Below are 144,179 nucleotides of genomic sequence, written 5' to 3' on the forward strand. Positions count from 1 at the left end.
TGAAATATATTTTCTTAGTTCTGCCAGTTTTTTCAAAACACTAATCATGTTTAAGTGTATATTTGAAAGATTTTCCACGTGTGTCTTTTCACATAATTTGGTATACTCAGATGAGCTCTCTGAAAGTCCTCCTACCATTATTTCTTCTGAAGTTTGTAAAAGGCCAACTCTTTTTAATTAATTATTTTATGTCTTATCTAATATCCTTTCCATTCCTTTTTTTATTCTAATTTGTTATATATGACAGCAGAATGCATTACAATTTATATTACACATATAGAGTGCAATTTTTCATAAATCTGGTTGTATACAAAGTATATTCACACCATTCATGGTAAAATGCCAACTCTTAATGATCTGATTATTGAGATGCCATTTTCCTGTTGTTTCTCATATGAATGATATTGACAGAAATTTATCCAAGATCTTCATGGATTACAACCATTGCGAATAGCATTTGACAAATAGTAGAGGAGAAAGAGCATTGGATTACTAATCTTACCAATATAAACTCTAAGCATGGATTTTACTTTGCTACTATTGGGCAAATGTAATGAATGCAAAAAAATATATATATACTGATTTCACATATTTACTTGAAATTATTTTTTAGTTTTTTAAAATAATTTCAAAAACTACACTTTGATCCTTTTGCAAGGTTTCAGATACTATTCTTACCATGGAAGATGCAAAGACAAGGCCTAGGATTACATAAATGTTAAAACCTATTATTTGATTTTGCTGTGAATCTTAGTGTGGGAACACCAAGACTATAAAACTTTGTCAAGACCACACCAGAAAGGATCTGATCCAGTTCTGGAACTTCTTGTCTCTTGGTCCAACCCCAGTGTTTTCTACTTCTTTCTTAGTAGTTCCCTGAGCAGCATGCTAGCTCCACATCAGAGCTCACTACAGCTTTCACTTAAGCAATATACAACTGGTTTTCTGATTGAGGAGTCCTGGTGGTGTCAGTAATGATTTGCAGCACTGAATTTTCTCCTCATTGGCTGAGGAAAACAGCTTAAAAAGAAGTATAGCTCAATGACTCTCCAAAGCAGAGCAAAAGTAAGCTCTTATTTCAAAACATAATACTATAAAACTAGATAATTTAAATTATATGGTTATTTTTATATCCCAGTAACCACAATAGCAGCATAAACTCAGTTGCCTAAAAGTCTTCTCTCTTAGCTATAATTGATAGCAATTATCTACTATATATCGAATTTTATGTTTTTATCATGCTTTTATATGTATTTTTAAATCAAATTTGATCACACTGACCAAAAAAAAAAAAAAAAAAATAACAGATTCTGTAATAAATTTTCTTCCATAGATCCAGGTCATAAAAATGTCAACAGGAATATTTCATTTCAGAAACATGATGTTCTTTAATTTCAGTTGCCTCTGCTTCTATTCTTAGTCTACAAGAAGTCTGGGCATCTCATTTTGGTCCTTAATTGCAATAACTTCCCTATATCTCTGTTCCTCTGATCTCAATTCAATATAATTTGAATGACCATCATAGCATCTTGATATATTTCTAAATGTTATGAAATTTGTTGATTCAAAGTCTTAAAGACAGAAAGGATGTCTACTGTTAGATACATTTTTTTTTCTAGTTCATAGATGAAAGAGATGCCAAGATTAATGAACTTTTAGTATTGTTTGGGTTTAGGAGTTAAAATTATCATTGCATCATATACAGGGCTATATTATAAAAAATGACAAGTACTTTAAGTTTAAAACTTTTTCCCCAGATTTTATTCAACAAATTATTAAACATATTCTGGGCATAATTATATTTGGGATTTTTTTTTCTTAAAAATTAAATTCATTATATATTTTGCATTACTTTATAATATTATATGATAAAATATCCATGTTTTCTTTAAAGTTAAAGTTTAAAATATTATAATTTTTACATCATAGACAGTGAGAGTTATACTAAATATTTTAAAGTATGTGCAATCATTTTAAAATTATGAATTCTAAAAAAATTATTTTCTCTAGTATTTTGTTAAATATATAGTTTGAAAAAATAATGCATTCTATATGCTCATTGGTTTTATGACACATAAATTTACATTATGGAAAAAGTTTTTAAAAGTTTAAAAAGCTGCAAGATTAAATTTCTTGACATAATTAGGGAATGTTGAGGATTAAGATTTACCTATCAGTGCTCCAAGTTAGTGAGTTGGATTACAGAATTAATTCTGGTGAATGTTGGTTTTCTTTTTTTTCCATGCTCACTTTATAAAGATGTCTTAGAAGTTTTTCTTGTGATGCTTTGTAAACGCTAATTCAACCTAGAAACTCTCTCTCTCTCTCTCTCTCTCTCTCTCTCTCTCTCTCTCTCTCACACACACACACACACACACACACACACACCCTCCTAACTCCTTTGATTCTTTTATATTCAGATTTCTTTCAAATCACAGGCAGCTTTGTTTGGCAAGTTCTAACAGAACTCACACAAGGTGAAAGCCAGCCAGCTTTTGCTGGTAACAATGTATTCATACAGCATATGATCTCTGTTCAGGCTGCTTCTTGCTCTGGTCTCAGAAAAGAAAGGAGTGCTGCTCCTTTCCTGGGGTATGCTATTTGAGAAAGAGAGTAACCTAACACTAACTGCAGGCGGGGTCAGAGTGATGTAACAGGAAGCTCTGATGTTTCCCTTCTGCTGCTGATCACTTACAATCTGACAACACTTCTAATCTACTCAGAACAACCCCTGTCTCTCCAGCAGAGTGTCACCTCCTGCCTTGGACCATCAGGCTCTGCTAACCAGAGCTCACCCTGCCTGCAGGATCACATTGCATGGCTTTCACTCTTTCTCACCTTGCCTGGGAGTAAATCTCTTTTGCGGAATCTCAGAAAATCAAATTCCATCCTGAGGCTATTTCACCAAGAATTTCCTTAGGAGCTGTGCTGGGTAAGTGCATTATTCAACATAAATATGTTTATTCTAAGTAGTGTTCTCATGTAGTTTCACAGTGTTTCTACCAAGAATTTAGTAAGTGGCATTGAAATAATGTTGAAACTGTCTCATTTATTTCACATGTTAGAGAAACCACAGCATATTAACAAAAGTGCACACAAAATTTATTTACTACTGCATATTGTTATTTACAGTGATATTCTAGAAAATAAATTCACCAAATAATAAAAATCTAAATGGATTAAAAGGCATATTTCTGAACAAATACCTTTTTCAGGGAACAATGCCTTTTAAAATTATTTCTACTATGAGCTGAACTTGAATCATGACAGCAGGAAAACATTTCTCCCCCAGGAAGGGTCTTCAAACTTTCCATATAATCAAAGTTCTAAGAAAGGAGTGAAAGGGGTGAGTCCCACTCTGTGCTTAAACTTCAGGTGGAGTTAAACGTAATTAATTTAGATTCATTATATTTACCTTCTCTTCGCCTTTCACTTCTATTTAAACGTGTACCTCTAAGTATTGAACTAATGGAATTTTCATTGTTCATTCTGCCAAATGTGTTTAAATCTCTTTTGTTAACGCTAAACTGTTTCCGTTGTATTTGGATTAAGGGAGAATTGCAAAGGGGGAAAAGAAAGCACCCTAGAGTTAATTAAATGTAGATATTAATTCTTAATTTTAAAACTGTTTAAAAGAACTTGACCAGTATTCCTCTAGGAGATTTTGGGGAGAGGGTGGGATATCAAGATATCTGTGGATAAAGAAGCATAACAGAACTTTCTCAAATGAATTTATTGGGTCATTAAACAGAGAATTAAATTATGTATTAAAAAAAGAACTTCCAGAATAAAACTTACTGAAATGTTGAGATAAGACATCTGTGGATGCTCTTTCCAACAGTACAGACTGTCCTGCACAATAGAAGGAACTAATGTCTATGTAGTAAGTTGTTGGTATAGAGATTTCACAAATTTGTTGAGAAAGAAAGTGAGATATCAGATTTGGGACTAAATTATGTTGATTAGCATATTTTTAAGTAATATGTCTTCTTACCTTAATGAAATTATGTTCCACAAGTTGTCCTTCACTGGAAGCATCCTGGGCTCAATCACTCATAGTCTGGCACAGTAACAGTAGACAATGGATTCATCCTGACTAACTTCTTGGTGACTTTTTACTTGATTTTCCCACAGATTTTTTAACATAATGGAATCTTTGATTAATTTTATATTTGTGATTTCTAAAAGTATTGTAGCTGATTTCTCTCCCCTTTTCAATCTTTAATTCTACTTCAATGTTCCATGACATATGTGTAGAAATGGGAGAAGTGTTTTAAGAATATGATTTTGTAGTCTTTAGATAATTAGAAAAAGAACTGGAAACAGCACATGACATAACCCAATGTTAGTGGTTAGTAACAAAAATTAAAACAGCATTATTTTAAGTCTGATTATGTTCTTAAAAGGTGGTATTACATTAATACCATATTTTACAATAAAGTAACTCCTCAAACTTTTCTAATAATTATTTAACTGTTAACCCAAAAGACATAATTTTCTTGCATAATTTAATCAAATATACATATCTGTACTAATAGTATAATTCATAATCTTTGCTATCCAAAATATTGTTGAAAAACATATGTAATGTACATTGAGGGTCATTAGGAAAAGACTTATTATTTGAGTAAATAACTGGAAGTTTGAAATAAGCATTCATATTTTCATATAATAAAGTTTGTTTTTTTTAAATTGAATGTCAGAGTATTAGTGCATGTTTTTATCCATAAAGTCAATTTACTTTTCTAGATGGTATTTTCCTATGGTGTCATAAAATCAATACATAAAGTCTTCTACTAGTTTTAAATATGTAAAATGAAACACAGAATTGAGAAATTCTATAACAATGAGAGCTAAAATAGATTTAACCTAAATATTCTATTTTTAAGAGATATGCTTTTGCTTATTGTTTCAAGGTCTTTTTTTTCTAATGTATTTTATCACATGCCAAAGCATTATTTTATAATTTAAGATATCAAGATTCATTTACTTTGAAAGAAAGCAGAAAACAGAAAAATCTGAAAAAATTATAACTGGATCTGAACTTCTAAAAATTATTTTAAATGAATGGCCAAGATATGTGTGCTTTACTCACTGGTGATTCCTAAAAAATATATTCGGGTTTAAATAGAGTCTACATCTTAGAACATATAAGAATATTTACATGCACCTGTGTATACTATACTATGATTTTAATGCAAGTTGGAAATAAATGTCAGTAAAAACTTAAAAATATTATTAAGACAACATATGACTTTATATGCTTCATATTGGTGTTTAAAATTTATTAGATAAATACAAAACTAAATGAACTTTAGTTAACAACATTACTCCATACTTCTAACTTAGATCATATTTGGAACCCACATAGCAATAATTTGTTATCAATTTCACTTCTATGTTTAAATTTTGATAGAAATAATTTTTGTACATTGTTTCAGACCTTTACAGAAAATTAACATAATTTTAAAGGATCAACATAGTTACTCACTAAACAAAACTTACGTCATACTTTATGACTTTGAATGGTTCTTGGAAAAAATAATTCTGCTTTTAAAAATGTAATGACTGTGATGTCAACTTTTAAGAATATAAATATATTCAAATCACATTTTTGTAGTCTTTAGCTTTTCTTATCTTTGTTTAGAATTAAAGATGCTTTAGACCCATAAACATAACCATATTATTACAACAGTTTTAATGAAAAATACTCAGAAAATCAAGTTCGTGGTAAGTCTTAGTTCTTGACTTAATCAGAATGTGAGCGATACACTTAATAAGATGAGCAAATAATACACAGCTATTTAAAACCATTCTCTGTGTCTGGTTTTGAAGTCTGTGAGTGAAATGCAAACCGTAATTTTTTAGGAACATATATTTTTTTACCAAAGTATTTGTACTATGTAATATTATTGAATTATGTCAAGAAATCTTGTCATTTAATATATGAAAACTTTCTGATGCAGTTGTGTAGAAATAAAAATTTACAAGAAATACAAGTTAAGTTTGGCATATGAACCAGATACCTTAGTTCTTTCCCATTTACTCACATGGACGCCATTCCACCAAAATTATTTCATCAAGAAGAGTTATGCAACTCACAGATATCTAGGTAGTTTTCACACCATAATTTTAGTTTATCTACTTTTAAATAGGTATATAATTTTGGAGATATATAATTTTAGCATAAAATTGAAAAGATAACAGGTAGAATACAACTAATAGTAAAAATTTGGGATATAAATGTGATGCAAGCATGATATAGGAAAAAAGAACATATGGGATAATTGAATCAATAAAACTCATTTAACTAATAAGAAATATATTTTTATGTCCCTAGTAATTCCAATTTAAACAAAAAAGTTCTTAGTAAATTTATATTATAATTTTTCACATCTAATTAGGATTATAATTTTTTGTAAACCAGTTTAGATCAAATAATCTCTGAACTTTTCATATTTGAATAATCTTAAAATTATTAATTTATTTTAATTTAATAATATATCTTATTGAAAAAGAAGAAATGTATTTAATTTTAAAGACTGCCCAAATCTTATTCCTTTCTATTAAAAATAAAATATTATTTCTGACTGTGAACTGAGTAAGGATATATTTCCTAGGTTACTAGATAGAATTACTATCAGGTTATAAGTCATAAATATTTCCTAGTACATATATCTTCTGTAGTTTTCTTCAATTAGTTTCTTAACAAAAGGTTTTATACAAAACTAACATGCTAATATATTATTGTTGGCAAAAAGGGTCAAAATAATGCATTTATTTTAAAAATGTAAACAAGCTTTATCTTTTTAGATTTTCATGATTTTAATTAAATGTATTCCTCATATCTTTTTATCAATTAAAAGGACAAAAATCTCAACCCAACATAAGCAAAAATAAATAAATAATAAATAACATCTATGATATAGTAAGTTGTAAGTTCTTATTTTATTAAGATAGTTGGATAGAGTCCAGTTTTCAGAGCAACCTTATTCCCATTTTTTAAAAAAAAATCTTTATATGGTATAAACTTTTAAACAAACTTGTAGTCATTATCTATTCATGTTGAAGTTAATCTGAGCTCAGTTGTATTTCTCAAATAAATTACAGTGACTTCTGTGTGTATCATTTTAAACATTAGTGATATGGTAATATGGCAACTGAATGATTTTTTACAAGAGTGTTCTCTTTCTTAGTCAAATGGAGGATCAATAGTCTATTCTGGAACAGTTAACTTTGGTCTTATCAATTAAAGCTTATATAAATGTCTTATCCAAGTATTGATTTCAAAACTTTCACAAATGAGTCCTAATTTGAACCCATGTTCATTAATCTACCTAAAATCAATTGTTAATTGTTAATGGAGATATGTTGCGTATAAATCTCAATTTTACTTCCATTTTGAGGGTACATTCGTAAATTCCATAAAATAATATATTGTCTTTAATAGGAAATGAGGATTAAAAAGTATCATCAATTCAAAACTGTATTTTTTTCATAATTTTCTAGATTTTTTTCATTATGTGAGGCAAAATAGTTTAACTTAATTAGTGGAAACCTAATATTAGAGAAACATGATTAATATTTTATTAATAAATATGCATGTCTCTTAAAAATTTATCTCAATGATTCTTTTGGGGGAGGTTAAATCTTTTCTAAAAATATGCCAATATACTTATTTAGCTAAGGAAAGAAAAGCTTACATGTATGTTTTAGAAACTCAGGTACGTGTTGTTTACAAAAGTATAACCTACTGGACTTTGGTTTAGCTCACTCAAATTTGAACCCCAAATTCACCACCTAATAGCTCCATTTCACATTTATAAATGTGATAATCATACTGCTTTATAATATTTCATATGTAATATGTGAAACCATACATGAAACATGTTTAGCAGAGCATTTAGCAATTAGTAGATATCAATAAATTTTAGTAGTCATCCTAAAACTTTTGTGAATAAGACTGGGCATGTAAATGTTTTTCTATGCAAAAGTTTATTCACCAACCAACATACAGACAATTAGAATGCAATCTATTCATAAGACAAAGAGTAAAAACAAGTGTGGTGTATAACTATAGATTCAGAATGGTCATCCTTTTGTTATGATATAAAATATGCCAATGCATGATAAAACTGATGTTGCTGATTTCTATTTCTACAGAAATTAAACATTTAGAAAATACCTTCATATTAACAATGGTAGATGATATATTATGCAGAAATTATTGTTTTTTTCTATTTGTATGCATGAAACCCAATGACTTGCATGCCCAAAGTCAAGCCTCACAGGCAAACTCTGGCTTTAACATAGCCTACTAACTCTAAATTCTAAACATTTTGACCAACTGTTGTCTATTTTCTATTTTTTGGCCTCTTATTACTAATGTTATATGAAGTCAAATACCAATACTGATTCACCAAATGTAATCTTTGGTAAAACAAAATGGAAGAATAAATTTTATTTATTACTTATTTGAATTTTGTGTTAAATAGTATGTAAGATGTGAATTTAGAAGACTGAGAAGACATTTATGTTGTGACTACTATAACAGCTGTGGAAGCTCAAAATAAAAACTTTGGAATGATCCAATAAACTCAATTTTTAGAGTTCCAAGTTTTTCTTGGATTTTTCTTTTTCTTTTCTTTCTTTCCTCCTCCTCCTCCTCCTCCCTCTCTTCCTCTTCCTCCTCCTCCTCCCCCTGCTCCTCCTCCTCCTCCCTCTCCTCCTCTTCCCCCTTCTCCTCCTCCTCCCTCCTTCTCCTTCCTCCTCCTCCTCCTCCTTCTCCCCCTCCTCCTTTGTAAAAGTGTCTATATTAAAGAGACTTTTTACTTCTTACTACTACTGCCTAGTGGTAAACACATATTTTCTTATTTATTACTCTTCAAAAATGTAAAGAAAAAGTACCTGTGCAATAGAAGAACACAGGTTTGGAAGACAATCTACTCTAAGTATTTGTTTTTGAATACGTATGAATTTGATTCACTTTGGGATTGTAATTAAACTACAAATTCTTTCTCAAGAAATATCAAACTAATTACATTCAGAGAGAGACTCACATTTTCTGAATAGTTGCATGAGTTTCATGGGATCTCTCTTTTTGATGGATCCATATGCTTTCCTTTATATCACCCATATAGAGCTTTTTCAGAATTACTCTTCCTTTAACCAAAGTAATATCTGTCGTCATTGTCATTTCTATTCCTGTTACAATTTAATACTGCCAGAGAATACCTACATGCAGTTATTTCTATTCAAAGATGTTAGGATTAAACAGCATAACATACAATGGGTTCAAATTCAAGGAAATCATCTTTGTTAAAGTATGGAAGGTCAGAGTTATGTTAGAAGCAATAGAAAAGAAGATATTTCAGAATACCATAACCAAGGCAAATGTAACTGTGAGCCAAGTAGGATTCATTGTATTGCTTTTTATTTCAGAAGGTTCTTAGATGATTGCTCAAAATATTAAGGAAAGAACTGATTTACCGAGTGTTGACACTTCAGAAAACACTCTATGTAATACCCTGGCTACTGATTTTATGACAAGATGAAAAAGTAGAGTGGCAACAGCAGCATGGACTGAGTTCCTACCTTGGATCTGTGTTCTTTGTGTGCATGGTGGAGGGAGGTGATGTCCTCCAGAGCAGAGGGTGGTCCTGATTACCTCACCACCAGCTCACAGCATGGGACATCACAAATGCTTGTGAAACTGAGACCCATGCTCATAAACTCTTTTTAATCTTGGTATATTTATTTTGAAGGATGTAGGGTGGATGGAATCGGTCCATTGAATATAAATATATATTAATTTGATGATCAAAAAGACAGTCTCTTCTAATAACTTTTAAACCAAAAACATGGAACATAGTCTGGCAAATGCTTTGGGCAGTTATAAATTTAAGGAACATAGCTGTTGTTAGGAATTGAATTAATTAAAAATGAAATATATTGAGAAAAACTATTTTGAAGATTTCAAAGCAGTTTGGATATTATAGACCTTAATATTTGATCATATCTCATTTGAAGGCCTTCCTTTTCAAATTAATGAAGCTAGACACTTGTCAAAGTTTTATTCTTAAGAAAATCACTTTGTAAACACATCTATTTTGTTTTCATGATTAATAATTTCTTATCATTAAATTGATACATTCATATTTAACAAACCAGATTCTATCCAGCCTATTTGGTTCAAAATTAATGTATCAAAATTAACAAAGAGTTTATACTTGAGTTTTGATATAACACAAATATCCTTTAAAAACATCCAATAAGTGGATACTTTTTCAGACAAATCTTGAAAGATAAGCTTATTCACTGAGTTCTCAATGGTCTCAACTCCAATACTATGAAGAACCCATGTTCAATACCTTTGATGCTACATGTAGCTGCTGAAGCTAGAGATCCAGGTGTGTTTTTAAAAATCTATTTAATAGACTCTTAATTAAAAATAGTAGATTCCAGCTCAATGTGTCCTAAAAATGTTTTATTGAGTCTGACCATGACATAAGTCTTGAAATGGCATGTGATTTAAAATAGAATAAAGAATGTGAGCTCTTTACATTTGGACAACACTCAGCTCTAATTACCCCAAATAATAAAGACTTTAAGTATTGTCCTCCATCCTCATCTACATTTTCTTTTCAGAAATAATTACATACTGGTACAACTATGGAAGATAAACAGTCCTTAAATATAATATACAAACTTCCCTAGCTGGATTTCTATCACAGTGTATCAATTCCAATTGTGAAAATTATTTGGAATAAAATAAATTTTCAACAAGCAACAAAGGTCATTGTGTATTGCCTCACATAAGAGTATAACAAAAGTTTTTTTTTTTTTAAAGTGTACAACAGATGTCAGTAAGAGAGTACTAATGTGAATGAAGTAGCTGAGTATATTTCCAAGTTTATACTTCTGCCCTTTCTGTAATATTTCTAGGTATTTCTTTATAGCAGTCTCTACTTCATAGACAGCTGAATATTTGCATTATATTATTTTGTATGCAGCACACAATATATGCTGCAGGTGCAATCCTGTAGGTGCTAGAATCGTTGCATATTTCCAAATATAAAATAATCACAAAATATTCATCACACATGTACCATTATAGCATTTGAATAAGAAAAAAATCCTAATCTTCCTTATACATGGGCCTGTACTTCCTAGATTACAAATATTAGGGTTTCTTCTTCCTCTTGTTGAGTTCCTCAGTTCTAGACAAATTTCCTTCTTGCTAGAACTTCTGATATGAATTGGCACAAATTTAAAGGAAGGTAAGTTTATTATCTAAAAGTGGTTTCTTTGGGTGGAGCACAAAATATTCTCCTTGTAGATATCAACATGCTTAACTCCTCCACCTCCTCACAGTGTCGCCAAGACATAACCATTTCTATGGGGCCTACACTACCCAGTATTTAAAATCAGCTTACACTGGCACTGCCAGAATCCTCTTGCCCTCTTCATGGATTTTAGTTTGTTCCAAATTCTTTTTATAAGGATAAGCACTTTGCTGCAAACCATTTAATACAATGTACATATTCATTATATAATTGCTTATTTTCTGTCCATTCCACTAACATGTAAGCTCTACAGGTATAAAGATTTCCACCTGTTTTTTCTTACTGTATTTCAAGCATTGGTATAAGTGCCTTCACATAGTAGGTGCTTAAAATTTGCTTAATGAATAATGAAATGGATGAGTAGGTATATCTTATAGCAGTCTCTACTTCATAGACAGCTGGATATTCACTTTATATTATTTTGTATGCAGCACACAATAGATGCTGCAGGTGCAATCCTATAAGTACTAGAATCATGCATATTTCCAAATCTAAAATAATCACAAACAAATGACCATTTTATAATTCTTAGGTCAACCTAATATTTATCCCTGCACTGTCTTTCTAAGAGTGATTTTTCTAAATAGTACAAATGAGAATGTTGCTCAGTATTTTAACACAAAATTTTGAAGCCTTCCTCAAATGGCCAACAGTGGCTGGAACTGGCAGAATTTCTTGTTGAAACTGGAAATCTTGCCAACTGTTGCCTCCCAACCAAAGCCATGCTCCATAACTTATTGCCTAGTGGACAGTAGCACAGAGAGTCTATAAAAGGAAAAAGAAAGACTAAAGTTGAAAGAAAGTAAATTGTTTAAAATGCATATATGGTAGAATACAAACTATTTAATTAAAAATGCATATTTGATAAATATTGATTACTAAATATTTGAAAATAATTCTTAAAAAGTAGCTGTCAATGGCCTTTCATCATCGTGTAATTTTATAAGTTTTGACACTTCAAGCCTAAGGACTAATTTATAAATTCAATCATATATATCTGTGTCTTAATATAATCATGACTTGTTCGAGATTCTTACAATGGACTTCCAAAAGATATATTTTGTGAATTGACACAACTCACAACTTATCACAATAACCATCTTTAGCAATTTAGATTCCCCATTTTTGTTTTTGAGAATCAAAGAGCTAACTTTATTGTTTTCTATTAAAACAGAATTTTAATCATTCATTTATCAATATCAAATAATATATTTGTGATAAAGTTATGATTGCAAAACAAAGAAAATAGTATCCTAAAAAAAAGATGTATTTGTTTTAAAAATTAGTCTACAAAATTTGTTTCTGGTATGCAAGAATTTCTGTTTGTTTTTGTTATTTTTTTCACTATTATATCCTAAAATCCTGTAGAGGTGCCTACACGTATGTATGTATGTAACAAAACAATCTAGTATCATACGGCACATAATCTTTGTCCCAAGTAGCTTAAAATAGAAAATAATAATAAAACATAAACTTGGGTCTAATTATAATTTAAAAGAAGAACAAAAATTTCTAATTGTAGTAGATTTGGTGAAATGGTAGAAAATATGTGTAAAAATAAATTTCATGTAAATAAATCCTTGACAGAATTTTCAGGTCAATTACTTTACCCTTATAATTTGAGGGCAAAGATTTCTAATTTCTCAGTTTGCAAAGCCACTCCACACTCCCTCAAGCTAGTACTGGTACCTACAGTGACAAATGGGTGCTCCCAATGTTCTTGTTCAGAAAAAGGCAGTGCCAGATATCTGTTCCCTCTCATCAAGATTCAGCACAGGAAGCAAATATTCTTAAGAGCCTTCTCTAACAAATACTATTTGTAGGTTGCATATTCTATTATAATGGTCTAATACTAAATTCAGTATACAAACTTTGCTATAAAATTTAAATACTTTCACTACTTAAATTCCTTCCTCTTTGCATGGTTTTGTTTTAGTGGTCTTTCAGCTTTTCCATATGTTGGCTCACCATGACTATGTCAAGTATCTATTCCAGGAAATTGGTACTAGGAATAGAAACATGGCTAGCTAGACTTTACCATGAAATAGGACCTTAATTTAATTTGTAATTCATGATCTTGCCAACAAAAGGTTTTAGCAATTCTCTGATAAGTCTCATTTTAATTAGTTCCTTCTTATAACTTGTTCTTAACTTCAGATGTTTCTAAAGAATTGTTTACATGTATCACATTTTTACTCACTCTTTTAAGCAAATATTTGAAAGTTTTACACACCCTACATCTTTCTCCCTTCAAATACATCTAGAACACCACATTTTGTTGTAGCTGTGGTGATGGGGTCTTTGGCAGATGGCAAGGGTTAGAGGGCTTGGAGATTCACAGGAAAATTGAAATTAAAGGAAAATATTAGGGAGTGGAGCACCAACCAGGAAAACTGATAAGGTTTCAAAAACTTCTCACCTCGAAGATAGAAAGTTTTCATTGTAAGAATAAAGTTTACTTAGTAATTATTGCTGTGTCGAAAGACATATAAAACCAAGTTGAGGCTGAAATGTGGAAGTAAAAGAAATGAAAAGGGGATTGAGCAGAAAAAAGAGAGGAAAAGATAAAAGAAAAGTCTACCTAAGAAGATAAACTGGTTTAAATAAGATATTTTCTTTGTTAGAATAGTTAGGAAATAACCAGGTATGGTGGTGTATGCCTATAATCCAAACAACTAGGGAGGCTGAAATAGGACTGCAAATTTAAGGCCAGCCTCAGCAACTTAATGGACCCTGTCTCAAAGTAAAAAATAAAAAGGAGTGGGGATATTATCAGTGGTAAAGCATACCTGGGCTCAATTCCTACTATTAAAAAAAGAAGGAAGGGAGAGAGGGAGAGGAGAAATAGGGGAAAGGAGGGGAAGGGAAGAAAAGGAAGGGGAGAGGAGCAGAGAGGAGAGGAAAGGAACAGAAAGGAGAAGAGAGGAAAGGAAAGCAGGATAGTTAGGAAATAAAAAAAAATTCCAATTCTGAACCACATCATTTAAGATGGCACAATTCTTCAAATATATGACCATGGCCAAGGAGTACTCTAAGGGATACCATTTCTAGTTGATGTGTAAAAGTCTTTCAGCTGCTTACTCTAAAATTTGGGATGAAAAACTTCATCTGCTCTTTTGTTTGGGAAATGGGGTTGAGTGTTAATCCCAAGAGTCACTCCTTGGGTCAAGAGCTGAGAAGTGTTTATTAAGAAGTCATGAGAAGCAAACATCACCTCTTGGGTGGTAATCATTGCCTTCATGTTCAAAAGATCGAACCCAGTTGCTCAAGATAATGACTCTACTTTTAAGTGGAGGGGTCATAGACTCTAACCTACTGACAAGCCTTAGTTTTTCAGAACAGTTTCCAATGGTCAGCCCAGAAATTGAGCTTCATTAATTCTATCATATATAAAGGATTAGAGCTGTTTGGTAAAATGAAAATCCCTCATTCTAAATCAACCAGATCACTCTGGAGCACACAGATGAAGGTGGCACTCAAACAATTAATGGGAGCCCCACAACAGTTTTCTCTTTACTGAACTCTGTATATTGTGAGAATAAGACATTAGGTTCAGTCATACAATGACAAAATAAACAAGTGAACAAGGCATGTGTTTAAATCCAGTGATGTTGTGGTAAAACAACTAAATACTAAGTATTCATTCTTATTGAACTACCTATAAATAACAAGACATTTATAACACTTGCTCTTTGTTTTGTGACTCCGGAGCATACTTTTCCTGTCTGAATTATTCCAATTGAAAAGTCTCAGGAACTTGGTAAGGGTACAAAATACAACTTTAAGTCAAACCTTTGCCATTCTGACTGGACTTGGGAGCAAACACACACACACACACACACACACACACACACACACACATTCACACCCCTATGCTTTGATTCAAGAGTCTGTCACAATTGGTGTCCTAAAATTCCATCCATGTTTACTAGGAAAGTAACCTGAAATAAAATAGAATTTGCCAACCTAAATCATATTTGTCATATATTAAGTGTACAAATTCTTCATGTGGCAATAGCTCTGAAATCATATAAGGGGTCTAATTTTAATATTCTTATAAAAGGAAGTAAACTTTCAAATTGGATCAGTATTGTGTGAGGCAGCTCCTTCTCCCACCCCAATTCCCCAACCTGTCCCAAATATGTTATATTTTCATATGTTTTGACTCATGGATTCAAAGCAAATATTTGATTATAGAGTAAGAAATAATACTATGTATACTTTTCTATAAATTGATTCTACTTATTACAGTTCTAATATATGTAATATGTATACAGCATATATGTACTCTTTAAGCCTCTGTTTGAGTAGAACCCAGCTTGTACATCATATTCTTCTCTGATAGACTCACACATCCATACAGAGAAGTAAACCATTAAACTGAAGTTGCGTTAATTATTTCCTTGCTTTATTTTATGGCTTTACCACATATATATGTGTCTCTAAACAATATATTAGCTATACTATTTTTTATTGTTACTTTTATAAAAGTGAAACCATCAGGAATATATTCTTTGGGGCTTTTCTTCTTTCATTCAGCTTTATGTTTTTGAGACATATCATTGTCAAAATGTGCAGCTATAGTTCTTCTCTTCACACTGTTGCTGTGTTTCCTTGTATGAATGTATTGGAATGTAATTGTCCTTTGTCCTGCCGAGGGACATTTGGATTGCTTATACCATTTGGCTATCAGAAACAAGGAAGCCACAAACATATTTTCTACATATCTCCAAGTATTCAGGTCTCTTGAATTTCTTTAGGGAATATATTTATGAGAGGGATTTCAGGATCCCAGCTTTCCTTTGTGCTTGGACCAATTTATCTTTCCATGAACAGTTCGTGAGGTTTCCATTGCAGCATATCCTTTCCAATGTTGTGTAATATTGTCAAACTTTCTAATTTTTGTCAGTCTGGTGGACATAATATAGTATCTCATTGTGGTTTTAATTTGCATTTCCCTGATTATGAAGCGCAGTGATTTTGTATGTAAAATGAATTAAAATTTTCCTCCAAAATAAAACATTTGTTTCTAATTGAGTAGTAATGACTTGGACTGGAATTGTGGTCAAACCACTTTTTGCTTATAATTATTCAAGAAAAGGATAATCTCTTTTTTGTTGTACAGGGAAGGGAAAGAATATGTTTTATTGTTTTGAAAACTGGGAATAAATGAATGGGTTTCTCATCATAAACAAGAACACAGATGGATAAAGATGGATAACGCCTAAAATTATAGCTCTAACTTTCCATTTCCCGTTTTTCAATAAACTCATCAAACATCTATCAAAATCTCCTTTAAAGAGTAAACAGAAGAAGAAAGTGAATAATTCCGTGTGTGTGTGTGTGTATGTATGTGTGTGTGTGTGTGTGTATCACTTTAAAAAGTACTTAAAAGAATTTATGAAGCTTACAGATCTCCTGTACTTGACTGTGTCTCTCTTCTTCCTGTTATAAAATTATTTCTTATATATCAAAACATTATAGAAGACATTGGAGCTTATCTTTCACATAATTCTTCATTTTGGAAACTACTTAACCACATTTCTAGCTATTAGCTGAATTTAGCCAATGTATTTCTTCAAGGTTTTGATTTCCTCAATAAATATACTTGGGTATGTATTTTTTCTTATGGCTTAATTATTGTGCTTCACTATGGAAACATTACATGAAGAAGCTTTATTATTATAATTATTATTTTTTGCTGTATTCTTTTCTATATTCCCAGGATTTTGTTGATTGTAATTATATTATCCAATCACTTTAGTCAAGCATACTACTTGAAAAAAAAATAACTCTTTCATGTTTTCCATAGTTATATTTATCATTTTCATTGCAGTTTTAATGATGTTTCTTTATAAGCTCTCTTATAGGGTATCAATCTCTTTTATTTATATAGTTTGATACTGTAGATACTGATATTTTTGGAAAAAAAGCATTAATACCTGCTAACACATAGGCTATAGTTTGTTAATACATGCAACGCAGTTATTGACCAAAATTAGTTCTTCAATAAATTTGCTGATAATCAGAAGTGACCATTTATACATCCAAAACAAAAAAGGGTAGGAAAAATTCTTTCACAGCATTTTTGTCTGGGATGAAAAATAAAATCTTTGAACTGCACAGAAAACAAATTGTCCTTTGGTCAATTTCTATTTCTAGTGGCATTTCAAAGTTGGGAAAATACTTAAAATAAACTTCAACTTTGAACCCACTAAATTCCATATGTATGCCAATAAAGTCTGAGACTGACAAGGGTTTTTATTTTATCCCAAAAAAGATTTTAGATAACCCAGCTTCTAAATATATTATGTTTATGTTAATTTGCAAATACATCTCTTCAATAAGACCAGACTGTGATCCTAATTACAGCATATATTTGTTTATAATCATACATAATAAATTATTAAAATGTGTAAAGTATAGAACTTACAAAGTAAATAAAATTATTTTGGTTCTTAAACTATTTTATTGCAGAAGCTGTTTTTAATAATGTTTCTTAATATTTTGGAGTGCTCACATAAATGTTCCTTTTGACTTTATAGAAATCCCTGACAATAGCACAGATTAATCTTAGGTGTAGCAACACAAGGGTCAAGTCAATGAAAGATCAAATCACAATATAAGTTAATTGAGATGAATAATTTATAAGTCACAGCTTGTCATTTTTTAAGTTGTGTAAGTCCAAATACCTTTTTAACTGTAAAGCAAGGTAAACTAATTTATAGCAATACTTTGTTTTTAATAATAGTTTGAGTCTCAAAAGATGTAAACAAAAGACACTTATATAAAGTCAGTCTTTGTTTAGCAATGGATGAATTTAACTTGTTGCTCACACCCTATGTGTAAGGAAAGTTAGAGCTTATTTCTGACACTATCTACCCTCTAATTCCTTCTTGGACCAGGTCTCTAACCATGCTTTGCTTTCATTAGTCCACTCAAACCATGTGAACCCTCCCTCCAAGTATCTCCTGCCTCACAACTACTGGCCAAGTCATCCCTTCTAGGAACAACCCTTCTCTGAACATTTCCTGGCTGGCTCCCTCACTTCAAGTCACTACACAAATACAGCCTCTTCAGAAAAGCTTTCCATGACCATTCTGTCTAGTATACCACCATCACACTGGTCTCCCTATACTCCCTTAGCCTACTTTATGTTTCTTCACAACACTCAGTACCACTGGACCTTTATATATTAGTTTCTTATTTATTTTCTCCTTATATCCAAGTTCTATGAGGGCAGGAACTGCTCTATCCCTAGCCTATAGACTAGAGCCATTTGTACATAGATTCTACTTCTTCCAAGATCTTGAAGGGGAAACATGTGCCCTCATATTTGTGCCCCTTAGAGTTGTCATTCTTAAGAGATAAGATGCCAAGAATAAAGTTTTTGATTTCTTACTAACTTAATGGTCACCTAAATATTCCTGATATATCTCATCCTAAATTTCCATTCAAATGCAGCATTTAAAACATATGTTTATGGTTTTAACAAGGAAACATACTGGGTATACCCTTAAGTTGTATTCTGTAAAAATTCCCTATCTACTAGTGAAATCACCAAATTCACAGGCATGTTCTCTTGTCATCCAGGGCCCTACGATGATACACCAACCACTTGTGCTGCTACCTCTCAAAAGTTTGGATGGCCCTACTTTCAGGTATTGCATACATTCCAAAGAATACTCATGACTAATGAAAATAATTTGTGGATTTCCAATAAAGTTAAGGATATTAAGAACATCTTAGGAACAGTAAGAAATATTTCAAAGAATAACATATAGTTAGCCTCTGAATAAAAGGATAATTTGAAAAGCAATCCAACAAAACACTGATAAAGATGGAATTATGAAGATCTGTCAACTTTCAAAATACTTTTCTTGGGACATTGGAGAGTAGAATTAACTCAATGTTCTTGTTCATTTGGTCAGATGACTTAGAGTCTTAAATTAATTTGAATGTATCCTACCAGATTTAGTATTACTAGTAATGAGTAATATTAGCCACATACATCATGAATATGCATATTATATATAATTGATAAATAAAACTATATGCATACATATATGTATGTATAAAGAGGGAGAAAAATATATTCAGTATTATAAGATAATAGAGCTAGTTATTCATTCAAGCTACATTTCTTTTTCCTCTTCTGCAGGGTTCTTTGTTTACTGACTCACACAGTCAATGTTATACTTCTGTAAATGTGGTTAAAACTCTCAAAATTGTAATATAAGAAGATAACCTTATTTATCAAAAGGGAATAGGAACATAGAGTGTGAGTTGTTTTAAAAATTTTAAATTCCTCTCTATACTATTTTAATTTTCCCTGGCGAAGCAATCTCAATTTCAGTCCTTGGCATGAACTACAGGCTTCAGGGCATCAGACTGCTGTTGCAGACAGATTTGTTGTCCTTCGGCATTTTATTAATTGTGCAGTTTTTATTACACCTCATTGCCCCCTTCCTTACAAAATTAAAGTAGATTTCCTGTCCAAATTTATTTTTAGACTGGGAAGTGTTTAACAAGTCAATAGCTTATTGTCCTGATAAATTTTAATAACATTAATGAAAATAAGGTCTACTAAATTATCTTAAATTCAAAGCCATATGACATAATTCTTTCTTCTGGATTTAAGCTGTGATTTTTCAATTCCAAAGTTATACTGTTTAGATCCAAAAATAGACTGTGTGTAATTGCTCTTTGTCCCACAGCGTGTCTTTGGGAACTCATCACTGTTGTTCTATCCTTTTATGTGTCAGCTTCCTTTGTACATTACATTTCACATGACTCACTGTTCCTTAGTGCAAGGTTTGAGTACTTAAAATGCCTACTTATATCTGACAGATAGATTTTGCTTCCTGAGCTTTTTTATGTGATGTGGTGCCAAATCAAATTTTATAAGGTCCCTATTTTGCTTAATGAATATATGTAGGAAAGAGCTTATAATGGAAGAAAATTCATTTACTAAGAAGAGCTGGTTTTGACCTCCCACTGTATGAACCACTCATTTCTTCATGTGCAAATTAAGAGGATTATACAATAATTTTAGAATATCTTTCTAATGTATAATTGTAACCTATATTTGGTCATTTTCAAACAAATGCATTGGAAGTGGCTTAAAAATAAAAGGTGCTTAAAAATAAAAGGTGCTTTAACTGCTTTCCCTTTATTAGCTTCTCTCATAAGATTTTTAGAGCTTTGATAAGATTTTTTTTTGTGAGAAGTGAATTGGTGACATCATAATTCTCTTTTATTTCTAATGACTGCAGTTTAAAGTGTAAGTGAATCTAAATTCCAGCTAGGAGGAGGTTGGGAAAATCATCCTGACAAAGATTAAAAATATAACTGAGACGGGGGATTAGTTTGCCATTGCAAAGGGGCATAGAACTTAGACTAGAGACAGGACTCCTGTTCTTAAGCTCATCTACCATGGTTATGGAATATATAGCAATTCACTGAGTCTTCCTGAACTCCTAATCTCTTAGCTTATAAAATGAGCAAATTCTACTATACATTTCTGGTTGGAGCATTAGGAATATCTGACTATAACTGCTCTGACCTAAAAATTTGAGCTGGAAACAAAATATCATTTGAAGTTCTGATAAATAATGTGATTTTTAATATTTCCATCCCTCTAGTTTCAAGTATTTTTATAATGCTTTATTTACAAAATCACTCAACACACTCTAAAATTTGATAGATGGATAAGAAATGGGAAAGGGGAAAAATGATATGTCTTTTAAATTCTCTGGATTTTCACTGAGTTTACTAGTCATGCTGAAAATTCTTTCTAATGTCAAGAGAGTTAGGATATTATCTTTCTAATAAATATCTAATATTTGATAGTTTCATTTTCAGATTTAAATCTTAATTCAATTTAAGTTGAATTTCAAATATAAATTTCCCCAGAACTGTAAAGTTATATCAATCCTCATGATTAAATAATTTATCCTTTCCAGTACTAATGTCTTGAAATTGAATTAAATAATTATATTTGCTAATTTACATTAACAAAATTATTTGGATTCTGCACTTAATTTGTTATTTGTTCAGTTGACTTGAAAATTATTTATTACTTTGAATGTATTTGTAAACTATTTTGAGCATAATTAGCATCTTTATAATAAATTTTAGTTTGGCGTGCATTGCGACAAATATCTCTTTATTTATAAAATTTTATTTTATGACTAAAAGAATTATATATTTTCTTTGAAAGGGCTCTGTATTATGGTGGGAGAAGTGCCTGGTTCTTAAAGGTTGGGCAAGACTTTCACAACACGGCAAAATGAAAGTTATCCCAGAAAACAATATGGATACTTCAGAGAATCAGGTGTGGGTCAGTCCGATTAGAACAGTGGGAAGTAAATTAAGGTAAATATATGAAAAAAAAAAAGAATAAAAAAAGGCAGAGGCCTTTGACTTAAATAAGACCTTCCTGAAACCCTGCACTTAATGTTCTTTGTGTGATTTTGTACTCTTTTTCTAAAAGGGGACTCCTATGAGTAGGTTAGTTTGAGTCCAGTCAAAAGCCATAGCATACAACACCTCAGGCTGTCAGTGAGCTGGCCGCTATATATATGCTCTGGTGAAAGGGTCAGGGAAAGAAGGGACCTGGAGCACCCTGGTAAGCAATGTAAAGAACAGCCTCTGAGAACTGGCCTGGTTTATATCACATCTTTCTTCTAACTAAGCCTTTAACCTTAGCATGTCACATAAATAGAGTTGAGTTTGGTTGCCACTTCTGCACATTAAGATCCATCTAAATCTAGAAACATAAATCCAAGGTTGTCTTAAATAATTTCTAAGGCCCTCCATAATTCTAGTTCTTTCTGGTCACTTTGGCTTTATCTCTATAATGTAATGGCACATTTCACATTTTATCCTGTCCTTTGATTTCTACATCCATATTTTTGTGAGAAAATAACTAAGTTAAAGAAGCCTCTATGAATATGAACTCCTCTAAACTCTTCTGGATCTTCTAGTAGACTTTTAAAAATCTCATTAAGGAATGTACTGTTAATAAAATTTACTTCTATTTAAACAAATTATGTATTAAAATCTATAACAAGTTTATTATGTTTTCTTTTGGAGTGTAGACTCTTAGAGAAAAACTGCCTCACTTACTTCTGAATTGACAACTTTTTAGTCACTTGGTTAAGTTAAGTTTCCTCATAGGTAAAACTTGTATAATCACAGTAACTACCTCATATGTTTAGAAAGTTTAATATTACTTTTTAATGTATTATTACATAATATCATTTGCCTTTTCATTTCTAGATTTTGGTGGCTACTCTGTATGTTGATAGAAAGATAAAGTCGAGGTATAAGTAGTTAATGCTTAGATTAGTGCTTTAAATTTAGTAAGTCTTCCAAAAGTGATCCCTACAGTTATTATCAATATCATCATAATCATTAATTCTAATAAAATTATAATGATAATGTAGTCTGGAAAAATTTTATAAAAATATTAATTGATAGCCACTGAGCAGGAAACTTTAAACTAAAATTTTTATCTATGTTCATGTTTTGTTACATATAAGTTTTTAAGCAGGGGGAATATTTTCATGAGAGATTAGAAGAGGTTTATGTAGTAGCAATGCAGACAACTGCAAAGAAAACATAGGACATCACAGCACAGATTTTAAAATGTCACCTGCTCCCTGTACCCTGTGGTAATCCCAGGGTCTCTGGAGGCTGAGGCAGGAGGATCATGAGTTCAAAGCCAGTCTCAGCAATTTAGCCAGGAAACAATTCAGCAAGACTCTAAATAATATGTAAAAAAGGGCTAGAGATGTTGCTCAGTGGTCAAGCCCCACTGAATTCAATCCCTGATACTAAAAAAAAAAAGTCACCTGCTCACCTAATGACCTCTCTCTACCTTTTTCTTTCTGGTTACACCTGTTCTTTAATCCCTTCTTTTTGTGCATCATTAGTTTTCCTCACTTTTTTCAAGGGATCATCTAAAATAACTCAATATAAAAATATATTTCAGTAGAATAAAATTCTGTGTGAAAAGGGTGAATAGTAAAGAAGAATATGGTTTCATAAAGAGAAAAAAAGTATAATTTCCAAATGTTAAGAAGAGCAAGCACATTCACTTATTTTTTATAAATGTGGTAGGATATTAAACTCTTCATGTATTTATATTTCATTGGGAACATTTAAAAGAATGATACATCAGGTATAGTTTCAAATGTCAACATTTAAAATGTGCCAAAAATTACATGCTTTGCAACTGAGCTGTCAATTGAAATGGGTAGAGTTCTTCCAAAGTTATTTTACAAAAGGTATCAATTTTTAAAAAAAGCCTGAAGAATACTGCTTAATCTAGAGTGTTTTTTCATCTTTGTTCTTTCTCCCCCATGAGAAACACAATTAAAATAAGTTGATCAATAACATGTATATAAAATTTCTTATCATGGAAATCAATGAGTAATAATGTCATGCCTTTCTAGATACCATGCATTTGACCAGAACTACTGACTTCACTTTTCAAACTTAATTACAGGATAATGAAATTTCAATACAACATATAGAAAAAGGAAAAGTGCTTGTTGGTAATACTAGAAAAGGAATAAATATGACCTTGAAAGTGATGGGTTGAAGATATTGGAAGGGCTTCACTTTTGATATTAAGGATAATAAATTATAAGGAAGTTAAGAAAGACTAATTGCATCTGGGGGTGTATAATACCATGTGTCATAATTTCATGTGTGATATGACTATCAGCATAGAGCTTGTTTTTATTTTTGATAATAAATCATACATGTTCACATGCACAAGCTGTTAACATTTATGTTGTTATAAAAGGCGAGAAACCTCCAGAATCTTTTTTTCAAGATGGATTGACACATATAATAAACATACAGTTCAACACAAAGTATTTAGTAAAAAGATTTCATCAGATCCCAAATTTTGCTCTATGGGATTCATTCAGTCTTCCATTAAGGAACTGACATCCCAGGCCAAATTTCAGTCAAAATTCATTAGACCCCAAGTGAATTCTAATAGTCAATAAATAAATAAATCTAATAGTTTAGATTTTCCCTATGTAGAAAAATCCACATTAAAACAAACAAATAAAAACTCTTTGTTGTGCTTAAATGTTTTATTTTTGTCTCGTTTTCCATTGTGTCTCCAGGCCTTACTTCAGCTTCCTTTCAAAGCAAGTTAGTTATCTGTTAGGAATATATCAATTTTGACAAACTATTTCCTGTTCCTAAAATATGTAGACCCTATTGTGAATATAATAAAATGGAATTTTCTCTCTTTTTCTCTCTCTCTCTTTCTCTTAATGCTGGGGATTGACATCAAGATCTCATACATGCTAGGCAGGCACTTTGCCAAAGCTATACCACTTCCTGTGCCACTTATTCATTGATACAACAGAGTTACCAATCTGACCATTATTAATTTCCAACCAGCTCTTCTGTACTGATGATCTTTATATCTTTCCAATAGTACCCAGTTTCTGTCCATATTTCTCCATTAGTCTTTGGATTCTTATGAATGACCAGATGCCTATTGTCTTATTGCTCTGATATATAGAGTCCTACTAATATATTTTACAAAAAATTATTTATGCTTCTACTGCTTATTAAAAAACAAGCCAGGCACAGTGGCACATGCCTGTAATGTCATCAATTTGGGAGGCTGAGGCAGGAGGATGGCAACTTCAAAGCCAGTCTCAGCAGATTTGCAAGGCACTTAGCAATTCAATGAGACCCTGTCTCTATATAAAATTTAATAAAGGGCTGGGGATGTGTTCAGTGGTTAAGCAACCCTAGGTTTACTCCTCAGTACAAAAAATAATAATGAAGACAAAGTTGCATTTATGCATTCATGTTAAAATGAACAAACTTCTACCTAAATCATTCAAGAAATGCCTAGGACATATGAAGAAGCAAAGGGTGTGGCTTAGAAGAAGGCTTGTCATTTACTGTATTTTTACAGGAAGTTCCTGCTGTGGCTAAATGTTCTTTGCTCTCTCAGACTGCTGTAGATATCTCACAAAGGAAAACCCAACACAAATATTTGCAGCTTTTAATATGCTCCCTCTAAAACACTCCTGCCAAAAAGAAACAGTCCTTGGATTTAAAGGAAATTTATGATTCCATAAGCCTGGTAAATGGACCTGCCAAATTATATATTCACATTTTATAGTGGCTGTTTGGAAAAATCGATTTCTTTACAGTCAATACAATTTTTATGACATTTTGTTATTATTTTCCAGTCTTATGTCTTTGAGGGTCAAATTCATCTTTAAAAAAAAATTTAGTATTGAAACAAGGAAGCCACTTATTTCTTTCACAGTTCTATTTAAACAGTATAATCTGAATTGTAACCTCTATATTCTCTATTGGAAATCTCTTCCCCTGGTGTCATCTCTTGGCATAGACTTCCAAAAACCCTATATTCACTTCTTTTAATAGATTAGCTTTGTAGGTTCTTAGAACTAGAAGGAAACTTACAGTACTTTGATACAACTTACATCATTTATAAGATGAAAAACTGAGAAGCAGAAAAAGTAAGACATTAAATGAAACACAATAGTAACTTGGGGTCACAACTAGCATTAGTGTCCATTTTTTTTCATTTCATTCATTTATATTGACTATTCAATAAATTGCCCACAAACTAATCATGTCTCCTGAAAGTTATTTATAAACAACACTCTATTTTTCAAATTTAATTTTTCACCATGTTCCTCCGCACATTTTTTTATATATTAAACTTGGAACTCAATGAAACAATCTCTGATATTTATTGAAGTATCCTCTGAAAGAGATTTCAGAAATCTTTCAAATACCCCAAAGCAAATTGCCATTTATTATTAAGCCTGGACTTTGGGAAATCATCCCATTTTGTATTCATATCCATTTCAATGTCCATCGAATTTATCAAGTTGTTTCCTAAGTTGGGAGTACATAATATGCTGGTTTATCTTAAATTTCAGAATGCTTATTGCTGCAAGATCTCTCATGGAGTATTGTTCAATTCTTATTTCAATAAGAAGTATGATTGACATTTATATTGAAAAATTTTTACCCTATTAGAAAACATTCTGAAATTGCTCTCCACATCCTGATATAATAATGGGGCCTCTCAATTAGCATAGCCCATACATGTACTTACACAATTTGTGGACACTCTGAATATACCAAGTCTTTCAATTCCTATTTTGTTGTGTTTTTCTCTTTATGCAGCAAGCTGTACTAATTTTGTTTTTTAGCATTAGAGCCGTAAAAAAAATAGTCAAATAAGTGCATTAGAAAGGAGAATGAAAGAAAGGGAAAGAGAATAGGAATAGGAAAGACAGTATAATGAACTGGATATAACATCCCTATGTTCTTTTATGAATACACAACCAGTGTAACTCCACATCATGTACAACCACAAGAATGGGAAGTTACACACCATATTATGTATAATACTTCAGAATACACTCTACTGACGTGTATATCTAAAAAGAACAAATTAAAAAAAACAGAAACTAAACACATAATCAATGTTTATTTTTAAAATGATTGAGGAAACATCTTTTCTATCACACAAAATGAGGCTGGAATTGTTAGCAGGAGTATCAGCTAGTTTTGTGTTGGTGATAAATAAAGTACAGACTGCTTACTACATGTAATTCTTTTAATTTATTGTTTTTTTTTAAATGTGCCTGAACCCTTATATAAATATATGTAAATTTATATAAAAATAAAAATGTGTGTGTGTGTGTGTGTATTCCCTAAAATACTTCAAATTGAATTGTGGTAATAAAGAGCACTTTAACTGTGGATACAGTTGGCTATCCACTTTTTATATTTACTATGTGCTTTCTCTATGTTGGTAATAGATTTTTGAATTCGACTTCAGTGCACCTGACTTTCCTCTTACTAGTAAGATGGAACCAGGATGAGATGCTTTGTCCAACCACCCTTCCTTTTGCCCACTTCCTGCCACTCTTCCACCAGCATCCATATGTATGCAAAATGCTTTTCATTTTGCTGCAGGAAAGAGGAAATTGTTTTGTTATGTGGGACCTCACCTGTGGTGATGTGGACATGAAGGGTGGCATGGCATCTGTCCTTCATGGGACACTTGAACTGATTTGGAGCTTCTAGGGAGATGAAGATGAAGGAGCTATTTTAACAAATGGTGCTGGGAAAACTGGAAATCCATATGCAACAAAATGAAACTGAATCCCTTTCTCTCGCCATGCACAAAAGTTAATTCAAAATGGATCAAGGAGCTTGATATCAAATCAGAGACACGCCATCTGATAGAAGAAAAAGTTGGCTACGATCTACATACTGTGGGGTCGGGCTCCAAATTCCTCAATAGGACACCCATAGCACAAAAGTTAATAACTAGAATCAACAAATGGGACTTACTCAAACTAAAAAGTTTTTTCTCAGCAAAAGATACAATAAGAGAGGTAAATAGAGAGCCTACATCCTGGGAACAAATCTTTACTCCTCACACTTCAGATAGAGCCCTAATATCCAGAGTATACAAAGAACTCAAAAAATTAGACAATAAGAGAACAAACAACCCAATCAACAAATGGGCCAAGGACCTGAACAGACACTTCTCAGAGGAGGACATACAATCAATCAACAAGTACATGAAAAAATGCTCACCATCTCTAGCAGTCAGAGAAATGCAAATCAAAACCACCCTAAGATACCATCTCACTCCAGTTAGATTGGCAGCCATTATGAAGTCAAACAACAACAAGTGCTGGCGAGGATGTGGGGAAAAGGGTACACTTGTACATTGCTGGTGGGACTGCAAATTGGTGCAGCCAATTTGGAAAGCAGTATGGAGATTTCTTGGAAAGCTGGGAATGGAGCCACCATTTGACCCAGCTATTCCCCTTCTCGGTCTATTCCCTAAAGACCTAAATAGAGCATGCTACAGGGACACTGCTACATTGATGTTCATAGCAGCACAATTCACAATAGCTAGACTGTGGAACCAACCTAGATGCCCTTCAATGGATGAATGGATAAAAAAAATGTGGCATTTATACACAATGGAGTATTACTCTGCATTAAAAAATGACAAAATCATAGAATTTACAGGGAAATGGATGGCATTAGAGCAGATTATGCTAAGTGAAGCTAGCCAATCCCTAAAAAACAAATGCCAAATGTCTTCTTTGATATAAGGAGAGTAACTAAGAACAGAGTAGGGTCGAAGAGCATGAGAAGAAGATTAATATTAAACAGGGATGAGAGGTGGGAGGGAAAGGGAGAGAGAAGGGAAAATGCATGGAAATGGAAGGAGACCCTCAGAGTTATACAAAAGTACATACAAGAGGAAGTGAGGGGAAGGGGAAAAATAATACAAGGGGGACAAACGAATGTCAGTAGAGGGGGCAGAGAGAGAAGAGGGGAGGGGAGGGGAGGCGAGGGGGGATAGTAGAGGATAGGAAAGGCAGCAGAATACAACAGACACTAGTATGGCAATATGTAAATCAATGGATGTGTAACTGATGTGATTCTGCAATCTGTATATGGGGTAAAAATGGGAGCTCATAACCCACTTGAATCAAATTGTGAAATATGATATATCAAGAACTATGTAATGTTTTGAACAGCCAACAATAAAAAATTAAAAAAAAAAAGAGAATGAGTAAAACTCTGCAGAAGAATTATGTTGATGTAGGGGCAACTTAGTAAGGATAAAGTCAAAGGGAATTTTCAACCAATTCCATGCAAAGCTCTGGCATCCCGAGAGTTGATGACTTTGAGAGCCATGGGAGATAATGTCAGGATAAAGTAGAAAACCATATCAAGAGTGAAGTCACTTAAATAGACACCCATGCATAAAAGATGACAAACGAGGTCAGACACTACAGAGAATAATGCTTAGTGGTCCTACAAAAGAAAATGGCTTGTGAACCAACCCATCCAATAAATATTCAGTATGCTGCAGGATGCTGGAGTCCCGTGCTCTCATGCACATGTGAAAGCAGGAATTTGTGAATTATTGATAATATGATTTGATATTCAGAGGCTGATGGGACCTAACAAGGTTTAGTCACAATATGAATTAGGAAGAATTTTTTAGACGGAAAAAATGTAAATATTTACAGAGTATAGAATTGAGAATAGGATTTAAAGTGTTTGAATTTATGAAAACATTATGTAGACTATGGGCGTGCAAGGCTGATTTAAGCATTCTTTTGTTTTACATGAGTCACCTGGCAACAAGAATGTATGTGATATTTCCTGATGAAGTTATTTTTAGATGGGAAAAAGTGAATATAGCTACATCCATGTGGGTGGTCTTACTGCAGATCTTCCTAATGCTAAGGATTAATCTATTTCTGGCTTAGTTATAACTAAGAAAGGCAACAAACGTGAATTCTTGCAAGTCAATCATGATATAATAAACCAGCATTCAGGTAACCTGTAGTGTGTTTAGGGGAATCTTTCAAATAGCTTGAAACCCTTAACACAATCCAGTCTCCATATCCTTGTAGAACTTTCAATATTCAGATGTGTAAAGTCTGCCTGAAAACAAGTCTCTAGACATGTCCTGTACTGTATTTATGCTTAGGTAATCCAAGACAAGATATGAGAAACTAACTCTCTCACCTTCTGCTCTGAACACTAGTCTTCCTTTATACCTCAACTTTCTTCTATCCCTTTTTTATACATTTAAATATTTTTTCTCCTACTTACTTGAGATGTCTTTTAAAGACACCCTGAAATGTAAATTCATGGTACCTCTCAGTGATTTTAGACTCACAACTAAGTTGTGAGAGGCCATAATGATTTGTTTTCCTCCTGGCAATAGTTGACAAGAACTTATATCTGGTTTATCTGGTTTCAATGTGTTCTTTTAATAGATTTTTTTCCTACCCTGAGGTTTACTATATCTGTAGTCAAATACATGAAGATTGCCACAGTCGTCATTTTCTACAGTAATCTTCACCTCAGGGTCAGATTCTCTATTTTTTAAATTTCTAATAAGAAATATGATTATGATTATCAGGCTATTTGAACTATACCCTCCACAAATTTCATTATACTTCCACTTGAAATATGAAACCATGGTTTAAAAATAACAGATTTTTCTATGGTATGGATTGCAAATATTAGGTCAGAATCTTATGAAAGAACTATGATCTTTTTCAGAACTAGGTGATTAAATGATAAGTGATTCTTTTAATCAAACTGATTTTTGACATGAAAGACAAAAGTTTCTCTTACATTCATTATCTGGGAAAGCTATTATCTTTTAAACACATGAAATACTAGCAGATTTGTTTACTTTAATCTTCTACATAAAAAATTTTTAATGTTCTTATTCTGAAGACTCAGAAATGTTAGGATCTGTTTTATGTATTTTTGAGTACTTTCTATTAGGAATTTGTAGTTTAGTTTGACAGTAGCAAACTGCAGGCTGAATGATTCGTAGAGCAAACAGAGGTTAAGTCAGTATGAGAGCCAGCTTCTGCTTCCAAAAGGATGAGCATGTGCACTCCAGAACTAACAGTTATTAATCATAGCTTTTTAAACTGCTGTGAATAATGACAATCTCATGCATTATGTGCTATGTGTTTAGGCAGACATGATGGAATCTTTAGAGATAGTTTTATACCCCTAACACATATGAGCTCAGGAAAGTCTTTTTAAACACATATTATTTTAACCTCACATAACAGAAAATATTTTCTTTTCTTAGCATAAATTGTGCTTTTGAAAACTAAAATGCGTATCTTTGTTCTCATCTTTGAATAAATAAAATGACATACTAATGGATAAAAAGGAATTTAAAGTGAGATAATGTTTGAAATACCATTAATAAAAAACATTTATAAAATTCTTGAAATTTTTTAACCAGCTTTCACTTAAAGTCAACTTCTCAGAGCTGGCCCAATCCAGTGGTTTTAGTTTACTAAGGACTACCATAATAAGATGTCTCTGAAGAAAGGGCTTAGATAACAGGAATTTATTTTCTCCCCCAGTTCTTGAGATTGCAAGTCTAAGATAAATGTGTTGGCTTGTTGGGTTTCTCCCCATTCTTCCCTTGCTTTGCTGTGGCCGTCTGAATGCTACATACTCACATGAGTTCACCTGTCCCTGATGTCTTATACAGACACCTCAAATTGCATTGAGCCTCACCCTATGACTTCCTTTAATTACTTATTTAAAAGGTGCTTTCTCCAACTAAAGCCACCCTGGTGGTTATAATTTAAATATACAAAGTTTGGAGGAACAGAATTTAGTTCATAACACCAATAATTTCTAAGAGATTATTTTAAAGAACATGGAATGTTCTAGAATATGAGCAAAACTCAAGAATGATAAAAAAGAAAACACATCTCTAAATCTGAATTTTACTTAATGAGATTAAATAACAATACACAACAATAGGTTGGCAGATTACCTGATCGTTCTGATTTCAGATCAACTAAATACCAATTTTCCAAATATTTTCTGTGAGCTGTCTTAAATGCAAAAGAAGAGAAGGATGAATAAACTTTGGTTTCTTTGGGAAGGTTTAAATAGCAATGGAAGTAGATATTTAAGTCATGATTAGTTTTATTACTCCCATGAAAAACTTACAGGCTAATGAAGAAAAAAGGAGAGTCAAAATCAACATGATATAATGTTATTAGTAGACAAAATATGAATATACAAGGAAAACTAAAAGTTCATATTATATTCTAGATTTAAAAAAATGTCGTGATAAATATTGGCGAGGATGTGGAGGAAAAGGTTTGACTCACACTTTGTTGGTGGGACTGCAAATTGGTGCAACCACTCTAGAAAGCAGTATGAAGATTCCTCAAAAACTTGGGATGGAACCACCATTTGACCCAGTTATCTCAATCTTTCGCATATACCCAAAGGACTGAAAATCAGCATACTATAGTGACATGGCCACATCAATGTTTATAGGAGCTCAATTCACAATATCTAAGCTCCCAAACCAAACTAGGTGTCCTTCAGCAGATAAATGGACAAATGGACAAAGAAAATGTGGAATATATACACAATGGAATATTATTCAGCCAGAAATAAGAATGAACTTATGGCATTTGCTGGTAAATGGATGGAACTCAAGACTATCCTGCTAAGTGAAATAAACCAATCAAAAAAACCCCAAAGGCCAAATGTTCTCTCTGATATCAAGATGCTAACAAACAATAAGAGCAGGGGAGGAAGAATAGAAGTTCACTGGATTAAACAAAGGGAAATGAAGGGAAGGAGGAGGGATAGGAATACTAAAAACAGTAGAATGAATTGGACATAACTTTCTTGTGTTCAGAGATGATTACAAGACCAGTGTCATGTACAACCACAAGAATGGGATGTTCTACTCTATATGTGTATAATATGTTACAATACACTCTACTGTTATGTATGTATAAAAAAGAATAAATTTTTAAAATTTTAAAAAGAAGAAGAAGAAGAAGAAAAGAGTTGGGTTTTATGCAATTCTCATCTCTTCTTTTTGGAATTATCCATGAAATTACATCCACAATTTTACTTGATTTTTGGTTGTTTGATTGGTTGTTTTCCTGTTGCCTGTCTTAATATCAGTGTGGAGAGTAACTTTGGGAACTGATGCAGACAATAAAAATCAAGACATTTTTAAGTGACCAGAAATAACATGGATGCTTCCAAAATTTTACTGAATGAAAGTGCTGGGGCAAAATAAGGACAGAACAAAGGATTCTGCAAGGAGACTCTGAGAACCTGATGACTCAAACCCAGTCCTGCAATATTTGACCTCAGATGAACTAAGTTGAGTCATCATTCAACTGCACAGAAGCATGCTTGATCACACTGCAGATTGGCAAAGATATTATTGGGGGTTTGTTTGTTAGTTTGTTTGTTCAAGGGATAGGATCTTGCTGTATTGCCTAGGTTTTCCCCAAACTCCTGCGCTCAAGTGATCGTCCAGTCTCAGCATCCCAATATCTGGGACTACAGGTATACACCACCATGCCTGGCTAGCCGAGGTACTAAACAATAGAAATGTAGGTGATTTTGATAAGGAAGTAAACACTACAGACTTTGAAATACTAAAGAAGTGTATCATATGGGTAACTTTATATTTTACAAACCATTACAATAACAAATAACTCTAGGAACATCCTCTTTTCTATAGTGGTTTTATACTTCATAATTTAAAATTAAGTTTACCACATAACTGCCAGGCACAGTGGCACATGCCAGTAATCCCAGCTACTTTGGAGGCTGAAACAGGAGGATCACAAGTTCAATTCCAGCCTGGGCAACTTAATGAAACCTTTGCTCAAAATAAAATAAATAAATAAATAAAAGGGCTGGGGATGTACTTAGTGGTACAGTGTCCCTGGGTTCAATCCTATGGGATAGATAGATAGATAGATAGATAGATAGATAGATAGATAAAACGAAGTCACATAACATAGATTGAAATAAAAAAAAATGAAAAGTATATATTTAAACTTCCTTGTGTCCACCCTGCTCCAGTGCCCTATTGAAGCAGATTTCATTATAGTTGATATTGTTTTAGAATCAGTATATTAGCATAAGCATTGTTATATTACTACTTACTCATCAACAGTCTCTTGGGTTCTGTAGTTCTTCATGACAGGTAAAAAAAATTATTAAGACATCTGTTTAGTAGGAGATAAAAGAAGCTTCTATTATTTCTAGCATAGGCATATGTCTCATAAAACATTTCAAGTCTTGATTTGTTTTGGATTTAAATGCAGTACAACAATAGAATTTCTCTGGCATAAATTTTACATGTTGTTTATTCTGGAAGATGTTCCAGAAAGTGGTATTGCTGGGTTCCATTTATGCTTTCTTTTCTTTTTTTTAAAGTATTGCAGCTATGTTACTTTAAATAGACCTTGGGACATCAACTATGCCTTAAACTATATATTAAATGGTTTTCAAAAATGTTGCTTTGGGAGTATTTTTTAAAATCCATTTGAGTTTAGAAAATAATTCTTTATTTCAGGTACAAAAAAATCAACTTAGAACTAATAAGAGAGCTTTTATTCAATATTTTTTCAATAAAAATGTTTATCAAATATATACTGGCTAAAAATCTCTTTTAAGAGAAAGAATATATAGTCCGGATTACTTAAAATATATTTAGTGCATTGCATCCTTCAGATAACTCAAAATCTATCCCTAGCTGAACTCAAATCATCAGATTAAAGGGCCATATCATATTAAATTTATATAGAATATTTTTTACTGATGAAAGTGATAAGAAACGGCCCTTTGAAAATTGTTAAATTTTACACTGTTGGATTTAGATGAGAAGCATATATATTACATTATAGAACGCCCTCCTTTTGAGGATCCTAGAAGTCCTGTTAGCAATTAGTTTGGAGCATAATAGCACTTTTTCCGAGTTGTTGGATAATTGCCATCCTATTAATGGTATACTTGGTAACTTGATCTGCTAAAATGGTTGGAATCAAAATTTTAGACCATCCCTAACAAGTAAAGAGTTTTGTTTATGAAATCCATGACATTGTTAGTCTTATTCCCAGCTCCATTCCATGTCAACCCTTCTATTTGTTTTCTTTTGCCTTTTCATGTATGTGAAACTACTTGTGTTAATGAGTTTTGTTTAGTTCAATGAAACAGATCAGTATACTTAACTGGGCCTATTACCAGAAAAAATAGGGAAGTTGGGAGTAAGGGAGATATTTTATGTCATTTAACACACCATGACAGCTGTATGTCATTCAAGATGAAAGAATTTTGAATAATTATATACAGAAACAATAAGGGCTGAATATTTTGTTTAACCATTACTTAATTAACTACCCATGACTGTTGCAATATTTTTCAAATCAACCAAATTGTAAAATTTAGCTAGCTAACATAAGCATCACCTCACATAAATTTCATTTTTGGTGATGAGAACATTTAACAGCCACTCTTCCAGAATCCCTCAAGAATACAATATCACCATTAATTATGTTCACAATCTTATACAATAGATCTTTTGAACTTACTGCTGTTATGTGACTAATTTTTATTCTTTAACCAAAATCTCCCCAATTTTTACCCTATCAACTACTAAGTTTCCTAGTTACCACCATCTACTCTCTGCTTCTATGAGATCAACTTTTTAAGATTTCACATATCAGCAAGATCAGGTGGTATTTGTCTTTCTGTGCCTGGAATATTTCACTCAACATAAGTCTTCCAGGCTCATCCAGGTTGGCACAATATTATAGCTGAATCGTGTTCCATGTGCACATATGCCACATTTCCTTTATCCATTCATCAGTTGGTGGACACTTGAGTGGATTCAGTATCTTGGTTATGCTGAATAATGCTGCAGTGAACATGGGTAAAGTATCTCTTCAACATGCTGATTTTATTTCCTTTGGATATATACCCCGTAGTGGGATAGCTAGGATCATATGGTAGTGTATTTTTAACTTTTGAGAAAGTACTTTTTTCTATATTGGCTATTATTCCCACCAAGAGTGTGCAAGGATTTTCTTCACTATGTTAGCTTTCATAGTCATTCTGATAGGTGTGAGGTGACATCTCATTGTTAGCTTTCATAGTCATTCTGACAGGTGTGAGGTGACATCTGATTGTTGGACAGGATTAGGGAGATGTTGAGCAAAGGACACAGAATTACAGTTAGATAAGTATAATAATCTCAAAGATCTATTGTGCAGCATGGTGACTGGAGTTAGTGATGCTATATTTTATTGATATATCAGACTTTCAAAAAGAATTTTTAGCCAAATACTTAATAATATGTTCATAATTTTAAAATGTTTTATAACCTAATGTCAGATTGATGTCACATAACTACTACTTTCCTGTCAGAAACACTATTAGAAGCTGCAAACATTTACAAAAACTTTGTATAGTCCAGCATTGTGGTACATGCGATAATTCTAGTGATTTGGAAGGCTGAGGCTGAAGGATTGACAGTTTAAGGCTAACCTCAGCAACTTAGTGAGACCCTCAGCAACTCAGTAAGAATTTATGCCAAAATTAAAAATAAAATTGACTGGGGATATAGCACAGTGGTAGAGCATGCTTAAATTCAATCCCTAGTTTTCTTCCCCACAAAATGTTTGTATATTATGGCATACATTTCAGATCTACGTTCTTCTTCTGATTCTTCAAAATGATTTGTTTCTCAATAATTTCCAAGCAGGCCAATTTTTAAATTTGTTTTATGTGTATGGTAATCATTTTCTGTTGACAGATGTACTTGCCCATACACACTTTGGGTAGGCTCACTGTTCTTTAGGGATCCATTAAAACACCTTTTCAAAGATAAGCATGTAAACATAACTAAATGTCCCAACACTTGGGAAGCATTTGTTTAGATTTGCCTAGTGTGGAATTGTTTATATCTCATATCCTACCATCTGATGTGCTCACACTTTAACCAACAGAATTCACAAAATCCTCTTTCTCAGTATATTGCTACCAAGACTTTGCTATTACATTCTTTGCTCATAGGGCTTTATTTATGAAATTAAGATTTAAGCCCAGAGATATTATGAAACCAGGAGGTCTACTCCTGACTAAACCAATCAGTCAAAAAAATAACTTGCAGGGCTGGGGATGTGGCTCAAGCGGTAGCATGCTCGCCTGGCATGCACAAGGCGCTGGGTTCGATTCTCAGCACCACATACAAATATGATAAAGGTGTTGTGTCCACCAAAAACTAAACAATAAATATCAAGAAAAAAGTTCTCTCTCTCTCTCTTTAAAAAAAATAACTTGCAATTCATATTATCTTGAATTAATATTTTAAAAGTATATATATATAATATATATATATACACACACTATGTATACATACATATATATAATTTTTATATATTATTTAATTTGTATATATAATAATTATATACAAAATAAATGTACAATTTATATATATAAACTGGCAAAAATATATATATTAAATTAACTGGCAATTAAATATACTTTTTGTATATATATAATTAGTATACAATTTATATAAACTAAGTTATATATAAATATATGTATGTATATACGTAAATTTTATATGTATATATCAATTGTAAGTAGAACATCAATCAGATAAATAAGGCAATTCACTTACAAGGTTTTAAGCATAATACATGACAATAATCATACATAATAACATGACAGGCTTTCTCCCTGCCTTTTGTCTTTGCCTATAATGGTTCTCTTATTTGGAATTTCCCATTTTTTCTACTTATTCCTCAAGGCCAAGCTTAGATTTCCCCCTTCTCTGAAGCTTCGACCTTATAAACCTCCAGATCCAGTTATCTTGGATAACTTTTTCCCTGAAATATTACAGTGATTCATCTTTTTTAGCACATACCAAGATGTAGTAGTCCCTCCTTATCCATAGTTTCAGTTTCCACAGTTTCAGTTGCACATAAGCCAAGCTAAATGGAAAATTCCAGAATTAATCTATTCATGCTTTTAAATTGTGTGACATTCTAAGTAGCATGATGAAATCTCACACTGCCCTGCTCCGTCTGGCCCAGGATGAGGATCCACGTGGGCTGTTCCTTTGTTCATCTAGGATGTACATCCTACTTGCCTATTCGTGACCCATGAGTCACTTATGAACTGTGTTGGTTATCAGACTGACTGTTGTACTGCAGTGCATATGTTCCAGTAACCCTTATTTTACTTTATAATAGTCCCAAAGTGTAGGCATGCTGCCAGTTTTATTGCAGTATATTGCTATAATTGTTTTATGTTGGTGTTACTGCTGTTAGTCTCTTATTTGCCTTACTTACAAATTAAAATTAATCATAGGTATGTGTGTGTAGGAAAAAGTATAATACACATAGATTTCAGTGCTATGAATGGTTTCAGGCATCCACTTAGGTGATGGAACACATTCTAGGCAGAGAACTACTGTAATTTGAACATTTACTGTGTATAATTTGCCCTCTGCCCTAGATTGCAAATTGTCACAGTTTCTCACAGTAACTATAATACTACTGAGAGAAAACAATCAATGAAAACTAGTTAGTTATTGATTCATGTAGAATTATTTACTAAGAGTTATTTACCTAGTGACAAACATTTGAAGATGACCCAGACTTTAAAAATCTGAAGGCTATTTACAATATATAAATATCGCATTGCGTTTTATATTAGGATCTTAAAGCTTCAATCATGTCTTATTTTTTATAATAGGCACCTTCCTCCTTACTTTTATCACAAAACAAAGTGCTTTACAAGAACATACAACTCTAATAATTCAGATACTACTGCATGATTTAATTTACATATATAGTCATGTCTTTTATGATGATTTGCTCAATACACTGAAAAGCAAAATTTTATTTGAAGCTAGTAAACATTTGAAAGTGTTAAACAGAGATTGTCTTAAATATTTAATCTTAGTGATGAAGAAAGTACAGGGTCGGGGAATAAGAGAATCTGTAAAGTTTGCCCAACTGGGACACCAGGTGAGAATAGTGCCATGGGCCAGAGTCACTCATTGAGGACTCCTCCAAGTCTACCCTGTGGCCTCTCTCTTATCTTGATGCCTTAAGAGGAAAGTCATTCACATCCCACAACACTTTGGATTTCAAGAAATTATACCTGCTCAAGCTATTCTGACTAAAAGGAAATGCAGAAGTGTGTGGAAACTAGGAAAGGGCTATATCTCACACAGATGAAATGCAGTTCTAAAACTGGAAGATTCCAGATTAATTCTCACAAGTTTCAGTTTGTGAATCTTTGTAATTCACTGGCATTGAATCTGCCAATACTGTCTCGGCTATCTACTTCCTGTCACATCTCTGTCTCTCAATGCCTCTTGTTAGAAAGGTGCTGAGTCTTTCTCTGTGCCCAAGATATTGTTATCTACTGTAGTCCCATGGCTCACCCTCACTCACATCTGCTTCTTCCTGCCTGTGTCTGACACAATACTCATGATATCTAATTGCCTCATCCCATATCCTTTCTCCTAAGGTTGGGCACTGATTCTACATCTTGACTTTTCTCTAGGTATCATTTTCATTTCATTATCTGTCATTAATCAATTCTCTCTTAATTAAAAATCTGAGATTTAAATTGAATCAACTCATCCATTTAATACTAGATGATATCATGGCTGATTTTCTACCTTGCAGATTGTTGCTTTTGGATAAGGTGTCTTGTCTGGCTAAGCAATTGTTGTAGAGGGAGAGGTGGTTTCACCTGGAAATGCTTTAATCTCACAGACACTGTTATCAATGGGGCTGGAACACACTCATAAATGAGAATCAGTTCAATAGTATTTATGGTAATGATTTTTTTTTTGTGTGTGTGTGTGTGTGTGTTGTGCTGGAGATCAAACGCAAGACTTCGTGCATGGAAAGCATGTGTTCTACCACTGAGCTACATCCCCAGACTTTATAGTAAATGTTTTATTTACATTATTTATAGAAATTACATAATGCTAAGCTATTGCAGTTTTTATAGGGTTTACCACAATTATTTTAAGATTACCTAAACTGATTTTTGGGGGCTTTTTACTATATTACTTTCAGTATTTCCAGATATATCTACATCTAAAAAGTGAAAAGGGAACTATTTAAAAAGTAAAAATTAGCAGATTCCAATTATAAAAAAGATCATGATCTTTAGATTTTCATCAGTAATTGAAGTTTATCCTTTCATGCCATCTGTTCTCTTATTGCATTCCAGAAAAAAATGACAATTATTTATTTATTTTATTATTATTATTATTATTATTATTATTATTATTATTACTGGTACTAAGTATTGAACATGAAAGATTCAACCACTGAGCTACATTCTCAATGTGTTTAATATTGTATTCTAAGGCAGTTTCTTTTAAGTTTCCCAGGCTGACCTCAGGTTTATGAACCTCCTGCCTTAGCTTCTTGAGTTTACAGGCAGGTGTCACCATGCCCAACCCACAGATATTTTTAATCAATCTTTTACCTATAAGTTTGTAAAAGGATGCATCAGAAAAAAAAATATTTTGGTGCCATTAAACTCTGTGGCCTCACCTGTCATACACACAAAACAAAAGACCCTTGAGACATCTACTATGTTCTCATCCCCAGGTGTAATGACCCAAACTACCAGAGCCCACCTGGACCTCTCAACTGTGGTAATTTCATTCCATGACCCAATTCTCAATTCTTCTTCACTCCTAAAATCATTGCCACATAAGCTATGAAACTTATGTCCCTCCTAAAATCAGCAAAATTTTACCTTAGCTCAAACCAGATTGTTCCTTGTGCAGAAATCCTATTTGGTTTAATTAGTCAATGCTTTCTTCCTGTGTCTAAAAGAGTTTTTCAAATTTTTGCACTTTCTATTCTTTTCCATCGCCCTTTTGACTCCTTCCTTTTCTCTCAACAATCAGTGTTGTAAAAGGACCAGAAGTACACAGTATACAGCTCTCCTACTTTAATATTGCCACATGTTTGCATATCAAAATCAGGGTTCTATATTTTCCTCTTTCACAATTTTCAAATAGGGCAGATATCATCCCTTCCCTTTTCCAAGGTGGATTGCCAATGCTGCTTTGCATTCTGTTTCCTGTAATTTTGGGGTAAATTTAATATTCCTGATGTCTTTTGTACATTCAAACTCTTCCACAAAATGAGTCCCCTAAATATATTAAAATGTTCATGTCAATCTCATCTAAAAATAGCACTCTAATTCCACAGGTTCTCCCACACACACCAACCACTAAACCTCTTCTCCTTTTAAAAAGCTGAACTTCTCAGAATAAGTCTTTGTTCTTATCATTTCCTCCCTCACTCCTAACCCAACTCCCTTGGTCTTTTGCTCCTAAGCACTAATCCAACTCACTTCTTGTCAGTCCATTACGGAAACACATGTTTGTAGGTGTTAGAAGACAAAGAGCAGAGTCTTTAACAAGTTATCTAAACTCTCAGTTTGACGGTTCTGCCCCCTTCTGCAGCCTCATCTCATACTGCCCTTCGCCTGCTGAGAACATTCCCACGTGTTACCCACACTGCCCTCTGCCCCCACTTCACAGCCCTCTACATACTCCCTAGTCAGTGACAATGTCAACTTCAGATTGAAGTAAAACACCACTTCCTCTGAGAAATCATCCCCATCCTCTCTATATTAGATCATTTTCTCTATATTTGTGTGTTAATTGATTCCTGCTTCCCTACTATAACTTTATAAGGACATTCAATTTAATCTCATTTATTTATTTATTTATTTCTGAGTCAGGGTCTCATTAAGTTGCCCAGGCTAGCCTGGAACTTTCCATCCTTTTGCATGCCTTCCCCCACCCCCACCGGACCAGTGGCTAGTATTGCAGATATGCTTCACTGCACCTGGCCTACTCTCCTTTTAAGTGTCATTATTTTACTGGCAACTAATTCAGGGTCACATACTAGTGTCACATACTATCCCAAGCACATATTAGCGGCCCAAAATACATTTATTGAATGGGTGAATATGAACATTCAGAGTACAAAATGTCATCCAGTAATTTGTAGATCATGCTTTGGACAGCTGCTATCCTCAACATGTATGCAATCACTGTGCTCAATTTATATTACTTCAAAGTCAAATATTTTCTACCAAGTCATTTTTTGTTTAAGATTATTTGCATTATTTTAGAAAGAAAATATTAGAACTTGCTTATTTTCTGACAGATACTAATATCACACTAACATCTTCTTCACTGGTCTAGAGAGCAAAACATTATACTCTTCTAGGGTTACTCCTGAATCAAAACAAATTTGAAAAGCTGACCCAATGAGGGAGAAAAAAAGGACTTGATGTTATAAACACTTTCCCAGGAAGATCAGGGCTATTATCCATCATTATTTGGTAAACAGAGTCAATTAAAGGCATTCACATGTAAAACATTCCTTTACAAAATATAAAAGACTTTGGGAGAGAGGAAGGGAAGAGGGGAGGAGGAAAGAAGTCAGGCCTCTAAGAGAGCTGTGAACATCGTCCGTGATCTGAATTAACTTATTTATGCTCCCTTTAAAATGCAATTGCTAATTGTTTTTAGGAAGAAGTAAACCCTATACTTCGCTGAAGCACTGTTTTAGTTACTAACTACCTAGAGCATAGAGAGAGAGAGAATGGGATAAAAATGGCAAAGAAAAACTGCACTTAAAATTTTTACTTTCCCTCACCTGGCTATTCCTTAGGTGTCCCAGGAATATAATTATCTCATTCCCCTAAATACAGTTAGTAAATTATTTCATTTCTTGGACTAAAATTTTGCTAGTACCTTCTCTGAGGTGTGGAATTTTGTACAAACATTACAGTAAAAGCCAAAGTCATTCTGGATCATCCCAAGAGCAAAAGCCAAACAGCTACAGAACACAGTTTTTAATTTTTGCTTTGTTTTGTTTTGTTTCCCATCTGTATACCACAGAGGACTGCAGCACAAGGCTATATTGAACTCATTTATTTATTTCTAAGATAGGTTCTCGAGTTTCTGTAACCTCACTTTTTAAAAGAAAGATACATACAAAATATAATTTGGGGCTGGTAATATATAGCTCCATGGTAGGTAGAGCATGGGCATAAAGCCCTGGGTTTGATCCCCAGCACTGTAACAAAATAATAATAGTAATTATTTTATGGAAATCATTTTTCAACATCTTTGGGTTTTATTTTTAGATTCTCTGTTTCTTTAGTAATGTTTTAAGTGATTTTTAAAGTATATTATCCTGCTTATTAGGAGTGTCACATTACTCATTAATTAAGGCATTGGGAGGAGAAAGGCAAAACTCAGCCAAAATCAGTTTTCTAAACATTTAAATAAATATGAAAATAGCAATATGTTGCAAAATGTAATATGTTGCATGCATAGTCTGAAATAAATGTATGGGAAAAGTTCCTTTTAGTTTGTACTTCAATGTTTAATAAATTTGCGTTAATATACATGTCTTGGATGTAACACATATTTTTTTCTCAGAAAATAGAATTAAAGAAGAGAAAGGGAATCTAGTGTAATGTCCTTATTATTATAATCTAAAAAAAAAGTATGTGGTTTTGCTCAAATGATATAGAGCTTGCTTGGTAACAAACAAAGATAATATGTGGAGGTCTGGATATTAGAAAACTTAATGTAGCTGGGCAAGAAGCCTTAGAATCACACCTGTTGTTGCTAGAATAGACTTCCTTCTGTCTCCTCTGTAATCCCCAGGTTTGGTTAAAATTAGAACCTTCATTTATGCATATTCAATGTAATGCTGTTTGAATTTTTAAAATACAACATATTACTTAAATACAGTCTGTTGCTAAAGAAAGTGTTAATGTCAAAGCTTTGTATATTTATATTTACTTGCAACTTAGTCCTTATCTTACATCCAAAAACTTTTTGTTTTATTTTTAAAATTGAAATTTTTCTCTCTTAATATAAAGGTCATTGTCAGCATGATTTGTTTTAGGATTAATGGGCAAATGTATTCTACTAAAATTTTGAAATGTGTGCTATGATAATTAAAAGAAATATCTCATCTGAAAATGATTAAAATCTTCCCGTTATGATTCCTATAATGTTATCTTCTAATATTTTTTATGTTCTTCACAAGTACGAGAAAGCCTTTCCTTTGAGAAATTTAAGTATTTTTACACATATACAAAAAGGATCATCTCAACTAATCTTTAGTCACTATGAATACATTTGAATTGATATTGTAAAGTATTAAAACAATGTTAATTATTGTGACTGTGGACACATATTTTGTAAATATATAATCATTACATTTATTCTTTTATTTAAAATGTAGTGATAATTAATTAATGCACACTATGTGATTCCCTGGGGACAATTATTGGTAAGGCAATACAGCAAATGCCCTCAAAAGATAAAAATTTTTAAGGCAGCTGTATCTTTAACTTGTATAATAATGTACATAGAAGGTGCATAAAGAAGATGTGTTCAGCCTATATGTAGAGCAGACAAAATATGAAATGAAACTAAACAAATGAGTAGCTCCAATAATGTTTCCTTGTGCAGATAAAGCCAAAGCTGAGTTTTAAAAAGATAGTCAATAGTTTGATTCTTCACAGAGTACTATCAGTATGATTGTACAAAATAATTCTATTTGCCAAAATGTTATTTTCATACTTCCATCTAAAGATTTGTCAGATAAGCTGGGTGCAGCGGCACACACCAATGATCCCAGCTCCTTGGGAGGCTGAGACATGAGAATGGCAAGTTCAAGTCAAGCCTGGACAACTTACCTAGATCCTGTTTTTTTTTTTTTTTTTTTTTTAAAAAAAAGAGAGAGAGAGAGAGAAGGCTGGGGATGTAGCTCAGTGTTAAAGAACCTTGAGTTCTTGGGTTCACTCCCATTATTGCCCTCCTCATCCTCAAAAAAGATTTGATGTTAAATGGATAATTTATGCATTTTAGATGTTGATTCTAGCACTCCTTCTTTTATAGGAAATAAACTGGGGGAAAACTGTCCTATTTTAACAGTTTTAGCTTGCTCTCTCTCATCTACAAATACAAACATACATAAGAACACACACCCCAAATGTCAATAAACCACATCTTTACCCAAACATTTATTGGTCTTAAATACCAACCATGTCACTACAAACAAGTTTAAAGACCATAGATTTTTAAAAATGAATAAATAAATCAAGGTTAGTTTATCAATACTTCCTCCTTTATTTATTTATTAATTTATTTTTTATTGCTTCTCTTTCTTTTCCTAACACATACCTTACATCTTACAGAATCAGAATTCTTTCAACTTTTTTTGATGAATATTTTTACATTTATTCTGTACACCTCTACTGGTTAAAGAATTTAATTCCAATTTTTAAAGGTGCATGATTTCTTACAAATAATTTTCATGAAATAATGGCAGCTACATCAAAATATACACACTATGACTGAACAAAAGTTTAGTCTTTCTTGATCTTCACAAGTCACTTGAGATGGTAAACTGGTGGTTTTTACACACACTGGTTTTGTTGCTGCTGTTGCTTTCCCTGTTGGGCATGGTGGTGGGGTGGTCTACTTCAAGTTTTGACAGGACCTTCCATGAGTAGGTGACAAAGCCAGTTACTTCACAGCCACATATAGAAACTATTTTATATTAACATTTAAGATTAGTTTTTCCAAAATGATTCAAGCATATGTGCACAAACACTAAATATGTTCTATCTCAGCCCCTTTGCTGTAAAGTCTTCCTTTAAAGAAAGCTTGGAAAAGTTGGCACTGTTAAACATTCATGTAAAATTTTACTCAAAATTACAAGTCTTGTAACTGGGGCCAATTAAAGCAATCCAAGACACTCCCTTTCTGCTGTGGGGAGAGACACCAGTTAGGATTGAGCAGTTATCATGTCTCAGACATTGAGAGATGTGAGTGTGGAGATTATCACATTTATTCTCATATCACAACTATGATATAGGGTACTATCCCCATCCCCATCATAGGGCTTAAGAAATCCAGGTAAGGTTGCAATTTAGGTAACTGCCTGCATTCATTCCCAGTTAGCAAGCAACTCAGCAGGCATCCAAATCCAGAGCCATTCTGTGCAAAATCTGTGCTCTCTGCCCTGCATTTCACTTTCCACTGGTTCCCCTTTTCCCCAAATACAAGTCCATCCCCTACTGTTGTTTCTTTAAGGTATCATTATCTGCTGCCACAAGTGGCATAATATTCAGATAATTGTACTGACTCCTACTGCAGAAAGCATCATGTGAGTTTTCCAGCCAGATTACCCCCTGCCCCGCCCCCCACACACACACACTCTCGCCCCAATTGTTTTTGCAAGCCTGAAAGATTTTTGTCAAGAAAACTCCTTACTGGAAACAGACACACACTGTGTTATAAGCTACACATTTCTGCAGTTTTAGAAATGTAGCCCAGAAATGCACGGGGTACATTTTGACATGATCAACACAAACCTCAGGACATTGTGGTTATGTTTATTTGCTCATATATATATATATATATATATATATATATATATAGAGAGAGAGAGAGAGAGAGAGAACACTTTTAGATCTTAGAGAAAAATTCCATATGATTAATTAATTTATTTTTTAATGAAATGGGGTCTAGCTGTATTGTCCAGGCTGGTCTCAGACTTCTAGGCCCAAATGATCCTTCCCTATCAGTTTCCTGAGTACCTAGGACTATAGGCATGGCACAATTTAATTTATTTTAGGTTTGTTTTGTTTTGTTTTATTGTTACAAAAAAGATTTATTTTCTTTTGTAGTTTTTTTCTATACTTGGGGAAAAATATCTACTTTGCTGTACAGATTTTTACTAGATGTCTTCATTTAGCATGGTGACTGGGGAAAGATGTTGCTTTGTTAGTTTCTTCAGGATAATTTGCATTTTGAGGAAAATGCACTGTCCTAAAATTTCAGTAAGGGAGAGGGCAGTCAGATTAGGAAAATGTTTCCCTGTTGTTGTTAAGGCCTATTAGACCCTGTCAAGAGTGACAGGGCATTTTTTTTTTTTTAATTTAACACATCCTGCTCCAGTTAAGGCTGAGAATCAGAAAAAGTGCTTGGCACAACAGTTTAGCAGGAAAGAAAGCTATTTTAAATGTCTTTTGGGAACATGTTTGTGCAACAGGAAAAAACATACAATTGAGTTGATAATAGCACTCCGTAAAGGTTGGACTCTCCGAAATGGATTTGCCATCCTTTTCACAGGGAACGTGTTGTCCTTAAGCGGCAGTTCTCACTTAAGCACAGCTTAATTCAGCAAGGAACACTTTCCTGTGCAACTCCTTTTGCACTGGAAAATCTATTTTTACATTACAACCCAGACTTAGTCACAGGAGTAAATAATTAAAAATATGTTGTGTTTGGTCTGTGCTTCATTACAGGAGTTCATAGAGTGCGTCACGGGACAGTGTCTAGCAAATGTCTCAACTCACACACCCAGGTTCCTATTCCTTAATTCCCCAAAGAATCTCAGGTTCCTCAAGGGCTGATACCATTACCTTCCACAAAGCCTTGCTTGTTCTTGAACCCATCCATGTCTTTGTATTCCTAGTTCTTCATCCCTAGAAAGCTCTACTCTCTCTTCTCTGCCAACATACACTTACCCTTTGAATTTTTAAACACAAATGTTTTGAAATGTGCTATAATTTAGTCAACATATATATTTTCTCCCTGCTCAACCTCAGCAGATCTTTGTGGGCAAAATGTCAACTTTCTTTAATATTCTAGTATAAGGTTATAAGCATGAACTTCCCATGTCAGGGTATTCCTTTGCTGATCTCTAGAACTTTGAAGACAAACATTTCTGTATAGTTTTTCTTCAGGCTATCTGAATTGCACTCAGGTATTACCCACCACCTCTTTCTTCTGCCATATTAGTGATTAGACTCCACCCAGATATACATCATGATAGACTTAAGAACCTCTTTAAGTTTCTTACAGTTACCAAGTTCTCATGTTCTTGTAAGTGAAAACATTTTAATAGTTCTGCCTTTGAAATCTGCTTTTTTGTCTTAGTTTGTGTTGCTAAAATAAATTATCATAGACTAACAATGAAGTTCTAGAGGCTACCAATCTGAGATTAGGGTGACAGCATGGCTGGGTTCTTGGTAAGGACATTCTTCCAGGGTAAGTCCTCCATGTCCTTTCCTTGGTAGTATACACCCACCCACCCACACTCACATACATGAACACATACAAATCTCTTGTCTTTTTCTCTTTTTTAAGGTCACTAATCCTATCATGGTTGTTCCACCCTCATGACTTCATCTAAACTAATTACCTCCCAAAGGCTCCATCTCCAAATACCAACATATTGAGTCTTACAGCTTTCATATGTAAACGGGGAGGACACAAACATTCAGTTACTATTAGGGCTTTGCCATATAAATGATGTGGGGGGGCACAAATATTCAGTCCCTAGAACTTTCCATTTCCATTGCTAGTCCTAGTTCTAGTCCTCGTGATTATTTCTTTCCCTTACATACTTACAATTACTTGAAGAAGACTTTTAATCTGTCTCTCTGCAACAGTCCTTACCTCTAACTTTGAATTAATCCCCCTTTGTTATAAAATGAAAATCTTATTAAGTTGCTCTATTGTATATATATATATATATATAATATCCTATACGTATATATAATATCTTGTAATTATTGTTCATCATTTGCGATAGTTTAGCGAACCTATAAGATACATGTCATCCCTTCTCCAGTTGGTGCACCTGGCAGATATCATTGAATCAGGGACTCTTTCTTACTGTATCCACACCAACTTTAACCCGCACAGCACCACAGTTCTAGATGCTGCTACCAGTAAGTCAGAGCAGGCATTCAAATAAAAATTTCTATACTAGAGCATTAAACCAAAACTCTTCTCTATGAAATAAAATTTCATCATTAAATAGCTCTCATCTTCCTGGGAAGTCTCATCCTGAAACTCTCAAACACCTGGTACTTCCAAACTCCACATAATGAATGTCATGTTCTCTATAAAGACCTTTCTCACACACTCATCTCTCTCTCTCCCTCTTTCTCATCGCCGTCCCACATTCACTCCTGTACTTAACCCACATAAAATATATAATTTCATATGATCAATTTGACACTAAAAATATTTATTGACAATATGTAGCACTTTATTACTCATAGGGGTACCTATTGGTCCTCCTGCTATGTTTTAACTGAGAGCAGAAACCATAGGGTTTCTGGAACCCTGTTATTAACTAACCTTTGGAACATATTGGGATATATTTACACATGTGTATATGTGTGCATGTTTAAGTCTTCTTGGGGTGAATGTACTCTGACATGTATACACAGCAGCTCTACTTCTTTACCTAAGCTACTCTTTCTTTTTTTTTTTTTTTTTTTTTTTTTTTGGTACTGGGGATTGAACTCAAGGGCACTCAAACACTGAGCCACATCCCCAGCCCTATTTTGTATTTTATTTAGAGACAGGGTCTCACTGAGTTGCTTAGCACCTTGCTTTATGCTGAGGCTGGCTTTGAATTCACAATCCTCCTGCCTGGGATTGCAGGCGTGTGCCAAATTACTCTTTCTTAATGGAGAGATTTCTCTGTTGGTCAGGAAGGACCCCTTCCCCCACCTCCTGATTGTCAAGGGGTAATTCAGGTGCCTGCACTTTGGATCTGCACACCCCCAGGCTATGGTGCTATTGTCACTTTCCCTTCTGCTCTATTTGCCCTCTGGCTGCCTTTCTTACATCCCAATTTTACATTTAAGGCTAAATACTATATTCTGAAAATTGACCACTGGACTTGCTATTCTTCACACTATTGAAGAACAAATTTCAATACAATCATTTTGTAGTCTTTTTAATAAAAATAGGAGGCATTATTTTTAAATAAAATGTGCATTTACCATTGAAACACATTTTTTTCTTTCTTCCTCCATATGCAGCTCTCTTCCTTCCTTTTCTCTCCCTCTCCCCCCGCCTCCCCTCCCCTTCTCTTCCTCCCTCCTACCCCTCTTTCTTGTCTCTCCATTTTGTAGCCTCTCTCTCTTTTTTTTCCTTCCTTGACTTTTTAATTTCTATCCTCCTTTTTTTTTTTTTTATCTTGTAATGACTCCACAGAAAAGAAATTATTGGGATGAAAAATTTCTAACCTGTGTTAATCTCCAACAAAGAAGCAAAGTTTGATATTTCTCTTTTCCTTCTTGTAATATTTCTCATGTTTGATATTGTTGTTTATAATAACAATTAAAATGTCACAAATGTAATGAAAAATCTACATTTTGCACATAAATTGTCAGTTTTTCACTGTATTATGAAAATGAAATAAACTCTAAAAATGTGAAAAATAAAAGCACTGGCAGAAGAAAAAAAAAAAGCAATGACAAATCCTGTGTAAGAGTAGGGGAAATTTATAAGTATATAATTAACAAGTTTGCCTTAAGAACATGTAATTTTTTTAAAAAATGTAAATTCATTTATAAAAGAAAATATATTTTGTGCATGAATGAAAAATAGGTTCTGAAAAAAACAAATTTTGTGGAAAATTTTTCTTCATAAATCCATACAATTTTATACATGTAAAATCCATTTATTTTTTGTTGTTAAGCAGGAAATAATGCATCTATTGTAGGGACAATTCAGCTTTTATATCCACGATACGCTGTACTTAAGCTTAGCAAATATTTTGGTTGGTAGATATTATTTTATAACATGAATATTAACTGTCTCTAACAAAGGAGAGTGGGGATTGGGGGTAGATGTTCTAATCACCTTAATTCTTCTTTAGCTATACATGCCTCTTTTGCACTTATTGATTTTTAAACAGCTTTATTAATGTAATGTAAATCACATAACTCATAGTTTACTCACTTACAGTATAAAGTCCAATGGTTTTAGTCTATTCATGGGTTGTTCAATTAACACACAATCTATTTTTAGAATAGTGCCCCACCCAAGGAAGAATTCCTGTGCCCATTAGTAATTACTCATGGCTATCCTTCCTTAATTCCAGGCAACTACTAGTATTGTCTTCATTTATATAGATTTGCATACTATGGACATTTCATATAATATATCAATAAAGTATTTGGGTTTTCTTGACTGGCTTTTAGAATGTTCATTCTGCAGCAGGCATTAATACTTTTTTCTTTTATTGCTGAATAATATTTCCAGTGTGTGGATTTATCACATATTCTTTATTTGTTCATCAACTGATGGACACTTAAGTTATTCCCACTTTTCAACTATTAAGATCAGTTAATGCTAGGAACATTCATGTACAAATGTTTGGATGTATGTTTTAATTTTTTCTTGAGTATATTTTTTAGATGTACAATTTCTGGGTCATATAATAATTTTAAATTTAACATTTAGCAAAACATCTGAAGTGTTTTCCAAAGTTGCTGCAACGTTTTACATTTCTGCCAGCAGTGTATGAAGGTTACAGTTTCCCCACATCCTTTCTTACACTTATTGTTGTATTTTTTAGTCATAGCTGTCTAGTGGAGATGAAGTAGTATCTTATTGTGGTTTTGAATTGTATTTTCCTGATGACTAATGTTGTTGAGCCTTTTTTCAAGTGCTTATTGGTCATTTGTCAAATCCTTTGCCCACTTTTAAATTGTGTTGTTTAACTTCTTATTATTGAATAGTAAGAGTACTTTGTATATTCTAGATAAAAATCTGTATCAAATATATGATTTGCAAATATTTTCTCCCATTGTGCAAATTATTCTTTTTTCAGTCCTCTGGATCAAATCCAAACCCTACTGAATGTTAGGCAAGCTCCATACCACTTTGCTACATTCCTATCCCCAAGGGTGGAGATATTTTTAAAAATGGGACTATCTCTTTCACTTTCATTGAAGTCATTTGTATTTTGGTGGTGGCTTTCTAATTTGTTTTTGTGTGAATGTGTTCGTGTATGTGTATGTGTGCCTGTCTATTTTGGGGAGTTGAACCCAGAACCTCACACATGCTAGATAAGATCTGTACCACTGAGCATACCCTAGTCCCTCATTTTCTTGTTGGTACTATTTGTATGAAGAATTTATGATCTTGATGTAGTCCAGTTTGTTTATTTTTTTGTCACATGTGATTTTAATGTTATATCTAAAAATGCAGTAGTGCCTTAAACAAGGTGATAAACATGTTTTTGTCTAAGGGTTGAATTTACTCTTTGAGCTGGGTATAATATCTTGTCAGAGGCATGCATTAGCTGTGGATTAATAGAGAGCATATATTGCAAAGTCTATTTCATATTTAGAAAAAAATTACATTATAGATATATATGGATCTAAAAGTTGGTTCTGAATTCCTATTGGCTGGGCATAAATATCCTTCGGTTCTGAATAATGATGTTCTGCTTTGGTGAAAAAGAAAACAATCTGTAAGTATTTTGATGGTATGGTGGGAGGAATTTGAAGTCATCTCACTTTACAGGTCAGGAAATGGAGACCAACCAAAGTGATTAACTCAAGAATATTCATGTTTTTCAATCATAGTTGGAATGCAAGATGAAACCTTCTGATTCCATTCTCCATAATAATTCCACTACACCAGCACTTCTCAAAATGTTAGTCCTGAATGTTTTGGCTACAAAATCCAATTTAACACTTATATTGATGAGGAATTCCAGAATTGTAGCTGACTTCAAATATGGCCACATTCGAGAGCTCTAATAATGTTATAAGATTGTCTACTAATCCTCAAATCTCAGCTAATTTTTTCCTGTTTGTCTCCATTTTTTGAATAGGTTTTTTCCATATAATAAGAAGGATGAATAACCCGATACTCATGAGCCCTATATTGAACCCTAGGGGAAAGAGAAAATCATCCTTGATAACACTGATGGAAATGTCCCAGGGACAATCCAGATGGTGTAGTTTGCACTACCTGTCCATGGCCAAGCCAGCCTAAATCAGAGGACTGTGTTAGTCCTGACATTAGTCACTTCTCACCTCAATGACCAGGAAGGCAGTATCACTTGAACCTGAGGGAATGGATTCTCTATAGGAAAATAATTCATTTTATCAAGGAATAAAATAAATGTGCCATAAGAATTCCTGTCATTAATTTCTTAATGTCAAAATGTGCTAATAGGTGCTATATAAAATTTTTAAAAAAATGATTGAAAAGCTCCATGCAATAAGAATACCATAACTTTGATCAGAGACTAAAATTAAACTTAGATCATAGGTTTAAATTAAAATTCTAACAAAGTTATATATTTTCTCTGGAGTTCCTTATGTTACATGAAAGAAGACCAGCACTGAAAGACGTGTACTACATGATCTCATTTACACATAGAAACTAAAATGTTGATCTCATACAATGGTGGTTACCAGAGGCTGGGAGAACAGATGTGATGGGGACAGGGTGTAAGGTTGATTGTCTGGAATGAACAGTTATCACTGTTAAGTTATATATTTAGATAGAAGCAAAAAGCTCTGGAGTTTTGTTGCACATTATGGTAAATCTAGATAATGATAGTGTATTTTGTACATATTTTAAAAAGCTAGAAGAAAAGATTTTGAAAGTTTTCACCAAAAAGAAATGATTAACATTTCAGGAGGTAGATATGTTACCCTGATATGAACATTACACAATGTATACAGATAGGAAAATATCATATCATATCCTATAAACATGTATTATTTTTATTTCAGTTAAAATTAAAAATTTAATTAACAATAAATTAACATTAATTTTTTTTATGAAATTATTGTTGGTGGAAGAAAATAGGTTTCCTCCTAGAGTTTTACTCTTGACTTTGTGGAGGGGAAATATGTGTAAACTTGTAGTTCAAAGATTTGGAAAGATGTGTTTTGTTTCTATTTTTTGAGCAATTAATTCTTTCCATATTAGATCTCCTGGAGGGAGAGTGTTCCATCAAGTACAAAGCATTTTTTTTTTCAAGCTCCCTCCCACCGTTAGGTAATTGGGCTGATATTTGGACACTTGCCTCTTTCAAATAAAAAGAGAGTGGCCAAAATCACCGGAAAATGGCTAATTATGCCCACAAAGGGAAAATTATTCCCATGAGTAAGTACTTCAGAGTGTAAAATGAAATCCCAAACTTAATCACAAAATTATCTCTCTTTAATAGTTATTCAACTATCCAACCTGGAATGTTCATTAGATAACAAGTCAGCATGGACTCAATGTGAGCTTTTTGTTGTTCCATTACAGTGTTAGTAAATGCTATTGTAGTTCATTTTAAATTACAGTCAAATCTTGGAGGATTTAGAACTTATTTTAAATAGGATTAGCATGCTTTATTCTTTAAACTGTCACTATTTATTATAATATGCTCAAAATTTTGCTAAAGCTTCATTTTATGTAGGTTCAGTATTGGGAAATGTGTAGTATTATTAAGTACTACACATTAAGTATTAAGTAGATTTTGTAATACTGTTAAGTACTACACATTAAGTATTAAGTACTACACATTAATATTAAGTAGATTGACATCATATCTGGGACTATACTTAATTTCTGCTTTATTTGATTTTTTATAACTATGTAAATGAAATAACAGAAAAGAACCATATTATTTCTGCAAAAGATTTTAAAAACTGCAGATGTAAATTGATTACATTCTTGAAATAAAGCATTAATTTTTCACTATAATGCTATTGAAATTATGGCAGGAAATCAAAATATGTTTAAGCTTCTTTATATTTTGTTATGGTTTAGGTCTTAAACGGCCCCAAAGGTTGCATGCTTAAAGCTTAGTTGCCAGTTTTAGGGGATTTTGGGAGGTGGTGCAAGTGGGGCCTTTGAAAGGAAATGAGGTCATTAGGGATAAGTCCTTGGAGGGCATAGTGGGAAGTTGGCCACTTTGTTCTACCATATGCTTCTATTGTAATATTTAGCTTTGCCATTTATCCAAAGTCATGTTGCTAAGTGAAATGATTTAAAATCTTTGAAAATGAAAGCCAATATAATTTTTTAACATTATTTATCTCAGGTATTTTGTCACAGTCAAAGAAGCTGACTAACACATATTTCTACAAATTTTAATATGATACAACAATATAGCTAGCATTTTCTTAGTTTTAAGAAGGTCATATACATTATCTTATTTTCTCAGTAGTTTTCAAGTTTAGGAATTATTTTACAGATGAAAAAATATTCATAAAGAAGTTGTCTGACTTGCTAATATATGGATGAGTTGGATTTTAAGATCAGAAAGTCTAATTAGTATTTGCAATACAAATATTGCCTCTACTTATAACTGATATCATGTATCACCCCTCTATTATGCAAATTTCAATATCTATCTGAAAAACGCTACCATTAATCAGAACAATATTAATATTTTTAGCATGGGAACCTTAATACTTGGAATTAAATTCAAGTGTCTTCTCTAAAACAAAATGCTTGTGGGGGGAGTAGGGGGTGGGCTATGGTTTAAAGTTCATCAATTGACTGAGTTCCAACACTAATTTTGTGTTGGTGAAACCATTCCTTATTAAAACTTATAAATACATTCTAAGGACAGAGTTTAAAAGTAGTGAACTAAGCCAATAAAATCAGCATAAGATCATCTCTCCAACTTGATTTTTTTTTTTAATTTTTTATTGTTGGCTGTTCAAAACATTACATAGTTCTTGATATATCATATTTCACAATTTGATTCAAGTGGGTTATGAGCTCCCATTTTTACCCCATATACAGATTGCAGTATCACATCAGTTACACATCCATTGATTTACATATTGCCATACTAGTGTCTGTTGTATTCTGCTGCCTTTCCTATCCTCTACTATCACCCCTCCCCTCCCCTCCCCTCTTCTCTCTCTGCCCCCTCTACTGACATTCGTTTGTCCCCCTTGTATTATTTTTCCCCTTCCCCTCACTTCCTCTTGTATGTACTTTTGTATAACTCTGAGGGTCTCCTTCCGTTTCCATGCATTTTCCCTTCTCTCTCCCTTTCCCTCCCACCTCTCATCCCTGTTTAATGTTAATCTTCTTCTCATGCTCTTCGACCCTACTCTGTTCTTAGTTACTCTCCTTATATCAAAGAAGACATTTGGCATTTGTTTTTTAGGGATTGGCTAGCTTCACTTAGCATAATCTGCTCTAATGCCATCCATTTCCCTGTAAATTCTATCATTTTGTCATTTTTTAATGCAGAGTAATACTCCATTGTGTATAAATGCCACATTTTTTTTATCCATTCATCCATTGAAGGGCATCTAGGTTGGTTCCACAGTCTAGCTATTGTGAATTGTGCTGCTATGAACATCGATGTAGCAGTGTCCCTGTAGCATGCTCTTTTTAGGTCTTTAGGGAATAGACCAAGAAGGGGAATAGCTGGGTCAAATGGTGGCTCCATTCCCAGCTTTCCAAGAAATCTCCATACTGCTTTCCAAATTGGCTCCACCAATTTGCAGTCCCAACAGCAATGTACAAGTGTACCCTTTTCCCCACATCCTCGCCAGCACTTGTTGTTGTTTGACTTCATAATGGCTGCCAATCTAACTGGAGTGAGATGGTATCTTAGGGTGGTTTTGATTTGCATTTCTCTGACTGCTAGAGATGGTGAGCATTTTTTCATGTACTTGTTGATTGATTGTATGTCCTCCTCTGAGAAGTGTCTGTTCAGGTCCTTGGCCCATTTGTTGATTGGGTTGTTTGTTCTCTTATTGTCTAATTTTTTGAGTTCTTTGTATACTCTGGATATTAGGGCTCTATCTGAAGTGTGAGGAGTAAAGATTTGTTCCCAGGATGTAGGCTCTCTATTTACCTCTCTTATTGTATCTTTTGCTGAGAAAAAACTTTTTAGTTTGAGTAAGTCCCATTTGTTGATTCTAGTTATTAACTTTTGTGCTATGGGTGTCCTATTGAGGAATTTGGAGCCCGACCCCACAGTATGTAGATCGTAGCCAACTTTTTCTTCTATCAGACGGCGTGTCTCTGATTTGATATCAAGCTCCTTGATCCATTTTGAATTAACTTTTGTGCATGGCGAGAGAAAGGGATTCAGTTTCATTTTGTTGCATATGGATTTCCAGTTTTCCCAGCACCATTTGTTGAAGATGCTATCCTTCCTCCATTGCATGCTTTTAGACCCTTTATCAAATATAAGATAGTTGTAGTTTTGTGGATTGGTTTCTGTGTCCTCTATTCTGTACCATTGGTCCACCCGCCTGTTTTGGTACCAGTACCATGCTGTTTTTGTTACTATTGCTCTGTAATATAGTTTGAAGTCTGGTATCGCTATACCGCCTGATTCACATTTCCTGCTTAGCATTGTTTTTGCTATTCTGGGTCTTTTATTTTTCCATATGAATTTCATGATTGCTTTCTCTATTTCTACAAGAAATGCCGTTGGGATTTTGATTGGCATTGCATTAAACCTATAGAGAACTTTTGGTAATATCGCCATTTTGATAATGTTAGTTCTGCCTATCCATGAACAGGGTATATTTTTCCATCTTCTAAGATCTTCTTCTATTTCTCTCTTTAGGGTTCTGTAGTTTTCATTGTATAAGACTTAAAGGCATCAAAATAGGAAAAGAAGAACTTAAATTATCACTATTTGCAGATGACATGATTCTATACCTAGCAGACCCAAAAGGGTCTACAAAGAAACTATTAGAGCTAATAAATGAATTCAGCAAAGTGGCAGGATATAAAATCAACACGCATAAATCAAAGGCATTCCTGTATATCAGCGACAAATCCTCTGAAATGGAAATGAGGACAACCACTCCATTCACAATATCTTCAAAAAAAATAAAATACTTGGGAATCAACCTAACAAAAGAGGTCAACTTGATATTTTTATTGAGAAAAGAAAACTTGATTAACATTTTACCCTGCTAAACATGACTTCACTTCCATCTCACTGAAAAATTAGAAAATGCATGCTCAATAAATAGTGTAGGATGTCTAACTGAATTTTTAAAAGTATTTAAATGTATTTTTATGCACTCAAAGTTGAAGCAGTATATGCAGTTTTTGTTTGGGTACCTTACCAGAATGGCAAGTCTGAGTTGTAAAGCCATTTACCAATGTAAGTTCAAAACAAAACAACAACAAGACCATCACACATGACCACATCAGTCAAGAAAGGAATTAAAAGAAGAAATCTTGCAGGGAGAAGTATAAATCTATCTACAGCAAAATTAAATGAGAAAATGAATAGGTAAGACTTATTGAATAAGTACAGCAAAATGTATCCAGTATTTTAAAAAACCTTAATTGTCTAAACCTTAACTGTGTCCATTCTCTAATGTAGTAAAATATAAGGCAAAGGGTGAGAGAATCTGAGTTCTGAGCTTGGAGTCAGCCATTGACATCTTTGTTACCATGACCAAATCATTTATATTTGTATGTTGGACTTGTCTGTTTCATTCAGTAGAAATTGTCATCGTTGTGATTATACATTATATAGTGATACAAATAATAAGCTAGTGCTTGTTTTGAGACAAGTTAGGAGACAAGTTCTTTATATCTGGTAATTTAGTATGTAAAATAATTAGGAGACAAGTTCTTATATAGGAGACAAATTCTTTATATCTATCAGGTAATTAAATATGTAAAATATTTCAAGAAGATGAGTTATGAAAAAAATCATAGGCAACATTGACTGAGCCAGATATTAATTGACTTTATCTCTTTTATAAGTCATATCAAATTTCTAAAATAGCCAGTACTTATACACCTTTTTTCAGGTTATGAAGTCAGCTTAGATAGTCTAAGTGTTAAAAGACCTGGAATTTGAAGCTGTTTCTTTGATTTTAGTGTACATCATCAAAAAGTATCAATAGAAAGAAGGAGGCCTATTAAAGGTCAAGTTCAATTGTCATTTTCTCATGCAGTAAACCAAGCGGAATAAAGTCAAGTTGATTTTATCAAAATACCCAATGTTGAAAAATCACTGCTAGTTTGTGTGATTGTCTTACACTGTGCTGAATATAATATAAATGTCAGAGGAATGACTGGTTAGTTGGGAAGCATAAAGATACCTCTTAAATTTGATGAGAAGATATAACTTTGATCAAGTCATGATTTGTATTCATTTTTCTTCCAGCTACAACAAATTAACATGAATTTCATAGTTGGAAGCAACAAACACTAATTATCTCACAGTTCTGTAGATTAGAAGTTTAAGGTGTTTCAAGTGTAGCAAGCAAGGACCACATCAAAATATTGGCAGAGCTATCTTCTCTTTGGAAGTTCTGGGGAAAATTCTATCTGAAGATTCATTCAGGTTGTTGGCAGAATTCAGTTCTTGTGATTGTAGTACTGAGGTCCCCATTTCCTTGCTGGCTGTCAGGTTAGAGGCCCTGTAGGACTCTATGGGTCTTTGCGAGTGCACTCAGAACCATGAACAATGGATCCATGCTTTCTCACATTACCAAAGTTTTCAAAATTTTCAAAGCTTTTCTGCTTATTCTCATTCTGCTGCATTTGCTGCATTTTTTTTAATGACTCAGAAAATTATAATATGATTGGGAGAATTAAGAATACCTATAAACATCAGGTTTCTACAATTTGATTAAATTCACTTGATAAGTAATCCACTCAAAATATACTTTCTCCATGCCCTCTTTCTGCAGTCACTCTGCTAGGATTTGGAGCCACAGAGATGACTATGATGTCTGCCCTATTCTTACTATGTACACAATATAGACAAAACAGGCACACAAATAAATAATTATGTGATTATGTTTTCAAGTATATATTTAAATAACTTGCTCTGGGAGTTCTAGGATAGTAGTCATGCCTGGGAGCATTGCAGAATATTTTGCTGGATTCTTTCTAGATATTCCTTTTAAATATGGTCTGCCCAGTCCCTACAGACAAATAATTATAAGTACATTCAGGTTTCAGCATGACCCAGTAAGGATGATGCTCTCATGTTATGGGTTTCAAATCTGATAGGTCAAGAATTTCCTTGGGAACATAGTAAAAATGTGGACTCCCAAGTTTTTCTCCTAAATATTCTAATCCAGAGAGGTTTTGATCTGGCCATTCTAACATTTTTCAGCAAGTTTTGCTGGTGATTATGATTCAAGTGACCCATGAATTCACATTTTGAGGAACAATCATTTAGCCTAAAATAATATGTCTCAAATAACATAAAACAAAAGAAATATAGTTTTAGTTTTTGTTTTGTTTTGTTTTGTTTTTATCAGTAACGGATCTTTAAAAAGAGAAGCCTCTTTATTTTGCTTTTGTTGAAAGTGTGAGCGGCGCTGCAGGCGGTGTTTGACTGAAGCATTAAAACCTTAGACTGACATTTATTTTTCAGACTCTATTAAAAGTAAAGTCAGTTAGTAACTTGTGATAATAATTCTATTACAAAGAATGAGGTTTTGCCAAAAATAAACATTGAGGAGAAAATGAAAGGTAACCAGGTTTCTACACCCTGACTTTTTTTTTTTCAGTGATACAATCTATGATAGATTGTGTAGAAAGAAGAAATTTCCATTTGCAATGCAGGTGTGTAATATTGGGATCAGAAAAGACTGTTTATCCTTTGTTTTGATTCAGGAGAATTGCAGCTTGTATAATAAACCATAAGTAAGGGAAGGCATGCTCATCTTGGCTTACACAAAAATTCAGGCTACTATGGCAAACTAGATGTGTATTGGAAATGCTTCTGTTGGCTAAGTTTATGGTAAATGGATAAATATGTGGAAAACAGAATACGGCTTCGGGCCTATAAAAATCTAAGACATTTCTGAAATGGAAAAGTGGAAGATGAAACTTTTCTTTCTCTTAATCTTAGAGTGAACATACTTTTAAATATGAGGATTAGGTAGCAATTAAAGATAAGAATTATTATTAAGAAAAATAATTAAAAGTATGTTTTGATATGCATGTACAAAATTTATGTTTTTTTCTTCTGATAAATTAGTACCATATCAACTGTTTTTGTGTAGAATAAAATATTTGTGTAGAATAAATCATAAAACATACACTATAGTAAGCTAAGAATGATTAACCCTCTTAAAACTTCAGAATTTAAAAAGTAAATCAATGAAAAAAAAATAGTCAAGTAGAGTGAATCATGGAAGTTCGAAGGAATGGTAAACCTAAAAAAGTGTTTTGATTTCCTAGGCAGCTCTATATCAACTCATTCTCTCTCTTCTCCCCTCCCTCCCTCTGCTAGGGATGGGCCTTGTGCATATTAATGAGCATGCTACCACTGAGCTACATCCCCAGTCCTAAGCAGTTTTAGTTCAAAAGTTATTTCATTTTTGAGACATTTTTCATTTCTCAAAGTTGTTTTTGTGATGAAATAAATAATTTTTTAAAATGTTAATGTTGAAGATTTGGGGGAAATATAGAGCATGTTTACAAATAAGAATATATATGTATTATTCTGTTTATACAATAAACAAACCAATCACATGTTTTGCAGTAGAACCAACTCTTTCACTTTATTAAATTTGGGAAGGGAAAATAAAAAATAAAACTTACAGGATCCATGAGACTAGTGCTAGCATGATAAAAGTAATTACTCCTAGTACCACTATGATTACAATTTCATGTAGGAGTATAAATTAGAATTTCCTCAGGTCTGAAAATTTCTTTTCATACTAAGTAAATGTTAGTCCCCTTGGAAAAGTCTACCGGCTGACTAAATCACTTAATGACTTCTTTTCATTATTCACTTGGCTTCTTCCAAAAATTAAATGAAAACTACTAGATATCATGTGGTAACATGCAGTTAAATTGCAGTAAATAATTTAACATCTGAAAGTTATAAGTGATTGAGAACCATTTGTTTATCACATTTAGTTAGTTAATATCAAATGTATTCTAGCAAAGATAAATTTGCAATAAGCTAAAGTAGAAGAGAGAACCATTTACAGAATGAGCCATTTAGCGGAAGTATGAAAAGAACCAATGACTTAAACCTAGGAATACAGTTAAACATACTTGTGAGAATAATCTTGGCATTATTTCTACTAACATGAGACTCAGTCTGAATTTTTAGCTAATTTGCAGTGGCATCATCCACATGCCCAGTCATGATCCACACAAAATTGGCCTAGAGAGCCCTTGATGAAAGGGGAGATTCCTTCATAATGACCACTCACTCACTACAGGTGTCTGCTAGAAGGGAAACTTTGATAGATCCTTTTTAGAATAGATGAGTTGAGAGAATAGGATAGCATCACCTAGGGAATTGGATGTTGATGCATCTCCTGGAGAATACAGGTGTTCACTCTCTGTGTGAATGAATATCACCCAAATTTGCTGTTCTACCATTGATAAACCCAAGGCTATAGATATGCCCTGTTGATAAGAAATGCAGCACACAGTACAAAATACAACCTTGCTCCTAGCAGCACATATTCCAGATTACTAGGGAATAGGATGAAGAAAGAAAGCTATATATATTAAACCATTTGTAGAATATATACATTGTGAGTTGATAACTTCCTTTTTAAGTATTAGGGCCAGGATGACAAGTGACCAAGACATATTTCACTAAGATATTTTGGAACACTGATTTTAAAATCTAATAGGTAGGCAACAATATTTTCTCAAATATGGATAAAATTTTCTGAAATATGTTGGGTTTGGGAGATTTCCAAATTAATGTTTAAATATTTTCTCCTTTAATTTTTTTGAGCGCTTGTACAAATTAAAGATAATTTAATTTTGATTTGTAAAACATGATTTCCAAATAGTAATATTTGTTTATGTCTTATTTAATATTTAAATAATATTTAAATTTAATATAATATTTAAATACACATACTTTTATATAGAATAAATTATAGTTTTAAAATGAATAATTATAAAGAATGTCACTCTTTAAAATAATCAGTTTAAAATAAAATACATCTGTGAACAGATATATAAGAGAAATAAATTTTGAATACAGAACATATAAAGTATATTTTTATGTTAATCTAGCAAATAATGATGGATAACTTGGCAGATTATTTGGTTATATTGCAAGAGAAATAGAACATAGCTGAAAATAGACCATAAGTCAGAAGCTGCCAAGACGTCATGACAGAGTTCAAGTTTTAATGATCATAAAATTGAGGTGTTCAATATGATTCCTTAGTTCCAGCTGAAAACACACATTTAAGAGTGGAATTTAATCAAGGATTTTAAATAGCTTTAATTTATAATTCTTTTACAAAAAGTTCTAATATGTTATCACTGACATGCTAATGAGAGTGTTAGGAGTAATACTATTTCTAACTACCTTCAACTCTCTTTAATAAAAAGTATGCAAAAAACCAAAACCAAAAAAAATCCTCCTTTCTTTAGCATTTTTGTTAATATGGAGTGATAATTAAAACTCTACTAAGAAAATTACATAACAAAACTTATTTTTAAAGACAATATTATGTAGGATCATTGAAAAATGCATATAAATATAATTAACATAGATATATTTTCCTAAGTTATAAATTCCTGAGGAAAATATTTTAGTAATTCTATGAAAAAGGAAAAAAAATGTAAATGCTAAAATTTGATAATTTTTTTTGTGTGAAAAGAGCATATCCAGGCTTAAAATCATTTACCTATAGAAATATGTACATTTATAGATCAATGGATTCTTATTATATATCTATAATTCATACTGAAATATTAATTACTTGAAGTGAATATGTTATTTTATAGTAATGCAAATATATTATAAAAAATTTTTAGAAATTGGAACAGGTTAATACAATATCATTTTAGTAGTATTCACTTTGAAGTATTTGATTTATCAAGGAATAAATTTGGCTCATTAACATACTAGTAAATTATTATAAAATTAATCAATATTTTAGGTCATGACCCTTGGATTTAAGAAAGTCTTCAAGAAAATGTCGAATACGATTCAAGAGAAAATGTGATTTGAATCTGGAGACAACTGTGTATGTAAGTATTGGAAAATTAGATTTTTCTCATGGTAAAATGTAATAAAAACTAAAACAACAGCTCATCAATTATTGGATTGCATAAACTGTGGTTTATAGTTTTTCATATATTATTTCAGTCTTTTTAAATATTTGAGATTAATAAAATGTTGCCTGATTTTTTGGTGATTTTTTTTAAGATAACCTAATAATAAAAACTAAGGATAGCTGATAGAAGAGTACAGAATATTTGGAAATTGCTACAATTAACAAGAAAAGCTGCCTCAGGTGAGTCTTGGTGGGTGACTAATGGCATAGGCTATCTGTGCTAATTAACATTGTAAACACACAGCATGTGATACAAATAATAAAACATGACCACATGGAAAAGGTTTTTAAATTTCTTATTTTGATTTTAGCCTTGTAATAAAATTCATGATAAGTTTCTTAACAGAATTAAATCTAAGCTGATAGTTGAATGTCAAATGTCTACTGAGGAAATTTTGTCAATTTTGAAAATAGTTTTACATATTTGGTTAAACGAATAGTGTATTCCATGGCTATACCATGACAATTCATGTTTCATAAAAAAAAAATAGTATGTTGCTCCTGGATCTTGTGAAGAGTAAACATTGGGAACCATACCCCAGCAATGTCTCTCATGAGAAGTAAGCTAGTGGGTGGTATTTGAAAGGTCATTTTTCATTAGCTCATAATTGTCCCTACCATTACAAATACTTTCATTTGATATTGTTCATATATTGTAATCTTATTTCAATAATGAGGATGACTTAGGAAAACTTTTATTTTCTGATTTAAAAAGAATTAGTTTTCTGTAATGAAGAATAATTTCTACTAATTGTAAGGATATTTTAATGACATATGGATGTTGATTCTCAAAAACAAATTTCATCCTTAGATGAATAAAGTCAGTAAATTATAAATTAGACCAATGCTTATAGAAAATAAAGGTAAACTTTAAAATAAAATGTGCTATCAAAATTTGTGTTATGGTGTTCACTTGAAATTCTTTATTTTGATACTTCACTAATTTTATTCCAATTTGGTCAAAACAAAGAAAGCAAGATCTTTTTAATCACTCAAAAATATATATGTAAGAAGCTTTCCTGATTGCAAGTTTAGTTAAATTAAGATAAAATGTATTTAATTAAGCTTCTTAGTACTTTAAATCATGATATTCTTAAACATTTGTAATACACAAAACTATTAATCAAATCAAAGTAAAATTATTGCACAGCTATAAAGTAAATCTTCTTTTTGAGAACCCTCTATATTTATTTAATAAATATTGATGAATTTTGTTTCTTTCATTGTCTATTGTAGTTTGATTTATATTACATAGCATATTGCATCTGGACTCTGATAATGGAGAAAAAGTGTGTCCTGTATTTTCTGTTTTTCTTGCCTTGTTTTATGGTAAGTACAAGTTCCTCTGATTGATCTATTTTACTTCCTACATATTTATAATTAACATAGTTCAATAGTGAAATTAAAGTTATTATTTGATGCATAAATTAATTACATTTCCACCCAATCAGTAGAGCAATTATTTATTCCCTTTCCATGTATTCTTCTAGCCTTAATGACAGATATAGAATGATTCAGCCCTGGGGCATAGAGGAAGAGTTTGAAAGATCAATGTTACAAATGTGTAAAATACCAGAGAAAGTTTTATTAGAGTTAGGGGGAAAAAAATGGAATGGCTGTATGCAGTACGGTTGTGCACAGCAGATGAATTATTTTTAGTCAGATTTGTGGATTCTGAGTTAGAACTTTTAAAACGCATATTCCAGCTCATTGATTTCTCTTCATTCTACCAATTGATTGAAATTATGATTGAAATAATTCAGAACCATGAATTGTATTTTAGTTTCCTCTTCCATTCACTCAAATTAGCAATCATCTGTGCTATTTGAGGCAGGTTGTGTTTGTGTGCATGTGTGCGTGTGTGCATACTCTTGTGTACCTTTCAATACACGTGCTGAGGATGCTAGGAGAGGTGGTGGTATACAAAAGATGACAAAAAATCAATTGCTCTCCTAAAAGACCCGTAGACTTCGTACTTTTATTTTTTTTTTCATTTATAGAAATGTTTTATTTACATTTTTCTCTTCTTCAATTTAAAACAATGACTCAGCTCTTTTCTCTTTGTATGTATGAAAAAGCAAGATATATAATCTCATCTAACTATGTGCCAACAAATAATTTCCTGTAGTGTTTCCAAGCAAACCTTACAAAGACTTAAAGTAACTCAAGAAAAATATGGAAAATCTCAATGAGGAAAAAAGTAAAATTACATTCTCAGCATTTACATTTCAAAACACTCTCAAGTCTAGAAGCTTTCTAAATTCTGCACTTCTCAGATGTTATCTTACTAGAATTCAAGAGAAAGGACGCCTGTTTCCTCAGCTCACACCTTCCATTGAGCTTGCCAGTGAGTTACACAGGCCAACACTGGTGATCTGCAGGCAATTCTGTAACAGAGTACTGATCCGGTTATTGTAATTTAGGGAATTGTGTCCTTTTCTTTATAATTTGACCACAGACAGTGTGTAAGCCTGATTTTTATTTCAAGAAGGAATAAAAATGATATCAATCTATGCAATTTCTACAGACTTCTTGAGAAGAATGAGTTCTGTGGCTTTAAAAAATATTGTCTCCAGCTGGGAATATAGCTCAATGGTAGAGCTGTAGTCTACCAATATATTAGACCAGTCTAGTATAATGTCTATTATTTGTGAGGCTCTGGATTTGATCCACAGCATTGCAAAAATAAAATTATGTGGAACTTCTAAGTGTATTGGCTTGCTGTTCTGAATTTCCGTTTGTTGCTTCTATAGCAAAACTGTGCATATTATAGCAGTTTTATTAACAACAATTAAAGTAAGACAACTCAACGAATTTTAAAAAGAGTGAAAGAGTGAATGAGAAACAGTGGCCAAGTAATGGTGAAACTTGAATGATGCCACCCAGTGAGAGAATATTATTATTTCCACTTTGTTAGGTTTTACTATTTTTAGTGTCTCTTTAAATAAAGTTCTACTAAATTGGAAAAATATCTATATGTCTATATAATATATATATATATATATATATATATATATATATATATATATATATATATACTTCAAGTCTTTTACTGATGTATATTCAGTTAAAAACTCTATTTACCAATATTATAAATTAACTTTCCATTAGTTTGATTGTGAAAAATATAACAACTAGCAACAAATATTGAATATTTTCCATGTGCTAGGTACATCCTTCTATTAAATTGATGCTCTTTATCCTCTCTTACAATAAGAAGCTGAAGTTTGGGAGATAGGGGGAATATATCTTGCCGGCATTCACAGAACATGTAAAATTGGAGGGATTTTGAATATAGCTCTGTGTATATTTCAGAACACATGTTTAGGCTGTCCTGCAGTCAGCTACCACAGGCTCTACATAGCCAACTCTACCTCCCAGCTCTGCCATTGGTGCCATCTTGATTGTTTGAAACTGAACATGGTGGAAATATAAATTCCAAGGAAAGTGACTAACACTAAAATTGGGGGTTTCCTCCCAGAGAGGCTGTTTATCATTCAGAACATCACTGTACTTGCTCTTTTATATACTACAAAAATATTTTCACAATTTTGACATTGTTGTTGTTTTAATTCCTTAGATTCTAGTCACAGCAGAAGTTGAAGAAGAACTCTCTGATGACTTAATTCATTTGGGGGTTACTAGAAATAAAATCATGACAGCTCAGTATGAATGTTATCAAAAAATTATGCAGGACCCCATTCAACAAGCAGAAGGTAACCATGACTATTTAATTTTAAATGCATTTGACAAATTTTTTAAAAAAATTTCCCTGTTTGTCATTCTGGGCTCTTTGCATCTATTATTGAAATGAGTTTGTTGCTTGTTTTCTGGTATATGTGCACTTTTAACTATTTATTTATGAAAATACTTTTGTAATACATTCTTTTAAAAAAAACTTTTTAGTTGCAGATAGACACAATACCTTTATTTTATTTATTTATGTGGCAGTGAGGATTGAACCCATTGCCTCATGCATGCGAGGCAAGTGCTCTTCCACTGAACTACAACCCAGCCCTGCAATACATTTTTTTAGAAAAATCTAATAAAAATATGTGAGTGATCTTTTTAGAACCACTTTTTATGGTTTAAATATATTTAAAATATCAAATATGTATTAATATTAATACAATGACATAAGTCTCAAGTCAATGACAATTCACCTTTAGTTCATGTAATTTGTCTTTTTTTGCAACCTGATTGATAATAACTTGCATAATAAAATGATGAGTACAGAAGTGTTTTTTTTAATAATACTCATGCTTTGCATAGTACATTTGCTAGCAAATTTAATGAAGTTTAAGTGCTCTTGTTTCCTTTAGGATATTTTTTTATTGTTTTGGTAACTCACAGAGGGACTAATAAGCACCAGGCATTTGTCTAGATCTGAAGCTATAAAGATAAGTAACAGAAATATAGTTGCCATAATTAGACAACAAAAACAGGCCTTATATTTTTTTCTGACAGCCATAAGGGTTATTTCCAAAAATATAAAATGTGAAACTCACAGTGGAACAAAGCAAAATATAGTCTATTTAGATGATCCAATTTTTTAAAAACTATCAGGGGAAACAAAGATCCCCACATTCTAATGTTCTAATAGATTGTATTTACATATGAATGAAATATTAAAAGTAAAATATTAATATTTATAATTGTCAAATTAATTTGCTTATAAAAGAAAAAAGGCATTTTTTCATGTTGAGCAACTTTTAAATTCAATTTAACTGAACAACATAATTTATTAATCTTTGCAGAAGTATTGGGATGTTATAGCTGCACCAATATTCTTTTTATATTTGTCACTAAAAAGTATGTTTTAAAATATGCCAATGACAAATTATCTGATTATGAAAGATAATGAATTCAAGTTCACTGCCTAATACATCTTCTTAGTGCTTTCATGAATTAAAAATTCATGAAAAATAGAAAGTCTTGGAATAAAGAAGTGTCTTTCTTCTAACTTTGTATTTTCAAAATCCATTTGGCCACAGAAACTTTCTCATTGAAAAACTTACTCATATCTTACTCAGATGCCATCAAACACCACAAAATTCTAGACCTTTCATGCTTCCTGTATTGAAGCTATAAAGATATTGAAAGTATTGAAGTTAATTAGATAGATTCCTACAGCAGTGACATTGGCACATTTGAGATGATTTCTAAAATTATACATAAAAAATTTTTATATTCTATAAAATATATTCACTTAGTATTATATGGTTGCAAACTATTTAAAAATAACAGAAGAGAGAACTCTGATTATCCAAATGGCTTTTCTTACAAATTGCTATCATTTAGACATTCAGGATATCAGAATTTTTATACTCTCTTGGGGGCTAGATTAATTCCAAGATCTCTTTGCAAACATCTTATGTTTCTGTGCAAACATGTTAATGTTAAAATTAATGCAGCATTCAGGGGACCACCTCTATCTGACAATTTAAAAAAAAATCTCTTTTTTTGGATTACATAGTGTTATAACATTGGAAAATTGACCAGTTGATTTTTCTGTGTCTTTAAAAATATCTATTTATTTTTAATGTAAGAGATTCTTCCTCTTCACAATGGAGAGAAATGTGACATCAATAAGCATTCTGCTCCATTTGAAAAGACAAGGAAGGAAAAGCTAGATTTGGAAGAAGGGCCTAAATAAATACTTTTCAGAGTTAAAATGGTGAAGCAGAAATATTGAATAGATTCATTTGTTTGCTTCAAGAAATACTTTCCCCAAGAATACAATTCTAAAATAGTATGTTTTTCTGATTTCACACTTTTTAAAAATTTCTGGTACAGAGACATACACACAAACACACTTATTTCTAAAGCTCCTTTAGAAATTAGTTTTTCCCTATAATTACTTGTTGAAAAAGGCAAATAATTGCTATGAAATTCATGTATGTTTATTTTCTGTATATAAGCTTTTTTCCACATCAGTGAGAAACCATGCTTGAGACTTCATGTCTTCGGGTATAACTAGGAACTAGTTATCTCCAATTGTATTTCCCCTTTTAGGCATTTACTGCAACAGAACCTGGGATGGCTGGCTATGCTGGAATGATGTTGCAGCAGGAACTGAGTCAATGCAACACTGTCCTGATTACTTTCAGGACTTTGATCCTTCAGGTAAAAGCAGAAACTTATATACAAATCTCCTTGATACCTATCTAATAAACCCTAGGTTAATTAAATTGTTGCTTTCTTTTTTTTACTATTCCACTTTAAAGAAAAAGTTACAAAGATTTGTGACCAAGATGGAAACTGGTTCAGACATCCAGCAAGCAACCGAACCTGGACAAATTATACCCAGTGTAATGTTAATACACACGAGAAAGTGAAGGTATGTGCTGGTCATGAACTGAAATTCACACTGGCAGTCTAAACAATTGTCTAATAGAACATTGGAGAAACTTTAGTCAGTGTTCCGTTGCATTATAAAGCCATTTCATAATAAAATTTGAGAAGAACAGTGAAAAAAATACCTGTGGAGTGAATTATTATTGATTCTGTCATTACCCTGAGGAAGTGGTACTGTTAGGTAAGAGTGTATTTACAAGTCAATGTCTCAGTATTGGGGTTTCAAGTTTTCCAAAGAAAACATACCTTAAAAGTGTAAAAAAATGTGGGGGTTGGGTTCTCATTTGGGGAGAAATTCTAGAATTACCTCAAAAATTGTAAGTAAACAGGATAAGCCCAGCATGGTTCAAGCAATCCTGTGTCCCTCAGTGAGACCTTCCTTTTCTGACTGGCTGGTAGTCCACCCTCGATTAGGCTCTCACTTTGAACACTATGTATTAAAATCAAAGTTAATTCCAGTTTGTCATAATAAAAAACTTTATAGAAAGTGCCTAAATATATTTATACTGGCATGTTTGTATAAAAACAACTTGTCACTCTGAATAAACAGTAAATCCTGATATCTCTTTTCTTTTTCTGCCCTTTGCCTGCTGAATGACCTTGGGAAAGCCATTTAATGTCTCTGTGCCTCAGTCCCCAAAAGTACAAAGTTAGATGACAATAGATTTCCCTTAATGGCTTTCACAAGACTTTACTTAGTGCAAGGAAAACACTTAGAAGAGTAGAATATAGTAAGCACTCGACAGCTGCCACCTATCATTATATTTAGGTCATGTACTCCCTGCTTATTCCAAAAGTGTTTGAAGAGAATCATAAGAATAAAATATAGATGGTAGGTTAAAGTAAATGGAAAACAGAAAAAGAAGAAAAAATAAAAAGTAAACACCATGAAAATTTTTTTAAAAGTGTTTGTATAGATCAAAATATCTCATAAGCTGCCATATTAAAAATTGCCTCTCAACCTCAAATTTATCAAAGAAAAAAAAAAAAAGAGACCCAGTGGGGAAAGCTTTTCTGGCATTTAAGTCTGAATAAATCAAATCGCCTAGTAGCATTTGATTTTAAATATAAAATGCTAGTTTCATGTTCTATGTGACCTAAATCAATAGAAGTATTACTTTATAGATTTAAATATGGTTTCTAGCTTCGTAAATAAAGATGCATATCATTTACAAATTTTGATAAGTTACTTGATAAATTTATATAGATATTCCTTATTCAAGATGTATGTATCTATTGGCTTGCAAGCAATCATTGTCAGACTATTAGATCACCTGCTTTCAAGAACAAAATCTATTCAATTGAATTTGAGCTTCTACACTTGTAGGAATATATATGCTTATATATATTGATATCCATCTAATTTTTTTATTCACATAAATCATAGACTGCACTGAACTTGTTTTACCTGACCATAATTGGACATGGATTATCTATTGCATCACTTCTTATCTCACTTGGCATATTCTTTTATTTCAAGTAAGTACATTAAAAATTATTTTATAATTTATCAATTGTCTTAGGTGAATGCAAGTCTTGCATGTTTATGTCATATGGTGACAATATGTAAAATATAGATGTCATGTTTAAAAAACTGAATGTTTAAGATCAGTTAAAATAATTGGATTTATTTTGACTTTGTAAAATATAAAGAGGGGAGATTGATGAAATATCTTAACCCTAATTTTACAAAGTAAGATTAGTTACATAAGAATCAAGTGAAGTAATGTGAAGGGAGTCACAAGCAACTGGATTTTGCCCTAAGAATTGTCAAGTGTTATAGGTCTTTAGTTGCTCGGCTTCTCAGATAGTTTTATTATCAGTATACATGTGTAGAACAGCAACCAGAATTTTGTGTGAATACTGGTACTACTGTTTATATATATTATTGAGAATATAATTTAGCTAGTATATTATTATTATTATTATTATTATTATTATTATTATTATTATTATTATTTTGTGGTACCAGGGATTGAACCCAGGGCCTCACACATGCTGGGTAAACACTCTGTCACTGAGATACTTCCCCAGCCCTTGAAAATATAATTTAAACATAGTATGCTTTACTTATTTTTTTTTAGTTTGGGGGAATCATCATTAAAATAGTTAGATTATACTTTCAAATTTACTGGTATTTCTTTTGAGGGGGAAAGGTGCAATGGCACCAATTTCTTAAATCAACAATTGGTTTTAAAGTTTATAGTAAGGCAACTTCTATACCTTTATGTGCATGTATTATATTATACCTTTACTACATTCTTCATAATTTTGATCACCACTAGTGATTACAGAATGAGTGTGATGAACAGTCAGGAGCTGTATTTCACTGTGTCTTCATTGCCATTGTCATCATTATAGCCTTCTTCCTTGTCTTCTTTCTCTCTCTTCTCCCTTTATCATCACAAACATCAATGATGATATTGGAGCATTAGCAACTACAAGTGTATCTGGAGTAGCAGTACATCAAAATAAGACAAATTTAGACATTATCAGATAGTAGGATTTATTTACGTATATGTAACTGCAGTCTTTAAACCATTTGTCTATCAGCTATTTGAACTATATTGAATAAAAAAACCAACAATTAATGATTATACCTCTTGGGCTCAACATTAGAATACGTAGAGATTGCATCAGAATCACCAGTTTTATAAATTTATACCTTCTTAAGTATCTTTGACATCAGCCATATAAGAATACTTTCAATAGCAGTATCTAGGCACCATTTAAAACTAAAAAAGAATCCTACTTTCAATAAAACCAATTAAACATTTATATTCTTTTTAAAATATGACATTTAATTGAGCAATTGTATCAAATTATATCAAAGTTGAAAAGTGTTTTTATACTAAAATTTGGAAAACATTTCTTAGAGATTTAACATTTACTATACTGTATTTTACAAATTACTGAAAGATTTTTGATCAAAACAACTGCCAATTCTCAGTCACTGACTTCATAATTAATATGTCACATTATTTGCATATGAAGAGCTTATTAAAATTTTATGCCTATACACTTGAATGCATGGTTAGCTTATAAAATGTTTTCTTAAATTAATGCTTTGTTTGGAGTAGAAAATCTTTTTATAATTGTCTAAAATATTTAAAAAATCTCTTCTAAAGAATGGAAACAAAGTTTCTCAAAGCGACAACTTTGAAACAAAATTTTCAGATCTACAGTAATAAGTTAATAAAAAACACTGCAATGGACATTTTCAGCCATAACTTTTCCCATATTTTGCAATATTATTTTAGGCTACATTCCAGAGTTTTGGAATTTCTTGGTCAAAGGGTATATATCTTTTTATGTCTCTTGAAATACATCATCTTAAAAGTATCTCAAAATCAACATGTTCAAAAGAAATTTGTAATATCTACCTCCTCCAAATCCAAGTTGGCTTTCTTTCAGAGTGACCTATCTTCAGCCATGACACTTCCAGAAATGCAGTTGCATTTATAGGAAATTTAGGAATAATTTGTATTGCCTTTCCCTCCTTTTTTCTCCCTAAAATCCTCTTCCTAGACCTTTTGAAATACTCCCAATTTAACCAGCGTACTGAAATTCATCTGTACTGCAATTACCACCAGTCTTGTCCTAGGTAGCCTTAGTAAATCTACTTCCTTCATTTAATTCCCAAGCAATGGATCCAGAACATTTTCAACCATTTAGATTGAATTAGATCTCATGTTGTCATTTTTTCTTTAAAAGTTTTAAGAATCTATTACAATTCTTATAAAATCAAAATCACTAGCATACCCTGAATTATCTTTGTGCCTGCTCCCTAGTGCTGTTAAATGATTCTAAACTTTAAATGAGGCTAAATGATGCCAAGCTTTAGCATCATTTCCTCAGTGAAATCTTCTTAAGTTCCTTTATTATTTCCAAAATTGCAATTAATTACAGCGGACATGGGGTGAGATTCTAATACCATTTGGAGATCAACATCTCTTCAAATTAAAAGTGATTATAACTAAGATTTTTCAGATTAAATGATCTCTTTTTATTTTGCATGTAATAAGCCAAAATACCCAAGTAAATTAAATTTCTAAAAAATAAATTTACAAAGGATAGCATTTATATCACATGCCAAAACCAGTAGTCAGGGAACAATGATCTCCTAGAACTCCCTGTGGTATCTTCCCAGACAAATTTGAATTTAGTAAAGATAGGAGTAAAATCCTGACCAATTCCATAGAGTGCAATGCAAAATTAACAAAGCTTCTTAATGTGTAAGATTCTAGACTTTAACATGATAAATGCTCACTTTGAATTAGCGAGACAATGGTGAACTACCAATGACAGCAATGCTACCAGCCAGACTGCATTAGTACACATATGATGCCCAATTCTGAATCTCTAATCAGAACACTCAATCACCCCATTCTCAGTGCAATAGGAAAATATTGTTCATAAAAATTGGTTTATCAGGGTGGTGAAGAAATTGAAGAAAATAATATAAGTTGGTCACAGCATACAGAGTACACAACATATGATTTCAAGAATCCAAATGACTTTATTTTTTTTTTTTTTTTTTTTTTTTAAATTTTTTATTGTTGGCTGTTCAAAACATTACATAGTTCTTGATATATCATATTTCACAATTTGATTCAAGTGGGTTATGAGCTCCCCTTTTTACCCCATATACAGATTGCAGAATCACGTCAGTTACACATCCATTGATTTACATCTTGCCATACTAGTGTCTGTTGTATTCTGCTGTCTTTCCTATCCTCTACTATCCCCCCTCCCCTCCCCTCCCCTCCCCTCCCCTCCCCTCTTCTCTCTCTGCCCCCTCTACTGACATTCGTTTGTCCCCCTTGTATTATTTTTCCCCTTCCCCTCACTTCCTCTTGTATGTACTTTTGTATACCTCTGAGGGTCTCCTTCCATTTCCATGCATTTTCCCTTCTCTCTCCCTTTCCCTCCCACCTCTCATCCCTGTTTAATGTTAATCTTCTTCTCATGCTCTTCGACCCTACTCTGTTCTTAGCTACTCTCCTTATATCAAAGAAGACATTTGACATTTGTTTTTTAGGGATTGGCTAGCTTCACTTAGCATAATCTGCTCTAATGCCATCCATTTCCCTGTAAATTCTATGATTTTGTCATTTTTTAATGCAGAGTAATACTCCATTGTGTATAAATGCCACATTTTTTTTATCCATTCATCCATTGAAGGGCATCTAGGTTGGTTCCACAGTCTAGCTATTGTGAATTGTGCTGCTATGAACATCGATGTAGCAGTGTCCCTGTAGCATGCTCTTTTTAGGTCTTTAGGGAATAGACCGAGAAGGGGAATAGCTGGGTCAAATGGTGGCTCCATTCCCAGCTTTCCAAGAAATCTCCATACTGCTTTCCAAATTGGCTGCACCAATTTGCAGTCCCACCAGCAATGTACAAGTGTACCCTTTTCCCCACATCCTCGCCAGCACTTGTTGTTGTTTGACTTCATAATGGCTGCCAATCTAACTGGAGTGAGATGGTATCTTAGGGTGGTTTTGATTTGCATTTCTCTGACTGCTAGAGATGGTGAGCATTTTTTCATGTACTTGTTGATTGACTGTATGTCCTCCTCTGAGAAGTGTCTGTTCAGGTCCTTGGCCCATTTGTTGATTGGGTTGTTTGTTCTCTTATTGTCTAATTTTTTGAGCTCTTTGTATACTCTGGATATTAGGGCTCTATCTGAAGTGTGAGGAGTAAAGATTTGTTCCCAGGATGTAGGCTCTCTATTTACCTCTCTTATTGTATCTTTTGCTGAGAAAAAACTTTTTAGTTTGAGTAAGTCCCATTTGTTGATTCTAGTTATTAACTTTTGTGCTATGGGTGTCCTATTGAGGAATTTGGAACCCGACCCCACCGACTGTAGATCGTAGCCAACTTTTTCTTCTATCAGACAGCGCGTCTCTGATTTGATATCAAGCTCCTTGATCCATTTTGAATTAACTTTTGTGCATGGCGAGAGAAAGGGATTCAGTTTCATTTTGTTGCATATGGATTTCCAGTTTTCCCAGCACCATTTGTTGAAGATGCTATCCTTCCTCCAATGCATGCTTTTAGACCCTTTATCAAATATAAGATAGTTGTAGTTTTGTGGATTGGTTTCTGTGTCCTCTATTCTGTACCATTGGTCCACCCGCCTGTTTTGGTACCAGTACCATGCTGTTTTTGTTACTATTGCTCTGTAATATAGTTTGAAGTCTGGTATCGCTATACCGCCTGATTCACACTTCCTGCTTAGCATTGTTTTTGCTATTCTGGGTCTTTTATTTTTCCATATGAATTTCATGATTGCTTTCTCTATTTCTACAAGAAATGCCGTTGGGATTTTGATTGGCATTGCATTAAACCTATAGAGAACTTTTGGTAATATCGCCATTTTGATGATGTTAGTTCTGCCTATCCATGAACAGGGTATATTTTTCCATCTTCTAAGATCTTCTTCTATTTCTCTCTTTAGGGTTCTGTAGTTTTCATTGTATAAGTCTTTCACCTCTTTTGTTAGGTTGATTCCCAAGTATTTTATTTTTTTTGAAGATATTGTGAATGGAGTGGTTGTCCTCATTTCCATTTCAGAGGATTTGTCGCTGATATACAGGAATGCCTTTGATTTATGCGTGTTGATTTTATATCCTGCCACTTTGCTGAATTCATTTATTAGCTCTAATAGTTTCTTTGTAGACCCTTTTGGGTCTGCTAGGTATAGAATCATGTCATCTGCAAATAGTGATAATTTAAGTTCTTCTTTTCCTATTTTGATGCCTTTAATTTCTTTCGTCTGTCTAATTGCTCTGGCCAGTGTTTCGAGAACTATGTTGAACAGAAGTGGTGAGAGAGGGCATCCCTGTCTTGTTCCAGATTTTAGAGGGAATGCCTTCAATTTTTCTCCATTCAGAATGATGCTAGCCTGAGGCTTAGCATAGATTGCTTTTACAATATTGAGGTATGTTCCTGTTATCCCTAGTTTTTCTAGAGTTTTGAACATAAAGGGATGATGTACTTTGTCGAATGCTTTTTCCGCATCTATCGAGATGATCATATGGTTCTTATTTTTAAGTCTATTGATGTGGTGAATAACATTTATTGATTTCCTTATATTGAACCAGCCTTGCATCCCAGGGATGAATCCTACTTGATCATGGTGCACAATTTTTTTGATGTGCCTTTGTATCCGAGTGGCCAGAATTTTATTGAGGATTTTTGCATCTAGGTTCATTAGAGATATTGGTCTGTAGTTTTCTTTCTTTGAAGTGTCTTTGTCTGGTTTAGGTATCAGGGTGATGTTGGCCTCGTAGAATGAATTTGGAAGTTCTCCCTCTTTTTCTATTTCCCGAAGTAGCTTGAAAAGTATTGGTATTAGTTCCTCTTTAAAGGTTTTGTAAAACTCTGCTGTATACCCATCCGGTCCTGGGCTTTTCTTAGTTGGTAGTCTTTTGATGGTTTCTTCTATTTCCTCAATTGATATTGGTCTGTTTAGGTTGTCTATATCCTCCTGACTCAATCTGGGCAGATCATATGACTTAAGAAATTTATCTATGCCTTCACTATCTTCTAATTTATTGGAGTATAAGGATTCAAAATAATTTTTGATTATCTTCTGTATTTCTGAAGTGTCTGTTGTGATATTGCCTCTTTCATCCCGTATGTTAGTGATTTGAGTTCTCTCTCTTCTTCTCTTCGCTAGCATTGCTAAGGGTCTGTCGATTTTGTTTATTTTTTCAAAGAACCAACTTTTAGTTTTGTCAATTTTTTCAATTGTTTCTTTTGTTTCGATTTCATTGATTTCAGCTCTGATTTTAATTATTTCTTGCCTTCTACTTCTTTTGCTGTTGTTTTGCTCTTCTTTTTCTAGGATTTTGAGATGAAGTATGAGATCATTTATTTGTTGGTTTTTTCTTTTTTTAAGGAATGAACTCCAAGCAATGAATTTTCCTCTTAGAACTGCTTTCAATGTGTCCCATAGATTCCGATATGTTGTGTCTGTGTTTTCATTAATCTCTAAGAATTTTTTAATTTCCTCCTTGATGTCTTCTATAACCCATTGATCATTCAGTAACCTATTGTTCATTCTCCAAGTGATATATTCTTTTTCCTTCCTTCTTTTATCGTTGATTTTCAGTTCCATTCCATTATGATCAGATAGGATGCATGGTATTATCTCTACTCCTTTGTATTGTCTAAGAGTTTCCCTGTGACATAATATATGATCTATTTTTGAGAAGGATCCATGTGCTGCTGAGAAAAAAGTGTAACTGTTTGATGTTGGGTGGTATATTCTATATATGTCAATTAAATCTAGGTTATTAATTGTGTTATTGAGTTCTATAGTTTCCTTATTCAACTTTTGTTTGGAAGATCTGTCCAGTGGTGAGAGAGGTGTGTTGAAGTCTCCCATGATTATTGTATGGTGGTCTATTAGACTCTTGAACTTGAGAAGAGTTTGTTTGATGAACATAGCTGCACCATTGTTTGGGGCATATATATTTATGATTGTTATGTCTTGTTGGTGTATGGTTCCCTTGAGCAGTATGTAGTGTCCCTCTTTATCCCTTTTGATTAACTTTGGCTTAAAATCTATTTTATTTGATATGAGTATGGATACTCCTGCTTGTTTCCGAAGTCCATATGAGTGATATGATTTTTCCCAACCTTTCACCTTCAGCCTATGTATGTCTTTTCCTATCAAATGCGTCTCCTGTAGGCAGCATATTGTTGGGTCTTGTTTTGTGATCCATTCTACTAGCCTGTGTCTCTTAATTGGTGAGTTTAAGCCATTAACATTTAGGGTTATTATTGAGATATGGGTTGTTCTTCCAGCCATATTTGTTTATTTATGTTACTAAACATGGTTTGTTTTCCACTTTGATTATTTTCCCCCCTTTAGTGTCCTACCTCCCACTGTTGGTTTTCATTGTTATTTTCCATTTCCTCTTCCTGTAATGTTTTGCCAAGGATGTTTTGAAGAGATGGTTTTCTAGCTGCAAATTCTTTTAACTTTTGTTTATCGTGGAAGGTTTTAATTTCATCTTCCATCCTGAAGCTTAATTTCGCTGGAAACACAATTCTTGGTTGGAACCCATTTTCTTTCAGTGTTTGAAATATGTTATTCCAGGATCTTCTAGCTTTCAGAGTCTGTGTTGAAAGATCAGCTGTTATCCTGATTGGCTTACCCCTAAATGTGATCTGCTTCCTTTCTCTTGTAGCTTTTAAAATTCTCTCCTTGTTCTGTATGTTGGGCATCTTCATTATAATGTGTCTAGGTGTGGGTCTCTTATGATTTTGCACATTCGGCGTCCTGTAGGCTTCTAGGATTTGGGGTTCTGTCTCATTCTTCAAATCTGGGAAGTTTTCTCGAATTATTTCATTGAATAGATTGCTCATTCCTTTGGTTTGAAACTCTGTTCCTTCCTGTATCCCAATGACTCTTAAATTTGGTCTCTTGATGTTATCCCATATTTCTTGGATGTTCTGCTCATGGTTTCTTAACAGTCTTGCTGAGCTGTCTATGTTCTTTTCAAGTTGATATACTTTATCTTCATTGTCTGATGTTCTGTCTTCTAAGTGTTCTACTCTGCTGGTAGTATTCTCAATTGAGTTTTTAAGTTGGCTTATTGCTTCCTGCATTTCTAGGATTTCTGTTTGTTTGTTTTTTATAACCTCTATTTCCCTGTATAGTTGATCTTTTGCTTCTTGGATTTGTTTATGTAATTCATTGTTGAAGTGATCTTTCATTGTCTGATTTTGCTGTCTGATGTCTTCCTTGAGACTCCAGATCATCTGAAGCATGTATATCCTGAATTCTTTATCTGACATTCCATCAGCTGCAGCTATTACCTCTTCTAAAGTTGAGTTGACCTGCAATGCTTGTGGTCCTTTCTTTCCTTGTCTCTTCATACTGTTCGCGTTCCTTTCTTCTTGGTGAAACTGTTGTGCTATTGAATTTTCCCCCTATATATTTATATTGGTCTTGTATAGTTGCAAAGTCTCCCTCGCAGGCACGGGCGGCGGCTCTGCCCCTCCGCCAATTGGGGCAATGTGCCTACCACGCCGGCAGGCCGCTGGGCCTGCTCTGCCAGTCGGTAGCAGGTCCGCCGTCCTTGCAGGCGCGGGCGGCGGCTCTGTCCCTCTGCGGGCCGCTAGGCTTGTTCTGTCGGTGGTCGCAGTTCTGCCTACTTTGCAGGCGCAGGCAGCGGCACTGCCCCTCTGCAGGCCTCTGGGGCTGTTCTGCCAGTGGGTCGCAGGCCCGCCTACCTTGCAGGAGTGATTGGAAGCTCTGTCCCGACGCGGGCCACTGGGCCTTTTCTGTTGGTGGTCACCCTTCCCCTACCTGGCAGGCGAGGGGGGTGGGGGGCGGCTCTGCCCCTCAGCAGGCCGCTGGGCCTGCTCTGTCTTTGGTCCCAGTTCCCTCTACTATGCCGGCACAGGGGGAGGGGGCGGCTCAGCCTCTCAGCAGGCGACTGCTCCTCTTCTGCCGGTGGGTCGCAGGCCCGCCTACCTTGCAGGAGTGATTGGAAGCTCTGTCCCGCCCTGGGCCACTGGGCCTTTTCTGTCGGTGGTCACCCTTCCCCTACCTGGCAGGCGAGGGGGGTGGGGGGCGGCTCTGCCCCTCAGCAGGCCGCTGGGCCTGCTCTGTCTTTGGTCCCAGTTCCCTCTACTATGCCGGCGCAGGGGGAGGGGGCGGCTCAGCCTCCCCAAATGACTTTAACTGGGAATGAAGTTTGCATAATAACAAAGAGAGATGAAAATATTTGAAAACAAAAGAAAAGTAAAACCAAACAACTAAACAAAATATAGTGACAGAAATTATATGCCAGCCTATTAGACATGTTGAAGTGGGTTATTTCTATACTGGTTCATGGCTAGACTTGATGATCTATAATGATCCTTTGAAACTCAAGAGTTTATGAATGAAGCACCAATTTAGAATTTAGGATGAGTTATTTCTTAAAATATATTATCTCAGTAACAGGAATCTTGTATTTGTGAAGGTATTTTTCAAGCTAAAAGCAATTTACATAGGTAAACTTTTACATAGGCAAACACCATCATTGATTAGAAGTTAAATGAAAATCTGGAGATATCTATATATAGAAAGAGAAGGGGGTGGTGAGGGAGGGAGGTGGAGTCTTGCTAAATTGCTCAGTTGGCCTCAAAGTAGCAATTCTTCTGCCTCAGCCTCCTGAGTAGCTAAATTATAGGCCTGTGTCACCATGCCTGACTGGTTCAATATTTTTATATCCGTATTTATAGACAGTTTATTCAAAAAACAAATGCTATTCAAATAACATTAACAAGGAATTTTAAATTTTAATTGAAGGCTAAAAGCTTGAAATCTCAGAATTACTTTATTTTATCCATGTAAATTTGTTTTTTATTAAAAAGTTGAAATTGTTTATACATTAAAGATACAATGTGTAGACACTTGCTTAATCCTAAAGGGAGTCCAGAAATTTAATATCATTCCAAATGCTGTCCATGTATTCCATATATGCTGCTATTTTAGAAAAAGAACAAGTTTTTTTTTCAAAATAAAATAAAGATCTCTGTATGAAATAATTATATGTATTTTTATTTGCTAAGTTTTCCAAAGTTAAAAATCATGTATATAGCAAGCTACATAAGCAAAATCTTATTAAAACATATGACAGTCTTGCCAATAAAGCAAATTTGTGCCTTGGTTTTCATATAAAATAAAACATAGTTTCCATCATCTCATTTATCTTAAAAGTCTATACTGAAATTACAAATAACTGCTCATTCTCTATAGTGGAATAAAAATGGAATCTTTCAGTGATGATCTAGTACAAGTACACACTTGAATTTGGCATAACAATTTAATGGATATTTTAAGACATGATTAGAACCATGGGATATATTTGAATCTTGTTATCATCACTTACTAATAGTCGTCTTAACCTGATTTTGCTTTTAAGTAAGCTTATTTTTTTAAAATAATGTGTCATGCTGTTTCTAAAATTATTGGACAAAGTAGACTTACACAATCCACCATTTAGGAACTGTTCAATAAATGGTAGGCTTTCCTAATGTCCTCATTAGACTGCATCAATCATCTAGGCAAACGGACTACATTTCAGTAGTCACCCAGCATTACCTCTATATGATAGTAATGCAAGCTAAAACAAATAAACAAAGCCCTAAATGCTATTATGGAGCTACAAAGTGGAAAAGTGAGGGCAGAAAGACTGATTCTGACTCACAGAATAAAAGGATTCCTGAGATGATACTATCATAGAAACAAACGCTTTGATGAGGGGTAGAATTTCAACAAGTAGAAATTGTAAACCTTAAGCTATGAAAAGATTATCCAGTCTAATACCTAATTTAAATTATTTCCTAAGTAATTACCTATCTTTTCCATAGTCCCTTCCAATCTTTCTATTTGGCTTTGTCATTTTATTTGAATAAACTGTCTTTTTAAAATGGATAATTTTAACAGAAAGAACCAAAGCTACAAATTATTTTCTTTTTTATTATATACTCTCAGGCCTTAGGTACGACATCAGAAATGCTCTTCAGGTCAGACCTATGAATGGCATTTAAAATGCTTTTTATATGTCTAGACACCCCTGCCAGAAAGTGTGTTCTCTACATGCACAACTGCTCCCAGCTCCTGCCATACATACCATTTACTTGTTTCATATGAAGCACATTCTTTTGCTTCTCTAAACCCTAATTTAGCATGTTTACAATGCAGATGATGTTAATATTTATATCATAGGTTATAATGGTTAATATAATAGCAGTATAATCAGTGCAAAGCAGTACTAAGCAGTGTCTGGTTCAGAAAAAGTTAAAAAGGCTGGGACGTAGCTCAGTGGTAGTGTACTTGCCTAGCATACATGAGGTCCTGCATTCAATCCCTAGTACCACCAAAACAAACAAACAAACAAACTTATCTGCTATTGGCATTGTTATCACTCTTCCTTGTTAATCCCCTAAAATATTTTAGAATAGATATTTAGCCCTGGCAGGAATATTATGCCAATTGTATTTTTAAAAACAAAAGTAAAGTGCAAAGTATTTCACTTTAGAAGCACCATATTTAGAAAGAAATTGTTATAATAATCGTGAAAAAAATAAGTAAATATTGAAGAAAACTTTTTGTGAACCAAATTGACAATAATTAGTCAGAAATTAATCAGACAAGTTTAATCAAACTTATTTATGACCACAAAATACCATGCAGCAGACCCTATGGTTGAATACACATTAGAGAATTTTGTAGTCTTTGAATTTAGACACTTCTAATTCTTCATGCACAGAACCATCTACTGAAACAAGGAAAGCTACTAGGTTGAATGGGAAGAACTTCACATAGTTAGCTCCAGAAGATTTTTGTCTCTTTATATATCCCAGGGTTTAGCATAGTACCTTCCACTTAGTAGGCACACTCAGATTTGTGGAATGAAGATGTGAACTGGCTTTGGAGACGATTTTGAGGACTGACTTTCTCATGCCTTCTCTGTGACCTTCAATAAAACCTTTGAGTTTGTCTGGCCTTTGTCATCTGCAACAACAAGAGTAAGACTAAGACTCTAAAATTCTAATCAGTAGAAATGACTTGAGTGAAACAAGCTGGGAGACTGCAGCTAAACTGAAGGATCAGAGCCACCTTACTAAGTGCTCAAAATAAATGGCTCATTAAGCTCGCCAGGGTATGTTGGTCTGCTTTTTGTCACAGTGATAAATACCTGAGAGAAACAACTTAGAGGAGGAAAGATTTATTTTGGCTCATGGCTTCATAGGTTTCTGTCTATGATTGGTTGGCTCTAAGGGAGAAACATCATGGTAGAAGGGTGTGGTGAATGAAAACTCCTCAGCTCATGGCAGAAAGGAGAGAGAGACCCCACAAGAAATACCCTTCCAGGGTATATCCCCAGTGACCTACTTCCTCCAATTAGGCCCATCTCCTAAAGTGTCCACAACTTCCCATAATGCCATCAAATTATTAATTTGTCTGTAGATCAATCCACTGATGAAGTCAGGGCCATCATGATCCAATCACTTTCCCAAAGCCCCATTTCTGCATTATTGCAGCATTGGGACCAAAATACAGGAGACTTGGGAGGTCATTCCAGATCCCAAAAATAACCCAGGGGAAATAGTAATCACTAGCTTTATTCCAGTTTACCTGGAAACAGTTCCTAGATGAGCTGATGTTTCACATAAAGGCATTGTGCATAAAAACAAGAATCTATCACCATACTCCTTTTGCTCCTTAATCCAGCTCCTCATGCTGCAGTCATCCTTGGTTAGTCTTTGGTAGAAGAATTTTTTTTTTCTCCCTTTGGTAATTGAGGGTCACTGATCCACCCTAATAAAAAACAAGAACTATACAAAATGTTGACTTAGGGTACTGTTTGTTATTTTGTGTTTAGAAAGGGAAGAGAAAAATCTTCTACTCATCCATGCTTTAAATTAGAAACAGAGAACATGAAGCGCTATTCACCAGATATACTTGTTTTATATTAGAGCCAATTAAAGGAAAGAGTCAGAACAGGAGATAAAAAGAAAGAGAACAGAAAGGGAGGGAAAGAGAGAGAGAGAGACATAACTTTGGGGTTTGCCAAGCCCTGAGAGGCAATGACTCTTACTCATAATAATCCTTGGAAAAACAAAGCAGAACCCTTTAGATAAAATAAATAAATAAATTTTACTGGAATTAGTTACAAATTATGTTTTAATTACTGTTTAAAATCTGAAAGCATAGCAAGCCTTGCTCTTACTTTCAACCCAGACAAAAGTCTCTATCTTCTTTCACATGAAAGAGAGCATATAATATTTGATTTGTATTTTTAAAAACAAAAGTGCAAAGTATTTCATTTTAGAAGCACCATATTTAGAAAGAAATTGTTATAATAATTGTGAAAAAATAAGTAAATATTGAAGAAAACGTTTTGTGAACCAAATTGACAATAATTAGTCAGAAATTAATCAGACAAGTTTAATCAAACTTATTTATTTATTTATGTATGGGAAAAAAGAGGAAAAGAGGTTCTTTTTCTTTTCGTTTCTTTGTTTTGTGTGGGGGGTGTGTGTGAAAGAACATCTTTGCTCACATTTCATTCTTTTTAAAAATTTAATTAATTAATTTTTTTTTTGTGACACTAAAGGTTTGGACCCAGGACCTTAGTACATTCTAAACAAGTACTTTACCACTACACGCATCTTTGCAGACATTTCAGACACTGATTCTAAGCAATGTTAAAGGCACGTTGCATATTTGCACCTATAGAATTAATGATATCTTTTCTAGGTAGTTGCCAAAGGTGTCAAATAAAATTCAGCCAAAAATTTTGTATCCAGATTGTAGACCAGAGCATTCTCACCTTAATTCTTAAAATAACCCTTAAGGACTTGTATTTATGCTTTCAAGACAATTGATACAAACCCTCACCTCTTTTCTTAGATTATATCTGAATATATTTCATCAATATTGTGAACTGTCTTCACAGTTCTACTTTCATGTATATCTTTAATTAAAGCAAGTATAGTTCTTTCTCAGAGCTATAATTTTTCTCCTGACAACTATGCATGATTCAACCTTTAAGTTCATTTTGAGCACAGCTAACTAGTTAAGGGAATCCTACATTGACTCTCTCTGTACAAATCACTTTGATGTGTCTGTTTGGGTAAATCAGAACCTGGAGATCTGCACTGTCAGAAGTTTAACAGGGCTGCATTCAAAAATAGTCATCTTGTGTTCCCTGAATAGAATACTTCTCAAAGCCTATTCACCATTATCCTTATTTTGTTAACTCCATGGTGTGATTTTTCATTTAGAAGTTCATTATGCACTAAGATCCTGATGAACATCCTATTATGTTGTGTGCATACTTTCCAGGTTTCCATCAGCTTAACATGGCTGTTGCTTACTTAAATATAATTTTTCTTATAATATTTTGTTAAAGCATACTTATTCTATCTCCAAATTAGTTATTTGCAATCAATTACTGAAAAAATCATCTTCTTCATATTGAATGTAATGAGAACTGAAAATATTCCTATTAGGTAATGTGAGTGTTGGTTGGAAAACTTTTAAATTGAAATTATATAATAAAATAATTTTATTTCCACATTGGAGTATGAGATTTGAAATGACAGAGGAGGGCAATAAGTAATGGGTTTGCTTTAACAAAGCCCATTCTGTTATAAGGTAATAGGTATTACTGGCCAATAGAGGAAACTCTCAAATATGGAAATATAAAATAGAAACTGTGAGAGAAGTTTAACTTACTTTAAACAGTAAATGTATGATTTAAAGATATAAGTGTATGTTAAAGGTCACATATGTCCATTTGTATTAATATTTTCATAATATGCAACTTATTTATAGTACATTTCATCTATTTTTCGTAATCAAATTAAAACACAAGTACTTCTGGGCTCTGTGGGACATGTCTATAATGCCAGCAACTGAGGAGACTGAGGCAAGAGCATCTCAAGTTCCAGGTTAGCCTCAAAAATTTAGCAAGGCCCTAAGCAAGTCACTGAGTCCTGTCTTAAAATATAAAGGGCTTGGGATATAGTTCAGTAATAGAGTGCCCCTGGGTTTCATCTCCAATACCAAAACAAATGAACAAATAATCAAATAAAAACCATAACAATGTGCCTAAGTTTTAACAGGAACATAATGACAATAAATCATTTTAACAAAGTTGTTAGTCTATTTCTTGACACAAAAACTGTACACTTTTTCTTCAACACTTTATAATTTTAAGGAGAGACTAGAAAAGAGCACCATTTTCTCCCAAAAATTATATTTAACAATCTGTTTTTTCAGTTTTGCATACATAGTTAATTTTCTCAGATCATGTCCACAGATATGACCACATGTGAGAAAAGAAGTCCAAGTAAGTCCCCAAGACTGTAGCATTCTATTAGTATTTAGGATCTACAAAAACTAGGAATGACTGGATATTGTGCTGCTAACATATGCAGATGGGAAGTGAAGATGTCAAAAACTGAGAAGGTCTTAAATCAAAGAGACAGATATATAAGAAAAAATAAAGAATACAAAACAGTGTTCCAGTGGAAGGCAGGAAAGAAAATGTAACCCAAGATAGTATGAACTTCAGAATAAAGAAGTCATTCTGTAAACTAGGTTATTTAAATTTAATTTTCTTTAACTACAGAATGTAAGGATGGGGGGAACAATGTCCTACAACACTTTGTTCTGACCCCTTGAAAAGTTTAAGCTCAGGACTTTGACTCAGGGTGTTTCCTTTGCTTATAATAATTTTCTCTCCTATCTTCTCTCATTTTAGCTCTATCTTGAGTATGCCCCCGGCCACCAGGCCCCAGTCTTTGTCTCTCTGATGATCCTGTTTAATTTCTAAAAAGCACATATCAACATTGAGAATCATGCTATTAAATTCATATGTCTATTTGTTTTTCACGGTAGTAAGAATAATATGATGTCAGGTCTTGAATTGTATAATTCCTGACAGTTTCCCCAGAATCTAGTAACAGTTCCCAGTAGATTAGTGTTCAACAGTAAATAGCCAACTAAATAATTAAGTAGATAAAAGTCTATGGCTTCCTTTAAAATGTTAATATTCAAATTCAACAGATCACCTAACAACAGTAGGATCTTGAGCAACTTACCTGAATTTCATTAAAGGATAATGCTATTTTACAGGGTTATGAGATAAGATAAAGACTTTAAACTCTTTATTCTGTGCCTGCATTGTAATAAGGGCTCAAGAAATGTTGGCCCCTATTATTCTAAATTTTGCTTCTAACAGGGTGTCCATTGATTGTTTTTAGGGTACAATGATAATGAGGGTTCAGAAAGACTGACTGTTTCCTGTTTTCTCAGTTTCCTGTCTATTGGGAAACCAGAAACAGCACTGGTAACAAGGCAGTTCATAAATGGAAGGATGGCAGTTGGCCACAGAAAATGAACAGGGCCTTTCCCCATGCAGCCCTGCACTCTCATTTACATTGAATAAGAAACTTTACAAAGCAAGGACAGGGAACAAGGGGGCTTTATGGAGGAAGTGCTACCATTTCTCCTCCAGGGGGATTGTCTTGTAGTATCTTGGTAGAAACACTCATGCTCTTTCTAATCTGTCCGTGGATCACAAGCAACCTCCAAAAGACAGCAATCAGAAAAAGTTCATATGTATTCCTTGTCAAACAGTCAAATGACTCTATCAGCTGCAGCTTCCATTCAGTAGACAAAGCATAGAAATACTGATTTTACTCTTCTGGTAAATTTGTTGCATTCTGCCTGTTCTTTCCAGTAGTGTTCAGACTGATATGAACTTTCCTTTCAAATATATGATTTGTGTCTTCTTGGAAAAAGACCTGCACGTTTATTTATTAAATAAGATCAATTAGAATGAGAAAGCAGCACTTTGTAAATTGGGATATATTTGTATTGCTTGTATTCACTGCTTTGATGATATATTTTGCTCATAATTAGTGTTGACAAAAGCAGTTTTGAAATTTTTAGATCAACTCAAAAACAAAATGGAAAACCAATGCAGATTTTGTCCTTAATAGTAGCAAAAATTTTGAAGATGAAATAGCATAATGTTTAGGGTCATTATAATAGCAAATGTAGTAATTTGGAGACAATTATGGAAGGGAAGAAATTCTTTACAGAAAGTAACTTAGGTTGCTAAATCCATTTTATTATATGGAAATTATCTTCCTAATACTAAAGTCTTGTGTTTTGTAACAACAACAACAAAAAAATTACAGTGTCTTTATTGTTTTGTTGAGTTACTTAAAACATATGTTTTAGTATAGAGGCAATTTTATATTACTTGATGCTATTTTTTTACTATATGTGACAAAAAATGATTTCAGTACTTGATTAAGATCAGTCATGTGATAATGATGTCAGAACTTAATAGCTAAATTAACATGGAGTGCTCTCCATAGGTTGAATGTTATGCTGATCATATGGTGTGATTTATATCACTTAACCTTCAAGCTATTTCTATGAAGGTTCCTTCATTATAGATAAGGAAACTGAGGGTTAGAGATCTTAGATGACACAAATTCATCCTGTAAGTAGATGGCAGGGTTTGGATTCACTCTCAGGTCAGGCTTCCAAACCCACTCTGACTCACAAGTCCTGACATGATGCTACCTGTTTCTAATCATTCCAAAAGATAATTCAAAAGGCATGGTTACATTATATAATGTAATAGTGCTGTTGATGCACTTGCACCAATTGCCTCTAAATCTGCTGGCTGAAATTGCATATTGAAATGTGTTCTAAAATAATTGCATGCAGAGAATGTGAAATGGAAATAATCCAGACCATGAACCATATTTTCTATTTTGCGGTTATGCTAGAATAGAAAAGAGTATTGTAAAAATTGAAGAAAGCAGAAAGAGTTTTGTAAAACAGTCTCTTAGTGTATACATAATTGCCTTAAATATTTTGTGTAAAAATAAGGACATATAAATTTTAAAATAGGTAAAACTTGTTACAAGATAACACTGAAAAATACCCCTGGATTTCAGAGTCTCATTTAAACATATCATGTGTTTACCAATATATATTTTTGCTTTTCATTTATAAGTTGATTTTTTATACCAACTCACTTACATACACTAATGAATATGTTTGTAGGGAAATGATATGTATCCCTAGAAAAATCTAAGCCATTTTACAACTGTACACTGATGGAAACCATATGTTAGATAGCATCTGTTTATATTTGTTGAAGTTTTACCACGCCTAGAGGCAGAAATGAGAGAAGCTAAAGCAATAGGTTAATGTTTTGGATAGTAAGCTATATTTTCACAACATGACCTGACAATGATTTGGCAATGATCCAGTTTATCTCAGAAATCTGGAAAACTACATTCAATGTCAAGGTCTCCAAAGCAGATGTCTGATTTGGGTTGTATAGAGTGGATTTTCTAGGATGATCATAGTGTTTGGATGATTTCATAAAATATTTAAATACATTTTCAATTTCTATAATGAAATGGTTTCCAGAATCCTGTCTTAAATATTTGCTTAGTTTTGATATTAAGTTTTAAAACAATTCTAAGTGTTTTAATATTTGCCCATAATTACATTGTTTAAGTCTACAAAACAGAAACACACCAGGAACCTTTTCCTACATATTAAAAAAAAAAAAAGACGTCATTTTTGTTTGTTTCTATAATTACAATAATCATGTCTTTAGAAGAGAACATATACCAACAGCTCATTTTTAAGTCCTTACCTTTTGAGATAGATTGAAGTAGGAATAGGATCATGAGAAAGTGAGAATTCAGAGAGGAATAGAAACACTAAGTATATAGAGAAGGGCAGGACATTTAAGTGTACACAAAGCAAATTAAATTATTTTTAGGAACTGGGGTTGTAGCTCAGAGTAGAGCACTTAGCAAGCATGAGACCCTGGGTTTGACCCCCAGTACCACAAAAATAAACAAACAAACAAATAAATAAATAAAATTGTATTTGACTAACTATAGGTAGCATTTTATTTTAATTTCTTCCAATCTTCTCACACGTGGATAATAATAATATTAATTGTCACAATTAAAATATAAATTTTGCTTGTATTATAGTTCTCAGCCTGTGTCTTTCAGCTCTTGGTTTTGCCTTCATGTATTGCTACTTTTATGTTTGTTTTCCTCTACTTTGATATTTATTTTTCTTCATTCCAATGTATTCCTTAAAAATATTTCACATCTGCTGTCTAAGTAAAGTTTTACAGTATTCCAGTCATAAATGGAAAATTATGAAATTTTTGTTTGCATGCACACTTGTGTGTGTACACACACACACACACATCTTAACCAATGAACCTAGATATAACGGTGTTGAGGAGAAAAGGGCAAAATAGCCCAGTTAAAGAAAATGTTTTTCCCTGTGATGGTAGTTGAGCTGCTTAAATTCTATTACAAAAAAAAAAAGTGCATATTTGAATGGGCAAGCCATTCGCCCCTAAATAATACTTGGCATTCTGTAGACATAGAGTAAGCTCAAAGCAGGCATTTAAAAATAAGAGCATATGATCAAATTTTATGTTCACAATGTCAATCATAGAAGATGGTAAACCACACATAACATAAATGATTTGTAAAGTGTATATATATATATATATATATATATATATATATATATATTATTAGACCTTTTCTACTATTACTTCATTGAGAGTAAAGAGAATTTCATTCTTTCTTTTATTGTCGAATTTCCTCAGCAATAACGAAACGAATTCTACTTTTTGGTCCAAAGTTTTTTCTTTTCTATAGAATATCAATAAATTTTTATAACAAACTTGATTCCTACCTGCCTTTCATTACTCCTATACACTTAAAGTCTAAGAAAAAGTAAATGACTCTTTAATATGATACCAGCAGTTCTCAACTCTTTCTATTTTGATGGACTCTAGCTAGGTTTCATAGACTTGCTGGTATATGACTGTACTAATCACTCTGATGATCATTCCAAGAGCCATCTTTTCTTTGAAACCTTTCTAAGAATTTACCACTAGTACCATCCAACTTTGTGGAAAGCATGTATTGTCAGTCCATAATCCTGATTTGGATTGCATTTGCTTCCATAATCTTTAAAATATTATAGCTCTATATAGAATCACAGACATAAAACTTTAAGAGATTCCAGAGGTATTATAGCCTAAAATTCATGTTTTAAATATAGAAAACCTTGATATCTGATTCTAACATTCTAAGTAGATAGCCATTTTAGGATAAAGGGATACAATGATAAATTTGGGTGAAATTTTCTTAAAGATTTCATAGTAGGTATTTTTGACTTAAGTTGTTCAGGATGGATTATCGAGGATGACATGTTCACAATATCATTTAGTAAAATATACAAAATGAAATTCTATGTGTCTGATAATGAAATGATCCCTCATGTATCCTACATATATGTTCCGACTTGACATTAAGTATTCAGCTTCAAGTGGGTTTCAGTCTATTATCTTAAAATGTTACCTGTAACAAGCCTTCAAGTGATGCCTTATGAAGTAGTACTTGAGTCTACCTTTGAGTGTGTGTATGATAGTCATGCAGACAAGCTTAGGGTGAATGAGAATCTAAGCTAAAAAATAGTGTTGTTTATCATTAATGATGACATTTTACTTGAAATGTGTTTCTACATAAACATGGACAGTTCTTCTTTGTTTTACATAAAAGGAAATTCAGTGAAAGATGGTGCTATTTTAAAAACTTATGTGTATCTGGGGCAATGCAGAAAAAAAATCAGCAAAGCACAGAAGACCTCATTGGTTGCTAAGTCTACATTTTTATCAATTCATCTATTTTAAATGCAATGATGTCTTTTTTGTGGTTAGTCAGCATGATTATTACCATCACAACAGGAGAATATGTAATGCAATGAAAAGCACATTATCTGTGTGAGAATCTGACAGAGACATCCAAAATATTCAAATTAATTACTGACATAAATTTTTGATAATTTATCTACACTGAATCTCAGTTTCTGTTTTTGGGAAGGGAATTTATAGGCTAATCATGCTCAGATATTAACAGAAGAAATTTATGTACAGGTTTTATATGGGAAATTTTCAATACCTACATATGTCTAACTGCTAAAATAACACTTTTGCCTCTAGGTTTGAGGCAATTTACTTTAATTAAGATTTTATCTTGAGTGAATCTTGGGGAGATTACAAAATTAGAGCAGCTTCTGTGAATTGGAAATGTATCTTAATTGAATGATGTTTAATAAAAATTGTGGAAACATTTTATGATGTCAAAACACTTTGTTTCTCTTGCCTTGTAGGAGTCTAAGTTGCCAAAGGATTACCTTGCACAAAAATCTGTTCTTCTCTTTCGTTTGTAACTCTATTGTAACAATCATTCACTTCACTGCAGTGGCCAACAACCAAGCCTTAGTGGCCACAAATCCTGTGAGTAAAATGAAGCCTACCTTTTAGGTTCAAGGGGCTGGTGGGGAAGAGAGGGAGAATCAATGTGGGGATGAGTGTCTGGTGCACGTAGCATGTGTCTAAGTAAATAGGCATGTATGTTTTCAGGACTGATATACAGAGTATATGTAGCTATATTACAATCCAGAAAGATAATTTATTGCTCAATATTCCCTAAAATATAAAAAGCAAATAGTAAAAGGAGGAATATATCTATTTCAATTATTTATACATATTATATAGATTATCACTTCATTTTATGGCCATACTCAGTGGAATGATGACTTTATGATAATTACTCCATCCAATGTGAAAAAAACAATCAGTGTGACTAACTTTGCATAACTAGAAACAACAATATGTGAAAATAGGAACTTCAATTTGAATTGTACTTTTTGTATCACGCTGACTTTAAAAAGAATATAAAACCAGGAAAATAATGAATGATACATGTCCTATTTCAATTAACATAAAATTTTAAAAAGATCTATCAAACCTTCATTGTCTCAAACATTCTGAGATTGTTTCCTTGCAAGTCATTTTTTTTTAAAACACAAGTTAAAATTGCCTTATATAATTGTGCATATTTTATGCAAGCTATGTGCCTGTGTATTTTAATTAAAATATACACAATGATGACATATAAATTCAATTTTTATGATTACCTAATTTCATAATGTTTGTAGTTTTTACTATAATTTTGGATATGGATTTTTTTTTTTGTGTGTGTGTGTATGTAATGTAGTGTCATTGTGTGTGGGTGTGTGTTTTAACATTATCTAGTTACTGAAATCAGATAAGGAAAGGGATTTTCACTCAATGGGTCAATAAACAACACTCTCATATGTGTTTTATGTGTGTTTTTAGGGTAATTTCCAAAGTTCTAAAATTCCCTTCATTGTTTGCTCATGTGCATCCGGATTGTTTAATCTTGTGTATGTTCCACCCTAAAGTCACTGGGTTAGGAAACACACTGAGGTATAATTAGCAATATAAAAAACTGGCTAACATCCTGTCATTTTAGAATAAATTTCTCTAGGACAGGAGATTCAGAGTTTTGTCACAGAGTTGTAAAGCAAATTTCTAAACCTTGTATGTTTGTTACAAAAAATGTTTTGTTTAATACACGAAACACAAATTACAGTCTAATTATTTTAATATCTTCTTGGTAAAGTGTATTATTTATTTTTATCATCAATGCCATGTGTAGCAATGTATTTTTCTAAAACATGTTATAAATTCTTATCCAAATAGTTTATAGATTAACATTTTGTTGAAATCAAGAAGCCCAATTTAAAATGATTGTGCTGTATACATGTAGTAAGAATTGTAAAGCATTAGACTGTCATTTTTTAAAAAACTCAATAAAAAAGAACATATATAAAAAGAACATTAATATAACACTCACTTCTATTGTATTACATGTATGTTAATGCAAATTTGTTTACTTTGACAAATAAAAAATATCTAAATAAAAAATAAAATAAAATGAATATCTAAAAATCATAGAGATAAAAGTTTGAAGCTGAGATACATTGTTTCTATAGATATAGTTGAATAATTCCCTTTTATCTTTGAGAAGACTTTAACATACTATTATATTTCACATAAAGCTGCACTATTTAAAATTTGATGTCATGCATTCTGCACATATACTTAAAAATAAATGGGTTTTATATATTTATTTGACAGGTGATATGGTGTACAATAGTAAAATTGGAATTATAAGAATCATGTTTAGAATGTAGGTTTGATTGAGGTTATGTGAGTATTAGCAAAGCATTTTACTTTTCCTCTACTCAGTCTTTTATTAATAAAATATGTGCCTGGGGATAATGCCTACCTCACCAAATTGTTACAAGGATTAAATAAAACAAAATATGTAAAAATATTTTAAGTTAATTCCTATGTAAATGTTACTATTACTAGTCTATGACACCCAATATTTATTTTCCACTACTTTTCATTTTAACTTTGTTTGTAAAGAAAGATTTTTATTTCAAAAACAATGATAATTTTCCCTTAATATTCACTGAATTTAAGACTGGAAATCAGAGTTTATATGGATAATTAATTTGCCATATATTACTGCGGGAAGTTTAAGTTTATTCCCTTCATCAAGGGAGTAAACTCTCTCTTATGCTTTTGTGTTTTCATTATCCAATACTTGAACCTCCCTCTTCCTGTTTCTGTAAGACTAGAGGAGGGAAAGTGGAAACCTCAGGAAAAGAGGAAGAGAAACCATAGTTTTTTCTTCTTCATGCCCACACTAAGCTTTCATATTTTGTGTTTGGATAAGGTAGTCAATTACCTCATTAGAGTATTATTTAATAAGTATTTTCACTAATAGCATGCAACATTTAGATACTTTTAATAGATTGTTTTTAATATTCTTAATTTTTCTGACAGAATGCAACAATTGAGAAATTCATAATTAAAATAGATGTAAAGTACATGTGAAATATTTACACTTATAATGACATAGTAACTAGAGTGCATTATGGAAACACAAATCTATGAATGAAGTGATTTGGAGTTTACAGAATTTTCTGAGAGACATACCATTACATATCTTTAGAGTCTGTGGCTAAAAAAATTAGAAGCACCATGAGTATAAAGACTAGCATTTACAAATCTTAACCATTAACATGTGAAATTTGTGTGAAGAGCAGAAACTTTCATGTTTCCTAAAATAGAGTATTGCTTTACATTTCAATTCACAAATAAAGACAGAAAGATCATTTCCCTCTTCCCACAGGTTAGTTGTAAAGTGTCTCAGTTTATCCACCTTTACCTGATGGGCTGCAACTACTTCTGGATGCTCTGTGAAGGCATTTACCTGCACACACTCATTGTGGTGGCTGTGTTTGCTGAGAAGCAGCACTTGATGTGGTATTATTTTCTTGGCTGGGGTAAGTGCCCCTACATACATCTGCTGATTCAACTGTTTAAGAAAGGTTTGAGAGGTATAAGGCTTTTTTTTTTTTTTTTGTAATAACAATATAATTTAATATACCAGTGACTAGTTTAGGTTGACTGAATATATAGTGACTAAAAAGTAAAATGAGAATCATGAATTAGGGATCTAGTCTCTTCCTAGTGTCAATAAATGAATAAAGCTATGAAAAAAATGTATTTGTTTTCCACATAAACTCTTGACATGGAATTGTTCCCAAAGCAAAGCACTGACATACTCTGGTGTATTTTAAAAAGTAGCTGAAATATTGTAAAATGTATAAAATGCACAAACTGAATTCAACAAGACTAGTTTCCCAAAACATGAGTAAAATAACTTTTACTTATTTATCATATGTTTAGATCAAGGTAAGGAATAGATACAGCTATAAAGAGGTTTGTGTATACATAAACACAATTTTTAGAACATTCTAGATACCTTTATCAAGCATTTCTTCATCTGATTTTGAAAAGCTATGATTTAGAAGGTTAAAACCATGCAAAATTGCTGGTATAAAACATTCTTCTTCCTTCTTTTCAACAGAAAATGACTTATTATTAGTCTGTCTCTCATAGTAGATATTCTTGTCAGGCTCACATTTTCCCATTTTAGATTGTATACTAAATATTAGCCAATTTCATCTCTTAGACAATATATAAATACTGGATTTCTTCTAGGCTTTGGCATTCAAGCAGCACATTTATGCACTTAAGCTTTGAGGTCCACCAACTCAAAATGACTTATATTAGAAGAAAATTTACACCTACATACACACAAACACAAAAATAAAAATACATAAAAGTATATTGTACTCATTGCTTGGCCATACAGGTAATATTTACTCAATAAACATATAGTGGTCAGTTTTTTTTTGCTCCAAGAATATCTCTGACTTTCATACTTTATGACTATTTTAGGAGTTGCATCTATAAAGAAAACTGCCTGTTTTAAATTTTGTTCTCTTGTATCTGTAGGATTTCCACTGATTCCTGCCTGCATACATGCCATTGCCAGAAGCTTATATTACAATGACAAGTAAGAGACTCTCTACAGTTTCTATTAGAGTTAAATGAAACATAAATCTTCAACATAACATCTTTATTTTTTCCCTTAGTTGCTGGATCAGTTCTGATACACATCTCCTTTACATTATCCATGGTCCAATTTGTGCTGCTTTACTGGTACGTAATTAAGGTTTTCTTTTATCTCAACACTGCTCATATTTGTGAATCTTCTGGCTGTGTTACATTCTTCAGGGTCTCCATTGTCGGAAATGGAAATGATGTCCTCACAGTGCTTAACTTACTAGGGTCCATTGGAGACCTTCTATTTGAGGTGTGGGCAATAAAGGCCACACCTTTTTATAAGGGATGGCAATGTAACAGGGACCAAGCAGGAAGTAGACATCAGAGCGAGACATAATGAGGGGACAGAGTGTGTTAATGGAGTTGGACAAGTGCTGGGAAGAGTTACAGGACCAATGCTGGCCTTGGTTTCAGGAAAAATCCAGCATAAAACAATAGCATCAATGAGAAGGAGCAACAGAAGAAATACTGAAGCTATTCCCTCCTTCCATAGTCTCATCTTTTTTTGACCAAATACAGCCAATGTCAGAGGGCAATAAAGTACGAATGAAGATATCATCCCCAGATGTAAAATCCTGGGGCACAGAACAAGAGAGAAGATGGGTCTGATAAATTAGGAGGGCAACTAAGAAAATATCATTCTCAAAAGTATATAATAATTAAGAGGGTAAATTCTGATAACTGATTGCCTGGGTTTAAATTTCACTTGTTCCTCTATTTGCTGTGTGACCTTAGGCAATTAAACTAATCATTCTGTGTCTCAAATCTGTCATTCTAAGGAATATAAAAATGGTGACTTTTATAGCAACAATTAACTGTCTGAAAGTGAACAAAACCCAAGAAATCCCATTTGTTATACGTATAAGCACTCATACGCATGCATGCAAACAAATAATGAAGGAAGTTAAAGATCTCTAATGAAAATTATAAAACTGATAAATAAATCATAGAGGACACACACACTATTGAAAGATATCCCATATTCATGGATATTTACATCCAAATGATTTTCTACAAAGGTTCTACAAAGGTTCCAGTTTCATCAATAAACAGAGATGGGAAGAGTGTATAAACAAATGCAGAAGAATCAAACTAGACCCCTACCTCTCACCATATGCAAAACTCAACTAAAAATTTATTGAAAACCTAAATGTAAAACTCAAAGCTTTGAAATGCTTAGAAAAAAATAGGGAAAACACTTTAGATATTAAGATATATATATATATATATATATATATATATATATATATATATATATATGCAACAAAAGCAAAACTACACAAATAGGATTACATCTAAGAATCTTTTGCATGTCAAATAAAGCAATTGATAAGTTAAAAGACAACCTTCAGGATGGGAGAAAATGCTTGCAAACTATTCATCTCATACAGGATTGATATCCAGGACATATAGAAACTCTAATAACTTAGTAAAAAAATACAAGTCTATTTTAAAAGAGGGCAAATTATCTGAATAGATATTCCTCCAAAAAAGATATACAAAGGCTAGTGAGCATTGAATAAAAAATTTCAACATCACTAATCATCAGGGAAATGAAAATCAAAATGACACTTAGACATCATCTCTTCCTAGTAAGAGTGACTATCATCCAAAATACAAAAAATAACAAATTTTGATAAAGATGTGGACAAAGAGGTCCTCATACACTGTTGGTACCATATGGAAAAGAATATGGCGGTTTCTCAAAAAACTGAAGGTAAAATTACCATATGATTTGGCAGTTATACTTTTGGGCATATATTCAAATAAAATGAAATCATTGTGCTATACCTGCACACTCATGGAATTTGCATACATAAAAGCCAAGATACAAAATCAATCAAATTGTTCACCACAGATGAATGGATAAAAAATAATGTAGCATATATTCACAATTGAAAACTCTTCAGCCTTAGAAGGATGAAATCCTGTCTTTTGCAGCAACTCGGATGGTACAGAAGACACTATGCTAAGTGAAATAAACTAGGCACAGGAAAAGAAATACTACATGTTCTCACTCATTAGTGGGAAATAAAAAGTTGATCCCACAGAAGCAGAGAGTAGAATGGCTAGGAGGGGTGGGTAGGGGCAATAGTGGGAGAGTGGATATCAAAATATAGAGGAAGGAAAGCAGTTCTCATGTTCTATTCACCATAGGTTATCAAGAGTCTATAGCAATTATTATACACCTAAAAATAAGTAGGAAAAAGTTTGGAGGTTCCCAACACATAGAAATGATGATATTTCAAAAACTCAAAATGTTAATTACTCTGATTTGATCATTACATATTTTAAATTATGATAATGTACCATAATCAAATGTACGAATATTATCAATTTAAAAATAATAACAAATAGTGATTTTTACAGGTTTTAGAAGTAATATATAAAATATGCTTAGCCTGACATGTAGAAAGCACATACCAAGTGTCAAATTCTGGGTCTGTGCCTTGTCCCACAGGACAGTCAGTTAAAAAACCAACATTTTAAAAAATATTCTTTAAGAAAATCTCAAAGGCAGATGTACTTCCTTTTCATGCACCCTCCACATACTAGGGACATGCGTGACACACTGTGTTGAAGTGTACTCTGGTACTGCCTGGCTTTGTATTCTTTGTACTCAAAGAGCCAGCTCTGCATCTTGGCTCCCTTGCTGACTGTGTATCTCAAGGCAAGTTCTGCTTTGTTTTGTTTTTAACCTCTCAGTGACTTTGTTTCCTCATCTATAATGAGGGAATAAGGAGCATACTTCACAGGGTCTTGCAAGGATTAAATAAGATACTTCCTGCTAAGTGATTAGAACAATGCACCAAATACAATAAACTGAAAAAAAAAAAAAACACTTCAAAAAGTTTCTTCATTGTAATTTCTACATGTTATCATGGTTCTGTTCTTGCATTGAATTGTCTGTTCTAAGCAGAGCTCAAAGGAATTAAATGGGTTGTTAGGGCCACCCATGAGCTTCCAGAACAAATACAAGAAAACATTTTATTCCAGAGATCTGACTGTACAGAGAATTATGTGATCCAAACTCCTAAACCAGAAAGATTTGAGAAGTTAAAACACCTAGCAAATACAAAATGTAATAACAGCTAACCCAATCCTCAGAAAATCCTGTTCACATCAACTTTAAGAAAGAATAGATGGCCATGGTAAAATTTAAGAATATAGCCCATCAAGCTGCTCAGCAAGAGAGGAAGTGAAAATTCACTCTATTTGCAAAACATTTTTGTATCTTATTGGCCTAAAACAAGATTAGAAGCCTGTTTTTCTACCATTTTAAATTATCCTGCCCTTGTTTAAACTGCAGGGTCTCCCACTGGTTCTGCCAATTCCAAGGTCCTGGGCGGGGCTCTAATAATTGTTCATATGGCCCAATGTCTTTGTACAACTTTTATAAATAACATATTTTAACCACAATCAGTTTCTTTCCATTCAGACTTCCTCTATCACATTTCCCTTGAGCAGGGTGGTATTAGAGTGATTGCAACACTTTCAGATCCTGCCAAGGGGAAGCTGAGAGAGGATACATTTAATTTGAGTTCACTGGGAGATATTTAGGTCACTTCAGGGCATAGTTAAGGAATTGCTGGCCATCCTTGTATGAGAGTGGCTTCCAGGAACCCTTCTATAGACACTGCGCGGATTCACCGTGTGTTCTTCCATGACCCTAAGGTAGTTTGCTAATATGAAAATGTCTTGTTTCTATCTTGCTCTTGAATTTTATGGGTATCAAAGTAGAAACAGGCTTCTCTTTATAACTAGGTTGGTTCCAAGTTGGATAAAATTCAGAAACAGTTCATCTGAAATTTGAAATTCTTGTTCCATTTTTGTTCATAATACATAGAAATATTTACAGAAAATAAAATAGGATATGATAATTATGTGGAAATGATGTGGAAACAATGTCCAATTCACTCTAACAAAACTCTTCACAGAGTCACTAATATAAAGATTAACTCCAATGTCAATTCTCATTTCTAGTTTCATGTTTTAAATAAAGACTTGCCACTTAGAGAGGTCTTGGTGTTTAAAAAGCTTTTGTGGAGCCCAATTGTAACATTTCTACTGTATTTTTTTAAATGATTTATGAATTTATTTATTAAGATTATAAAATATTCTATAATTTATAAGCAGATAAAGGATATTGTTACCTTTTATTCTTTGGATTGATAGTGATTTCTTTTTGGTTGAAACTTTCAAATATCAACGAATGCTTGGAAGGGCCTGTAGGAGGAGGAGTATAACAGCTGGCTTGCCAATTTGTCATGTTTCATTGTTACACCTGTTCAAATGGCTTACTCTGCTTTTGTCTTTATTCTGCCTTGTATCTTTTCCTGTGTTTCTGAACATGTTCCTTTTCACAGATGTGTCATCACCAGGATTCTAGTGAGCTGTGTACTTTTGAAGCATATATTGCCATTGAATTGTCCCATGGCATAGAATATTTTTATGCCTGATTATTTTTGTAACAGCTGTCTTAAATTAGCAAATGCTATGCTACTCTTTTCCACATTAAATGAGAGATTACTGTTATTTTTCTTATTTTTTTAAATTAAGGTACATGGATACAAATTATGTATTGGTCTATAGTTTGAAAGTTTAAGATTATAAAATATGACAGATGTTTGAAATCAGGGTGAAAACAAAGGAAAGACAAAAGCAATTAGCCCCTATGAGGCTTTTCTGAAGTTCATATTCAGAAGCCTATGAAAGGCATAAAGGATAAGAGTACAGGAAAAAGACAAAAGTAAACAGTATTGACTTGAGTGAGTAAAAGAAAGAACATGACATTGGAGCAGGGATTCTTTCCTGAGTTATCTTATATTATCAAAGTTTTATGTCTCTCTTTCAAAGGGAGTGTTGTCTCTTGGGGAAGTTACTGAGGCATAGGAAACAGCAAATATGCAATTACAGAAAGTAACTTTAGAAAGTCCCATGGGATGCCAAGCGCTCTTGTTTCTAGGATGATCTGGAGCTCATGATGTGGTTTCCGCTCATGACATGGTCTCAGCATAAGGATAAAGAAGACAATATAGCACTATCTTGGAGAGTTGTTTTAATAATTATTGTTACAAAAGAATCTTATAAAGATCATTATTATAAAAATAAAGGAAATAAACTAAAAATCTGAAAATAGTTATTATGGTGTATATTTGGAAAATAGATAACATGGACACTGATAAACAGGTGACATTTATAAAAATTAACTCTTGGCCAGGTGTGGTGGTGCACACATGTAATCCCAGAGACTCAGAAGGGGCAGAAGGATCACAAGTTTAAAGCCAGCCTTAGCAAATTAGTGAGGCCCTAAACAACTTACTGTGACCCTATCTCAAAATAAAAAATTTAAACAAAGGACTGGGGATGTGACTCAGGGGTTAAGTGCCCCTGAGTTCAATCACCAGTACAAAAATAAATAAATAAATAAATAAATAACATCTGTTAAAATAATTTCTCATTTATTTATTTTTTTTTTTTTAGCTTTCCAAGGTATCTCTTTATTTTTTATTTTTTATTTTTTTAATTTTTTATTGTGGGTTGTTCAAAACATTACAAATTTCTTCACATATCATATTCCACACTTTGATTCAAGTGGGTTATGAACTCCCACCTTCACCCCATACACAGATTGCAGAATCACATCAGTTACACATCCATTGATTTACATATTGCCATACTAGTGTCTGTTGTGCTCCGCTGCCTTTCCCATCCTCCACACTCCCCCCCATCCCTCCCCTCCTCTCCCCTCCCCTCCCCTCCTCTCTCTCTACCCCCTCCACTGTATAAACCTGAGGGTCTCCTTCCATTACCACGCAATTTCCCTTCTCTCTCCCTTTCCCTCCCACCTCTCATCCCTGTTAAATGTTAATCTTCTTCTCATGCTCTTCGTCCCTACTCTGATCTTAGTTACTCTCCTTATATCAAAGAAGACATTTGGCATTTGTTTTTTAGGGATTGGCTAGCTTCACTTAGCATAATCTGCTCTAATGCCATCCATTTCACTGTAAATTCTATGATTTTGTCATTTTTTAATGCAGAGTAATACTCCATTGTGTATAAATGCCACATTTTTTTTATCCATTCGTCTATTGAAGGGCATCTAGGTTGGTTCCACAGTCTTGCTATTGTGAACTGTGCTGCTATGAACATCGATGTAGCAGTGTCCCTGTAGCATGCTCTTTTTAGGTCTTTAGGGAATAGACCGAGAAGGGGAATAGCTGGGTCAAATGGTGGCTCCATTCCCAGCTTTCCAAGAAATCTCCATACTGCTTTCCAAATTGGCTGCACCAATCTGCAGTCCCACCAGCAATGTACAAGTGTACCCTTTTCCCCACATCCTCGCCAGCACTTGTTGATTTTGACTTCATAATGGCTGCCAATCTTACTGGAGTGAGATGGTATCTTAGGGTGGTTTTGATTTGCATTTCTCTGACAGCTAGAGATGGTGAGCATTTTTTCATGTACTTGTTGATTGACTGTATGTCCTCCTCTGAGAAGTGTCTGTTCAGGTCCTTGGCCCATTTGTTGATTGGGTTGTTTGTTCTCTTATTGTCTAATTTTTTGAGTTCTTTGTATACTCTGGATATTAGGGCTCTATCTGAAGTGTGAGGAGTAAAGATTTGTTCCCAGGATGTAGGCTCCCTATTTACCTCTCTTATTGTTTCTTTTGCTGAGAAAAAACTTTTTAGTTTGAGTAAGTCCCATTTGTTGATTCTAGTTATTAACTTTTGTGCTATGGGTGTCCTATTGAGGAATTTGGAGCCCGACTCCACAGTATGTAGATCGTAGCCAACCTTTTCTTCTATCAGACGGCGTGTCTCTGATTTGATATCAAGCTCCTTGATCCATTTTGAATTCACTTTTGTGCATGGCGAGAGAAAGGGATTCAGTTTCATTTTGTTGCATATGGATTTCCAGTTTTCCAAGCACCATTTGTTGAAGATGCTATCCTTCCTCCATTGCATGCTTTTAGACCCTTTATCAAATATAAGATAGTTGTAGTTTTGTGGATTGGTTTCTGTGTCCTCTATTCTGTACCATTGGTCCACCCACCTGTTTTGGTACCAGTACCATGCTGTTTTTGTTACTATTGCTCTGTAGTATAGTTTGAAGTCTGGTATCACTATACCGCCTGATTCACACTTCCTGCTTAGCATTGTTTTTGCTATTCTGGGTCTTTTATTTTTCCATATGAATTTCATGATAGCTTTCTCTATTTCTACAAGAAATGCCGTTGGGATTTTGATTGGCATTGCATTAAACCTATAGAGAACTTTTGGTAATATCGCCATTTTGATGATGTTAGTTCTGCCTATCCATGAACAGGGTATATTTTTCCATCTTCTAAGATCTTCTTCTATTTCTCTCTTTAGGGTTCTGTAGTTTTCATTGTATAAGTCTTTCACCTCTTTTGTTAGGTTGATTCCCAAGTATTTTATTTTTTTTGAAGATATTGTGAATGGAGTGGTTGTCCTCATTTCCATTTCAGAGGATTTGTCACTGATATACAGGAATGCCTTTGATTTATGCGTGTTGATTTTATAGCCTGCCACTTTGCTGAATTCCTTTATTAGCTCTAATAGTTTCTTTGTAGAGCCTTTTGGGTCTGCTAGGTATAGAATCATACCATCTGCAAATAGTGATAATTTAAGTTCTTCTTTTCCTATTTTTATGCCTTTAATTTCTTTCGTCTGTCTAATTGCTCTGGCCAGTGTTTCGAGAACTATGTTGAACAGAAGTAGAGAGAGAGGGCATCCCTGTCTTGTTCCAGATTTTAGAGGGAATGCCTTCAGTTGTTCTCCATTCAGAATGATGCTAGCCTGAGGCTTAGCATAGATTGCTTTTACAATATTGAGGTATGTTCCTGTTATCCCTAGTTTTTCTAGAGTTTTGAACATAAAGGGATGCTGTACTTTGTCGAATGCTTTTTCTGCATCTATCGAGATGTTCATATGGTTCTTATTTTTAAGTCTATTGATGTGGTGAATAACATTTATTGATTTCCGTATATTGAACCAGCCTTGCATCCCAGGGATGAATCCTACCTGATCATGGTGTACAATTTTTTTGATATGTTTTTGTATCCGATTCGCCAGAATTTTGTTGAGGATTTTTACATCTAGGTTCATTAGAGATATTGGTCTGTAGTTTTCTTTCTTTGAAGTGTCTTTGTCTGGTTTAGGTATCAGGGTGATGTTGGCCTCATAGAATGAATTTGGAAGTTCTCCCTCTTTTTCTATTTCCTGAAGTAGCTTGAAAAGTATTGGTATTAGTTCTTCTTTAAAGGTTTTGTAAAATTCTGCTGTATACCCATCCGGTCCTGGGCTTTTCTTAGTTGGTAGTCTTTTGATGGTTTCTTCTATTTCCTCAATTGATATTGGTCTGTTTAGGTTGTCTATATCCTCCTGACTCAATCTGGGCAGATCATATGACTTAAGAAATTTATCTATGCCTTCACTATCTTCTAATTTATTGGAGTATAAGGATTCAAAATAGTTTTTGATTATCTTCTGTATTTGTGAAGTGTCTGTTGTGATATTGCCTTTTTCATCCCATATGCTAGTAATTTGAGTTCTCTCTCTTCTTCTCTTCGCTAGCATCGCTAAGGGTCTGTCGATTTTGTTTATTTTTTCAAAGAACCAACTTTTAGTTTTGTCAATTTTTTCAATTGTTACTTTTGTTTAGATTTCATTAATTTCAGCTCTGATTTTAATTATTTCTTGCCTTCTACTTCTTTTGCTGTTGTTTTGCTCTTCTTTTTCAAGGATTTTGAGATGAAGTATGAGATCATTTATTTGTTGGTTTTTTCTTTTTTTAAGGAATGAACTCCAAGCAATGAATTTTCCTCTTAGAACTGCTTTCAATGTGTCCCATAGATTCCGATATGTTGTGTCTGTGTTTTCATTTATCTCTAAGAATTTTTTAATTTCCTCCTTGATGTCTTCTATAACCCATTGATCATTCAGTAACCTATTGTTCATTCTCCAAGTGATGTATGCTTTTTCCTTCTTTCTTTTATTGTTGATTTTCAGTTTCATTCCATTCTGATCAGATAAGATGCATGGTATTATCTCTACTCCTTTATATTGTCTAAGAGTTGCCCTGTGACATAATATATGATCTATTTTTCAGAAGGATCCATGTGCTGCTGAGAAAAAAGTGTAACTGCTTGATGTTGGGTGGTATACTCTATATATGTCAATTAGGTCTAGGTTATTAATAGTGTTATTGAGTTCTATAGTTTCCTTATTCAACTTTTGTTTGGAAGATCTGTCCAGTGGCGAGAGAGGTGTGTTGAAGTCTCCCATCATTATGGTATGGTGGTCTGTTAGACTCTTGAACTTGAGAAGAGTTTGTTTGACGAACATAGCTGCACCATTGTTTGGGGCATAAATATTTATGATTGTTATGTCTTGTTGGTGTATGGTTCCCTTAAGCAGTATGTAGTGTCCCTCTTTATCCCTTTTGATTAACTTTGGCTTGAAATCTATTTTATTTGATGTGAGTACGGACACTCCTGCTTGTTTCCGAAGTCCATATGAGTGATATGATTTTTCCCAACCTTTCACCTTCAGCCTATGTATGTCTTTTCCTATCAAATGTGTCTCCTGTAGGCAGCATATTGTTGGGTCTTGTTTTGTGATCCATTCTACTAGCCTGAGTCTCTTAATTGGTGAGTTTAAGCCATTAACATTTAGGGTTATTATTGAGATATGGGTTGTTCTTCCAGCCATATTTGTTTATTTCTGTTACTAAACATGGTTTGTTTTCCTCTTTGATTATTTCCCCCCCCTTTACTGTCCTACCTCCCACTGTTGGTTTTCATTGTTATTTTCCATTTCCTCTTCCTGTAATGCTTTGGCGAGGATGTTTTGAAGAGATGGTTTTCTAGCTGCGAATTCTTTAAACTTTTGTTTATCGTGGAAGGTTTTCATTTCATCTTCCATCCTGAAGCTTAATTTCCCTGGATACACAATTCTTGGTTGGAACCCATTTTCATTCAGTGTTTGAAATATGTTATTCCAGGATCTTCTAGCTTTCAGAGTCTGTGTTGAAAGATCAGCTGTTATCCTGATTGGCTTACCCCTAAATGTAATCTGCTTCCTTTCTCTTGTAGCTTTTAAAATTCTCTCCTTATTCTGTATGTTGGGCATCTTCATTATAATGTGTCTAGGTGTGGATCTCTTACGATTTTGCACATTCGGCGTCCTGTAGGCTTCTAGGATTTGGGATTCTGTCTCATTCTTCAAGTCTGGGAAGTTTTCTTGTATTATTTCATTGAATAGACTTCTCATTCCTTTGGTTTGGAGCTCTGTACCTTCCTGTATCCCAATGACTCTTAAGTTTGGTCTCTTAATGTTATCCCATATTTCTTGGATGTTCTGCTCATGGTTTCTTAACAGTCTTGCTGAGCTGTCTATGTTCTTTTCCAGTTGAAATACTTTGTCTTCATTGTCTGATGTTCTATCTTCTAAGTGTTCTACTCTGCTGGTAGTATTCTCCATTGAGTTTTTAAGTTGGTTTATTGCTTCCTGCATTTCTAGGATTTCTGTTTGTTTGTTTTTTATAACCTCTATCTCCCTGTATAGTTGATCCTTTGCTTCCTGGATTTGTTTGCGTAATTCATTTTTGAAGTGATCTTTCATTGTCTGATTTTGCTCTTTAATGTCTTCCTTGATACTCCAGATCATCTGAAGCATGTATATCCTGAATTCTTTATCTGACATTCCATCTGCTGCAGCTGTTACCTCTTCTAAAGTTGTGTTGACCTGCATTGCTTTTGGTCCTTTCTTTCCTTGTCTTTTCATACTGCTTGCGTATCTTTCCTGCAGGCGCGGGCGGCGGCTCTGCTCTCTCCTTATTCCAATTGGGGTGTCGTGGCTACCATGCCGGCAGGTCACTGGGCCTGTTCTGGGTGCTTGCGGCGGCTCTGTTCTGCCCCTACTCCAATTGGGGTGACGAGTGTACCACGCCGGCAGGCCACCGGGCCTGATCCACCGGTCAGTTGCAGGTTTGCCTACCCTGCAGGCACGGGCGGCGGCTCTACTCTGCCCCTACTCCAAATGGGGTGACGTGTCTGTCGTACCGGCAGGCCACTGGGCCTGTCCCGCTGGTCGGTCACAGATCTGCCCACCTTTCGGGCACGGGTGGTGGCTCTGCTCTGCCCCTACTCCAATTGGGGTGTCATGACTACCCCGCCTGCAGGACGCTGGACCTGTTCCTGGCACGGGCGGTGACTCTGCTCTGCCCCTACTCCAATTAGGGTGGTGTGTGTACCACGCCGGCAGGCTCCTGGGCCTGATCCGCTGGTCTGTGGCAGGTCTGCCTACCTTGGAGGCGCGGGCGGCGGATCTGCACTGCCCCTCCTACCACGCCTGCGGACCCCTGGGCCTGATCTGCAGGTTGGTCACAGGTCTGCTCACCCTGCGGGCACGGGTGGCGGTTCTGCTCCGCCCCCACTCCAATTGGGGTCACGTGGCCACCACACCAGCAGGGCCTGATCCGGGCGTGGGAGAAGGATCTGCTCTGCCCCTACTCCAGTTGGGGTGACATGTGTACCACACTGGCAGGCCACTGGGCCTGACCCGCCAGGCTGTCACAGGTCTGTTTACCTTGCAAGCGCGAACAGCGGCTCTGCCCTGCCCCTCCTACCACGCCCATGTACCACTGGGTCGCGGGTCTGCCCACCTTGCGGGTGCGGGTGGCGGCTCCGCTCCGCCCCCTCTCCAATTGGGGTCACGCGGTCCCCACGCTGGCGAGCCGCTGGGCCTGCTCCGGGCGCTGGCGGCGGCCCGGCTCCTTCCCTCTGGCTCGAGGACAAATTGAGGAGACTCGGGTGTCTGTGCCTCACCCCCCCTACCAGGAGACCAACTGTTTCTGTAGCCGCTGGTATTGATGAAGTTCTCTCCTCCGCCACTTTCTGATGACATCAGATCTCTGCCATGTTGGTATCCTATGCGAATGGCAGCATTTCGTTCCCCTTGCCGGGCAACCAAAGCAACGGGTGAGTCCTGACCAGCCCTCAGCAGGACCTGGACCGAGAAGCAGTTTCCGCGGGCTCCTAGCCCCGGGCCGGGGAAGTTCCGGGAGCCGGAACTCAGCCGTTCCGTGCTCGGTGTAAGCTCCTATAAGAGTAGGCTCCAAGAAGCAGTCCCCGCGGGCTCAGTTCCGGGAGCCGGAATTCGGCCGCTTAGTGCTTGGTGTATGCTCTGATAGGAGCAGGGTCCAAGAAGCAGCCTCCACAGGCTCCGCAGCCCTGGGCCAGGGCGGTTCCGGGAGCCGGAACTCGGCAGCCCCGCGCTCGGTGTTCACTCCGATAAGATCAGGTTCTAACAAGCACCCAGGCACTGAACCCTAGCAATCTGTCTGCAAGCCGCAGGCGAATGGCAGCCTGAAATTACCTGTTCTATGGCTGAATGAGCTGCGGTCAGTCGAAAACAGGGATGGTGACGTCAGCTTTCCAACATGGTGGCTGCTGGCCTCCTCTGTGGTCTGACCGGTGTGGAGAACCGAGATGGACCGCTTCCTTCCCCCGTCTCGAACCCAGAATTCAGCCCTGAGTACGGTGCTTGCATGGCTGGCAGAAACTGCAGCGCTGTATTCCTGCGTCGCTGTCTCCTCGTTTCCCAGCGCGCGCTGCAGACTCTAGCCGCGGGGCGATTTGCTGAATAAGCAGTGTTACCCTCCGTGCGACAAACCTCTCGCGTTTGAGTCCCCGTAGCCGATCCTCGTGCGATGGAAATCCTTCCTCCAGGTTCCGGAGCACCCCACTATTGCTGGAAATTCCTAACAAGATAGCCTTTAGCCATCCTGACTTGTCATACTCCCACACAGTGAAGCAGCACACGGGGGCAATGCACTCCCCTCGCCACCATCTTCCCTCTTAATTTCTCATTTAAATTGAAAATATTAAAAACTTTTAGTTTTGGGATCACCGAAAAATCCAAAAGCACTGCATCAGAAAATGAGCTAGGAAAAAACACTTGAATATTTCACAACGGAATGTGTTCCAAAATGATTCTATCACTATGTTTTCAAATATAATCGATGAAAATCAATGTACTTATAAATCACATTTTGAGAAATCACAAATTAATATCAATCTATTAAGTTGTAAATATTTTTGTTGTTGTTTGTTTTTCAGTACTAGGGATTGAACCACGAGGTGCTCTAACACTAAGCTAAAACCCCAGCCTTTTTATTTATTTTTTTCTTTCATTTTGAGACAGGTTTTTGCTAAGTTGCCCAGGATGGTCTTAAACTTGCCATCTTCCTTCCTTAGCCTCCCTGGGAGCTGGGATTACAGACATGTGCCACCCTGGCCACCTAATATTATAAATACTGTAAGATTTATAAAATTGGAGCACCAATAATGCTTCTCTATATTAAACATTAAAATAGTGCCATTTTGGTTTTTTAGGTGAATCTTTTCTTCCTATTAAATATTGTACGTGTTCTCATCACCAAGTTAAAAGTTACACACCAGGCAGAGTCCAATCTCTACATGAAAGCTGTGAGAGCTACTCTTATCCTGGTGCCATTACTTGGCATTGAATTTGTTCTTATTCCTTGGAGACCTGAAGGAAGGATTGCTGAGGAAGTATTTGACTACATCATTCACATCCTTATGCACTTCCAGGTATGTCATTCAACATCAGTAAGCAGCTTGAGAAATTTGTTGTTAAATTTGAATATAGCTTTGGTTTCATTGTTGACTGCTAATGGGTCAAGTTAGTTATAAATACATGTATCTTTTTCATTGGGATTCAAATAGAGTTCTATTTTTCTCCTACAGGGTCTTTTGGTCTCTACAATTTTCTGCTTTTTCAATGGAGAGGTATGTCAGTTGATTTTATTCCTGTTGTCCTTTGATATGTATTTGCCTTAAAAATAAGATATAATTATAACTTCCCTAAGAATAATTATTTCAAATTCCATTTCTATCAGAGAAAAGAGCTGTAATATTTATTATTGTAAGTGAAAACTTCCTCCTCAAGTCATATTGGAAAAAAAGTCAACCACACTTTAAAATACTTCATCAGTGACTTTTATTCATCTAGTTTTCTGACCTACCAATATATCCTATTAATTCTGGACTTTGCCTCAGGTATCTCAGGTATGATGCGAGGTGATACTTGACTTCATGGAAGATGGACTATAACAAGAGAGAGAATCCTTTTTTTTTTTTTGCCATTCCCCGCCCTCACACCCTGACCTATTTCACAGTGTAGCTTTTGGAAAAAGCTTTACAGTGGATACAAAAAGATGAAAACAAACTAAACTCTCAGTTGTACAAGGGCAAGGTGCAGTGGTTGGGACATTTAGAATAGAATTCTGTAATTGCTATAATCCATAACATGGCAATGTATTCTGAATACTTCTAGATTTTTATCTATGGCTTTCTTACTTGGGGGTTTGAGAATTTAAAATCTGGTACTCTATTACATACATATGGATATTGTTGTAACTCAGTGGTTCCAGCTTTAGTTTTTCATATGTTTCTAATCTACTTGACAAATTTTAACCTGTAGGATTTTGGCAAACTCAAGTACACTTTAGAAATCCAGATAGTAAGTGAATGAGAAGTGGACAGTTGGTAACTGGGAAGCTATCATAAAGCTTCATATGGGGAACCAGATGGCATTAACCTTATGAGAATCAGTCCTAAAACACAAATCAGCATTGGAAATCATGGTACATGTCATAGAAAACCATGAAATATTGTTTTGCCTGGCTTAAATAATATTTTATGTCTATTTCTTGGCAAATAATTCAATTCATTGCTTATAGATTAAAATTAAAATATATTGTAATTTCAAAATATACATGTTTAGTGTGTATATCTATATTACTAATATTGGTATGTGGAATATCAGCACATATTAAGTGCTTATTTCCATGATTCTGACACACTGAAAACAAGATGTTGCTATTTTTTCAAAGTCAATGAGAAGTATGGATGGAACACTATTAGGATAAACAGATACATGATTTGTTTTGAAAATGAAATTCATAAAGTCTTTGTTATGTACCTCTGTAAATATACTAGAGTACACATGGAGCTAGACAGTCCTCTATGCTGTCAATATAGGATGTAACATTTAGATAGAGATGAGAATGATCTGTACACATGCCAAAGAATGTGCATGAAACACAAAAGGTCTACCTCTATTCCTACAGAAGCAGAATTTATTTTTATAATGTGTAATTTTTAAATAATCACTAGCAAAATATTTGGTGATAGGAGACAACATAGAATAAACACAATGATGCATTAAAAACCCAATGGCTGCTATATTTTGGGAAATGCTCCGAATTTGGGAGTAGGTGTTTAATCTTTATTAAAGGGAAGTAAAAACAAGTTCTTTCTACATTAATTTCACAAGGATTAATGTAAACTAGGGCATGTAAAGATTTTTGTGCAATGTTCCACCATCACTAAATCCTTAGCATATTATAGATCCCTTAAAAGGTTTGTTAAACAACTTATTTTCAAAAATACATGTACAAATGGCAACATTAATCATATTGGAATCAGAATCTCAGATTGGCTCTTTTATTTAGAAAGGGTGCCCAGAGAATATCAAAACTAATGCTCCACACTCCTGTTACACTTTATCTGTATAAGCAAAAGAGACACAGGCCCTTGATCTTCTGCCATATCCTAAAATTGAGAACATTTTGGCATTGGAAAATTATAATAATAATAAGCCTGTGAACCAGGTTCTTGCCAAATCCTTTGGTTCTTCACAACATCTCTAATATCTGTCCCTTTTTCTTTATCTCTGGAGATACAATCCCTGTTTGAGTATGATTCATCTCTCATCTTAAGAAATACTATAATCCCTCCTTTTTATCTCCTTGCCTCTAAGTTTTTCCCACTTTCATAACATGAAGAAATAGTGCCAAATCCACTTTGTCTGGTTCCAACTATGTCATGTTCTTAAAACCAATCTACTCAGGCTTAGTTTCCTTCTTGCTTTCCACATTAGGTCCAGTGGCTTGCCTTTAGACTAAAATTGTTGGCTTTTTTTTTCTTCCACGTTTTATTTATTTTTAGCCAACATCTTCCTATTGGTATTTCTCAATAGTTAAACAACAGTGGCTTTACAAGTGCTCTGACCTCTTTCCTCTCATCCCTAGTCTACACAGACAAAAATGTGCACTATTAAAGTGAATGAGAGACTGGCCATCAGAAGGATATATTTAACAACAATGGAAGGTAGATTTTTTTTTAAAGTGAACAAAAATATTTTCTGAGAACAACTGAACTCACATTTTATAATGATAACAAGTAGATTTCTGTGTGAAGCTCTATTAAAATTTTTAACTGATTTAGATTAAGGAGCAGAGACTTAGATCCTTATCAGATATTAACAAGCATATAAGGTTGTGATGTTATATTCTACATATTTGACTAAATTACTTGCATGATGCTAATAAATAAAACAACAAAAACATACTCAAATCTTTAATAACACTTCATTTAAGTTTATGAAGTGGCCACTTTAATGTTCTGTTGAGCCAGTGTGATCTTATATTAGAGGAAGCAGATAAAAATGTAACATCCTAATAGAGAATAATATAAACAAACAGAAGACTGCAAGGCTTCTAATTAGATTTATTTTTAACTTCAGTAAATAAGAACCCATACTTCAGGACACTGACCTTCCATGGTTTTTGTGATAATTTAGTTGCAAAGAAGAAATAGAAGGATGGCCTTTATCAAATATATTTCAAGGCAAAACATGAAAATATTTCAAAAACTATATTGTCTTTTAGAATTGAATTTAAGCTTTGCTTTTGGGGGCTTGCAGCTAATATGTTTCTTGTGATCAGCTTCTCAAATTTATGTAGAATCTTTTCTGCAAAAGTGTGCTCTACTTTCTTTCCACCTGAAGCTATATTTCTGTATTCAGTCAGTCCAACAATAGCAGTAAAGTGAGGAGGAATTTATTACATATAAAAAGAATCATAATAAAAATAATTTTATCTGCTATCTGTTATGGGTTAGATATGAAGCGTCCCCCAAAAGCTCATATGTTAAACAATTCTAGAACTTTCAGAAGTTGACTGATGGGTTATGAGAGTCTTAATCTAATCAGTGCATTAATCCAGTTGGATGAATTTATTGGGTGGAAACCATTGGGTGTGGCTCTGGGATATATATTTTGTCCTTGGTGAGCCCAGTATGCTCTCTCTCTGCTTCCTGATACCATGTCCTAAGCTGATTTCATATACCACACCCTTCTGCCATGATATGCTGCCTTACCTTGCATCCAAAGCAATGGACTGAGATCTCTCAAACCATGAACTTTTCCTCATATACATTGATCTTCTCAGGCCTTTTGGTTAGAGCAGAGAAAAAATTTGACTAAAACATCATCAGAAGTATTTAGAGAGTCAAAATTATTATTTTTTTTTGTTTCAAATCTGTTTATTTATCTAAAATTCATAATCTAAAACTATTGCTGCATCCTGCACACCAAGGGATCAGTAAACTGAATGGAGATGTGAACTGGCTGAGAAATTAAAAGTCTGAAATAATTAATAAGAATTAAAAGACAAAAGATATAGAAAAATAGTTTCATGGCAGGGACCCAGTGGATGGAATAGGCTCTCAGTCTGTTCCCTAACAATAAGTGGGGTTCCTTGGGCTTTATTTATAGGGAAGCACATCAAAGAAATTTATTGTGAGAAAAAGATTTTTGAGGTAAATAAGAAGAAAAAGGGTATGGGGACCAATTGGCCTGAATGGAGACTTATCACTTGTGCATTAATTGAAGAATTAAATAATTCCTGCCTCCTCCAGGCAACTAGCCACTCGAGGATATTTGGGCACTCTGGTACCTCTTTCCACCTCCAGGGAGTTTTATATGAACCTAGGGCTGTCTGAACCAATACATTCTGCAGTATCTCAGAATTCTTTTTGAGCAGGAGTTGTTAAGGCAAGTCTAAGTGGTCTGAGATCGGTGAGATGACACTGAGAGTTCTCCAAGGGGCATACCTCTGCTTACACATGGCTCAGAGAAGCCCACAGTTCATTCATAAACTATTCCATTTGTCATTTGATTATATTCTTGAAGATATTAAATATATAGATATTATTTTTAAAATTTCTTGATTCAAATTTTTCTTTGGAGGATTTAGAATGACTAAACCAAGAGCAAAGTATCATTGTTTTTTGCAAGACAAAAGCATTTATTGTCTAAAAATGCTTGTATTTTCAAAGCACATTTACCTGAAAATAAATTATTTCCTCAGTTTTGTTTATCATATAGAAAGAAATGAGCTTGAAAGTCTTCGTTACTGAACTTTGTAATAACATAACTTTGAAACCCAAGTTACAGCATTTGACTTATAATTTCTAAATCACAGAAGTTAAATGGAAATTTTAATAACTCATTTTGAATTCTAACTATAGAAATCGTTCACTCTGAATTTGATGCTTCCTTTTTATTTTCTACATTCCAAAACATAAAGAAACAAAATGTGTTCATTTTAAGTGACAGAATACAGGAGACTTTAACAGGACTTTGAAGATATACTGGCAATCCCTATTTGTTACAGAATGTAATTTTGAGAAGGAAATACAATGAAATACATTTATAAAGATTTAATAATGATCTGCATATAAGAATATAGTCAATAGAAAGTTGAGGAACTATATATAAGGAGGGTATAAAGAAAATTGAAACAGTTACTGAATAAGTATGTTAACAGTATATGAATTACTGGAAAATTATTTTAATATGCTCAGAGTTCCTTTGAGGAAATAATCACAGGCTTAAAGACCTGTAGAGAGTTTGGAGAAGACCAAACAATGCACACTTAAGGTAAAAGTACATAGGGACAGAAGGATTGGGCTACTAACCTTGAAGCAGGATACCCCAAGCCAATCTACACACATATCAGTCCTGGAATGTCCAGTTTATCAAGTTCAAGGTGTATTTCAATATTCTTATTTGGACCCACTGACTTAATATGAGGAATACCAGCCACACTTGGTGATGGACACTTATAATCCCAGAGACTCAGAAGGCTAAAGCAGGAGAATAGCAAGATCAAGGCCAGCCTTAGCAACTTACTGAGAATCTGTCTCAAAATAATAAATAAAAAAGAACTGTGGATGTAGTTCAGTATTAGAGTGCCCCTAGGTTCAATCCCAGTACCAAATACACACACACACACACACACACACACACACACACACACACATACACTTTTAGGGTCTTAATGTAAACTAAAACACAAAATCACTGTATGTGACTCATCTAGACTCAATCTCTAGCTCAAATCAGAAAATAAATGTCACTAAATTAAAAATTCACTCATGGAAAGGAGGTTCCAAATACACAGAAGTGCAGAAGTAAAATTCCTAAACCTTTTTCAAAGTATTCATCCCATTTACAACTATCTGTTCAATACTTTTCATTCTTCTAGGAAGTAAGCTCCATGTGAAATGAATACCCTGCTCTTTCATTTTCAGATTGTAGCCCAATTTCTGGCATATGGTAATCATTAAATAAAAGATTGCTATTTTTTATATTTATTATATCTTATGTTTTATTTGATGGCAATAAATATGTAACAATTATTAATAATTCAAAGACAAGGCATGAAATAAAAATATTAGAGAAGTATTAAAATGTAATAACAATGTTTCTTAATGTCAACACAATTTACTTAATTTTTAATTAAATAAGAAAATGAAGCAATATTATTCAGTAACATCAATGTTTTTTCAAGAACAACTTTTCTACAACTTATTTTGCTATGTTTTAAATATAATATCTTCACTTCAATTAATGGATTTCTCTTGTTTCTTTTTGATTGATAGGTTCAAGCAATTCTGAGAAGAAACTGGAATCAATACAAAATCCAATTTGGAAACAGCTTTTCCCACTCAGATGCTCTCCGTAGTGCATCCTACACAGTGTCCACAATCAGTGATAGTCATGAATGTCCTAGTGAACACTTAAATGGAAAAAGCATCCATGATATTGAAAATGTTGTCTTGAAACCAGAAAAATTAAGTGATATAGTTATATGAAAATAGAGGCATCATTGCCTGCTTCATGCCAATCTTAACTCAAGGATTTGGACCTGTGATTTTACAGCAGAAGACTTCAATATTAAATGAATTTCTCTAATGCTATAAAGACAGCCTTCAACTTAAAGGAGAATTGTGTTGATAAATTTTTGACAACTAGCTCTATGTGGGGAAGAAGGCCCTGATTTATAAAGTTTGCCAGTAAATACTCTGACTTTGGCAGATTTCAAACTACCAACTTGACATCACTGAATGTGGTATTGGGAAAAATGATAAGCACGGTCGACTCTCATGAGCTGATGTGGGTCAGCTGCAGCACATCACTGCAAGAACTGACAGATGAGTAAGACCAAAGGTTCACATACACATTGGGTATAACATTACTCTCATCACCTAAGGAGACCTAGCTAAGTTTTCCACACTTTGAAGAGAAAGTTAGTTTTTACATGTTGGCTGTTTAAAATCTTAATCCCAGTGTCACAGGTGCAGTTGATTTTTGCTTACCCAGAAAGCATTCTAACCCTTTTTTGTAATACCTTTTCAAATGGACCAGACAGAGTTAATTATCCCTGTTGGCTTACCCTCTTCTCCCTAAGAACAGTAACAGAGTTTCTATGAGCTATTCATTTGCTGATACATCACGATTATATCCTATGGCATGTGCTTTTTTGAGACTTAGTGAACAGGCTGCATGATATGTGATCCTACTTCTGTATCATTAGGGAGACATCCTGGTTAATGCTATAAAACAATTAGCAGCTACTTCCTGCTTTGCTATAGGAGTGGGAGGGAATCAGTTTCCCTGAATCTGTAAATAGAAATCTTTGCCCCTTCCATTTCTACTGTGTAGACAAATTAGCAATCATTTTAGATGAAGGAAATCAATGAAGGATTTCTTATTATCTTGGAAGTTTGTAAAAAAAAAAAAAAAAAAGGATTGTTGTGAAAAATGAGCTTGTAAATACTCCAGTATTTTATTTTATAGTCTCAAATACCCACTACCTAGGTAATTTTTTTTAAAAGTAGATACATAATGCAACAATGTATACATGTTAATATCTGATACTGTGTCTGGGCTGACTTTATAATAAAATAGAGTCTGGTATTCTATATTTGGTAAATATTTTAAGGACAACCAGATGCCAGCATCAGAAGTTTGAGAGCAAAAAATAAAACAGAAACATCTATGGTAAATATAAAATATTTATTTTAAAAATGAAAGGCCATTATCTTATTGATATATGAGTTTTTGTAATTCATACCCTAGTGGGTGTGCTTGACATATTTTCCTTCCATTTGGATGATGAATTCACATTATAATCTAGAAATTTTCAACAACTACTATAATAAATGCCAATTTACTCTCTGTATGGGTTTTACCACATTAAAATACTATTTTACTGACTTATACTATATGATTAAATATGGGTTTGGAAATGTCCCAGATTATTAAAGAGAAGAAACTAGAGGAAGATACATATCACAATGTTTTATTAGGGAACAATTGTCAGACATTTTTTCAATAATTAAATTAAGATGGTAGGAAAACTTGCTAATGAATTAAACTGACATTTAAATTGGATTCAGTTTTTCTAATGTTATTTTCACTGGAATCTCCAAAGAACAACAATGACTTCAATTAGTGAACATCAATTTTAGGACAAGTTTTTATGTGGTGTGTTTTTTAAGTTTGTCAGCTTTAGATGGATTGAAATAATGATCTATTCATCATAAGTTGTTTCTTAAGCCATCAATAATGTTGAGTTCTGAAGTCATTTGAAATTGTCAAGGAAAATTCTCTAAATTAGTAAGAATTTACATATTAAATGGTCTGGTAAATGCATTTATAATTTATCTATGCATGTAAAGGTATCATTAAGTTAGTTTCAAATTTACAAATTTCATAGCAAGCTATTATAAAAAGGAACACAGGCTGTTCTGAACTTTCAACTGCCTAAATTATACAAAATTTCCACTTAATAAATTCAATTTTAGCTATTTATTGTCAAAGACACAGATTCATGTCTTTTGCAGACAGTGTCCATGTATTTCAGCATTCTTCTAGACAATCTGTCAGTTTCAATCATACATGGCAGTAGAAATGTTGAATTGTCAGAGAGCATGTTAAAATGATATTGTAATTTTGAAGTATTTTTATTGTGCTTTGATCTTATTTAGTGCGGATGAGATTGAGATTTCTTTTATTGCCAAGGTTCATCTGATATACAGTGCTCAGATGTACCAATCTGTGATTAATCAGTATTAGTTTTATACTCAAATATTTTAAGATTAATATTTTTAAACAATAGATTTCTCTAAAGATGAACTGGTAATTAAGATCTTTGTATCTTACTTGTAAAGAAAAATGATTCTGATATTTTTAAGAAGAAAACTTCTTTGGTATCTAAAAACTAATTTGTGAATTTCTTGCTTTTAAAACACAGATCTGACATTTTCCTGCAATTGTGAAAGTCATATTTTAATTTTCTAAAAATTCTATTTTGTCATTTTTTTCAAAAGTTGTTTTCTAGTGAATTCATTACAAAACATCCATTCTGAAATTTATTGTTTGTTCAAATGTAACCTAATGAACATGGAATTTCTGGTTGTAGTGCTATATGTATTGATCATAAATTTTAATGTGAATTTATTTTAATTTTCTCTTGGTTTTAATCTGCTAATAGAAACATTATCTGTAAAAATATTCAAGGTATTATGATCAAATAAAACAACTCATGTTATACCTACTTAAAATGTCTCTGTCTTGACTTTATGAAAATATTAAAGTTACCGGTTAAAGTTGACTTTCACTCATATATAATGGAGTGCTAAATAATTCAATTTCTAAAAATAAATTTTAGAGTGACCAATGGAATACTTCTTAAAATCAATAGATATATCTCTTTTACACTCCTTAAGGTCTTCAATAAATTCACTAGTAAGTGAATTTAATAAACCAATTCAGAAAAAGTTATGAATTTATTCTCAAGTTAAGAAAATACAAATGAACTATAATTTATACAAATTCTTTCTTATGCCCATAGGAAGGGGAAAGATGCCCAAAATAGGAAAATGTGTTGGAAATTGTCTCCTTTCTCCACTATATTCCACTATGTGGTTTTGTATTTAACACTAGAAAAGAAGAAAAATAATTATTAAAAGATTTTTTTAAAATAAGAAGGCATAGTCATAATTTTCACAAATGGAAAAAATGTATGAGGACTTTTGTTTAACTCACTAATAAATGATGAAACCAGTAACAAGTTACAATCTTTTGAAGGACAATTGAAATTATCATATATATTTGAGAATTTTTAAAATGCTGCAGTGAATTTATAAATAAATGCAAAACTGCTCTATTAGTTGCTTTTTACTGAATAATTTCTATTTCTGTGATCAAGAGTAATATACATTTTTATCAGTTTTATGCAATTAACATATTGGTAAAATAGCTCAAAATAATCAAAGGTAGGTATAACTCAGGAGGGCACACCAGTAAGCATTAGAAAAAACACTGTAATAACTCATATATAAGTAAATAAATAATAAATTGTGGGTCATCTAATAGCTCTGAATTTAATTTGTGTGTGTGAGTGTGTGTGTGTGTGCGTGTGTGCGCGCATGCGCGTGCACTTGAAGGTGGGGAGATTAAATACATATATATCCATTTCAAAGATTTTTGAATTTTTTCTTATAATTTTTCCTTTTTTGTATTTATAATAGTTTCAAACAAACAATATTCTTGATTCAAACTACTGCTAATTTGATAGGAGTTGACTTGCTTATTTACATGGCTAAGTGGGAGTGTTAATGATAACATAGACATTCTAAGTTTGTTTCATAAATCTAAAACTTTACTGCATTTTTTAACAGCTTCATTGAGATACAGGTCACTAACCACATAACTCATCTACATAGTTATTAGTGTATTAGTAAATTTTAGTATATTCACAGATACATGTTGCCACCACCAAAATTTCATTGGATTTTTATGAACTTGAGAAAAATATATATTTTTTAATCTACTCCTCATCTGTTCCCCCTTCCCTGCTCCTAAATCAGTCCTATGCACCATTAATCTATTTTCTGCCTCAATAGATTTCCCTACTCTAGAAATTCATACTAATGAAACCATATCATATATTATCTTTTTGACAGACTTCTTTTGACAGACTTTTTCCAGCATCCATATATGTTTTTGCAACTATATCTTATTTTTATGTCTGAATTATTATTTTATTTTATGTCTGAATATTATTTCACTTATGGCTATGCCATATTTTATTTATCCATTTGTTTGTTGATTTGTGTTGTTTCCAATTTTTGGTTATTAGCAATAATGCTGTTATAAATATTTATGTTAAAATTTTACTTTGGACATGAATTTTTATTGCTCTTAAGCATATATCTAGGAGTAACTGCCAGACTGTTTTCTCATACAGCTGGACAATTTTATATCCCCACCAGCAGTGTGGATCACAGCAGGACTTTGATTATTTGGCATGCTTCCCAAAACTTTTTATTACCTATCTGTTTAATATATGTGAAGTGGTGTCCTGTAGTTTTAATTTTTATCTTCCTCTATGGTTAAATTTTTGGAGCATCTTTTGATGTGTTTATTGGCCATTTGTATATTTTCTTTGTCTAGTCAAATAATGAAGAAGACATGTCTATTCAAACACTTGTGCATTTTTAATCAGGCTATCTTTTTATTACTAAATTGTAGATTTTTAATATATATGACTGATACAGATCCTTCTTCTGCTAAATTCCTCATCTCTCATTTTTGTGGTTTATTTGTCACTTTCTTTACTATGTCCTTTGTATCACAAAAGTTTACAATTTCTATGAAGTACAATCTATTTGTTGATATTGTATCTAAAAGTCTTCTCCCAAACTCAAGGTTCCTGCAATTTCTTCTAAGGGATTTATAGACTGCATTTTCAGTTAAGTCATTGGTCCATTTTGAGTTATTAATATATACTATGGTTGATGTTCTTTTTTTTTTCTTTTAAAGGTAACTTCTAAAATACCATATCATATAGTTACAAAGGGAACCATTTAACATCATAATATCAAAAACTGAAGAAAAAAAATCTGAAAACATACTGCCTTCCATATTATCTTGGAAAAACAGCAGAAGATAATTTGGTTATCATAATAATTCATGAAAATAAGATTGAACATTAATTTTTAAGATAAATACCATGCTGATATCAAGATAATTAGAATTTTCAATGTTCAGGAAAAATTTAGTCTGTACTGCCTTCAAGAATGGTAGACACACATGCCTGTAATAATAATAATAATAATAATAAAATGCTATGCTAATATATATAAATATATAATAAAAATAACATCAGGATAACATAAAAACAAAGTACTTTTATTTCTTTCAAAAAATCCAAAAATAAACAAATGAACAAAACCAGGTAAATAAAGAAATCAACACAAAAACAAACAAAAGTCTCAAGTCATTCAGAGGTGAAAAGTAAACATATTTAATAGTATTAAGTGTGTACCAACCAGTCAGAACACATGCTTCCACTGTGTTTTCAGACTATCAGCCCCCAAACTATGTCATTTTGTCAAAAATTGCTGAGTGTGATATAAATTCACAATATTGAGCTAATGGTGTTATCTTAAAACAGATATTAGGTTATAAAACATAGACTTTTCAAAAAGCATAACATGAAGAACATTATAGTATAAAATGAAGTTCCTCCATACAGATTTTACAATTTAAATGGTATTTGTAACATAGTTCAGTTTACTTTCAAAACAATGTTTTGAACTAAATCCTTTACATTAAACAACATTTTTTTTTTTTTTTTTTTTTTTTAGTTTTGTGGTTATGGGCATGAACCCAGGAGCATTGCCTCTTAGCCCTTTTAAATTTTATTTTGAGGCAGGGTTTCACTCAGTTGTACAGTATGGCCTTGACTGTGTGAAACGTCTGCCTTAGCCTCCCATGTAGCTGGGATTTCGGGTGTATGTCATCAAGATAGACTGCAAATTTCATTTTGAATCTATGAAAACTACAAATCAAAGCTATAATTCAAACTGTGCAAATAACCTCACAACCCAGAAACAGATGTGGTTATAAAAATTGTTGAGTTAAATCTGGTATCATCGCTCCCAATTACAAAATACAATTTTCTGTTTCAATTGGAGACTATATAAAAAATAATCTCAGTTGACACCAAGACAACTCCTCCCTTGGATCAAAATTCCCATGTTAATTTTCCAAAAGTGTTATAAACATTCTGCTAACTAGCTTGAAACATTCACCTCAGCTTAGAGCATGCAAGGAACAAAGGATGAAAACAGAATAGCAAAAGAGAAAGTCACTTCTATGTCAACTTGTCCCCATATGTACTGTGTGGCCAAAGCACTGCAACACTCACAGTGGAGACTTGCAGTCTTCCAACTCCAGAGAGTTTCAGAAGTGGGTACTTCTGGCTGCCCACCCATGCTCCACAAAGGCAAGATACGCCCTGTGAACAAGCAACTCATTGCAATTCAAACACCAGGGATTTTCTTTCTTTTATTCTTATTTTTTTAAATATGATGAGATAATGAGCAACTTTGACTGAATCCAGTTAATATTGAGAGGATCATCACCTCAGAGTATTTAAAACATCTTCTCTTTATTTAACAACAACAAAGACAAGCAAACAAAACCCTATTTGATCCAGTTCTACACACCCAGGTCACTTCCTTAGACTGCAATTGACACTCTATCAAGTATTCCATGAACTCAGGATGACCATTCATTCCAGTTTGCTAAAGGGGCTAGGTATGTTGCTTGCTGTCATGGCATTAATTCCAACTCAGCATTTGCAATAATAGCCTCAGATCCATGAAAAGGGATCTCTTTTTTTCTCTGCACTAGAGATCCCAGCTCTCACCTTACTCTAGCTTGACCTCCTGACTTACGATGAGGAGCTATTTGAGCCAAGAAAAAATGTCCACCTAGAACTTAAGCCTACTCTTATTACCATGTCTTGGGTACTTAGGTTCTTGGAGATTCCAAAGTAAACGGTTTATTCATATACCCAGGAACTGCATGACTTTTTGTTTGTTTTCTAAATTCCCCTTCCCAATGATGGACCACACCACTTCTATGTGCACTCTTAGCATTAGTGAGTGGCCATGTGATAGCTATTTATATAGACAGGTGGACAGAACTCAGATGTACAGGCTGAAGTGTGTATTTAGGTATACATGCAAAGGCCCCATCTGTGCAAGGAGAAGCTGGGAAAGAATTCAAAGAGAACTTCTGAGGGCCAGGTGACATTTCATCCAATACTAGCATGCATATGCACAAATCTCAAAAGATTCTGAGATTTACCAGAATTTGAAATAATTTTTCTTAAAGAATTATTTGTCAGATATAGAAAGTTATTTAATTGTCTTATGGCTTCCTTTATATATATGAACTATGTCAAATATATTAGTTCCCATTTGGACTGTGAAAATAGGTCCCCAAAATATTGGGGAAGAGACCAAATATTTGTGCCAGCTAAATGCATCCTGCTTTGGTAATAAATATGTTCCTGTATTAACATCTGATCTTCTCTGGTTCCTGGTTGAAAATACATATTAAATTGTTCTTATGTATTAACTATTAACTGTCTTTCTTTATTACTTTCTTTGCTTCTTTCTTTATTTGTCATATTTCTATTTTATGCTTTCATTATGCATATCAAACCTCACATTTATCTGCTGTTTTCAACAGATCACAATTTAAAAATTTTAGCAACAACCATGAAAACAGGAAGTATTCTACACACATTATCCAAATAACTGTATATTTTATATAATATAGAATTCTATATAAAATTATCTATATTCTATATTATATTTTCTATATTCTTTATAATCTATAGTTCAAATATTATACCTTCATGGCTTGTGAAGCATAGTGCACTCCTTAAAATAACTAATAAGTTTGCCTTGTTAAATGAAATCACACTGAAGCTCCTCCAGAAGTCACATGCTTCTTTCATTGAGATATTTTAATGTCCAATATCACTGTTGTTCTAAAAATCACTTGAAATTCCTTATTTCCTGGCATTAAAATAATAATAAATATCAGCTGTATCCCTAAATATTGAATTAAACATCAGAGTTTGTGGGACAGTATTTCTTCTCCTGGAGATACTGATTCTCATGAAGACTCCCCCCATTCAAAGGGTCCTCTTGCTTTCTTCTGCACAGAATATATGTAAGATCTTTTTCTCTCTGCCTTTGTCCTGCTATCTAAATGCAGACATTATACATGATATACAGATTCTTATAAAATTCACAAGCGTTCTTACTTTCTCCTATAAAAAGGCAGTCAGTTCTGTTCCACATTAGATGGATTTACCTTGTCTTCCATCATTTTTAATTTTTCCATCTTCAGCTGCCTATAGACCTATCTATACCCCTAGCAAAAGCTAATGATGAATACTCAGCTCTTTGCAGAATCAAAATGCTTTTGTTGATTCCTGCTACCACTGATTTTTTGCAGATGCTTACACCCCACTAAGAGGCTCCCAGTTTCTTCCTGTGTTATAGTCTCATTTTTCTGCACCTGCTCACTGTTCTAGCTCTGTGTTTCCTTCCCCTCCTTAAAATAATAAGTTATTTATTATAACTTATATATAACCTCTATATGATGAGAGCTTGACACATAGTAGGCACTCAATGAACATCTGTTTCTCTTATCTGTCAAAAATAAGATATTTGAATCAAAAGGACAAATGTAATCCTCAAGTGATAAAAAACAAAACAGCCATTGAAAATTTGTGTCAGTGTCACACTGTTATCAAGTTATAAAGTTAAGACTGAAAATAAAGTCCACTTGAGGTTATCACACTATACAGGCCAAAAAGAGACAATATAGAAGAATATATAATAAACCTCTACAAAGGACTTCCTACTGCCCCTTGATAATCAGAGTCTGAGGAAAGAACCTGGCAAATAAAAGATCCATAAAGCCAAAACATCATTTTAAAATAATGGCTTTTGAAGGAAAAAAATGACAAAAATTTCTATTATACAAGGTTCCATCTACAAAATATGGATATGTTCCTTTTACAACAGTCTATTGTCTCTTCAATCATGCGATGAAAAGTAGCTCATCCTTTTGTACTCTGATCATTTCCTGTTTGAGTAGTCTGTCCACAGTGACTAAAACTGAAAGAACCCTCTCTGTGTCCTTTCCATTCAACTGATATCGCCCCGTGGCTTTCTCAAATTGTGGCTGGGTCTCACTGGCTCTCTGTGTCTTTAGCCACCATGAGCAAGGTCAGATCCCAGATCCAGAAACATAGAACTGAGTGGAAGCCACCGTCCTGACTATGCTCCATGACCTGGATCTGTTTTTCTGAACTTTGAGTATCCCTTTCCTCAAATGGGGCTGGCAGTGACTACATGAACAGAATGCCTGCAAACTTGCCATTTCTGAGGTTCTAAAGAATTAAACAGTGTCAATTAATACATAAATTAAGAAGTAAGCATTCATAAAAAATACAGAAAAAGATTTAAAATACAGTGAATACAAAGGTTTTGTATGCTGACGCAGGAAAATACGTAGCACTGTTAGTAATTTCCAGTAAAGGACTGGATCAGCTGTGCCTTAACTGTCATAGGTGTTAGACTATGAGGCCCTCGGGAAGAACAATTAATTCTGTCTTCCAGAACACATTTGATTCACATCCTGTCTTTCATGTTGTTCTACAGTATATCATATTTATTCAGATTACAAGACAAGCATTTTTTAGATGTACTGCAAACCACTTATCTTCTAAGTTTCTGTGGATAGAATTCAGAGGGTCCATGAACTTGATGAAAAAAAACTTCATACCTTTATATTCATTATCCACTGGCTGATATCTAGTATCTCCTCCATTATGAATGCAGACAAAAAAAAAAACACAATATCTGAATAGTGAGCAGTGTAATTAGGTATAGACATATCACATTGTGATGGTTGAAACTATCTGGAAATTAACTTTTCGATCCTCAAATTAATATTTCAAAACTGGCATGTATTAAACTCACTCATTCATCTTGTTAGTTATATGTCTTATAATGAAGCTCATGTATTACTATACATGAATATGTTCTTAATATTTGGGTAACTGAATTTTAATATAAACCATTTCCTTAGTGATATTGTTTGTTACTTTTGATATTTAAACAATATTCTGATAAAAGTGCATAGGCTTCATCTTATTGCCAAAGGAGACCAATATATACAAAACAGTAAGAGCCACAGTTCAGAAGAGCATTGGTTCTCAAACTTGAGCATTCAACAGCATCTCCTGGAGAACTTTAAGAAACTGATTAGTGAGCCCATCTCCAGAGTTTCTGATCCTGTGGGTCCTTGGGGGAACTGGATTACAAATAGATTCCCAGGTTATGCTAATGCATCTAGTCTAGGGCCTATTCCTTGTAAATGACTTCAATAGCATTTTTTTTTTTTTTTTTTTTTTTTTTTTGCAGAAAGAATGAGCAGCTCTTAAAACCAAGACCTAGAATTGTTTAAAATATTATGATAACAGCAAGCCAGGTATTAGTTTAGAAAAAAATTGGAGATAATATTCAATAAAAATAATGATGAAATTATTTTTTTCTTTTTGTTATCAGAGAGAAGCATATTTATTTTAGAAAGATTTATATCTCAACAGGATGGTCTCTTCTCATAATGATAACAACAAAATTGATAGAAAACACCAGCAAATTTATTTAGAATAAACACAATTTTACATTGATCCAGGAGAGAAATCTTCAAGAGTCAGAGAACTATATTCAAGAAATCAAACCTGAGTAAATGTGTCTTTGGACATTTTCGAATGTACATCCTTCAGGACTCACTCCTTGTAAGTGTGCAGGTATATTAGAGAACTCATTCCATTCCTCTTATTCCTATCCAGGATGCTCTTCAGAAACTTGCCCAAGGTAGAAAAATGTTTAAATTCCCTTGTGTAGATCTTAATGTGAATTGATGAATAGTGAAAGACTCTTTACATCCATAATTGATTTAAATTCTAAATTGATTTCACATTCATAATTTCGTTAGTTCTGTTTCAAATTAGATTAGCTGCCTCTGGGGTCTTTCATTTCCTCTTGAGCATATTTATTTCTCCTCAGGCAAAAACTTATACCAAAAAAAAGTTATATGCTGATAAACCCTTGTTTTATAATTTTTTTCCCTTCCTGTGAATGTGGGATTTTAATTACCATTAGTTCTTGAGTTATATTTGGTTAATGGATTTGATTATATAATTAATAACTATTCTAGTAGGAGACAAAGTATAAAATTGAAAGAAAGAGTTGGTGTGACTGTTCATCAAATATGTGTGATATTCTTTACATGTTTGGCTCTAGAATTTATGTATGGCCTAGGATCCTAAACATTCATTCTTCTGGATTAACATACACTTTTTTTTTTCTTATACAGCCATTTCACTCAGGCTCTTTGAGCATGTTAAATGAAGAAGGAATATTTGTCTGAACACAGAGTGTATGAAAGTGAAAAAAATTGAGGAACAAGCATTAATGTGTGCTAGGTAAAAGGAAATTTGGATACTCAAAAAATATTCCCAGGATGGTGGACAGCTGCCAGAGGTCAGAGGGGAGCTATGTTGCTAAGTATATGGGAAAATCAGCAATCAAAACAGGTTCACTGAGTTCAAGTCAGTCCTGCCAAATTTGACTGCAGGCTTTTAGAATTTGAGAATCCAAGTAAAAAGCCACTTTGATTTCTCAAAGGATAAGGTCTGGATCATCTCACCGCTAAGCCTTATTTTTTTTAATTGACCAAAAAAAAAAAAAAAAAAGAGAGAGAGAGAGAGAGCAGGGAGAATGACTGAAATATAGATGCTAAACTATAAAGTATATAAAGAAATTATAAATTTCTTAGTTTTGTTTCAAAATAAATAAAAGTTTCATTGGCATCCAAGATCTTCAAGACATTCCAAGACTTATTCTACCTTAGATAAAAAGTTGTTTAAAAAGTATTAGTTGAATCTCTGTCATTTCTACCCTTTCAAGTATACACAGGAGGGTAAACAGTTATTAAATAGTTAACCGATAATATCCAATAGCTTGATTAATTTGATATTGTTCTCTTTTACATGAAAGGTTAGAAGATGACAATGTTGCTATGAAATGTACCTTAACAGTTGTTTTAATTAGGATTTTTTTTCTCATTTTCCTGCCCATTAGATCTACTTTTTAGAGTGACTACTTTCAATTAAGCTATACAACAATAACCTCATTGTATCTTTTCAGGAAGGGAGAAAATCTTCATGTTGGTGAAAATATTTTGAACTAATAGATAAATCAAGTCCTAAGAAATCTAATCGAAATCATTGATATCCCAAGAGAGATTTTATAGTACATTTTCTCATTGTGAAGCTGTGAGCTAAGCTAATCAAGTAACTAATTTAGGGAACAAATATATCCTAAAAGAGTTTCAAAAAAACCAACTGCTTTTCTGGAAGCCTGGTAAAAATTTGCGGGAGAAGCAAACTACAAAAAAAAGAGAATGTATCAGAAGGTGGAGGACAGGGGGAGCTGAGCAGAAGTTTCAAAGGAGAAACAGGCTGGGTCATAGAGTGTGTAGTTGTGTATGTCATGAAGAGTGAACACAGGTAGTCTCAAAAGGGAGGTGTACAAAAGGATTCCTAAAGTTTGAGCAGAAACAAAGACGGAAGATAGTGACATGTGTTAGAGCATGCAGGGGAAGATCAGGATTATTAATTCTTCTTTAGACATATTAATATGAGATGATACTGGAATATCAACTTGATATTTCCAGTAGACAAGCTCATCCTTTCTCCTTCCCTTCCTCATTCCTTTTCTTCCTTCCTCTTCCTCAACTCTCCCATCTTTTTTTTTTCTTTCCCTCAACATAAGTGATAGTTGAGGCCTTGACAATTTTGGGATCACCCAGAGAGATGACTATGATTTGAGGATGGGATCAAGAGCATCCAGTAAATAACCTCAACTTAGGAGATAATTAACAAATAGTCAATAAGATGACAAAGATAAAATTTATGAAAGAAGAAAAGGGATCTGCAGTCCCACCAGCAATGTATGAGTGGACCTTTTTCCACACATCCTTGCCAACATTAATTGTTACTTGTATTCTTGATAACTGTCATTCTGATTGGAGGTTACCAGTGAAACTCCACATCATCTACAACCGCAAGAATGGGATCCTAATTAGAATAAGTTATACTCCATGTATGTATAATATGCCAAAGTATACTCTACTGTCATATATATCTAAAAAGAACTAATAAACAATTTAAAAAGTAGAAAAGAAAAAAAAATTAATGTGCCAGAGAAGTTAAGGAAAAGAGTTTAAAGAAGTCAAGTTGTGGGCTGGTTATGTGGCCCAGTGGAAGAGCACTTGACTAGCATGTACAAGGCCCTGGGTACAATTCCTAGTACTACCAAAACAAAAAGTCAAGTTGTTAAACTTTGCAAATTTTGCATAGGCTAAAAAACAAGGGAACATTGGTGACCTTGGTAAGTGCCATGAATGTGAAAGATTTGAATTTATTCATTAATTTATTTATTCAGGAAGCATTATAAAATGTTGCCTATGTCTTGGCCTTATGAGAGGAATATCAATAATAAATATCATCGTGTATGTTGCAGTAAAATAAGACAAAATCTACTCAAAGTTTTGCTACAAAATAGTGCATTATGGGACGACTATGGGTTACATTCAACCTTTCCATTGCAATCTTCTCCTAAGAATTATGTTTCTATCAAAGACACCTTTCATATGAAATCTATCACTTTCTGGTCCATAACCTACTTTTAATGAATCAGACATGTACCAAACGTGGATCTTTGTCCAAATGTTTACTAAATATTCAGCTAGTGAATCTTCAGTTAGTGAAATGTGTACTGAAATATTTGCCAAATATCACCATGCCCCTCACATTATAAAAATCCACACATCATTATCTAAAAACCCTGGGTTCAACAGGAATTGTGCAAATGAACTTGTAAATTTGTAAGTTTGAAAAAAAACATTTCCTGAATATTTTAGCTAGTAATTCTTAAAAACAAATGACATATCCAATCATAATCAATGTAAAAATCTAGCCCCAGATATAATCTCACATTTTCACTTTGGCTTTGTGACTCCTAGAGACTTTCATGTAAAGCTTATATAAGTAAACTGGGAATTATACCTTCCTTGCAGAGTTATGAATTAAGAGAAAATGAAATCATATCTAAGAAATAGTTAAGGAGGAGACTGGCACAAAAATGTTTGACAAGATATGTGTTTAAAACAAGATAAAGTACCTAGTGAAATACGAAGCAGCTGTTTAATAAACCTAACCTTAATGTTTTCATTGAAATGTCCTTTGGTAATTAATATCCCACTAAGTGTTATAAATACCTAAACTAACTCAGCTCATATGAAACTCTTATAAGAGTTGGGTATGGTGATGCCTGCCTGCCCCAGCTATTAGAAAAGCTGAATCTGGTGGATTGCTTGAGCCTGGAAATTTGATGTCAGCCTGCATGGTATATTTAAAAAAAAAAAAAAAATCCTAAAAATTATTGACTTATTCCTGAAGAATTAAAGAAACAAAACTTCACTAAGTAATTTGGCTATGGTGGAATGTGCCAGAATTACAATTTGTGTTCTAGTCTTTCTTTTTAAAAATTTAATTTTTTGATTGGCACAAAATATTTGTGCTTATTTATGAGGCATTTGTGATGTTTTGCTTCATATATGCATTGGGTAATGATCCACTCACTGTAATTAGTATGTCTCACTGTAATTATCACCTCAAAACTTTATTATTTCTTTATGGTGAGTACATTCAACATCTCTTCTAGCTCCTTTGAGGTATACAATTCTATCTTTACCCTGTTGTGCAGCAGAACACCAGAACTTATTTCTCCTATCTAACTGTAGCACTGCACCTATTGACTAAGGCCTCCCCTCACTCCTTCCTACACTCCCCTATCTCTAGTTACTACTACTCTACTCACAGCTTCTATGAAATCAACTTTTTTAGATGCCTCAGATGAATGAGATCATACATGCTGGTGAATAGACAGAAAGTGCACTTGCCCTCACAGAAGTGAGTCTTCTAATATGAAGTCTACAATGGCCAAGAGATCTGTAAAGCATTAAGTTAATACAAATACACTGCAAATAAATTCTAATAATAAACAAATTATGTTTTAAGTGAAAGAGAAATCTGAGTATCATGAAAAAGAAAGAAAATTCTTTAATGAATTAGTTAATGAATAAGTGTGGTTAGAAAGTTTTAAAGAGTATGTACATTTGAAAAATATTATTTACACAATTATATTACCAGATAATCTGTCCTGAAGTTAAGTGAACACTTCAAAAATCCAATTAACTCTTTTTTGGAATGTAGAAAAGAGGCTTTTTCTTATTCTTTTCCCCCAAACAATAAAAGTTCTGTGACATGAAGACCTTAACTTAAAAAAAAATGCCTCTTCATCCTTGATTCCTATGATTCATTTATTTTTGTCTCTAAAATGTAACATGTCTTTAGGTGTCTAGATAAGAGACAAGAATGAGATAGAAAATCAAGGTTCTTAAAGTTCATCATGAATGGACTTTAGGAGTGGTTGTGTGTGGAAGGGGGCAGGTGGGATAGGAGGGAGAAAAAGAATGAATGAGATGAAAAATGAAATAACTCCATGGCAATAATAAAGAGTATCTTTGAGGGCCCAAGTTTTAAAAAACTGAAAAAGTGCAAAACAAAACAGTACATTTAAAAAATTAAGTTGCTTTCAAAAATATTGCTAGGTATTTTGTTCAGTGTTTTGAATGCAGAAAAGGGGATAATTGAAACAGAGAATGTTTCTCTCTGATTTAGATATTCTAACAGTTGCTACAAGCCATTTTAGAAAAACTATTTCTAAATCTCCAACTATCAAAATCATCTCAATCAGGAGTAATTTTGTATTTATTATTATATGCTTTACATTGAATTCTTCTTTTAGGATGCCTAAAATTGTCATTTGTACTCTGTGTAATTATTGAATTTACAATTGAGGAAAAAATTACTTTTAAAAAGTATACAACATACACACACACACACACACACACACACACACACAGACATCTCACTCTTAGGTACCATACATAGATTAATGTGGTGCTTCAGAAAAAAAAATCAAATAAATTAAAAACCAAATTCACCCCTATCATCATGACTTTATTTCCCCCAAATGATCAGAAATAGTGCTAATCAAATAAATACAATGAACATTTGCATAGAAATATTTTAAAGGAGTAGTTTTTTAATGCAGCCTAGGCACCACCACTTAGGGGTTTCAGAGTTTACTTAGCAAGAATTACAGCTTTTCTTTACTGAAGTCACTTCCTGATAAACAGCCAACATGAAGAAATAAATAAATATAAAGCGGTTTGTGAATTCCAAGCTTCTTGGCTCGTCACAATTGGTGTGTTGTTATCTTGGCTCAGAGACAATAATTATAATTACTTTCCTCTAAACAGATGAATTCAATCCAACTTAGAATTTTATAAGTTTATAAAGCTGTTGGAGTAAAATGTAAGTTTAGCAATGAAGACAAATGCAAGTAGAATATTTTTCAAATCCTTCCTTTTTTCCCACCCCCCTTTCTTGTTTCATCAAATTGGATTCACTCCCAACTTTAAAGAAATCAGAGAGAGAATTGTACTTTCCCAGCCACTGTTTGTCCAGTGAGTTAAACAAACACATATGTAGCTAGAAAACATCTTTTCTTTTGTATATGTGGCATTTCATCTGTATTAAAATAATGAGATTACTTTTTGCTTAAACAATGTGGTTATTGCATTATTATAATTATAAATAATATATGTACACTAATACTGGATAGGACTTTGTAAGACATGTTTAAACAAGATTTTAATAATTATGTTTAGTTTAGAATTTTCCTAGATTTGAACAAATAAAAATTGTTGATTTTTATATTGGCCTATTTTGAAACAATATTTTTAATTCAATAATATAAATTTAAAATTATATTTATATGTTATTGTCCACAGTGGTCAATAATCCAATGTATCAAATGTATCTTAAAATTATTTAATCTATAAAAGGGAGAAAGAATCAAAAAGGGGGTTGTATGCTGAAACAGAGAAAAATAGAAAAACCATATATATATAAGAAGAAATATGAGGAGCTTGAGTCCTGAGCAAGGAATTTCAATTTTCAAGTATAAGAGAATGTAGAGTTTAGGTAGATGATTTCTTTTTTAATCAAAGGAGCATCCATGTGAAGAAAAAAAAAACTGCATAATGTGACTAATGCTTTCACCAGGGAATCATCTAACACGGTAGATAAGAGGGTACAAATGAAATCAATTTTCTCTCAAAGGAATACTAAGGAATATTTTGCAAGATTTTGATTCTGAAAAGAGTGAGAAGAGGAGGAGACAGGGAAGACTGAAATTTCATGCCTAAGGGCCTGGAAAGAAATCATACAAGAAAAGGGAGAGTGTGAGAACATTTAAAGGAAAACAGATGGGCTAAGGTCAAATATGGATAATCGCCACAGTTACAGGTTATTAGAGCTCTTTAGACAATCATAACATGTGTATCATACATTTTCTGTCTCCTATGCTTTTCTGTACATGATGCCTCATTTAGGTTGATATAGAAAAGGTATGGACATGTAAGAGAAAGAAGAAAAGTTGAGGTCAACCAAGTAGTAAATTATAATTTACGCTTTTAGAAAAAAAAATGGTGAACCTATTAATGTCATTTATTTAATGCTACTTTATGCTCTGGATACATTTTCTATTCTTTTTTTAAAACCTTTACAACATTTTTTTTTCAGACAGGATAATATGTTTCCATTGTGCAAATGAGAAAACTGAGACTCAGAGAGCTTTTGAAACTTGCCCAAGATCACACAGTTGGGAAACAACAGAACTAGCATTCACCTCAAATACAGCAGGATAGAACCACTTCATATATTAAAACCACTTCATATATTAAAAGAGTCTACCTCAATAATAGCTTTCTGAAGCAGGGACAAAACTCAAATTCTGTAGCCACTCATTCTGCATTTAGTGCTATGTCCTATTAAAAAAATAAATGAATAAAAATAATGTATGAATTCTATGAACTAAGGAAAAGATAAAGTTAGGTGAATACATTTATTTAATAGGTTCTATGCTCAGGTTCTCTCCAGAACACTTTTCCATTCAATCATCATGACTTCTCTAATTTTATAATTTCATTCCCACACTTGATTTTATATTGCCCAGGATCTAAAAACGAGAAGTTGGATATAAAGTCTAGGTACTTTTTTCCCCTTAGATGGAGCAAAGTGACAATAAAAAAGGCTGCTATTTTGAGTAATGAATCTATATCCCAGGACTATTCTCAGTATATCACATACACTAATAGTCCACCCTGACAATGACACTATAAAGGGGGGTGTCATAGTCTTCATTTGATTGATGAGTGAAAAAAGAGCCATGAGGCAGTTGCCAGAAGGTTATAGAGATGAAGAGCAAAGATACAGGGAGGTAGACACTCTGCCTCTGGTGCCTGTACTCCTAATCAGGACAGTGTGCTGACTCGAACAAGTTTACATACTACCTTGCAAACCCACCATGATATTAGAAATCTGCCAAGGTCAGAGCAGAGATAATATTCCTCATGTAAAGAAATTGAAAAATAAAAAACAGATAAGGAGCCACATTTCAGGTGGTATCCCCATCCCCATCAATAAAATAAAACCAAAACTTAACATGAAATTATAAATTCTATGCATTTTGCAGTATATACTAAAAATAAGAGATTTTGCAAATATCAAAACAAATAGTAGTTAAGTTAAAACACAAGCTCTTTTTGGCGTCTCTATTTTTATTTTTGTTTGTTTGTTTGTTTGTTTAAGAAAGAGTGAGGATCTTGCTGTGTTATCCCAGCTGGTCTCAAACTCATGGGCTCAATTGATCTTACTGCCTCAGCCTCCCAAGGAGCTGATATTACAACCATGTGATACCTCAATAGCAATATTTTTATCTCTAGCATCAAAATGCCAAGGAAGCTTGCAAGAATGTCTAATTTCAGACAATCAAAGTGTGGGTATACCTAAGTATTCAGAAAATGTTAGGAGAAAGAGAATGAGATTACCTTGTGTTCTTTAGTACAGTCTTGAGAACTGTAATTCTTGAAAATACAAACACAATGAATCATTCCAGAATGTTGTGTGTGTGTGTGTGTGTGTGTATTTAATTAAAACTTTATGTAGGACTAACAACATTAAAAAGTTACACAATTATTATAAAAACTTTCTGATAAAAATAGACTGATAGAATTGAAACCTGCCAGATAATATTTGGACTTTTATCTAGAGTTAATACTTAAGATGCAAACAAATAGTGGACAATGCAACAGCTCACATATCACCATTCAGTTCTTCCTGGACTTAGGCACTGTGATAAGTTCTGTTCATAACTTTAATTCCATATACTCCAATTAAAGTTATTCCACTTTTAGCTGTTACTAAATCGAATTAATTTTTCTGTCTCCTAGACTTTGCACATGTCCATTATGAAATGTATATTCTGGAAATGATGATACCACACTTTTTTCTTAGCTCTCCATATCCAAGAAAATATATTTTTCTATGAATATTAACATGGCTATCAGCGAAACACCAAAAACTGAAGGAAAGGAAGAAAAGAAAAGAGATGTCATCAAGAAGCTGTTAATAATATCTGTTCTTTATGTGAAGAGTAATTCTTTCTTTCTTTCTTTATCTTACCTTTCATCCATTTCTATTTCCTAAAATCTACTATAGTTGTGCAGAGCTTACATTTTGTCAATATCATTTTTGAGACCAATTCCAAGAAGATATCTCCTATTCTTTGCAACAATCCTGAAAAAATTAAAATATTTTCACCTCTTTCATTTAATAAATTAATAGATGCTTTCAAATTTATTATTTATGACTATTAGGATTTATTTGACAAACCACAATATGTGGGCTAACTGAAAAAATAATTAAAACATATCCTTCAGGTGTGTTTTAAATGGTTAATAATTTTCTCCAAGATCTCAGAGGAAAGTGGGATTTTTGTTACCCAGACAATTCATTGACTGACACACCATGAATTAGGGCAAATGTCATATCCTCAGAATAGTCTTTCCAAACATTATCTCTGATGTTTTCCCCTATCCTTTAGTCTTTATCTAGATACCTACAGTACAGCACAAGGGAAATAAAATGAAGAATTAATACAATTATGAAATATTTTTACTTTTATTAATTTTAAGATAATTGTGGAAACATCTGAAAATCACCTTTATTTAAAATGCACATATTACTCTAAAATATATGAATATAACATTTTTCCTCCTAGGAATACTTTTGCTGGCTTATTTTCTTCATCCATCATGATGAACATAAATAGAGGCTTTATTTTGTTTCCTTTTGACATGAAGAACTGAGGCACCTTGCAAAGATTTGCAGCTGGCAGATCTTTCCCTAGCTTAATGAATATTCATCACCATTTGCAAAGATAGGATGACAAGAAAAACTCTCAGTTCTTTCAATACATAACAGAGTTTGTCTCACTTCTAATAATTGCTTCCTGTTTTTAAACATTTAATTACACTGGTAGGGAATTAATGGGGGAAAAAAAAGAAAAATCTTCCTTGCAAAGGAAAGGAAGAAAAAAATGGTTAAAGATAAATGAACTAGTATAATTTTAAAAGTGACTTACGAATTGAATTTTAAAAATTATACAGTTCCAAAGAATATTTTGTTTATTCTGGAACTGCATGTGACTCATAAAACAGCATATCACATTCAGATTAGTATTCATCATCTTAAAAACACTTGAAGGGTTTCTGAACTGGACTTCAAGAATGTTCACTCTGGACTTTAGCAAAAGAAACTATTTGAATAGTATAGTCTTATTTATTGAAATTAAGATGTGCTCCATTTTCAGCAGACCCAGATCTCAATGACATTAAATGTCCTTATTTGCTCTGCTTAATAGAGTCTCCAGGTAAATTATGATTACTCTGTGAGATGGGAAGCTTTCAAAAATCTCCTGCTGCATGGACATTGTAGCTAAAGTCATTGAGGCTTTTCATTAACAGTACTGTTGAACTCAGAAAAGAAGGCTAAATGCACAAAATAACAATAAACAAACAAAAACACTGTTGATGTTATGTAAAATTAAGTATAATCTCATTTAATGCTAAATAAATAAATATAACAACAACCGAAGCCAAGTATCTACAAACAAACAGGTTTTCATTTTACTTGTCTTTTGTCATGAAGTCTTAGGTTTTATTAAAAAAAGAGATGAGATGTTGGCTCACATAAAATATACAGAATGTAGTGTATAGCAGCAGAGGAAAATTTTGAAATTTTAAAAGTTTAGTTAAATATATGACATTACTGTTAAAACAAATTCTATAAAATGATGAAAATGTTTGTTAATTCAAAAAATAGCTCTTTAAGTTAGATGACCATTATATCTAAGAATAAATATAGTCTTTTATGTCCTTGGCATCTTAGACACTAGACAATTCTTCAGTGTATGGTACTTAACTACACTGTAATTCTTTAGAAATGCTGTGAGGCTGCTAGGTGATAACACACTTACCTGGGCACAGATGCACAAGCGCGCGCGTACACACACACACACACATACACACACACACAAATACAAGGTCTTTGGACTTTCCTGAATAGTGAAACAACAAACTATTTTAGTTCAGACACTTTATACTGGAGAAAGCTATTTTTAGAATGAATCACATCCTGGTCTTCAAAAACAATGGGATAAAACTGGTACTAAATACAAGGGCAATATTTCCACTGTGAACAGGAAATGTGTGTATGTGTGTGTGTGTGTGTGCGTGCGCGCGCGTGCATGTGCAATATTCATCAAAAAAACTATTGATGATATATATCTTGTAATCCATTTCTTCATGTGAATGTCTGCTTTCAAATAATTCCAAATTCTTTATTTTTATTTCTTTATTCTTCATTCTGAAATCTTTGATAATTACTTACTATATGATAATATTTGTATTTGTTTTCAATATATTCTTATTATTAATAAATTTAGGATTAGCAGGTTTACTATTTTGTACCCCTTTATCTTTCTGACCACCCCTGAAATTTCTCTTCAAACTTTAGAGAAATATGCCCTTTTCCAAATGAAAATGGAATTTGTGTGAATCAAATGGTCCAGGGCATTGCAAACTGATGAAAGAGCCCTGCTTGCAAACTGATGAAAGAGCCCTGCTGCTTTTGAACTTTCACCACCAAAGTCAGCACACACAGAGGATCATTCTGTTGGTCACTTGTTTGTATTTCTCTAAATGGAGATAGTGGTGTCTGGATGCACACTCTAAATGATTTTTCGCATTAAAAAATACAAAGAAATCTTGCCAAATCAAACCTCTAAAAATAACATAGATTGTATTGAGTGTTTTTAATATCAATATTACATCTCTAGTTTTTACCCTTTTTTTATTTTTACTGAGAGAAAAGATTAAAAGTTAATGAGAAAGGTGTTAATAGAAACCACTTGAGGAGAATATTTCACTTTCATTTAAAATGATTTTGTAATGTGAAAAATATACTTCTAAAATTAGTAGAAATGTTTTTATTATATCTATAAAATCTTAAGAATCAAGATAAATTATTTTTATTAAAGCTACAAAGATTTTTCCCAATGTTTAGATACTAGAAGTGAAAATTACAAAATTACATATTATATACACATATATACACATGTATACATGCATATTTATGCATGAGTCTATATACATACTTATATCTATAATTCACTAACTTAATGGTAAGAACATTGTGCTTGAGCATTTCATTCTTAAACATACATTCATAAATATATTGCTATTAAAATTGAAAATCCTTTTCTGAAAAAATTTGTTAATTTGATTCTAACATTTGAAAATTTTAATTACATTTCCATTTTCCAGATAATTATTAAAAACATTACAGACATGGTTAAAATAAGAATATTAAAAAATAAATTTGTTATTTATAATACTCTCAGAACTTATATTTAATAGCAAAAAAATAAAACAACAAAATTTCCTTGTAGAAACTGATGAATCCATGCCTCCATGCAATATCTAGGTTAGCTTTTTGTTACTATGACAAAATGCATGAGAAACATCAATCTTAATGGAAGAAAGATTTAGTTTGACTCACAGTTTCAGAGGTTTCAGTCCATATACACCTGGCTCCACTGCTTTAGGCTTCAGGTGATGTAGAACATCATGGCAGAAGGGTGTCGAGGTGCAGAGCTGTTCACCTCATGGAAGCTAGAAAGCAGAGAGAGAAAATTAAGAAAGGGGTTGGGGACAGAAATACTCTATGGTGTATGCCCCCAGTGGCTTACTTCCTCTAACTAGGCCCTACCTCCTACAGTTTCCACCACATCCCAATAATGCCAACAGCTATGAACCTATCAATAAATCAATCCATTGATGAGGTCAGATCTCTCATGTTCTAATTGTTTCCCCAGAGCCCCATCTTTGAACATAATTGTATTAGGAACCAAGCTTTCAACATAGGAGCCTCTGAGGGACATTCCAGATCCAACCCTTAACACTGTGTTATAATATGGTTTTAAATTATCGACATGAAAATAGTCAATGGATTCAGAAGATTTGTTTTGGTTGTTTAAGTAATTAAAATAATATTTCTCAAACAAGCCTTTCAACCATGGTATTGGTGTATGGACTCTGGTTTTAGATCAATTAAAATGAACAACAGATTGCATAAAGCTCATCATCAGTAATCAATTTCCCTCACTGAGCAATATTAACTTTCTGTCTTTGTACCAAGAAGTTGTGGACATGTTATTTTACATGACATCATAAACATGAGTTAAAATTTAAGACAGAAAAATCTAAAGTGATATAATAATAATTAGAAAACACTGAATATGACTCAAATATTTAAGAAACTAAGTATTTAATTTGTAAGATAAGTGGGGGGAATGAGCTAATAAGAGAAAAGAAAGAAAATTTTATTTGGTAGAACTTTTCTCTCTATAGGCATTAAAAAATTAAATAGAGTGCTGTGAGATGAATAAAGACCTACTTGAAATGTATATTTTAAATTGTGTTGTTGATTGCACCCTTGTGCAAATGTGGCAACACTGGCAGGACTTAATAAGGTGCTTTGCATTTGCACTTTTCTGACAGATTTGTGGGGTAGATGGAGTCTATTAGCATATACTTTCTCTAAGAATAAGGTCCCAATTCAGAGAAATTTCTGTCATTCCAGCAGGAAAAGAACTGTGTAAATTTTGGCTCTAATGACCACTTTAGTTACTAATAGACAGTGAACCACATTCAATTGAATAATTTTATGTTCTATGACAGTACTAAAAATATAATTCATCTCTATTGGGGTAAGAACTAAGAGTACGTTTCATTCAACAAGTTGCTTGCGAGCCTATTATATGATCCTATACCAACACTTGAACAGTTTAAACTTGGTAGGAAATGGGGAGAAAAGAAATAGATGTGTCAATCAACAGTTTAATACAGTGTATTGAATTAGACAAGGAAAACGATATAAAATTTTGTAAGTTATCAAATAGGAAGAAGCCTTCCTAGAAATCACTGAGCTCAGTTCATCCATTGTTTTTGTGCCAAGGACACTATCTAATATGATAGATTAAAACTTTAAATGTCAAACTTAAGATTCTGGTAAATGAAGAGATGTCAAAAGATGTGCTTTCCCAACTAGACAAATCTTTTTTAGCCTTCTGAGATCTCACACTGATCTGTGCATGACAAGTCATCTTTAACCAGGAGGAACCCTGTCCAAGCATCAGAATCAATCCCCACCAAACCTTCAAGTTATAATGTATCAATTCATACTCTATTTGTCACCTTATTCTGGCCCACTTCTATGTTATTTTGGCCCTGATACTTGGACCCTCCCTTTGGCTGTTGTTTCTAGGCTGAAATCTTAATGATTCTGCCTGTTATCAATCCAATTTTCTCAAGTTGGTCTTGGCCAGGTTATCTAAGAGAAGTCTTGGCTCCATTCTTTCTTGGTAGTGCCCCTCTTTGGATGTTGTTTCCCTCAGGCAGAATCTAGTTAATAGATAACAGAATAAAAACATATCACTTTTATACCCTTTTTAAAATTTTAATCTATCATTTAGATAGTGTCCTTGGCACAAAAACAATGGATGAACATCTTGTTCCTCTACAGTTCTTGCAGTCCTACTCTCATATCTCAGGCCATTTTGTCAAGTCCAGATTTCTGGCCTGGGCTACACTTTGCTGCCCTCTTCTGACCCACAGTCATTATAGTTTCCATTTTACAGAAACTAATAAATTTTTAGGTCTCTAAAACTCTTAAGGTTCCTGTTATTATCATCTTGTATATCCTTGCCTATAGAAATAATTGCTATTTCTATGAGATTTAAGAATATATATACATTCTTAAATATATATATGTGTATATATATATATATATATATATATATATATGCATCTTATATGCATAGATGATGGAATGAAACACTGTACTTTTCTACATTTAAATTAATGGTGGTAAAAGAAGCTTATCATATTTCCATGATCATCTTAACTATTGCAAATTGTTTCAAATGACTTCTAATTGAACAAGGTGAAAATTTAAAGTGAAAACATAAATAGACATGCATTAATTATTATAATCACATATTTTTCTAATTTTTAATGAATATTCTGCAGTAATATTCATCTACTTGACCTATGTTTATGTTTTTTATGTACACTCTAACATTTGTTAGATTGGATCATTTATATTCATTCATTCATTCAACAAAAATTTGTGTTTGCTCGGGAGGCTGAGACAAGAGAACCGCAAGTTCAAAGCCAGCCTTAGCAAAAGTGGGGCACTAAGCAACTCAGTGAGACTCTATGTCTAAATAAAATACAAAATAGGGCTGGGGATGTGGCTCAGTGGTCAAGTGCCCTTGAGTTTAATCCCTGGTATCAAAAGAAAAAAAAATGTGTTTGCTCTATTTCTGACACTAACTTGGAGTAGGGAAAGCATCCATTCAAAGAATTTAAGTCCAGGGGAACAGATACAGGTGTCTTTAAGTATTTTCATTTCAAAAAGTAAGTGCTAATGGGATATGTGAAAAGTTCTAGAAAATGGTTAATTATATGTCTATAGAAGAAGAAATTTTTTTTAAAAAAGCCTTCCTGGATATTATACTACATTATCAAAGAAGAATAGAAGATACAATAACAGTCAAAGAGGGAAAACATTCCAGGCAAAGACAATGACGCATTCAAAGATATGAAGACATAATATTACAGAATTTTTCTTCATGACTCTTACATTGTAAAGAAATTCTGGGAAGGGTGGGAAATAAGACTGAAAAAAAGAAAGTATGAGTCAGTTTATGAGGTACTTGAATTCTTAGCAAAAGACCTCAGATTTAAACTGTAGACAATTAAGCAACAGATAATCATTAAATGAGTTTTAGCAGAGGAGAAATGTGGCTAAAATTCTATTTTGGAGTTGAATCTGTAATAACTGTTTGAGTGTGGACTGAAATAGAGAATGTTAAGAAAGTGGCAACTAGAACAGGAGATATAAAAGGGAGAATAATTGAGCTACCTTAAGAAAGTACAGTGAGTTTTAAATAAAACAACAAAGAAGGCCAAAGCAAGGTGCAAGACTCCAAATTAATAACAAATTTATGACTGTAAGAGAGGTTTTCAGACATACCTATGAAATTTTCTAAATTTTAAAGACAACAAATTTTCAATTTTTTTAAAGCCTATCTAATATGACAGCAGTTCAAATTCTCAGGTCTGCCTTTGCCTGCTGAAATTCAGACTTTGACTGACCCAGGTTCCCTGTCATCTGTTCTTATTTCACTTTCTCACTATTCCTGATATATCTTATGTAAACCAAAGTGAATTTCACTTCCTCCTAAAATCATTGTGTATTTTTCTACATCTCCTCTTCCATCTCCATTAGTTGAATTTCTATAAATTTGTATAAATTATTTTAATTTTACTTCTTTCCTTAATTCTTTAGTTATTCATGC

The 144,179-nt window shown here is 33.4% G+C and overlaps 1 protein-coding gene across 2 annotated transcripts; it reads left to right on the forward strand.

Annotated features, from left to right (window-relative positions):
* Positions 1–2,575: 2,575 nt before the first annotated feature.
* Positions 2,576–119,790, forward strand: Calcrl (calcitonin receptor like receptor). Of its 2 annotated transcripts, XM_071619003.1 has the most exons (16): positions 2,576–2,932; positions 18,939–19,006; positions 63,522–63,612; positions 63,791–63,878; positions 64,935–65,027; positions 67,279–67,414; positions 69,714–69,824; positions 69,926–70,038; positions 71,443–71,534; positions 92,836–92,962; positions 95,739–95,892; positions 96,911–96,971; positions 97,051–97,117; positions 110,445–110,663; positions 110,820–110,861; positions 116,865–119,790. In XM_071619003.1, exons 5-16 carry the CDS (start codon positions 64,977–64,979, stop codon positions 117,075–117,077), a joined length of 1,386 nt encoding a protein of 461 aa, XP_071475104.1. In that variant the 5' UTR covers positions 2,576–2,932; positions 18,939–19,006; positions 63,522–63,612; positions 63,791–63,878; positions 64,935–64,976; the 3' UTR covers positions 117,078–119,790. The 2 variants fall into 2 exon arrangements, with proteins under 2 accessions (XP_071475104.1, XP_027799779.1); XM_027943978.2 differs by lacking the exon at positions 18,939–19,006.
* The last annotated feature ends 24,389 nt before the right edge of the window (positions 119,791–144,179 follow it).

Source organism: Marmota flaviventris, chromosome 11 (genome assembly GCF_047511675.1).
Source record: "Marmota flaviventris isolate mMarFla1 chromosome 11, mMarFla1.hap1, whole genome shotgun sequence".
NCBI classification, from domain to species: Eukaryota; Metazoa; Chordata; class Mammalia; order Rodentia; family Sciuridae; genus Marmota; species Marmota flaviventris.

Coding starts and splice junctions, on each gene's coding strand:
- Calcrl (XM_071619003.1), top strand. CDS start 64,977: ATGGAGAAAAAGTGTGTCCTGTATTTTCTGTTTTTCTTGCCTTGTTTT. Junction 67,415..69,713: donor CCCCATTCAACAAGCAGAAG/GTAACCATGACT, acceptor TTCCCCTTTTAG/GCATTTACTGCAACAGAACC. Junction 110,664..110,819: donor ACATCCTTATGCACTTCCAG/GTATGTCATTCA, acceptor TTTCTCCTACAG/GGTCTTTTGGTCTCTACAAT.